This window comes from Prinia subflava, chromosome 26 (assembly GCF_021018805.1).
Source record: "Prinia subflava isolate CZ2003 ecotype Zambia chromosome 26, Cam_Psub_1.2, whole genome shotgun sequence".
Classification (NCBI taxonomy): Eukaryota; Metazoa; Chordata; class Aves; order Passeriformes; family Cisticolidae; genus Prinia; species Prinia subflava.
The window spans coordinates 1,316,488-1,438,383 of record NC_086272.1 but is presented as its reverse complement, the minus strand read 5'-3'; the positions used below and the strand labels follow the sequence as shown (position 1 = coordinate 1,438,383).

Genomic DNA, 121,896 nt, shown 5'->3' with positions numbered 1-121,896 from the left:
CAAATTTGGCCGTGGCCCTTAAAGCTGGGTAAGCTTCTACCCAGTGAATTAGTTGATCTACTACTACTAACAGATACTTCCACTTACTGACATTTGGAGCTCAGCATAATCCACCTGAACTCTTTCCAAAGGTCTATAGTCTATTTTCTTACCGCCCCCCCCCGTTGAAGTTTGCCTCATTACCTTTTTGTTGACTCTCTGACAAGTAACACGCCTCTGCGTTACTTGCTTTGCTATTTCAAAAAAATCCCAATACACCCATTATATTTTAAAAAAATGATCACACAAGGCTCTGGTTCTTCAGTGACTATGCTGATGTAATTGGCTCAAAATCTTTTGTGCATAGGCTTTGGACAAAATTTCCCACCTATCTAAGAGTACTCCTTTTCTTTGTTCTTTCTTAGTATCTAATTTCTTTATAGCTTCTTGGGAGCTATAAAATTTTTTTGGACTTCTCTTTGAACTTTTGTTATAATATTCAACTGAATTGTTTCTTTCAATTCAAAAGCTGCCTCTTTTTGCAGCTTGGTCAGCTATGTCATTTCCTCTTGCTAAATAGCTTGTGTTTCTTTGGTGACCTTTTACATGTGTAATAGCTATTTTTTTTTCTGGTCTTTTTAATGATACAAGCACTTTAAGTATTAATTCTTGATAGATCAACCATTTTCTTTGGGTAATGATCAAACTTCTCTCTTTCCAAATCTTCCTAAAAGTATGTACAATTCTAAAAGTATACTTTGTATAAATAGTCTCCACTTTGTCTTTTAACCGTTCTAAAGCCTGGTATAACGCATATAACTCCCGGGCTTGTGCGGGCCAGCTGGAACTTAACCTTTTCCTTTCTACTGTCAACATGTTTCCTCCCTTTACAATTGCATATCCTGACCTCTGCTTCCTTTCTAATACTTTGGAGGAGCTATTGATGAAATATTTCTCCCCTTCAGATAATTTTATTTTTTTTTTATTTCAGTTAAATCTGGTCTTACTTTAGTTTGTAATTCAATTAACTCTACAAAATCATGAATCTGTTCTCCAGTTAACTTCTGATATAAAAATTTTGCTTTTTGACTATACTTTTTTATCTACTGCCTACAATACTTTAATAGCTTTACCAGCTGTCTTATCTCTCCCTTTGTTCTGGGAGAAGGTAAGGCAAGTATGCCCGATACTCATTCGGGGTCCAGTTTCTTTGTTCTTTTACTTAACTAATGACCCAAATACTTCATTTGTGCTTCTACAAATTGCAACTTGGACATTGAAGCTTTCAAACCCTTTTTCTCTAAGAAGTTTAATAGCTTAATTGTGGCTTCTTGGGCCCCAGGAACTGATCTAGTTTATCAGACATCCCCATTTCCTTTTTAAGGGCTCTCACATCCCCAGTGGTCAGTGGTACTGATACATATCTAATAGCTGTCCCCTCCACTCCCCCCGTGGTATCTTACTATCAGTACCTTCCTTAATGGATACAACTGGTCCCTTTTGCTCTCATCATCACTGTCCTTGCGCCTTTCTGCCCGAACTGTCTCCCTGCTTCTATGTGCAGGTGGTGAATCTGGAGGACGAGGCAGAGCCACAGGGGCTTGAGGTGCAAGCGGTGCCATAGGGGCTTGGGGTGCTGGGTTAGGCACCTCTGGCGGGGCAGCTGGTTGTGGTAGATAAGGGGGGAGGTTGTGTAAGTGGTCCCATGGATTCTTCTCCTTTTTGGTTTTTAAAGCATACAGGGGACAAGGCCAGGACTTGTGCCATAAAGCAGCATAATCGCTCTCTTCTTGGTTAATTGGATCCTTTTTATTTACACAGGCATTTAGGGCCTGACAGATCCACCCCTCAGATGACCCGTACATTGGCCAGTACAAATTATCAGGTCATGTCATTTCTTTAGTCCATTCCATCATACAGTATTTCATCATTTTCTCTTTACTTTTTCCTTTCCTGGATTTACATTCATCCTAAAATTTTAACATTAACCCCAGGGGACTGTCCTGTGGTAAAAAGCTCCCTCCTTTCCCAGTACCTTTAGTACTTCTATTTGCCTGTTGGTTTATACCAACCCCTGGGTCCTTGCCTTGGCATTGACCCATCCTAAGAAACGGGTATTCCCTCACTTGCCTCGACCACGCTCTTTCTGACTTCAGTAATGAAAGGCCTTCCTATTTTCTCACTTGTCTAGGATTTCTTTAATAAAAAGTCCCTTCAACCAATACCGCTTCCCGCCTCTGATTTACTGTGAAGAAATCCTCCCCAACTATTGCCGCATCCCGCCCCCGACCTTTTTATATGAAAGAATTCCCTTTACCAACACTCGCTTTGTTCCTTCACCTGCCGCTCCCCTCGCGGAGACACGGAACCGAGGTTAGAAGAACTCCACAATCACTTCGTGGCCAGGCCACGTCTCACACACACACCACTCACACTCTCACACGTGTGTACCCGTTCTTAGCCCACCTAACCAAGCGATACTTACAGCCTCCTTTTCTCGCCTGGGTCTCTGTGCACGAGTTATTACAGGTGAATTTCACTGCAGCTTTATCCGGGAGCTCACAGTTCCTTTGCTCACAATTTACCTCGAGGATCTCCTTCTCCCTGAAAGATTCCCCAGTCACTCAGGGCCACCTGAGGCAAAAGCCTGCAAGGTGGGGCACCTCCCCGAGATCAGGGGCCTCCCTCAATGGATTGGAGGTGCCCGCATTCTCCACCAAATTGTTAAAAATAAGACGCTTGACACGGCCAATATATCAAGCAGCAATTTAATAATTAATTAATTATCATGATAAAGTGTGAGCAAAAGGCAGCGCTGGGTACAGTGGTAGGGGTTTTCCCTTCCAACTGCACACCCATTGCTGGGCTTGCTGGTATTTTATTTGCTATATTCATACATATTCATAAACTTTCTCAGCAGTTTCCATTTCTAGTTTTAACGTCACAATTCAATACCTAACAGCCATAAATCTATAGATTGTCCTGTATAATTCTATAGACCATTGTGATCTATTCCGATATTTCAATACTCCCAGGATATGTTTTTCCAGGTGGTGGGATCTGGCTTCCAGATGTGGGGGTCCCGTCTCTATTTTCAAGTCCTTCAATCTCCAATAGTGATGTCCAGTTTCTCTCTCCAGGAGCCCTAAATCAGTGAGCTGAAGTCATATCTTCATGTCCAGGATGTTTTCCCACCTTGTGTGAAGCCTGAGCCCCCTCCTTATTTCCTTCTTTTGTCTAAAAAAACCTTTTTGCACTCTAAAACTACAGTTTAAAATTCTTTAATACAAAGCAAGCTTCTAAAGTTATAATTAAAGGACACTTATTGCAGAATAGCTTGAGACTTATAATAGATAATTGCAAGCAAAAGATTTATTCAAAAACTTCCTTCTATGCTTTCCTCAGCTGTTTATTAGAACTCATCTTTATAACTGTCCCATTGCTGTGTTCTACAACTACAAATACACAGATTTTCTTCATTTCCCTGACACGAAACATAACTTTGTATTTCACAATCTCTCCACTTTGGGGTCCTGGAGACCCCCCTGTCAGTGTAGCCCCGGGTCAAGTTTGTATTGGTGTTGGCCCTCTCTGGGCTGCTGTGGCTCCTGAGAATCCACGAGGTTCCCCTTCTCTGGGCTCACCACTTGGGGATCACAGGTGTCCCTGGGCTCAGCACTATCCAGGGTCCCTCTTTCAGAGTCCTGGGGTATCCATGGGTCCCCCTTGTCCTTGCTCCCAACCTGTCCAGGCTTCTGGAACAGCCCCAGCTCTCGCACTGCCCGTTTCTGCTCCCCCCATTCCCGGGTTTGCCTCCCAGCGCTGCTGGTACCGGGCGATCCCCACGTGTCTCTGGGCTGACAATGCAGCCCCTGAGCCGGGCAGAGCAAGCCCCACCACAGGGGGACCCTGCATGCCCCGCTCCCTGGGCAGCCGCGCCCAGCCCCGGGCACAGAGCTCCGCCAGCCCGGGCCGCCCCCTCCCCAGGGCCCCGGGGACCCCCGCAGCCGGGGCCGGGTCTGAGCGAGGCGGCCCCCGAGCCCGGCTGCGTGGCCAGGGGGGCACGGGGAGCCCGGGGCCTCTGTGCCATCGCTTCCCCCGCTCTCCCTCAGCCTTTGCCCGGCCCAGCCCGGCCCCCCGAGCCCCAACAGGCCCCGCACGGCCACGGCCGGGCCGCTCCGCTCCCCTGCGAGCCACACGGACCCACCTGCGCCGGGGCCCACGGGCCACCGAGAGCTCCCCGGGCCGCCCGGGCCTGGGCCCCGAGCACAGAGCTCTGCCCGGGGGGCTCCCGGCCCAAGGCGGCGGCTCCGGGCCCGGGCGGCCGCTCCCGGCTCCCACAGCCCGCCCGGGGCCGCCCCGCCCGTGCCGGGGCTGCGCCAGCGCTCCCCGCACCCAAGGGGGTTCAAACTGCCGGGGGCATCTCACAAAAAACCATTGCCCGTATCCCCTCCCAAAACAATAAAATCCCAACCAGCCATCAGCCCCCACAAAAATAATCCAAAAACAAACCCACAAACTAACCCTTTCCCCCCTGCCCTCCTGCGCCTTCGCAGGGACCCCGACCCCGCGGGAATGACCCCGGGCCGGGACAAAAAGCTGCTCCCCTGGAGGCGCTTTGAACACCCACCCGCGGCCCGGCCCTGGCACACGGCTCCCGGCAGCTGCCCCGCTGTCCCAGCCGGGCCTTTGCAGCAGGGAGGCTCTGCGGGACCCCCGGGCTGTGCCCCCTCCCAGGCCCTGCCCGCCCCGGGGCTGACCTTCAGCCCGGGCTCTCTCGCTGTCCCGGCTCCTGCAGAGTCCCCGCTCGCAGTTCCTTGGCCCCTGGGCTCTCCTCTGGGGGTTGGGGAACAGCCGGCAATGGACCCTTGCCCTGAAAAGGAATCATTTTGGTGCTCTCTAGAGAGGCCAGAACTGAAACTTTGTTCCTTTTGCCTGGTGCAGAGACCATCAGGGCATTTTCTGCGCAAAGTTCCAGCCCCCAGCTTTTGTTGAAGGAGCTGCCTACCAATGTGACGCTGCCAGGAGCCTGTCCTTGCTGTCACCTGCTGTGGCTGGGCATGAACAGAGCTCCTGCACTTGCATTTCCAGCTGCTGTGCAACCAAAGCGGAGGGATCTGCAGCTGCCTGAATGCAAAAACTGCAAGATGAGCCACTCTCAAGGGGGAAATCTCCCCCTGCTGTGCCAGCCCATGGCAATGTTGCCATTCTCTGCTGTTGCTGGGGCACTCTTGGGTCTGGCTGAGCAGGAAAGGTGACCCTGAGCCAGGAGATTTCTTTGGCTGCAGCAAAGCCTTGGAATGCAAAGACCTTCCTGATGCTGTGCCCTGAGCCAGGATGGAATGAGGCACCAGAACTGAGCCTAAATTTCTTACAGAATTCACAGAATGATTGGGTAGGATGAGACCTTCAAGATCATCAAATCCAACCCATGCTCCAACACCTCAACTAAACCATGGCTCTGAGTGCCTCATTCAATCTTTTTTTAAACACATCCAGGGATGGTGACTCCACCACCTCCACAGGCAGACCATTCCAATACTTTATCACTCTCTCTGTGAAAAACTTCTTCCTAATATCCATCCTGTATTTCCCTTGGGGCAGCTGAAGACTGTCCTTTTGTTGTGTCAGCTGCTGTCTGGAGAAAGAGACCAAACCCCACCTGACTACAGCTACCCTTCAGGGAATTGTAGAGAGCGATTAGGTCACCTCTGAGTCTCCTTTTCTCCAGGCGAAACAACCACAGCTCCCTCAGCCGTTCTTAACAGGGTTTTTGTTCCAAGCCCCTCACCAGCCTTGTTGCCCTCTCCTGGATGTGCTCAAGCGTCTCAATGTCCTTCCTAAATTGGGGGCCCAGAACTGGGCACGGCACTCGAGGTGCGGCCTCACCAGTGCCGAATACAGGAGAAGAAACACTGCCCTGCTCCTGCTGGCCACACCATTCCTGATCCAGGCCAGGAGCCATTGGCCTTCTTGCCCACCTGCCCACACTGCTGCCTCATGTCCAGCCTGCTGTCCAGCAGTGCCCCAGGTCCCCTTCCCTGGCTGCTGTCCAGCCACTCTCTTGCCAGCCTAGAGTGCTGCAGGAAGTTTTTGTGGCCAAAATGCAGGACTCAGCACTTGCACTTATTAAACTTCATCCTATTGGACTCTGCCCATCCATCCAGTCATTCCAGGTCTCTCTGCAGAGCCCTCCTACCCTCCAATAGATGGACACACGGTCCAAGCTTAGTGTCAGCTGCAAATTTACTAATGAAAGACTCAATCCCCTCATCCATGTCGTCAATAAAAATATTGAACAGAACTGGCCCCAGCACAGACCCCAGGGGAACACCACTGGTGCCACCAGCTGGATGCAGAACCTTCACCAGCACTCTCTGGGCCCAGCCATGCAGGCAGTTCTTAACCCAGCACAGAGTGCTCCTGTCCAAGCTGTGGGCTGCCAGCTTTTCCAGGAGGGTGCTGTGGGAGACAGTGTCCAAGGCCTTGCTGAAATCCAGGTACACAACATCCACTGCCTTTCCCGCACCCACCTGGCGGGTCACCTGGTCATAAACGGAGACCAGGTTGGTCCAACACGACCTTCTGTTCTTAAACCCGTGCTGGCCGGGTCTGATAGCCTGGCCATCCTGTAGGTGCTGTGTGATGACACTCAGTATAAACTGCTGCAGTACCCTACTGGGTACTGAGTTCAGGCTGACTTGAGTTGTGGGATAAGGATTTACAATTCAAACTGTAAAGCAGGTATGTTTTATTTCCATCTGGGACACAAGGGGGATTTTCCACCATACCTGCGTACCTGGTTGAGACAGGTTTAAGGTTTAAATACACTCAGATCCCACAAAACAACCCCTCCCTCCCCGCCCATTCTCTGCCCACTCTCCGCCTCCTTGCACTTCCTATTATAATTAGCCTTCTCTGGTGCCACATCTCCTGGTGGCTGCAGGCTGGGGTCTTCTGATGAAGTAAGAGGTCTTCCTCAGTTGTTCACTGTTTGACCTCTGCCTCTGGGCAGGTGCAGTGAAGGTTTGGCTAACTCCCAGGTCACTTTGTCCTGGCTAAAACCAGGAGCCTGGTTCTTTCTGATTTCTTAAGCCACAGGTTCTGCTTTATGGGGTTTTCACTATACCTAAGTCTTGCTTTACTGAGTTTTCACAATATACACAATATACATCTTGTCTCTATCTTTACCTAGCAACTAAATCCTCATGTGTTCTGCTACAAGTTGTTTTTCTGCTTTTACAGGATTGCTAAATAAGCTGTATATTTCTGCTTCCCCTCCATCTGCTTAAGCACATTAAATGCTTCTAAAATTCTGAATTTTAGATATGTTTCCCATATCAAACTGGCCTATAATTACCAGGATCCTCCTTTCTACCCTTCTGGTGTAGGGGTCACACAACACATTGGCCAACCTCCAGTCCTCTGGAACCTCACCAGTGAGCCAGGACTGTTGGGAAATCATGGAGAGTGGCTTCACAAGCTCATCTGCCAGCTCCCTCAACACCCTGGGCTGGATCCCATCTGGGCCCATGGATTTTGAACATCCAAGTGGCTCAGCAGTTCCCTGACTGCCTCCTCCTGGATAACAGGGGCACCATTCTGCTCCCTGACACCATCTACCAGCCCAGGAGGGCAGCTGTCCTGAGGACAAGCCAACTTCCCACTAAAGACTGAGCCAAAGAAGGCTCAGTTAAGCACTTTTGTCTTCTCCTCATCTGCAGTTCCTAAGTTCCCTCCCATATCCAGTAGAGAACAAAGGTTGGTCCTACCCTTCCTTTTGCCATTAATTTATTTGTAAAAACATATTTTATTATCCTTTACAAAAGTTGTCAAAATGACTTCAAACTGAGCTTTGGCCTCCCTAATATTTTTTTTCCTACATGTTCCCTTAAATACTTCCTGAGAGACCTGAACCTCCTTCCAAAAATGATACATCCTCTTTTTGTTCCTAAGTTCCTTTGAAATCTCCTTGCCCATCCAGGCTGGACGTTTGCCTTGTCAGCTCATCTTTCAGCACACAGGGACAGTCTGTTCCTGTGCCCTCAAGATCTCTGCATTGAAGCACACCCACCTTTCCTGGACTCCTCTGTTTTTAAGGGTTCCTTCCCAAGGAACTCTCTTAGTAAGTCTCCTAAAACGGCCAAAGTCTGCCCTCCAGAAGTCCAATGTAAAAATCTTTTTGATGTCCCTCCTGAATTCATCACATATTGAGAACTCTGTAATTTCATGATCCCTGTGCCCCAAGCAGCCTCCAAGCACCACATCTCCCACCAGCCCTTCTCTATTTGCAAACAACAGGTCAAACATAGTCCCTCCCCTGCTGGCCTCACTCACCCGCTGTCACAAAATGTTGTCTTCCATCCACTCCAAAACCTTCCTGCACTGCCTCTTTGCTGCTGTACTGAGTTCCCAGCAGAAGTCTGGTAGGTTAAAGTCACCTACGAGAACAAGGGCTGGTGATCCTGAAACATTCTCCAGCTTCTTAGAGAAGAAGTTGTCCACCTCCTCTTCCTGCTTGGGTGGACGATAACAGACTCCCAGTAGGTACCCCTGGGAGCCTGTCCTGTTTGCTTCGGGTAGAACAGGAACAATGAAAACCTTCCCAATGGCACAACTCCCCAGCCCACATTGGGAAAGGAAAGAAAAAGCTGTCAAGTTCTCAAAACCTTTCTCCTGCTTTGCTGCAAGACTCCTGCTTCACACATGTTGTGGAAAGTCAAGAGAAGCTGCATGGGTGGGATATCTTGTGACAGATGGTGCAACTCGTTCTCCAGGAAAGGTTCTTGGAAAGAGCAGACAGGACTGTGGAGAAGATTCTGGGGAAACGGAAACAGCTTTTAGGAAATGAAATGAAAGTGGAAAGAAACAACCCAAGATATTTTCCTCTGTTTATTTCTCTGTCCCACTTTCCATCTTAAACTACTTCTCCATCTCATTAATTCTAAAGGGGTCTCACCTCTGACATCCAAGACTTGGTAAGATTTAGACACTGTAAAATACCATGAGCACATCCAGTTTGCCTTCCCGTTTTTCTTGGAAAGCAATGCCGGAGACACAAGTGCAGTGCTTGGGTCAGGTTCAAATTCTGCATTCAGGGAATGTGCTGTGACAGTGTCTGACCCTCAGCAGGGACAATGCACAGCAACAGCCAAGGGGATTCCTCTGTCACTGTGCACGAGTCAAGACTGGGCCCTGACTGAAAACAGCGAAGTTCCCGTGTTTGGACAGGCTCAGGGGCTGCCCCGGGGAGTGCAGGGCTCGGTGCGAGGCAGAGGGGGCAACGGAAAAAACTGACAAGGGGACAAACGGCCCTGGAGCTTCAGTTGCAGCGGCAGCAGCGGCAGCAGCGGCAGCAGCGGCAGCAGCGGCAGCAGTAGAGAAGAAAAAAGCGGCTTTGTTGACCAACCCGTGCTTCCCCTCTCCCTCTCCCACAGTCCCGCAGCCTCTCCCTTTCCCAGTGTCCCCCTCCCAACCCAGTCTCCCTCTCCCCTGCTGGGCCGGGCCATGCCTCGGGCCCACCCCCGGCCCCGGGCGGGGCTGCCCCGTCCCTGCCCCCGGGCGTCCCGCCGCGGTCTCGCCTTCGCCCGGCTCTGGCAGTGCTGGCGATGGCGCTGCTGGGCGGGCATCAGTGCCTGGGGCTGGGGCAGCATTGCTGGCCTTTGGCTGCGCCTTTACCGAGCCCAGCCCAGGCCCCGGCCCCAGCCCCGGCCCCGGCCCCGGCCCCGGCCCCGGCCCCAGCCCCGGCCCCGGCCCCGGCCCCGGCCCCGGCCCCGGCCCCAGCTCGTCCCTGGGCCCGCAGAGGACACAGGCGGTGCGGCCGCTCCCGCCGCCTCCACTGCGGCTTCCCCGGCCCAAGCTCCTCCGCTTGGCAGCGCGGCCGCTGGCCCTGAGCCGCTGCTGTCCCGTTGCCAGGAGCAAACGCCTGGGGATGCCCAGCCCGGGCCGCTCGAGGGGCGCTCAGGGGCCGTTCCTGGCCCCGGGCCGAGCGCTGACAGCCGCGTCTCGCCGGCAGGGAAGGCGCAGCAGGCCCTCCAGGAGCAGTACCGCCTGGGTTCGCTGCTGGGCCACGGCGGCTTCGGCAGCGTCTGGGCGGCCACACGGCTCTCAGACCGTGCCCCGGTGAGCGGCAGGGCCGGTGGTGGGTGCACAAGAAGGGGCGCAGGAGGAGGAGGAGGGCGAAGGAGAAGGAGGCTGGGGCTGGTCAGGGCAGGCAGTGAGCTCAGCCTGCTGCTCCCCTTGGCTTGCAGGTGGCCATCAAAAGGGTGCCACGGAACCGTGTCCGGCATTGGGGTGAGCTGGTGAGTGAGCGGGGCCAGCAGGAGAAGCTGGGCCATGCCGGGCAGGGATGAGCTGAGGCCTGGCAGGGTGGAAGCCGCCAGGACGCCTGGAGGGAGAGCGGGCGTGGGGCCAGCAAAGGGTGCAGAGCATCCCGGGCTGGCTGAGGGGTCCCTGACCCCTGGCACGGCCTCAGCCCCACTGACAACATTGTGCTCCTCCCACAGCCCAACGGCACCAGCGCACCACTGGAGATCGTGCTGCTGCACAAGGTCTCCACTGGCTTCCCTGGTGTCGTCCAGCTGCTGGAGTGGCTGGAGCTCCCCAACGACATCATTATCATCATGGAGCGCCCGGAGCGTTCTCAGGACCTCCAGCATTTCATTCGGGCACGGCGGTTCCTGTGCGAGGAGGTGGCGCGGGAGCTGTTCCGCCAGGTGCTGGAGGCCGTGCGGCACTGCACCAGCTGCGGGGTCCTGCACCGCGACCTCAAGCCAGGGAACATCCTGCTTGACCTGGCCACCGGGCAGGCCAAATTGATCGATTTTGGCTGTGGCACCTACCTACAAGACACAGCCTATACTCACTTTGCAGGTGAGCCCTCGCAGGGGTGTGCTCCCCATTCCAGACATCTCCTGGCCCAACATCTCACAGCCCAGCCTGGGTGTGGCACTGGGGATTCTCCCTTTCCCTGCCACTCATGGCACTGAGTCTTCAGCCCAGCTGCTTTTGAACACAAGTGGGTGGGGGGACCAGCTTCCAGCCCTGCTGGCAGCCTTTGCCAGCCACTCTGCCTGGGACTGGGGCTGCGGCTGGGGCAGCCAGCCCAACAGAAGCACCTGTGGGTGGGGGTGGCTGAGAGGGGAGCCAGAACATGTGCACCAGCCAGTTTGGGGAGCAGGTGAGAAAGGGCTTGGACTGCTGTGATTGCCTGGTTTGCTTTGGGTTCATAATGTTTTTTGGGGCAATGCAGGCAGGGACGAGTAAGGCATGGTTTTTCCCCAGCACTGAGTGGGTTTTGCTTGTCATGGTTGGGCCTTGCCAGGGCTTCCACTGCCACCTTCCGACACCAGTGGCTTCTTTTCCAACCCTAAGTTTGTACACAAGTCCCAGGTGCTGGCCAGAGGGCAGAAGGTCACACCACGTGCCACTGGGGCAGCCCCTGCATGCCCAGGGATGCTGGGGCCAGGCTCTGGGAGCAGCAGCATCCCCCTGATGAACTCCATCTGTATTCCATAGGAACACCGTCATACAGCCCCCCGGAATGGAACCAGTTTGGCTGGTACTATGGACAGCCAGCTACCGTCTGGTCCCTGGGCATCCTGCTGCACCAGATGGTGTGTGGGGAGCACCCTTTCAGGAGGGGCCACAAGATCAGCTGGGACCATCAGCTCTCGCTGCCACCACGGCTCTCTCAAGGTGAATCCTCATGTCTGGGCACGGGGGAAATGCCAGTGCTGGGAGACAGCAGTGGGCTGTGGCAGCTGCTGAGGAGGTGGCACGTGTCCTGCTGTCCTGCTTTCCTCCAAAACAGGGAATTCCTGGGAAAGTTTAGGCCCAGCTCTGAGCAAATGCAGCATGGCCTGAGAATGGGAACAGTGGGGCAGGCAGGAGCCTTCTCCAACTGACCGGTGGTTTCTGGTTTCTCTCGCCAGAGTGCCAAGATGTCATCCGGCGGTGTTTATCCATGCTGGATGTGGACCGGCCTTCAGTAGAAGACCTGTTCAGTCATCCCTGGATGCAGGATAGTCATCTGCCATAGAAGAAGGGAGAGAGCCACAGAAACAGCGATGCAGGGCCCTGGTAAGTTCCAGCTCCACACATGCCTTGGCAATCAGAAGCAAAGGACCCAGACTTTTTTGTCCTGCCTGTGTCACTGCACAGGGGTCATCAGATGGGAACACACAGCCCCTGTGCTGGAGCTGAGCTGCTCTGCCCAGCACTGCTGGCTGCCATCCCAGCTGCTTTGGCTTGTCCTGGGTCACTGCCAGCTGGGGCCCTGGGCAGAACACTGACAGCCTGGTCTCACTCCCAGGGAAAGAGAAGCAGCCCCTGGAGAAGCTGTGCCAGGTGGGGCTGCTGCTGCTGGAGACAGCCAGGACAACATCAAGGATGAAAACCTCTTCCTCGACCAGGCCACCACAAAGCTGAAGATGATGGACTTTGATTCTGGCACCTTCTTCAAAGTCAGGCTCCACAGCGAATTTGCAGATGAGTGCACACACAGGGGGATGCTCCCAGATTTGGGCATTGCACAGACTGGCCGGGAAACAAAGGTTCCCCCTTTTGCTGGGGTGGAAGCAACTGATTTTTCAGTGGGCTGCCACGCTGCATTTTGGCAGGGCTGGGGGGCATGAGCTGGGGTGGGTGTGAAATGGGAGTGGGCTCCTGACCCTGTCAACAGCCCCCAGTATCCACTGTGCCATTTCCCTCATTTTCCCTTTTTGTCTGTAGTCTATTTTCGTTAATTTGCTGTTTGTTTCTCTAAAGGAAGCGTTCTAGGTGGTGTCCAGTCTGGATGGGGAAGTGCTTGGGACCAGCCATGCCGTGGATGGGCCGTGCCCTTGGAGAAGGCTGAGGACATCGTTTGGGAGCAGCTTTTCTTCCAGCGGCGGATGGCGTCAGGTGGGTCCCGTCTTCTTGGCCTGGGTGGGATCAGAGCTTTTGGGAGATGGCAGCCAGCACAGGAGCATCCTGCTGTGGGCAGCTGCTGAGGAGGTGGATGTGCCATGGCTGGCTGCAGGCTGGGCACATGTCCTGCCCTCCTGCTCTGCTGCCAAGGGCAGCAATGATGGGCAGCTCTGGGCACCGCTCTGGGCACGGCCAGCATGGCCTGGGCACGGTGGGCACTGGGACAAGGGGGACAGGAGCCTTCAGCTGAAGGGCAGGTTCTGGTTTCTCTCCTTGCAGCCGGGCTCTGCGGATGCTGAGGCTGCTCTGGGCTCTGCCAGGGCTCTGCTGGAGCTCAGCCCCAGGCCAGAATCAGCCAAAGAAGAAATGGTGTGACCTGTAGCAGAGACTTGCTTGAGCACTTGGGCAATGCAGCTCAAGTTTGCAGAGTGTACATCTCCGAGGGAAAACATCACACCCTCCAAAATTAAACTTGATCAAGAACTTCTGAAATGCAATCAATCTGGGATGACCCCAAATGACATTTATCAACTTGCCCAAGGTGTAGCTCAGCCCTTCCTTGAAGATTTCTCTCCCCCACCTACTTCTAAATTTCACAACTGCTCCCTCCTTTCCCCCAGTGAGTTCCCAGCCCATCACAGTCTCCGTCACACTGTTGCCTTCCTTGATGGCCTTCACCACAAGGAAGACCAAACCCCAGGTTTAGGGCCTCATCCTGTCACTGGCTGAAGAGCAGCAATATCTCCGAGGTCCTGTGGCATTTTAGTGTCAGTGAGAGCTGCTGTCCAGCCCTCATCTCTCCTCAGTGCTGAGTTCCCACTCCCTTTTCTTTGTCCTTCCAGCAGGATGATCTCTGTGAATCCCCTTGACCCTCCCCACTCTTCCCGCCCACCCACCCACCTCACTAAGGTTAAGCTGAAGCTTCTTTGTCTCCTCTGGCACACCAGTGCAGTCCCCTCTGCAGGGAGCCCCAGCCGCAGGGCACAGCACACAGCAGTGCAGTGCAGGCTGGAGCAGCTGCCCTGCACCCCTGGCTTGGCTGTTTGTGGCAAGGAAATGCTCCCTGTTTGCAGCTGTCCCTGCAGGATGGCCCCAGGGCAGAGCCCAGCCAGGCTCCCACTGCATCCCCTGAAGCCTGGGGCAGGCAGTGGTGCCAGGGCTGAGGTTCATGGGGTGTCGCTGGGAGCCTCACCCGAAAAGACACACGGAGCCACGAATCTGGGGAGATCAGAGCAGCAGGGAGAATCTCCTGCTTTGTTTATTACTTCCTATTGTATACTTTTAGCAAGGTGCCCATGGATTGGAGAGTGGCATTCCCACCGCTCAACCACATTGGTCAGAGGGACTGTCCTTCAACCTCCCCTTGTCTTGGAGAAGGAATTCAAAACAATAACAATATTTACAAAACACAATCTCCTTGTTTACATGAACGAGCGTGAGAAGGTGCACACTTCTACTTTAGTATGAATGCTCAGAATACTGGGAGAATCTCATGGTGACAATGGGGAGCACCCAGAGCTGTGCCTTGCAGTCAGTGTTTGCAAGGGTTGTGTTCTCATCTCCTGCAGCCTGTGGGGGAAACAAGCTGTGCTGCCAGGCCAGCAGTGCTCCTGTGGGCAGGGACAAGGCTGAAGGGCTTTCCCATTGCAGAAGAGGTGGCACTGATCCTTGTCAGGGCCTGGCAGGGCTGGAGCCGGGTCTGGCCTGCTGTGAGGGACTCGCTGCCACCAACTGGCCCCACCCGCCGCGCTGCGTCCTCCAGGGACAGAGGGGTCTGTGTGTGCCAGGGGCTCTGGGATGTCTCTGTCTGCATGGACAGAAGGGTCTGTGTGTGCCAGGGGCTCTGGGATGTCTCTGTGTGCATGGACAGAAGGGTCTGTGTGTGCCAGGGGCTCTGGGATGTCTCTGTGTGCATGGACAGAAGGGTCTGTGTGTGCCAGGGGCTCTGGGATGTCTCTGTCTGCATGGACAGAAGGGTCTGTGTGTGCCAGGGGCTCTGGGATGTCTCTGTCTGCAGGGACAGAAGGGTCTGTGTGTGCCAGGGGCTCTGGGATGTCTCTGTCTGCAGGGACAGAAGGGACTGTGTGTGCCAGGGGCTCTGGAGTGTCTCTGTCTGCATGGACAGAAGGGTCTGTGTGTGCCAGGGGCTCTGGAGTGTCTCTGTCTGCATGGACAGAAGGGACTGTGTGTGCCAGGGGCTCTGGGATGTGTCTGTACCCATGGACAGAAGGGTCTGTGTGTGCCAGGGGCTCTGGGATGTCTCTGTGTGCATGGACAGAAGGGTCTGTGTGTGCCAGAGGCTCTGGGATGTCTCTGTCTGCAGGGACAGAAGGGTCTGTGTGTGCCAGGGTTTCCATAATGTCTTTGTACCCATGGGTATGGAATGAACACAGAGTGAAAGTGTCAGTCACGTTGCTTGCACACTCCTTCCTCTTTGCACAAGACACATCCATGCACACCCCCATGTATGGATATACTAAAAGGATAGGGATGAATAGAGATTTCCCACAGAGTTCTAAGTTTGGAATAACTCACTTGTAAGCCAGTGGCCAGGGCAATTTTTTCCCAGCTCAGTGTGAGTAGGTGTTCAAGAGCTGAAGGGAGCATCATTCAGAAGCAGTTTCAGGATTTCTAGGCAGGAAGTTACACCATCCGTGTAACTCACTGTATTTATCGGGATGGACTCTGCTGGTTCTTTAGGAATATGGAGCAATTGAGACATGAGACTTGGGAAAATCCCAGCTCTGTGGGTTTGTGTCGAGGGAGGAGCAGCAGAAACACTTTGTGTCTGCTTTGGGGGATACAGGGTCTTAGGAGGTCGGGTGGCAGAACGTGACGTGGCATGTTGGCAGGTGAAGTCCTGTTTCATGAAATCCTAGAGTAGAACAGGACAAAGCTCCAAGCATCCCCAAGCCCACTGATGAAGTCTTTGTGATGCTGCACATCCTCGAGGAAAGGCTGCTGTCACACAATCCACTGGGATTTACAACTTTCAGTTGCAACTCTTTAGGTCGAAGTGTCAAACTGTAATACTTTTTACCCTCAAGACACAGTCATGCACAATCCATCTGTCAGTTTCTTAATGCTTCAACAACAATTTCAAATATCTTAATATTGGAAAGAAAACCCATAATCTTTTAAAAGAGGATACTGAAGTCAGTAAGATGGATCCATGCCATCAAAACATTCACAAATTAAGTAATTTAGTTGTCTCTTTAAGATCAGCTACCTCTTAATCTAAAGTTACAGAAGATTTTTCACTGCATGTTTGTTTTTTGTTCTCCCTTTCTTATTTTCCTGCTTTTTCCTTTTTTTTTTTTTCGTTGTTAAGTGGATAACACCTCCTAAAAGAGGAATGTACAGCAAAATGAGAGACATTTTGGATAAACAATGAAAATGTAGGCTCCTCCTCTGTTTGCTTTTGTCTGGATACCATGAAGAAAAAGATCTAGCAGAGACCAGCAGAGGTGGAAAGTGGCTTTGGACTAAACTGGAGTTCAGCACTGGTGACATCCTGATCCAGTCAAGAGTTGCAGAATTCCTTTGCACATCTCGAGCCATGTGTTTGCAGGCACAGCACCTGCAGTGCTGATGCACCAATGCACGTGAATAACTCTGTTATTCCCTCCCAGAATTTGGGCTGTGCCCAAGAACGAGGTGCTCCAGTGCTTTGTTGCTGGTTCCTGTGTGGAGCAGCTCCCTTCCCGCTGGCTGAGCTGCTCAGGCACAGCCCGGCAGCTCCTGGCCCTGCAGGGCTGAGGCTTTTCCCCATTGCTGGGCACAGACTGATGGAGCAGCACTGCTGGACACGGGCACACACAGAGGGAGCAGAAGCAGCTGCCTTTGTGCACTTGCAGCTCCAAGGCCCAAACTCTGAGCAGACAGGGCTGCAGGAGTCTGGCAGGCTCCCTGTTTGCTGTGCTGCCCCACTTGTGCCCAGCCCAGCTCTGCAGGGCAGAGGATGAACAAGGGGCAGCTCCCTGCCAGCCCCAGCCCAGGGACCCCTGCGGCCCCGGGGCTTGGGGCACTGTCAGCACCCGCTGCTGCAGCCACCGCCTCTGCTGGCACTGCCAGCAACAACCAACCTGGGGCTGAGCCCAGGGAGCAGCAGCAGGGCCTGGAGCTGAGCCCTCCCTCTGGGCAGGGCTGCACAAATGACCCCCACAGCAGCAGCAGCAGCACATGGAGCTGACTTTGAGCACAGCCCTGCCACTCTTCCCTCCCGTGTGCGGGGGTGTCACAGCAGCCTGAGGCACCTGGGAGCCCTCAGGGCCAGCAGGGCCTTGAGATGGCAGCCCTGGGCTCCTGGGGGCTGTGCAAGGAACAGAGGTGGGGACTCCCTCTCCATGTGCAGCTTCCAGATGGAAAAGGCTGCTGTGCCCAGGCAGCTCCAAGGGCAGAGAAAGGAGGAGCTCGACCACTGGATCTGTGCCAGTCCCACAGTCCTGGGCAGCAGCCACCGAGCACAGGGGAACGGAGGGCACAGTAAGAGAGACAAAAGCAGGCAGGGTCAGAGCCTGGGAAGAGCCAGAGCTGGGAGCAGGAACAGCTGCTCCATTGCACTCTTGGAGAAAGCTCTGGGCTGGTTCAAAGCCCTGAAAGGTGTGAAGGGTAGAGGGGAGGCCACACCAAACAATGCTCCTGTTTCCACACCCTCCCCTCTCAGTGTCCATGAAGGAATTGCATGAACTCTGTTCTTCTCTCTGAGTCATCTCATTCAGCATGAGCAGCTTAGCACCAGGAGCTGAAGGAGCTGAAGCCTTAGGCCACAAGAGCTGAGCAAGAGGAAACTTTTTGACCAAAGTAATGCTGCTAACATGGTCTTGGATGAATCCAGCAGATGGAATCCTGGAATTATGGAATCCTTCATGTTGGGAAAGACCTCTGAGCACATCCAGTCCCGGCGTTCACCAGCAGTATCAAGCCCAGCACTAAACCATGTCCCTGAAGTGCCAAGGCCTGGACAACAGGCCCGAGTGAGGCCTGAACAACAGGCCCTGAGCCAAAGGTGACCTCTGGATGAACCTTCTAACCAAAGGTTATCTTTGTATCTGCTCCATAATGAAATATGCATGGTCATTAGTGCTGTGATAAATTGATCACTCATCACTTAAACATGGATTGACCTTTCTGTAGTTAGAAGCTGGACAGGACCATGAAATCTGACATCTGGCCTTGTTTGGAGCTGTATGGTCAGAGTCAGCTCCCTTGGTTCCTCCTTGAGCCCCGGCCAGGCTTTGGGAGGAACCCAAGAGGAGAATGAAACCAGATGTTCCTGCACTAGAAGTGCTGTCAGTTTGTTTATTCAGCACTGTCAGAGCTGGGCCCTCTCCCAGCCAGGTTGGAGCCTCACCTGTGTCTGGAGGCCCCTGCAGGAATTCCCAGTGTCCGGGAGTGGCTCTGCAGTCCTTGGCTGTGACAGCTCCCACAGCTGATGTGTGGGTCTGGGTGATGGCAAAGTCTGAGGGTGACTGCTGCTGTCTCTTTCTTAATCACTGCAGGCAATCCTTGGTAGTGATGATTGGGTGCATTGCTGAGCTTCTCCTTTTGTGATTCTTTGCAGTTTTGCATTAGAATAAATCACACCATTGCTGAACTTAGTGTCTGTGTCTTTGGTGCTGACCCTGCTCAGGGGCAGAACAGACACTGCAGCCCCAGAGAACCAAAGGTGCCCTGTGACACTGCGGGGCCTGGTGTGAGCAAGGGGACCAGAGTGACAGTGTGGGGACACATGGAACCAAGGGGACCAGAGTGACACTGTGGGGCCACATGGAACCAAGGGGACCAGAGTGACACTGTGGGGCCACATGGAACCAAGGGGACCAGAGTGACACTGTGAGGCCACATGGAACCAAGGGGACCAGAGTGACACTGTGGGGACACATGGAACCAAGGGGACCAGAGTGACACTGTGGGGCCACATGGAACCAAGGGGACCAGAGTGACACTGTGGGGCCACATGGAACCAAGGGGACCAGAGTGATACTGTTACAAACGAGGCCAGGACTCGGATGGAAAAATAAAAAAAATATTCCTCGTTTCTTCTATTAACTACCAAAGACGGGAGCCCAGGATAAGCCCAGGCTCCTCACCACAAGCCAGAGAACACATCCAAAACAACAGTGTAACAATTCAGTACACCGGATGCTCCTTGGCATACGTTGTGTCCGCCAGAGAACGCTGGCAGAGCTCCAACACTCCCTTTTATCCGCTCCTGTCCTCCTCTGATTGGGGCGCTCAGGATCCTCTCTCTGACTGGCCAGTTGTCTAGGGTTTGATTGGTTTATAATGAGAGTCATCCGGGACCAATCATTCTGCCAGGGTGTCGAGTGATTGGTCCGTTGCCCCTACCAATCCAGGCTCGTGGTTTTGATGCTGCCTGCATGATGGCATCTGTGGAGCTGTTCTTGTTGTCACAGTTCCAGCGTTTGCAGAGACATTACTAACATGTACCCCAAACATACAAACCTAAGAACTGTTACTTATAACACCCCAGAAACATTTATCACAAACTTATAACAATTTCCCCAAACATACAAACTTAAGAACTGTTACTTATAACACCCCAGAAACATTTATCACAAACTTATAACAATTTCCCCAAACATACAAACTTAAGAGCTGTTATAACACCCCAGAAGCATTTATCTACTTTTAACAATTTCCCCCCTCTAAGAATTTGATCGGGCCTTTTGCCCGCATCAACTACTTAATATCGAACTTTTATATTAAACCATTTCTTCATAAACTTGATTTATTTCTCACATCTTCTGGTAATTTTCATATATTTCTTTCGCTGTTTCTGGGCTTTCTGGTTGGTTCTCATGTTTCATTCATGGGAGATACCCATTCTGGTATCTCCACAAATCCAACAGTTAGTGACATTGAACTCATGACTTATTTTCTCTGCCAGATCTAAATACAAATTTTTCCCTCCATACACTTGAATTTCAGGTCCCATTTTAATTATCCCATTTGCCTCTCTTTCTTTAATTAAATCTGGTTCATAGTATTTTTTTTTTTTCCTGTTTCTTCGAGCTTAGGATCTTTCAGTGCAGATCCATTTTTTCCTCATAGGGCATTCTCCTAGCAATTTTTGTTTAAAATTCCCTACATTTTCGAAAAGCCAATAGATTTCACCGTCTTCTTTACAGGTTATTAATCGTGAAAAGTCAATACAAGCAGGGCTTGGATTGGAATGTATTCTAAGGACGGCTGTCCGAGAGTCTCCTGCATATAAGGGGTAGCAGCACTTGTCGCAGGACCCATCTCCTTTTGTAATAGTTATCACTAGGAGGGCCCAGATCAACGGGGGTCCGGCACAGAACACTCTCCCACTCATCTCTCTCCTCTGCTCTCTTCCTAGAGGATCTACCACTCCGTGTGGCAAGAGTGTGTTCTGACCCGGCCTTGCCCCCCGTGGCGGTCTTACTGGCTACTATTCTCCTCCTGGTTCCAGGAACTCACATTCCCTTTTTGTATCGACTTGTTTCTTTTTCTTCTTTTGGGGTCAGATTACTAGGTGCATGGGAGGATGCTCTATTTTTTTAGGCTCTAGGGTCTGCAATGAAAAATACCAGAAGTTAGATCAAATTTCTAACATTTTGATACCATAGATTGTTAACAAACAGCTTTTTAGAACTCTTAGCTTTAAGTCATACAGATAAACTTCAGATTTTAGCTTTTTAAAAGAAGACTTTTAACTGTTGTAAAGAAACTTTTTACTCTTCTGGTCTCTCTTGTGGCTTCTTCTTCAGAATCAGTTTAGTATCTGCTGCTTTTACTATTGTCTATTCAGTTGGGGCGGAAACTGGTCCTTTTACTCTGGAAGCATGTGTCCATCCTTTTTCTTGGGTACGTACTGCAGTCTCTGTGACCAGGAGGACCTGAAAAGGACCTTCCCATTTCGGGATTAACGGTTGTTCCTTCCAAGTTTTTATCAAAACCCAGTCCCCAGGTTGGAATCTGTGAATTTTAAAATCAATGGGGGTGGTCTGAGGGAGATAACCTTTTTCTCTCAGTTCCTTCAGGGTCTTACTAATAGTCTGTACATACTTTCGAACACTCTGCTCCCCTCCTTCATAGGTTCCAAAATTGTTTCTGGCAGTCAAAAAGGGCAAACCGAACATCATTTCATATGGAGAGATCCCTAAATCTGCTCTGGGCTGTGTTCTAATTCTCATCAGAGCCAAAGGTAGACATTTCAACCAGCTCATTTTTGTCTCTTCTGTTAATTTTGTAAGTGTTAGTTTCAATGTCTGGTTCATTCTTTCGACTCATCCTGAGCTCTGCGGTCCCCAGGGGGTATAGAACTTCCAGGTAATATTTAAAGCCTCAGTTACTTGTTGTAAAATGTTCGCTGTAAAGTGAGGGCCTCTATCTGAATCTATGATGTTTGTAACTCCGTACCTTGGGATTACTTGTTCCAAAAAACTTTACTAACTGCTTCAGCTGTTGCCTTTATTGTTGGAAACTCCTCCACCCAATGCGTTAAGTGGTCTATGATAACTAATAGATATTTATATCTCTGCACTTGAGGCATCTCAGTAAAATCTACTTGGATACTTTGAAACAGTCTCGTTGCTAGCTCTCTTCCTCCTGGTGGCATTTTCTTCACTGCTTTCCTATTTACTCGCTGACAAAGCATACAATCCCGAGTTACAGATTTTGCTACCTCAAAGGCTCCAATGCACACATAAGTTCTCATAAAATGGTCATAGAGTGCTTGAGTTCCCCAGTGAGTTGAGGCATGGAGGCTTTCTAACACTTTCCTAGTTAGTGCCTTATTCAACACTTGCCCCCCATCGGGCATGTTCCATTCCTCTTTTTCATTCTGAACCGCTCCATGCTTCTGTAACTCTTCTAGTTCTTTTTCACTAAATGTTGGTACTTCTTTGTCATCTTTGTCTCCCAGATTGGTTAAATAGAAAACTTTACTTTGATCTTCTAAAGCAGCTTCCTTGGCTATCTGGTCTGCTAAGTTATTGCCTTGGACCTCTTTTGAATTTCCCTTTTGATGGCCTCTAACATGGACTACTGCAATTTCTAAGGGGCTCCTTAGGGCTTCTAACACTTCCCTGATTAGATTTTCGTGAACTAGTGTTTTCCCCTTTGAGTTCACAAAGCCCCCCTCTACCCATATTTTCCCAAAGGTATGCTCCACTCCATAGGCATATTTGGAATCTGTGTATATAGTGCCTTTTTTGTACTCAAGCCATTTAAGTCCTCTTAACAATGCATAAATTTCACAACATAGAGCTGACCACTTTGCAGATAATTTCCCTTTTTCTACTACTGTCATATCTTTCCCATTTATAACTGCATACCCTGACACTCGTTTCCCTTCTACTATTCTCGAGGAGCCATCTACAAAGAGGACTTCTCCTTCAGGCAGTGGATACTCCGATAAATCTTCTCTGGTTTTTGTTTGTAAATCAATGATCTCAAGGCACCAGTGTTCTAATGTACTTTCAGATGTTCCATACAAAAATTGCGCTGGGTTCTGCACTCTTGTAGTGGCCAATTCTAAATTCTGAATATTATTTAATATTAATTCATATTTTAACAATCGGCTATCTGAGCTCCATTGACTGGCTTTTTCATTCAGTATTGCCTTGAGGTCATGTGGGGTGTACACTTTAATTTTATTTCCAAATGTTAACTTGTAGCTTTCTTTTGCCAGAACTACAGTAGCTGCTACCGCTTGGAGGCAAGTAGGCCACCCTCCCACAACTGGGTCTAGTAACTTGGATATGTAAGCAATCGGTTTCCTAACTCCACACTAGTCCTGAGTTAAAACTCCATAAGCTACTCCTTCTTCTACATTTACATATAACTCAAACAACTTATTTAAATCTGGCAAACTTAACACTGGAGCTGTAACTAACTTCTCTTTCAGTTCCTTCAGTTTCTCTTCATCTTCTTCACTCCATGTCACAGGTTCACTCCCTACTAGCTTTTCATATAAAAATTTTACTAATTGGGTGTGCCTATCGATCCACATTTTACAGTACCAAATTAGACCTAATAATGTTCTTATATCTGTTTTGGTTTTTGGTGTTGGTAATGGTAGAATGCCCTGTACTCAGTTTACATCTAACTTTTTATAACCTCTCCCAATTAAGTGTCCTAAATACCGAACCTCAGGCTCTACAAATTGCAACTTCTTTTTAGAGACTTTCAACCCTTTTTCGCCTAGGAAATTTAGCAGTTTAACGGTTGTCTGTTTAACTTCTTCTTCTAATTTTCCTGAGACTAAAAGATCATCTGCATACTGTAGAATTTGGACTTCCCCAATTGGAACGAATGGTTGCAGTATCTCTTCTAATGCCTGACCAAATAAATTAGGGGATTCAGTAAACCCCTGAGGGAGTCGGGTCCACTGTAGTTGTTGTTTTCTTCCCGTGCTCTCGTCATGCCATTCAAAGGCAAACCAACTTCGGCTTTGTTTTTCGAGGGGGCAGGCCCAAAAGGCATCTTTTAAATCTATAACACTGAACCATGCATGATCTGATGGGTCTCTGCTCAATAACGTATAGGGATTGGTTACTACTGGATAATGAGCAATGGTTTGCTTGTTTACTTCCCTCGGATCTTGCACTAAGCGATAGGTACCATCTGGTTTCTTAACTGGTAAAATTGGTGTCTTATGAGGGGACATGCATGGTTCTAAGATTTCATCTTTTATTAATTCTTTTATTACTGGGTTCAACCCTTGTTTTCCTTCTGCTGAGATAGGGTATTGCTTCTTCCTAATTGGGGGTATATTAGGTTTCATCTTGACCTCTATTGGGGGAATTTCCAGTAATCCTCGACCCCCTTCTTCTGCCCATACCCTTGGATCTATTTCTCCCTCATCTTCTTGTTTTAAAACCATCATTTTTGCCACCATCTGACCTTCTTCTGGCACTACACCAATATTTAGTTGTATTTGCAAATCTTGCCCTAGAAGACCGACCCTCTCCCTCTCCCTCCTCTCGGTGCTCCTCGTGTTTCTGCTCTTCCCCTTCATCTCTCCCTCCTCTTCCTCCCGCCCCTCCTCCACCCACAGCCCGGGCCCCCCTTTCCCGCCCGCTCTGCCCCGCGGCCGCTGCAGCGCCGCTGTTGGGTAGGGGGGAGCCAAGATTGGGGGCATGGTGGGGATACGGGCATGGGTGGGGACATCAGGGCACACGGACATGGGTGGGGACATGGGGTGAACTTCCAGGGAATGTGGGGGATGATGGGTTTGAGTGAACTGAGGGCTCTTGGGAGGGTCGTGGCATGTTGTGTCATGAAACTGAAATTCTAGATCATCCCAGCGTGGTCCATGGATCCCAGAGGGGAATTCCCAAGGCTCCCAGGGTGGTCCCCAAAAAGAGAATGAGCCTGTTTATTTCTTTCATTTTTATGCATTTGTGGGTCTGGTTGTGGATTGGCTTCTGGGGTTACTACCCCTTCACCCCACCACCCAGACCAGCTGTCAACCAACATTATTTTCAGGCTAGAAAGATGGAAACAAAGGACAGTGAACAAAAACAAGAAAGGTTATGTTCCAAAGTGTGAGAAAGTGAAAAGCTGACCCTTAATATTGTACAGAAACTAAAGAACTGACTCCATCTTATGAACACCTAGAAGGCTTTAAAAAACCTCCGAAAAACCAGGCCAACACAGCACAGGTCGTTTTTCTCTCTTTTTTCCTTGGGACAGGTCATTCCCTCCTGCCCATCGTGTGCTGTGGCCGCTCCGTGTCCATCTGCAAACCCCTGTGGTCACTCTGGGACCCTGCTGGGCAGCAGAGCCGGTGCCTGCAGGGCAGCAGCTGCCCGGGCCAGCGCCTTTCTGTCTGCCCTGCTTCTCACAGCCAGGTGTCTTGGGTTGAAAAATGGAACCAAAAATGTGTATTCTATTTTCATCTGTTGAAGTCAGTTGGGAGATATTGTTCTTTATCTCTTGTAACTCTAGGGGTAGAAAGAGGGCAGATGCCTTCTGTTAATGGGACACCTGATAACACCAGATGAGGCAGTGCCTTCTTATCTCTTCTTCCTTTCCTCCTCTTCTGAGGGACATCACCCGTGAATGGGCCATTTAAGGCCTCTCACATGACTGATGACATCACCTCATCCCACTGTGAGATGCTCCACCCAGTGGGAGGAGCCAAAGCCTTTCCACCAGCATAAAACCTGCAGTCTAATCATTTATCTAAACTCGAATTTAGCTGGTTTTCTCCTGTATCCTCGGAGGAAGATGGGACCCATCTCGCCAGCACTGGACCCATTTTCCTACAGGATCATCTCTACTCCACAGAACATCTGCTACTCCAGGATTTTTTTTGTCTGCTTCCAACAGCCTGACAACAGGGTGTCAGGTTGTGTCTCTGACTCTGTCAGGGTTTTCTGGGACTTTTGTTTGTTTGCTTGTTTGTGGTTTTTTCTACTACTGCATTTGTATTTTTCAATATTCCTAGTAAACAACTGTTATCCCTATTCCCATCTTTTTGCCTGAAAGCTCCAAAAGGCAAAATTGTATTAATTTGGTGGGAAGGGGTTTTATGTTCTCCATTCCAAGGGAAACTCCAGTTTTCCCTGGCAGATCCCTGTCTCTCCAAACCAAGACACCAGGACATTTCCTGGGGCCCTCTGCACGGGCAGAGCCCTGGGCCAGTTCTGGTCTGAGGCGTCCCCGGGGCGCTGCCGGGGCCAGCGACTCCCTCAATGCAGGAACTGGAGGCAGAGTGTTATATGTACACATCACCTTATTGGCTTTTTGCAAATATTAAAATGAAAGCTGTATGTAGAATGTTGAAAAATTCTGCATTAATATAGTTTCCTTTATTTCTGCTATTAATGAAACTTAGAAATAAAGTAGTGTGATGAATATATATATATTTCTTAGGCTGTAGCAGGATATTAAAGTAAAAACTGCTTTTGGTCCTGAAGGAAACCCCCCCACATTCCTGAATTATCTTATCCAGATGAAGATGGCAACGACAAGAGGTTGGGGGGGGGGAATTTATTGAACCTCTGTTCTCAGTATCTTACCCAGCTGCTATCAGTAACTTATTCTGATGAAGATGGCAGTGACCAGAGCTCCAGGGGAGGAATTTGTTGAACCTCTGCTATCAGAGAAGGCCAGATGGAATGGAGCTACTCACAGATTGATCTGCAAGATTAAATGGTTGGGGGGAATTGAAACCGAACAGAGAAACATTCAAACCCAGGAGGAATGTTTGAATCCTGTATGTGGGTTTATGAATACACAACGAAGCGGTGCTTTGAAGGAACGAGCCTTTCCCTTGGCGGGTGTGCTTGTGGCTGAATGCCAAGTCACCTGGCTGTAATTGCTGATTAAATATTTGCTTTATTTCCGCCTCTGAATTGTCTTTTTATCAAACCTATAAACTGTACCAGGAGAACGACCCTTGTTTTTCACCCAGAGAGATCCAGCGAGCCCTCGGGCAGCGTCGGCCACGCCCGCCTCCCCTGCTCTCCCTGCCTGCCCTGGGATGGTCCCGGTGCCGCGGCCGCGCTCGCCCATTCTCATTTTCTCCTCGCGCCGCACCGGGGCAGCCCCGACACCTCTGGGCAGGGCTGGGGCCTCCCCAGGGCCCCGGGGAGACCTCGCGGCCGGCCAGGGCCACCCTCTGCGGCCGGCCGGACATGGGCACCCAGGAAGGCCCCAGTCAAGGAGAGCGGGCACCATCCTTCCAGCCCAGAGCCAGGGACAGCCACAGCCCCGTTCCACCACGGGACCGGGGACACCCAGCAGCCCCTCCCAGCCCAGGAACCAGATTGCAGCACCAACAGATACTGGTGACACAAAGAGACCGGTTTATAAAAAATAGCTGCTGGTTTCTTATCTCCTTTTCTTCATGTTAGAGCTGGGATTAATGCATGGGATTAATACAGGCAATTCCGTGATCAGACTCTGAGGTTATTAATTCTTATCTGTAATTCAGTCTTACGAGGCACAAGCTTGAGCCAGAAAATCAGAAAATGGAGGTGCCTCTAACTCTTCCCAGGGTTAATTAAACACTAATCACCCAATACCGAGATGACACCTGTATTATTTATACTTTTAACCGAATAATTGGCCACCCCAGGCCCGCAATGCAGACCTTTTTCATCCATTTACAAAAAAACACCCAAAATCATGAGGAAGAAGGTGAAGAAGAAGGACTTAGACAACGCCCTAAATCCTCCCTATTGCCCCATGGACATCACCATTCACTAAAATCCCGAACCCCAAGTTTTTCACCCTGTGAGACCTCGCAATGCCCTTCAAACTGCACACCCACAACCCCAGTGCCACCACCCAACTTCGGACGCCAGTTCCACCGCCTCGGGTCAAATGCAGAGCCTGCCTGAGGGTCAGCGCCTCTTAGCACAGAAACCCTGACATTTTCAGCTTCCAGAATTCCAAAAAAGAGGTGTATTTTTTTGTTGAAGAAAGAAACTCATTTGGAAATAAACTGCATTTTGTAAACTGTTTCTATATTGGACCCACACCAGCCCCGTGGTGATCACAGCCAGCACCTGCTCCTGGCTCTCCCTGCGCACCCACCCACCCCCCCAAACTGTCCCCAGTGCACCCCACAGCACCCAGAGCCCACAGCCGCGGTGTGGGGCGCGCCGTGGGGGCGGCAGAGCCCGGCAGGAAGGGAGCAGAGCCCCAGGCGAGCGACCCCGCACGGCAGGAGAGCAGAAACCCGGACACACGGACAGACTCACCCAGAGGGACAGACAGACAGAGAGGGCAGCTCTGCTGAAAGGGTTTATTGATTATTGAGGGGAAATGGCCCCGGGCTCAGAGGGGATCGGGGGGCTCCTCCAGGGACGATCATCTCCTCGTGCCGCCGGAGGAGGACAGGACACGGACGGCACCGACGCTGCCGACCCTAAAACACCGAGCCCGGAACGTCACCGCCCTGCTGGCACTGGGACACCGGAGGGGCCCTGTCCCCAGCCCTGTCCCTGCTGGCACTGGGACACCGGGGGGGCCTGTCCCCAGCCCTGTCCCTGCTGGCACTGGGACACCGGAGGGGCCTGTCCCCAGCCCTGTCCCTGCAGGCTCTGCTCACCTAGGCATCCAGAGAGGCCGCCAGGCGCTTCTGCCGCAGGAGCCGGCGCAGCCTCAGGTCTTTTCCCAGCACGTCCTGGGGACAAGGGCAGCGTCAGTGACACGCTGGGGGCACTGGGATGGACTGGGGGGACTGGGGAAAGGAGGGGGGCCCATGGGGAAGGGCCCCGCGGCAGCAGTGGGGTACAGGAGCTGCTGCACTCCTGCCCTGAGGCGCGGGGGTCCTGGCCAAGGGTTTATTAATTCTTATCTGTAATTCAGTCTCACGAGGTGTGAGCTCTAGCCAGAAAATCAGAAAATGGAGGTGCCTCTAACTCTTCCCATGGTTAATTAAACACTAATCACCCAGTACCGAGATGACACCTGTATTATTTATACTTTTAACCGAATAATTGGTCACCCAAGGCCCACAATGCAGACCTTTTCCACCCAATTACAAAAAAAACACCCAAAATCATGAGGAAGAAGGTGAAGAAGAAGGACTTAGACAACGCCCTAAATCCTCCTTATTGCCCCATGGACATCACCATCCACTAAAATCCCAAACCCCGAGTTTTTCGTCCTGTGAGACCACGCAATGCCCTTAAAACTGCACACCCATAACCCCAGTGCCTCTGTGTCCCTCGGGTGAGGGGAGCCCTGCCGAGGGTCCAGGGGGAAGGGGGGCTGCCGGGGCTGTCGGCAGGGCTGGGCTGGCCCGTGCTGGCACACGCCGGCACGGCCTGGCCGCGGTGGCCGCGCAGGGCGAGGCTCTGGCGGCGGCGCAGCTCCTGGTACCCACCACGGTCGGCTCCGGGATCTCGACCTTGCCCAAGTCCAGCTGCGGAGAGAGCAGGAGACCCGGCCGGTCACTGGGGTGTCCCCGGTGCCAGCAGGGCAGGGGGGACACGGGTGCCCCCCAATCCTCACAGGGGAGGCCCTCCAGCCCCAGCCCCTCACTCACCTCCCTCAGATCATCCTGGGTTCCTTCCAGGAGTGCCTGGGAAGGAGAGCAAAGGCTGGAGCTGCGCTGGGCCTGGGGGGCTGGGGGGGACAGGGGGCAGGGCGGGGGCAGAGGGAGGGGAACTCAGGGCCCCCAGGGAGATCTGCTGGAGCTGGGGGAGAGCCAGAGACACCGAGCTGGGGAAAAGGGAGAGTCCAAGGGGCTGGGCTGGGGCTGTGGAACAGGCACGGGGGGAGGCACGGGGCAGGAGAAAGGAATTGGGGTGTGGGGACACGGGAGAGGCAGGGAGGGGCTGGGTGGGCACAGAAGGAGCAGACCGGGTGAGGACAGAAGGGACAGGACTGAGAGAGGGTCTGTGAGGCATGGGGTGGATCAGGGAATGGGACAGGGGGACCCCGCTGCAGTGGCCAGGATGAAAGGCAAAGGACAAAGGGGGGACACGGAAGGAAAGGCCTCGGGAATGGAGGGTGGGAGGGGGTTTGGGGGCCTGGACAGGACACAGGGGAGGGAGCAGGGAGGAAATGAGTGAAGGGACCAAAAGGGTGGGCTGGGAGGGCAGAGAGGGCAAGTTGTGGGGCCAGCGTTGGGCTGGTGCCTCACCTTGGCCTGTGCCGGGGTGCACAGCAGCATGGAGAAGAGCAGGGCCACGCCGAGCACAGCCACCTTCATCTTCCTCTGGCACTGGGCAGCGCTGCCTGAGGCTGCAGCAGGGCACCGGCACCTTTATCCCTGCCGGGACTCCTCCCTGCACCCTCCCCAACAGCCCCCAGGCCAAAGCCCGGCTTGGCACAGCCCCCAGCCCTGGCCACAAGCCCAGCCCTGCCCAGAGTCCATCCCAGCTGCGGCACAGATCCAGTCCCCCTACCCGCATCCCTGCAGCTTCCCGCACGGGGCAGCTGCCCCTGCAAGGGCCCGGGAAACCCGGGGGGGCCAAGAGGGGCCAAGGGGATCCAAAGGCAGCTGGGGACCCTGTGGGGACAAGCCCCGCTCCAACACCATCCATCCTCCAGCAGCCCCCAGTGCCACAGCCCCCATCTCCCGCTGGCCCTGCCCTGCCAGAGCGTTCCTTGCAGCACAGCCCGGAGCTGAGCCCGGCCCCAAACCCCACATGTGAGAGAACAGGGGGAGCCAGGGCCGAGTGCTTAGGGCAGGGACTGGGATCTGCACTCCCTGTGGGCACTGGGAGCACTGGGCAGTGCGAGTCCCCTGCAGACAGGGCTGAGGGCTGGGCAATGCCTCAGCTGTGCCAAATCCCAGCGTCACAACATACAGCAGGTCCCCAGTGAGTTCAATTTGCAGCCCCAGGACAGAGCCCAGAGGGGAATGTCCCCTGCCCCGACCCCTGCCCTGTCCCCCCACAGCCACCGTGCCCACCCACAGCCCCTGGGCCCCGCTCTGTGCAGCTGCCCCACGCGCAGGGGCCCAGGGACCCCAGCCCCAACCAGGCTCCCACCCCAGCCCTGCCCCTGCCTGGGCCGTGCCCACAGCCCCCCATGGCCCTTGTCCCCACAGAGGGGCTCTGCAGTGCCCTGGCCCCGGCCCAGCCCAGCGCTGGCCCCGGCGCCGATGCTGGGCCCAGGGTGTGCCCGTCCCCAGGGACGTGGACAAGGGGACTTTTGTCCCCAGGCAGCCACGGGGAGCTGATTGGGCAAACAGAGGTGCCCAGGGAGCAGGGGGGGCGTGGGTGCCCTGCCAGCAGCTCTGATGAGCCCTGTCTGCCCAGCGCCCCAGGCACCAGCAATGCCTTCATCAACCGGGGACTTCCCCAGGCCTGCGGCTCCTTGGGGAGGCTCCAGAGCAAACAATCAAGGCAGTGACCTGAAAGGTTTTCCCAGCTGGGCCAAGATTTCTGCTGGATCCCCGGGGAAAGAGAGGAGCAGGACCCTTCACTAATGCCCTGGAATGTCAAACAGGAATCTCAGCCAGGGACAGCTTCCAGCAACCACTGCTCGGTGCATTTTTCCTTCTTGAAAGCGCACCTGGATCCACCTGGGAACTAAATCCAGGGCACCTGGGATTCTCTGAGGCTCAGGAAAACGTCCCGTGGGCCTCAGACCCCAAACCAGGTTTTCAGCCCTTTGATGCCCAGCTTGGATCTCCTCCAAAGATTCTCCTCCCTCCCCTGCAGGCAGAGCAGCAAAGCAGAGCAGGATTTTCCTGGGTGGATTTGGGAGTGGAGGGGTTTGGGAAGCACAGCTGGGGCCCTGGACCGGGGAGTGTCTCCTGGCACCCTTCCATGGACACAGACACTCTCCAGTGCCTCACTGCAGGGTCCCAAATCTCCAGGGAGGGGAAGGAAACCCCAAGACCGAGAGATTCTGTGTGGCTGTGCGACTCTTGGGTGGCCCAGAGCGATCAGAGGGATGGCTCCATGCTTGGAGAGCAGTTGGGAATTCTCGGGGTTGATTTTCCCCGAGATACCTGAGGTTTGGTTTTTTCTTCCCAAAAACCCCGCGCCCAAACCAGAAAAGAAGGACGGAGTCTGCGAGCTGAGGTTTCTAACTTTGTTTATTCTTCCTGATCCCTCTGTTCTCTCTCTGCCCTGCTCAGTGTCCTCCTGCAGAGCAGAGCACCAGCAGACTCCCCAGGGCAGGAGGTCCCAGACCTTTTCCTATCACTTCTCTAATCCAACCACCTTCCACAACGTATTTTTATTTACAGTTGTATACCAATTAATTCATTTCACTATTCTAAACATGTCAGTGCCACCTAAACCAATCTTGTGTGCCCTGTCACAGCCCAAGATCGAGTCTGAGGAAGAAGAAGAAGAGGAAGAGGAAGAAGAGGAAGGAGAAGAAGAAGAGGAAGAAGAAGAGGAAGAAGAAGGAGAAGAAGAAGGAGAAGAAGAAGGAGAAGAAGGAGAAGAAGAAGGAGAAGAAGCAGAAGAAGGAGAAGGAGAAGGAGAAGGAGAAGGAGAAGGAGAAGGAGAAGGAGAAGGAGAAGGAGAAGGAGAAGGAGAAGGAGAAGGAGAAGGAGAAGGAGAAGGAGAAGAAGAAGGAGCAGGAGAAGAAGAAGAAGAAGAGGAAGAAGAAGAGGAACAAGAAGAAGGAGAAGAAGAAGGAGAAGGAGAAGGAGAACGAGAACGAGAACGAGAATGAGAACAAGAAGGAGAAGAAGAATTCTCCGAGGTACCTGAGTTTTGGGTTTTTCTCCCTGAAAACCTCGTGCAGCCATGGGGAGCTGATTGGGCAAACAGAGGTGCCCAGGGGCAGGGGGTCCCTGCCCGCAGCTCTGATGAGCCCTGTCTGCCCAGCGCCCCAGGCTCCAGGAGGATGCTCAGCCCTCCTGTTCCTGCTGGCAGTGCCTGCCGTGGGGCAGAGAGAGCTTCGGGCAGGGCTGGGGGCGCTGGCTGGGGGCTCCCCACACCCTTGGTGCCCCCCTGCTGCCACCAGCAGAGGCTGCAGCCCCGAGCTGGGGGTGGTGGGCAAAGCCTGCCCAGCTCCAGGCTCAGAAATTCCGCTCCCTTCATCCATGCCAGGCGCTGTCAGATCGGGGAAGGAACTCCTGGTGGCCAACAATCCTTTGGTCAGCCCGTGCTGACCGCTGCTGGCCACCTGCCTGGTGTCCCTGTGGCCAGGTGGGCTCCAGGATGAGCCCAGGGCAGGGAGGGAGGGGACCCTGCCTGGCCTGGGGTGCCTTGGGATCACAGGAGGCCATTATTTTTATATTTAGTATATATATTTATTATAGTGTAATGTAATGTAATGTAATGTAATATAATGTAATATAATATAAATGTGTAGCCATATAATAATATATATTACATTTAATTATTATCTTTATTATATACCTGTGTATATGTTGGGGTTTCTTTTTATTTTATTATATTATTGTATTTTTCTATATTATATATTTAGCTTTTTTTTTTTCTTCATATATTTGTAAGCCACTTTTTAGCGTCTAACTCTAAACTCCACACACAGTGTTAGCTACTCTCTTCTTATTTTGGTCAGACAAAACAATTCCTCTCCAGGCCTGGGATCAGAGCAAACCACACTGTCCCAGGGAGCGAGGAATGAAAACAAAAATCAGTCATGAGGGAGCAAACTGGGGGGAAATTACTTCATTACCTGAAGCTGTAATTAGAAGATTAACCCCCAATATATAAAAGGACCAAAATTATAGAAGTGTGAAAACCCATGACCCGTCGTCCATTTTGGGTGCAGCCCACCTGCCCTAAATGTACCTGAGGGCTGCTCAATAGACACACCTGCTTTTTATTCCCTTGATTCTTCTGGCCTCTGTTCTCAGGTGAGCCTGAGCAGGCGTCACCTGCCCCTCCCCGCCTCTTTGGGAGCACTGGGGTGGCCCTGGCTGCCGCCTGCCCCTCTCCTGGCAGCCACAGCCTGGCACAGATTGTCACAGGGGGCCTGGCTGGGTGTCCCCGGCTCCCCCAGCGCTCCCCAACGCCTCTGCCAGTGCCCTGGGAGTTTGGGATGCTGAGTTTGCCCGGGGATCTCTGACCAAACCCACAAGGGGTGAGGGAAGGTCCTTTTCCCCCCCATTCCTTGTTGCTGCTCTCCTGAGGCAAACGTTGCTGAGGGCTGCTCTTGTCCTACAGAAAGGACAACTCCACCACTGCCTTATCTGTCCTGCTTTTTCCAAAACCCCTGGAGCCATTCCCTGTTGGAGTCCGGGGCATCTTCCTGCCTGCCCTGAGGGGTCTGGGACCCTGGCACAGAGCCCAAAACGACACTGTCTAGGATCTCAGCCCATGGGAAAGATTATCAATGTTGCACGAAGAATTACAAGCCACAAGAGTTTGATATAAATTGTTGTTTAGTTTGTCACAGGATGAAAACGTAGAATTTGGGGTTTTTAGAATGGAGGTTGGGAGGCCAAGATGGAGGAATCAGGGCATTGTCCTCTTCTTCCTCTTCTTCCTCAGACTTGATCTTGGGCTGTGACAGGGCACACAAGATTGGTTTAGGTGGCACTGACGTGTTTAGAATAGTGAAATGAATTAATTGGTATATAATTGTAAATAAAAATACATTGTGGAAGGTGGTTGGATCAGAGAAATGATAGGAAAAGTTCTGGGACCTCCTGCCCTGGGGAGTCTGCTGGTGCTCTGCTCTGCAGGAGGACACTGAGCAGGGCAGAGAGAGAACAGAGGGATCAGGAAGAATAAACAAAGTTAGAAACCTCAGCTCGCAGACTCCGTCCTTCTTTTCTGGTTTGGGCGCGGGGTTTTTGGGAAGAAAAAACCAAACCTCAGGTATCTCGGGGAAAAACAACCCCGAGAATTCCCAACTGCTCTCCAAGCATGGAGCCATCCCTCTGATCGCTCTGGGCCACCCAAGAGTCGCACAGTTGCACAGAATCTCTCGGTCTTTGGGTTTCCTTCCCCTCCCTGGAGATTTGGGACCCTGCAGTGAGGCATTGGAGAGTGTCTGTGTCCATGGAAGGGTAGCAGGAGACAACCCCCGGTCCAGGGCCCCAGCTGTGCTTCCCAAACCCCTCCACTCCCAAATCCACCCAGGAAAATCCTGCTCAGCTTTGCTGCTCTGCCTGCAGGGGAGGGAGGAGAATCTTTGGAGGAGATCCAAGCTGGGCATCAAAGGGCTGAAAACCTGGTTTGGGGTCTGAGGCCCACGGGACGTTTTCCTGAGCCTCAGAGAATCCCAGGGGCCCCGGATTTAGTTCCCAGGTGGATCCAGGTGCGCTTCCAAGAAGGAAAAATGCACCGAGCAGTGGTTGCTGGAAGCTGTCCCTGGCTGAGATTCCTGTTTGACATTCCAGGGCATTAGTGAAGGGTTCTGCTCTCTTTCCCCGGGGATCCAGCAGAAATCTTGGCCCAGCTGGGAAAACCTTTCAGGTCACTGCCTTGATTGTTTGCTCTGGAGCCTCCCCAAGGAGCCGCAGGCCTGGGGAAGTCCCTGGTTGATGAAGGCATTGCTGGTGCCTGGGGCGCTGGGCAGACAGGGCTCATCAGAGCTGCTGGCAGGGCACCCACACCCCCCCTGCTCCCTGGGCACCTCTGTTTGCCCAATCAGCTCCCCGTGGCTGCCTGGGGACAAAAGTCCCCTTGTCCACGTCCCTGGGGACGGGCACACCCTGGGCCCAGCATCGGCGCCGGGGCCAGCGCCGGGCTGGGCTGGGGCCGGGGCACTGCAGAGCTCCTCTGTGGGGACAAGGGCCGTGGGGGGCTGCGGGCATGGCCCAGGCAGGGGCAGGGCTGGGGTGGGAGCCTGGTTGGGGCTGGGGTCCCTGGGCCCCTGCGCGTGGGGCAGCTGCGCAGAGCGGGGCCCAGGGGCTGTGGGTGGGCACGGTGGCTGTGGGGGGACAGGGCAGGGGTCGGGGCAGGGGACATTCCCCTCTGGGCTCTGCCACGGGGCTGCAAATTGAACCCACCGGGGACCTGTGGGGTGTTGTGGAGCTGGGATTTGGCACAGCTGAGGCATTGCCCAGCCCTCAGCCCTGTCTGCAGGGGACCTGCACTGCCCAGTGCTCCCAGTGCCCACAGGGAGTGCAGATCCCAGTCCCTGCCCTAAGCACTCGGCCCTGGCTCCCCCTGTTCTCTCACATGTGGGGTTTGGGGCCGGGCTCAGCTCCGGGCTGTGCTGCACGGAACACTCTGGCAGGGCAGGGCCAGCGGGAGATGGGGGATGTGGCACTGGGGGCTGCTGGAGGATGGATGGTGTTGGAGCAGGGCTTGTCCCCACAGGGTCCCCAGCTGCCTTTGGATCCCCTTGGCCCCCCTTGGCCCCCCCATGTTCCCGGGCCCTTGCAGGGGCAGCTGCCCCGTGCGGGAAGCTGCAGGGATGCGGGCAGGGGGACTGGATCCGTGCCGCAGCTGGGATGGACTCTGGGCAGGGCTGGGCTTGTGGCCAGGGCTGGGGGCTGTGCCAAGCCGGGCTTTGTCCTGGGGGCTGTTGGGGAGGGTGCAGGGAGGAGTCCCGGCAGGGATAAAGGTGCTGGTGCCCTGCTGCAGCCTCAGGCAGCGCTGCCCAGTGCCAGAGGAAGATGAAGGTGGCTGTGCTCGGCGTGGCCCTGCTCTTCTCCATGCTGCTGTGCACCCCGGCACAGGCCAAGGTGAGGCACCAGCACAACGCTGGCCCCACAACTTGCCCTCTCTGCCCTCCCAGCCCACCCTTTTGGTCCCTTCACTCATTTCCTCCCTGCTCCCTCCCCTGTGTCCTGTCCAGGCCCCCAAACCCCCTCCCACCCCCCATTCCCGAGGCCTTTCCTTCCGTGTCCCCCCTTTGTCCTTTGCCTTTCATCCTGGCCACTGCAGCGGGGTCCCCCTGTCCCATTCCCTGATCCACCCCGTGCCTCACAGACCCTCTCTCAGTCCTGTCCCTTCTGTCCTCACCCGGTCTGCTCCTTCTGTCCCCACCCAGCCCCTCCCTGCCTCTCCCATGTCCCCACACCCCAATTCCTTTCTCCTGCCCCTTGCCTCCCCCCGTGCCTGTTCCACAGCCCCAGCCCAGCCCCTCGGGCTCTCCCTTTTCCCCAGCTCGGTGTCTCTGGCTCTCCCCCAGCTCCAGCAGATCTCCCTGGGGGCCCTGAGTTCCCCTCCCTCTGCCCCCGCCCTGCCCCCTGTCTCCTGTCCCCCCCAGCCCCCCAGGCCCAGCGCAGCCCCAGCCTTTGTTCTCCTTCCCAGGCACTCCTGGAAGGAACCCAGGATGATCTGGAGGAGGTGAGTGAGGGGCTGGGGTTGGAGGGCCTCCCCTGTGGGGCTCGGGGGGCGCCCGTGTCCCCCCTGCCCTGCTGGCACCAGGGACTCCCCAGTGACCGGCCGGGTCTCCTGCTCTCTCCGCAGCTGGACTTGGGCAAGGTCGAGATCCCGGAGCCGACCGTGGTGGGTACCAGGAGCTGCGCCACCACCAGAGCCTCGCCCTGCGCGGCCACCGCGGCCAGGCCGTGCCGGCGTGTGCCAGCACGGGCCAGCGCAGCCCTGCCGACAGCCCCGGCAGCCCCCCTGCCCCCCGGACCCTCGGCAGGGCTCCCCTCACCCGGGGACACAGAGGCACTGGGGTTATGGGTGTGCAGTTTTAAGGGCATTGCGTGGTCTCACAGGACGAAAAACTCAGGGTTTGGGATTTTAGTGGATGGTGATGTCCGTGGGGCAATAGGGAGGATTTAGGGCGTTGTCTAAGTCCTTCTTCTTCACCTTCTTCCTCATGATTTTGGGTGGTTTTTTTGTAATTGGGTGGAAAAGGTCTGCATTGTGGGCCTTGGGTGACCAATTATTCGGTTAAAAGTATAAATAATATAGGTGTCATCTCGGTACTGGGTGATTAGTGTTTAATTAACCATGGGAAGAGTTAGAGGCACCTCCATTTTCTGATTTTCTGGCTAGAGCTCACACCTCGTGAGACTGAATTACAGATAAGAATTAATAAACCCTTGGCCAGGACCCCGTGCCTCAGGGCAGGAGTGCAGCAGCTCCTGTACCCCACTACTGCCGCGGGGCCCTTCCCCATGGGCCCCCCTCCTTTCCCCAGTCCCCGCAGTCCATCCCAGTGCCCCCAGCGTGTCACTGACGCTGCCCTTGTCCCCAGGACGTGCTGGGAAAAGACCTGAGGCTGCGCCGGCTCCTGCGGCAGAAGCGCCTGGCGGCCTCTCTGGATGCCTAGGTGAGCGGAGCCTGCAGGGACAGGGCTGGGGACAGGCCCCTCCGGTGTCCCGGTGCCAGCTGGGACAGGGCTGGGGACAGGACCCCCGGTGTCCCAGTGCCAGCAGGGACAGGGCTGGGGACAGGGCCTATCCGGTGTCCCGGTGCCAGCAGGGACAGGGCTGGGGACAGGCCCCTGGGGTGTCCCAGTTCCAGCAGGGACAGGGCTGGGGACAGGCCCCCCCGGTGTCCCAGTGCCAGCAGGGACAGGGCTGGGGACAGGGCCCCTCCGGTGTCCCAGTGCCAGCAGGGCGGTGACGTTCCGCCCTTGGTGTTTTAGGGTCGGCAGCATCGGTGCCGTCCATGTCCTGTCCACCTCCGGCGGCACGAGGAGATGATCGTCCCTGGAGGAGCCCCCCGATCCCCTTTGAGCCCGGGGCCGTTTTCCCTCAATAATCAATAAACCCTTTCAGCAGAGCTGCCCTCTCTGTCTGTCTGTCCCTCTGGGTGAGTCTGTCCGTGTGTCCGGGTTTCTGCTCTCCTGCCATGTGGGGCGGCTTGCCTGGGGCTCTGCTCCCTTCCTGCCGGGCTCTGCCGCCCCCACGGCGCGCCCCACACCGCGGCTGTGGGTGCTGTGGGTGCTGCGGGGTGCACTGGGGGCAGTTTGGGGGGGTGGGTGGGTGCGCAGGGAGAGCCAGGAGCAGGTGCTGGCTGTGATCACCATGGGGCTGTTGTGGCTCCAATATAGAAACAGTTTACAAAATACAGTTTATTTCCAAATGAGTTTCTTTCTTCAACAAAAAAATACACCTCTTCTTTGGAATTCTGGAAGCTGAAAATGTCAGGGTTTCTGTGCTAAGAGGCGCTGACCCTCAGGCAGGCTCTGCATTTGACCCGAGGCCGTGGAACTGGCGTCCGAAGTTGGGCGGTGGCACTGGGGTTCTGGGTGTGCAGTTTGAAGGGCATTGCGTGACCTCACAGGGTGAAAAACTTGGGGTTCGGGATTTTAGTGAATGGTGATGTCCATGGGGCAATAGGGAGGATTTAGGGCGTTGTCTAAGTCCTTCTTCTTCACCTTCTTCCTCATGATTTTGGGTGGTTTTTTGTAAATGGATGAAAAAGGTCTGCATTGCGGGCCTGGGGTGGCCAATTATTCGGTTAAAAGTATAAATAATACAGGTGTCATCTTGGTATTGGGTGATTAATGTTTAATTAACCATGGGAAGAGTTAGAGGCACCTCCATTTTCTGATTTTCTGGCTCAAGCTTGTGCCTCGTAAGACTGAATTACAGATAAGAATTAATAACCTCAGAGTCTGATCACGGAATTGCCTGTATTAATCCCATGCATTAATCCCAGCTCTAACACGAAGAAAAGGAGATAAGAAACCAGCAGCTATTTTTTATAAACCGGTCTCTTTGTGTCACCAGTATCTGTTGATGCTGCAATCTGGTTCCTGGGCTGGGCGGGGCTGCTGGGTGTCCCCGGCCCCGTGGTGGAACGGGGCTGTGGCTGTCCCCGGCTCTGGGCTGGAAGGACGGTGCCCGCTCTCCTTGACTGGGGCCTTCCTGGGTGCCCATGTCCGGCCGGCCGCAGAGGGTGGCCCTGGCCGGCCGCGAGGTCTGCCCGGGGCCCTGGGGAGGCCCCAGCCCTGCCCAGAGGTGTCGGGGCTGCCCCGGTGCGGCGCGAGGAGAAAATGAGAATGGGCGAGCGCGGCCGCGGCACCGGGACCATCCCAGGGCAGGCAGGGAGAGCAGGGGAGGCGGGCGTGGCCAACGCTGCCCGAGGGCTCGCTGGATCTCTCTGGGTGAAAAACAAGGGTCGTTCTCCTGGTACAGTTTATAGGTTTGATAAAAAGACAATTCAGAGGCGGAAATAAAGCAAATATTTAATCAGCAATTACAGCCAGGTGACTTGGCATTCAGCCACAAGCACACCCGCCAAGGGAAAGGCTCGTTCCTTCAAAGCACCGTTTCGTTGTGTATTCATAAACCCACATACAGGATTCAAACATTCCTCCTGGGTTTGAATGTTTCTCTGTTCGGTTTCAATTCCCCCCAACCATTTAATCTTGCAGATCAATCTGTGAGTAGCTCCATTCCATCTGGCCTTCTCTGATAGCAGAGGTTCAACAAATTCCTCCCCTGGAGCTCTGGTCACTGCCATCTTCATCAGAATAAGTTACTGATAGCAGCTGGGTAAGATACTGAGAACAGAGGTTCAATAAATTCCCCCCCCCCCAACCTCTGGTCGTTGCCATCTTCATCTGGATAAGATAATTCAGGAATGTGGGGGGGTTTCCTTCAGGACCAAAAGCAGTTTTTACTTTAATATCCTGCTACAGCCTAAGAAATATATATATATTCATCACACTACTTTATTTCTAAGTTTCATTAATAGCAGAAATAAAGGAAACTATATTAATGCAGAATTTTTCAACATTCTACATACAGCTTTCATTTTAATATTTGCAAAAAGCCAATAAGGTGATGTGTACATATAACACTCTGCCTCCAGTTTCTGCATCGAGGGAGTCGCTGGCCCCGGCAGCGCCCCGGGGATGCCTCAGAGCAGAACTGGCCCAGGGCTCTGCCCGTGCAGAGGGTCCCAGGAAATGTCCTGGTGTCTTGGTTTGGAGAGACAGGGATCTGCCAGGGAAAACTGGAGTTTCCCTTGGAATGCAGAACGTAAAAACCCCTTCCCACCAAATTAATACAATTTTGCCATTTGGAGCTTTCTGGCAAAAAGATGGGAATAGGGATAACAGTTGTTTACTAGGAATATTGAAAAATACAAATGCAGTAGTAGAAAAAACCACAAACAAGCAAACAAACAAAAGTCCCAGAAAACCCTGACAGAGTCAGAGACACAACCTGACACCCTGTTGTCAGGGTGTTGGAAGCAGACCAAAAAAATCCTGGAGTAGCAGATGTTCTGTGGAGTAGAGATGATCCTGTAGGAAAATGGGTCCAGTGCTGGCGAGATGGGTCCCATCTTCCTCCGAGGATACAGGAGAAAACCAGCTAAATTCGAGTTTAGATAAATGATTAGACTGCAGGTTTTATGCTGGTGGAAAGGCTTTGGCTCCTCCCACTGGGTGGAGCATCTCACAGTGGGATGAGGTGATGTCATCAGTCATGTGAGAGGCCTTAAATGGCCCATTCACGGGTGATGTCCCTCAGAAGAGGAGGAAAGGAAGAAGAGATAAGAAGGCACTGCCTCATCTGGTGTTATCAGGTGTCCCATTAACAGAAGGCATCTGCCCTCTTTCTACCCCTAGAGTTACAAGAGATAAAGAACAATATCTCCCAACTGACTTCAACAGATGAAAATAGAATACACATTTTTGGTTCCATTTTTCAACCCAAGACACCTGGCTGTGAGAAGCAGGGCAGAGGGAAAGGCACTGGCCCGGGCAGCTGCTGTCCTGCAGGCACCGGCTCTGCTGCCCAGCAGGGTCCCGGAGTGACCACAGGGGTTTGCAGATGGACACGGAGCGGCCACAGCACACGATGGGCAGGAGGCAATGACCTGTCCCAAGGAAAAAAGAGAGAAAAACGACCTGTGCTGTGTTGGCCTGGTTTTTCTGAGGTTTTTTAAAGCCTTCTAGGTGTTCATAAGATGGAGTCAGTTCTTTAGTTTCTGTACAATATTAAGGGTCAGCTTTTCACTTTCTCACACTTTGGAACATAGATAACCTTTCTTGGTTTTGTTCACTGTCCTTTGTTTCCGTATTTCTAGCCTGAAAATAATGTTGGTTGACAGCTGGTCTGGGTGGTGGGGTGAAGGGGTAGTAACCCCAGAAGCCAATCCCCAACCAGACCCACAAATGCATAAAAATGAAAGAAATAAACAGGCTCATTCTCTTTTTGGGGACCACCCTGGGAGCCTTGGGAATTCCCCTCTGGGATCCATGGACCACGCTGGGATGATCTGGAATTTCAGTTTCATGACACAACACGCCACGACCCTCCCAAGAGCCCTCAGTTCACTCAAACCCACCATCCCCCACATTCCCTGGAAGTTCAGCCCATGTCCCCACCCATGTCCGTGTGCCCTGATGTCCCCACCCATGCCCGTATCCCCACCATGCCCCCAATCTTGGCTCCCCCCTACCCAACAGCGGCGCTGCAGCGGCCGCGGGGCAGAGCGGGCGGGAAAGGGGGGCCCGGGCTGGGGGCGGACGAGGGGCGGGTGGAAGAGGAGGGAGAGATGAAGGGGAAGAGCAGAAACACGAGGAGCACCGAGAGGAGGGAGAGGGAGAGGGTCGGTCTTCTAGGGCAAGATTTGCAAATACAACTAAATATTGGTGTAGTGCCAGAAGAAGGTCGGATGGTGGCAAAAATGATGGTTTTAAAACAAGAAGATGAGGGAGAAATAGATCCAAGGGTATGGGCAGAAGAAGGGGGTCGAGGATTACTGGAAATTCCCCCAATAGAGGTCAAGATGAAACCTAATATACCCCCAATTAGGAAGAAGCAATATCCCATCTCAGCAGAAGGAAAACAAGGGTTGAACCCAGTAATAAAAGAATTAATAAAAGATGAAATCTTAGAACCATGCATGTCCCCTCATAAGACACCAATTTTACCAGTTAAGAAACCAGATGGTACCTATCGCTTAGTGCAAGATCCGAGGGAAGTAAACAAGCAAACCATTGCTCGTTATCCAGTAGTAACCAATCCCTATACGTTATTGACCAGAGACCCATCAGATCATGCATGGTTCAGTGTTATAGATTTAAAAGATGCCTTTTGGGCCTGCCCCCTCGAAAAACAAAGCCGAAGTTGGTTTGCCTTTGAATGGCATGACGAGAGCACGGGAAGAAAACAACAACTACAGTGGACCCGACTCCCTCAGGGGTTTACTGAATCCCCTAATTTATTTGGTCAGGCATTAGAAGAGATACTGCAACCATTCGTTCCAATTGGGGAAGTCCAAATTCTACAGTATGTAGATGATCTTTTAGTCTCAGGAAAATTAGAAGAAGAAGTTAAACAGACAACCGTTAAACTGCTAAATTTCCTAGGCGAAAAAGGGTTGAAAGTCTCTAAAAAGAAGTTGCAATTTGTAGAGCCCGAGGTTCGGTATTTAGGACACTTAATTGGGAGAGGTTATAAAAAGTTAGATGTAAACTGAGTACAGGGCATTCTATCATTACCAACACCAAAAACCAAAACAGATATAAGAAAATTATTAGGTCTAATTTGGTACTGTAAAATGTGGATCAATAGGCACACCCAATTAGTAAAATTTTTATATGAAAAGCTAGTAGGGAGTGAACCTGTGACATGGAGTGAAGAAGATGAAGAGAAACTGAAGGAACTGAAAGAGAAGTTAGTTACAGCTCCAGTGTTAAGTTTGCCAGATTTAAATAAGTTGTTTGAGTTATATGTAAATGTAGAAGAAGGAGTAGCTTATGGAGTTTTAACTCAGGACTAGTGTGGAGTTAGGAAACCAATTGCTTACATATCCAGGTTACTAGACCCAGTTGTGGGAGGGTGGCCTACTTGCCTCCAAGTGGTAGCAGCTACTGTAGTTCTGGCAAAAGAAAGCTACAAGTTAACATTTGGAAATAAAATTAAAGTGTACACCCCACATGACCTCAAGGCAATATTGAACGAAAAAGCCAGTCAATGGAGCTCAGATAGCCGATTGTTAAAATATGAATTAATATTAAATAATATTCAGAATTTAGAATTGGCCACTACAAGAGTGCAGAACCCAGCGCAATTTTTGTATGGAACATCTGAAAGTACATTAGAACACTGGTGCCTTGAGATCATTGATTTACAAACAAAAATCAGAGAAGATTTATCGGAGTATCCACTGCCTGAAGGAGAAGTCCTCTTTGTAGATGGCTCCTCGAGAATAGTAGAAGGGAAACTAGTGTCAGGGTATGCAGTTATAAATGGGAAAGATATGACAGTAGTAGAAAAAGGGAAATTATCTGCAAAGTGGTCAGCTCAATGTTGTGAAATTTATGCATTGTTAAGAGGACTTAAATGGCTTGAGTACAAAAAAGGCACTATATACACAGATTCCAAATATGCCTATGGAGTGGAGCATACCTTTGGGAAAATATGGGTAGAGGGGGGCTTTGTGAACTCAAAGGGGAAATCACTAGTTCACGAAAATCTAATCAGGGAAGTGTTAGAAGCCCTAAGGAGCCCCTCAGAAATTGCAGTAGTCCATGTTAGAGGCCATCAAAAGGGAAATTCAAAAGAGGTCCAAGGCAACAACTTAGCAGACCAGATAGCCAAGGAAGCTGCTTTAGAAGATCAAAGTAAAGTTTTCTATTTAACCAATCTGGGAGACAAAGATGACAAAGAAGTACCAACATTTAGTGAAAAAGAACTAGAAGAGTTACAGAAGCATGGAGCGGTTCAGAATGAAAAAGAGGAATGGAACATGCCCGATGGGAGGCAAGTGTTGAATAAGGCACTAACTAGGAAAGTGTTAGAAAGCCTCCATGCCTCAACTCACTGGGGAACTCAAGCACTCTATGACCATTTTATGAGAACTTATGTGTGCATTGGAGCCTTTGAGGTAGCAAAATCTGTAACTCGGGATTGTATGCTTTGTCAGCAAGTAAATAGGAAAGTAATGAAGAAAATGTCACCAGGAGGAAGAGAGCTAGCAACGAGACTGTTTCAAAGTATCCAAGTAGATTTTACTGAGATGCCTCAAGTGCAGAGATATAAATATCTATTAGTTATCATAGACCACTTAACACATTGGGTGGAGGAGTTTCCAACAATAAAGGCAACAGCTGAAGCAGTTAGTAAAGTTTTTTGGAACAAGTAATCCCAAGGTAGGGAGTTACAAACATCATAGATTCAGATAGAGGCCCTCACTTTACAGCGAACATTTTACAACAAGTAACTGAGGCTTTAAATATTACCTGGAAGTTCTATACCCCCTGGGGACCGCAGAGCTCAGGATGAGTCGAAAGAATGAACCAGACATTGAAACTAACACTTACAAAATTAACAGAAGAGACAAAAATGAGCTGGTTGAAATGTCTACCTTTGGCTCTGATGAGAATTAGAACACAGCCCAGAGCAGATTTAGGGATCTCTCCATATGAAATGATGTTCGGTTTGCCCTTTTTGACTGCCAGAGACAATTTTGGAACCTATGAAGAAGGGGAGCAGAGTGTTCGAAAGTATGTACAGACTATTAGTAAGACCCTGAAGGAACTGAGAGAAAAAGGTTATCTCCCTCAGACCACCCCCACTGATTTTAAAATTCACAGATTCCAACCTGGGGACTGGGTTTTGATAAAAACTTGGAAGGAACAACCGTTAATCCCGAAATGGGAAGGTCCTTTTCAGGTCCTCCTGGTCACAGAGACTGCAGTACGTACCCAAGAAAAAGGATGGACACATGCTTCCAGAGTAAAAGGACCAGTTTCCGCCCCAACTGAATAGACAATAGTAAAAGCAGCAGATACTAAACTGATTCTGAAGAAGAAGCCACAAGAGAGACCAGAAGAGTAAAAAGTTTCTTTACAACAGTTAAAAGTCTTCTTTTAAAAAGCTAAAATCTGAAGTTTATCTGTATGACTTAAATCTAAGAGTTCTAAAAAGTTGTTTGTTAACAATCTATGGTATCAAAATGTTAGAAATTTGATCTAACTTCTGGTATTTTTCATTGCAGACCCTAGAGCCTAAAAAAATAGAGCATCCTCCCATGCACCTAGTAATCTGACCCCAAAAGAAGAAAAAGAAACAAATCGATACAAAAAGGGAATGTGAGTTCCTGGAACCAGGAGGAGAATAGTAGCCAGTAAGACCGCCACGGGGGGCAAGGCCGGGTCAGAACACACTCTTGCCACACGGAGTGGTAGATCCTCTAGGAAGAGAGCAGAGGAGAGAGATGAGTGGGAGAGTGTTCTGTGCCAGACCCCCGTTGATCTGGGCCCTCCTAGTGATAACTATTACAAAAGGAGATGGGTCCTGCGACAAGTGCTGCTACCCCTTATATGCAGGAGACTCTCGGACAGCCGTCCTTAGAATACATTCCAATCCAAGCCCTGCTTGTACTGACTTTTCATGATTAATAACCTGTAAAGAAGATGGCAAAATCTATTGGCTTTTCGAAAATGTAGGGAATTTTAAACAAAAATTGCTAGGAGAATGCCCTATGAGGAAAAAATGGATCTGCACTGAAAGATCCTAAGCTCGAAGAAACAGGGGAAAAAAAAAATACTATGAACCAGATTTAATTAAAGAAAGAGAGGCAAATGGGATAATTAAAATGGGACCTGAAATTCAAGTGTATGGAGGGAAAAATTTGTATTTAGATCTGGCAGAGAAAATAAGTCATGAGTTCAATGTCACTAACTGTTGGATTTGTGGAGATACCAGAATGGGTATCTCCCATGAATGAAACATGAGAACCAACCAAGAAAGCCCAGAAACAGCGAAAGAAATATATGAAAATTACCAGAAGATGCGAGAAATAAATCAAGTTTATGAAGAAACGGTTTAATATAAAAGTTCGATATTAAGTAGTTGATGTGGGCAAAAGGCCCGATCAAATTCTTAGAGGGGGGAAATTGTTAAAAGCAGATAAATGCTTCTGGGGTGTTATAACAGCTCTTAAGTTTGTATGTTTGGGGAAATTGTTATAAGTTTGTGATAAATGTTTCTGGGGTGTTATAACTAACAGTTCTTAGGTTTGCATGTTTGGGGTACATGTTAGTAATGTCTCTGCAAACGCTGGAACTGTGACAACAAGAACAGCTCCACAGATGCCATCATGCAGGCAGCATCAAAACCACGAGCCTGGATTGGTAGGGGCAACGGACCAATCACTCGACGCCCTGGCAGAATGATTGGTCCAGGATGACTCTCATTATAAACCAATCAAACCCTAGACAACTGGCCAGTCAGAGAGAGGATCCTGAGCGCCCCAATCAGAGGAGGACAGGAGCGGATAAAAGGGAGTGTTGGAGCTCTGCCAGCGTTCTCTGGCGGACACAACGTATGCCAAGGAGCATCCGGTGTACTGAATTGTTACACTGTTGTTTTGGATGTGTTCTCTGGCTTGTGGTGAGGAGCCTGGGCTTATCCTGGGCTCCCGTCTTTGGTAGTTAATAGAATAAACGAGGAATATTTTTTTTATTTTTCCATCTGAGTCCTGGCCTCGTTTGTAAAAGTATCACTCTGGTCCCCTTGGTTCCATGTGGCCCCACAGTGTCACTCTGGTCCCCTTGGTTCCATGTGGCCCCACAGTGTCACTCTGGTCCCCTTGGTTCCATGTGTCCCCACACTGTCACTCTGGTCCCCTTGCTCACACCAGGCCCCGCAGTGTCACAGGGCACCTTTGGTTCTCTGGGGCTGCAGTGTCTGTTCTGCCCCTGAGCAGGGTCAGCACCAAAGACACAGACACTAAGTTCAGCAATGGTGTGATTTATTCTAATGCAAAACTGCAAAGAATCACAAAAGGAGAAGCTCAGCAATGCACCCAATCATCACTACCAAGGATTGCCTGCAGTGATTAAGAAAGAGACAGCAGCAGTCACCCTCAGACTTTGCCATCACCCAGACCCACACATCAGCTGTGGGAGCTGTCACAGCCAAGGACTGCAGAGCCACTCCCGCACACTGGGAATTCCTGCAGGGGCCTCCAGCCACAGGTGAGGCTCCAACCTGGCTGGGAGAGGGCCCAGCTCTGACAGTGCTGAATAAACAAACTGACAGCACTTCTAGTGCAGGAACATCTGGTTTCATTCTCCTCTTGGGTTCCTCCCAAAGCCTGGCCGGGGCTCAAGGAGGAACCAAGGGAGCTGACTCAGACCTTACAGCCCCAAACAAGGCCAGATGTCAGATTTCATGGCCCTGTCCAGTTTCTAACTACAGAAAGGTCAATACATGTTTAAGTGATGAGTGATAAATTTATCACAGCACTAATGACCATGCATATTTCCTTATGGAGCAGATACAAAGATAACCTTTGATTGGAAGGTTCATCCAGAGGTCACCTTTGGCTCAGGGCCTGTTGTTCAGGCCTCACTCAGGGCCTGTTGTCCAGGCCTTGGCACTTTCAGGGACATGGTTTAGTGCTGGGCTTGATAGTGCTGGTGAACGGCTGGACTGGATGTGCTCAGAGGTCTTTCCCAACAGAAAGGATTCCATAATTCCAGGATTCCATCTGCTGGATTCATCCAAGACCATGTTAGCAGCATTACTTTGGTCAAAAAGTTTCCTCTTGCTCAGCTCTTGTGGCCTAGGGCTTCAGCTCCTTCAGCTCCTGGTGCTAAGCTGCTCATGCTGAACGAGATGACTCGGAGAGAAGAACAGAGTTCATGCAATTCCTTCATGGACACTGAGAGGGGAGGGTGTGGAAACAGGAGCATTGTTTGGTGTGGCCTCCCCTCTGCCCTTCACACCTTTCAGCGCTTTGAACCAGCCCAGAGCTTTCTCCAAGAGTGCAATGGAGCAGCTGTTCCTGCTCCCAGCTCTGGCTCTTCCCAGGCTCTGACCTTGCCTGCTTTTGTCCCTCTTGCTGTGCCCTCTGTTCCCCTGTGCTCGGTGGCTGCTGCCCAGGACTGTGGGACTGGCACAGATCCAGTGGTCGAGCTCCTCCTTTCTCTGCCCTTGGAGCTGCCTGGGCACAGCAGCCTTTTCCATCTGGAAGCTGCACATGGAGAGGGAGTCCCCACCTCTGTTCCTTGCACAGCCCCCAGGAGCCCAGGGCTGCCATCTCAAGTCCCTGCTGGCCCTGAGGGCTCCCAGGTGCCTCAGGCTGCTGTGACACCCCTGCACACAGAGGGAAGAGTGGCAGGGCTGTGCTCAAAGTCAGCTCCATGTGCTGCTGCTGCTGCTGTGGGGGTCATTTGTGCAGCCCTGCCCAGAGGGAGGGCTCAGCTCCAGGCCCTGCTGCTGCTCCCTGGGCTCAGCCCCAGGTTGGTTGTTGCTGGCAGTGCCAGCAGAGGCGGTGGCTGCAGCAGCGGGTGCTGACAGTGCCCCAAGCCCCGGGGCCGCAGGGGTCCCTGGGCTGGGGCTGGCAGGGAGCTGCCCCTTGTTCTCCCTCTGCCCTGCAGAGCTGGGCTGGGCACAAGTGGGGCAGCACAGCAAACAGGGAGCCTGCCAGACTCCTGCAGCCCTGTCTGCTCAGAGTTTGGGCCTTGGAGCTGCAGGTGGGCAAAGGCAGCTGCTTCTGCTCCCTCTGTGTGTGCCCGTGTCCAGCAGTGCTGCTCCATCAGTCTGTGCCCAGCAATGGGGAAAAGCCTCAGCCCTGCAGGGCCAGGAGCTGCCGGGCTGTGCCTGAGCAGCTCAGCCAGCGGGAAGGGAGCTGCTCCACACGGGAACCAGCAGCAAAGCACTGGAGCACCTCGTTCTTGGCCACAGCCCAAATTCTGGGAGGGAATAAAAGAGTTATTCACGTGCATTGGTGCATCAGCACTGCAGGTGCTGTGCCTGCAAACACATGGTTCAAGATGTGCAAAGGAATTCTGCAACTCTTGACTGGATCAGGATGTCACCAGTGCTGAACTCCAGTTTAGTCCAAAGCAACCACTTTACACCTCTGCTGGTCTCTGCTAGATCTTTTTCTTCAGGGTTTCCAGACAAAAGCAAACAGAGGAGGAGCCTACATTTTCATTGTTTATCCAAAATGTATCTCATTTTGCTGTACATTCCTCTTTTAGGAGGTGTTATCCACTTAACAAGGAAAAGAAAAAAGGAAAAAACAGGAAAAGAAAGGGAGAACAAAAAACAAACATGGAGTGAAAAATCTTCTGTAACTTTAGATTAAGAGGTAGCTGATCTTCTTAAAAAGACAACTAAATTACTTAATTTGTGAATGTTTTGATGGCATGGGTCCATCTTACTGACCTCAGTATCCTCTTTTAAAAGATTATGGGTTTTCTTTCCAATATTAGGTTATTTGAAATTGTTGTTGAAGCATTAAGAAACTGACCTATGGATTGTGCATGACTGTGTCTTGAGGGTAAAAAATATTACAGTTTGACACTTCGACCTAAAGAGTTGCAACTGAAAGTTGTAAATCCCAGTGGATTGTGTGGCAGCAGCCTTTCCTCGAGGATGTGCAGCATCACAAAGACTTCATCAGTGGGCTTGGGGGTGCTTGGAGCTTTGTCCTGTTCCACTCTGGGATGTCATGAAACAGGACTTCACCTGCCAACATGCCAGGTCACGTTCTGCCACCCCAGCTCCTTGGACCCTGTATCCCCCAAAGCAGACACAAAGTGTTTCTGCTGCTCCCCCCTTGACACAAATCCACAGAGCTGGGATTTTCCCAAGTCTCGTGTCTCCATTGCTCCATATTCCTAAAGAACCAGCAGCCCACCCTGATAAATACAGTGAGTTACATGGATGGTGTAACTTCCTGCCTAGAAATCCTGAAACTGCTTCTGAATGATGCTCCCTTCAGCTCTTGGACACCTACTCACACTGAGCTGGGAAAAAAAATGCCCTGGCCATTGGCTTACAAGTGAGTTATTCCAAACTTAGAACTCTGTGGGAAATCTCTATTCATCCCTATCCTTTTAGTATATCCATACATGGGGGTGTGCATGGATGTGTCTTGTGCAAAGAGGAAGGAGTGTGCAAGCAACGTGACTGACACTTTCACTCTCTGTGTTCATTCCATACCCATGGGTACAAAGACATTATGGAAACCCTGGCACACACAGACCCTTCTGTCCCTGAACACAGAGACATCCCAGAGCCCCTGGCACACACAGACCCTTCTGTCCCTGCAGACAGAGACATCCCAGAGCCCCTGGCACACACAGACCCTTCTGTCCATGCACACAGAGACATCCCAGAGCCCCTGGCACACACAGACCCTTCTGTCCCTGCAGACAGAGACATCCCAGAGCCCCTGGCACACACACACCCTTCTGTCCATGCAGACAGAGACATCCCAGAGCCTCTGGCACACACAGACCCTTCTGTCCCTGCAGACAGAGACATCCCAGAGCCCCTGGCACACACAGACCCTTCTGTCCATGGGTACAGAGACACCCCAGAGCCCCTGGCACACACAGACCCTTCTGTCCCTGCAGACAGAGACATCCCAGAGCCCCTGGCACACACAGACCCTTCTGTCCATGCAGGCAGAGACATCCCAGAGCCCCTGGCACACACAGACCCTTCTGTCCATGGGTACAGAGACATCCCAGAGCCTCTGGCACACACAGACCCTTCTGTCCATGCAGACAGAGACATCCCAGAGCCCCTGGCACACACAGACCCTTCTGTCCATGCAGGCAGAGACATCCCAGAGCCCCTGGCACACACAGACCCTTCTGTCCATGCACACAGAGACATCCCAGAGCCCCTGGCACACACAGACCCTTCTGTCCCTGCAGACAGAGACATCCCAGAGCCCCTGGCACACACAGACCCTTCTGTCCATGCAGACAGAGACATCCCAGAGCCCCTGGCACACACAGACCCCTCTGTCCCTGGAGGACGCAGCACAGCGGGTGGGGCCGGTTGGTGGCAGCGATTCCCTCACAGCAGGCCAGACCCGGCTCCAGCCCTGCCAGGCCCTGACAAGGCTCAGTGCCAGCTCCTCTGCAATGGGAAAGCCCTTCAGCCTTGTCCCTGCCCACAGGAGCACTGCAGGCCTGGCAGCACAGCTTGTTCCCCCACAGGCTGCAGGAGATGAGAACACAACACTGGCAAACACTGACTGCAAGCCACAGCTCTGGGTGCGCCCCATTGTCACCATGAGATTCTCCCAGTTTTCTGAGCATTCATACTAAAGTAGAAGTGTGCACCTTCTCACGCTCGTTCATGTAAACAAGGAGATTGTGTTTTGTAAATATTGCTATTGTTTTGAATTCCTTCTCCAAGAGAAGGGGAGGTTGAATGACAGTCCTTCTGACCAATGCCGTTGAGAGGTGGGAATGCCACTCTCCAATCCATGGGCACCTTGCTAAAAGTATATAATAGGAAGTAATAAACAAAGCAGGAGATTCTCCCTGCTGCTCTGATCTCTCCAGATTCGTGGCTCCATGTGTCTTTTCGGGTGAGGCTCCCAGTGACAGCCCATGAACCTCAGCCCTGGCACCACTGCCTGCCCCAGGCTTCAGGGGATGCAGTGGGAGCCCGGCTGGGCTTTGCCCTGGGGCCATCCTGCAGGGACAGCTGCAAACAGGGAGCATTTCCTTGCCACAAACAGCCAAGCCAGGGGTGCAGGGCAGCTGCTCCAGCCCGCACTGCACTGCTGTGTGCTGTGCCCTGGGGCTGAGGCTCCCTGCAGAGGGGACTTGCACTGGTGTGCCAGAGGAGACAAAGAAGCTTCAGCTTAACGTTAGTGAGGTGGGTGGGTGGGCTGGGAGAGTGGGGAGGCTCAAGGGGATTCACAGAGCTCATCCTGCTGGAAGGACAAGGAAAAGGGAGTGGGAACTCAGCACTGAGGAGAGATGAGGGCTGGACAGCAGCTCTCACTGACACTAAAATGCCACAGGACATCGGAGATATTGCTGCTCTTCAGCCAGTGACAGGATGAGGCCCTAAACCTGGGGTTTGGTCTTCCTTGTGGTGAAGGCCATCAAGGAAGGCAACAGTGTGACGGAGACTGTGATGGACTGGGAACTCACTGGGGGAAAGGAGGGAGCAGTTGTGAAATTTAAAAGTAGGTGGAGGAGAGAAATCTGCAGGGAAGGGCTGAGCTACACCTTGGGCAAGTTGATAAATGTCATTTGGGGTCATCTCAGATTGATTGCATTTCAGAAGTTCTTGATCAAGTTTAATTTTGGAGGGTGTGATGTTTTCCCTCGGAGATGTACACTCTGCAAACTTGAGCTGCATTGCCCAAGTGCTAAAGCAAGTCTCTGCTGCAGGTCACACCATTTCTTCTTTGGCTGATTCTGGCCTGGGGCTGAGCTCCAGCAGAGCCCTGGCAGAGCCCAGAGCAGTCTCAGCATCCGCAGAGCCCGGCTGCAAGGAGAGAAACCAGAACCCGCCCGTCAGCTGAAGGCTCCTGTCCCCCTTGTCCCAGTGCCCGCCGTGCCCAGGCCATGCTGGCCATGCCCAGAGTGGTGCCCAGAGCTGCCCATCATTGCTGACCTTGGCAGCAGAGCAGGAGGGCAGGACATGTGCCCAGCCTGCAGCCAGCCGTGGCACATCCACCTCCTCAGCAGCTGCCCACAGCAGGATGCTCCTGTGCTGGCTGCCATCTCCCAAAAGCTCTGATCCCACCCAGGCCAAGAAGACGGGACTCACCTGACGCCATCCGCCGCTGGAAGAAAAGCTGCTCCCAAATGATGTCCTCAGCCTTCTCCAAGGGCAGGGCCCATCCACGGCACGGCTGGTCCCAAGCACTTCCCCATCCAGACTGGACACCACCTAGAACGCTTCCTTTAGAGAAACAAACAGCAAATTAACGAAAATAGACTACAGACAAAAAGGGAAAATGGCACAGTGGATACTGGGGGCTGTTGGCAGGGCCAGGACCCCACACCCATTTCACACCCACCCCCGCTCATGCCCCCCAGCCCTGCCAAAATGCAGCTTGGCAGCCCACTGAAAAATCAGTTGCTTCCATTCCAGCAAAAGGGGGAACCTTTGTTTCCCGGCCAGCCTGTGCAATGCCCAAATCTGGGTGCATCCCCCAGTGTGTGCACTCATCTGCAAATTCACTGTGGAGCCTGGCTTTGAAGAAGGTGCCAGAATCAAAGTCCATCATCTTCAGCTTTGTGGTGGCCTGGTCGAGGAAGAGGTTTTCATCCTTGATGTTGTCCTGGCTGTCTCCAGCAGCAGCAGCCCCACCTGGCACAGCTTCTCCAGGGGCTGCTTCTCTTTCCCTGGGGTGAGACCAGGCTGTCAGTGTTCTGCCCAGGGCCCCAGCTGGCAGTGAACCAGGACAAGCCAAAGCAGCTGGGATGGCAGCCAGCAGTGCTGGGCAGAGCAGCTCAGCTCCAGCACAGGGGCTGTGTCTTCCCATCTGATGACCCCTGTGCAGTGACACAGGCAGGACAAAAAAGTCTGGGTCCTTTGCTTCTGATTGCCAAGGCATGTGTGGAGCTGGAACTTACCAGGGCCCTGCATCGCTGTTTCTGTGGCTCTCTCCCTTCTTCTATGGCAGATGACTATCCTGCATCCAGGGATGACACAACAGGTCTTCTACTGAAGGCCGGTCCACATCCAGCATGGATAAACACCGCCGGATTACATCTTGGCACTCTGGCGAGAGAAACCAAAAACTGCCGGTCAGTTGGAGAAGGCTCCTGTCTGCCCCACTGTTCCCATTCTCAGGCCATGCTGCATTTGCTCAGAGCTGGGCCTAAACTTTCCCAGGAATTCCCTGTTTTGGAGGAAAGCAGGACAGCAGGACACGTGCCACCTCCTCAGCAGCTGCCAGAGCCCACTGCTGTGTCCCAGCACTGGCATTTCCCCCGTGCCCAGAGATGAGGATTCACCTTGAGAGAGCCGTGGTGGCAGCGAGAGCTGATGGTCCCAGCTGATCTTGTGGCCCCTCCTGAAAGGGTGCTCCCCACACACCATCTGGTGCAGCAGGATGCCCAGGGACCAGACGGTAGCTGGCTGTCCATAGTACCAGCCAAAGTGGTTCCATTCCGGGGGGCTGTATGACGGTGTTCCTATGGAATACAGATGGAGTTCATCAGGGGGATGCTGCTGCTCCCAGAGCCTGGCCCCAGCATCCCTGGGCGTGCAGGGGCTGCCCCAGTGGCACGTGGTGTGACCTGCTGCCCTCTGGCCAGCACCTGGGACTTGTGTACAAACTTAGGGTTGGAAAAGAAGCCACTGGTGTCGGAAGGTGGCAGTGGAAGCCCTGGTAAGGCCCAACCATGACAAGCAAAACCCACTCAGTGCTGGGGAAAAACCATGCCTTACTCGTCCCTGCCTGCATTGCCCCAAAAACCATTATGAACCCAAAGCAAACCAGGCAATCACAGCAGTCCAAGCCCTTTCTCACCTGCTCCCCAAACTGGCTGGTGCACATGTTCTGGCTCCCCTCTCAGACACCCCCACCCATGGGTGCTTCTGTTGGGCTGGCTGCCCCAGCCCCAGCCCCAGTCCCAGGCAGAGTGGCTGGCAAAGGCTGCCAGCAGGGCTGGAAGCTGGTCCCCCCACCCACTTGTGTTCAAAAGCAGCTGGGCTGAAGACTCAGTGCCATGAGTGGCAGGGAAAGGGAGAATCCCCAGAGCCACACCCAGGCTGGGCTGTGAGATGTTGGGCCAGGAGATGTCTGCAATGGGGAGCACACCCCTGCGAGGGCTCACCTGCAAAGTGAGTATAGGCTGTGTCTTGTAGGTAGGTGCCACAGCCAAAATCAATCAATTTGGCCTGCCCGGTGGCCAGGTCAAGCAGGATGTTCTCTGGCTTGAGGTCGCGGTGCAGGACCCCGCAGCTGGTGCAGTGCCGCACGGCCTCCAGCACCTGGCGGAACAGCTCCCGCGCCACCTCCTCGCACAGGAACCGCCGTGCCCGAATGAAGTGCTGGAGGTCCTGAGAACGCTCCGGGCGCTCCATGATGATAATGATGTCTTTGGGGAGCTCCAGCCACTCCAGCAGCTGGACGACACCAGGGAAGCCAGTGGAGACCTTGTGCAGCAGCACGATCTCCAGTGGTGCGCTGGTGCCGTTGGGCTGTGGGAGGAGCACAATGTTGTCAGTGGGGCTGAGGCCGTGCCAGGGGTCAGGGACCCCTCAGCCAGCCCGGGATGCTCTGCACCCTTTGCTGGCCCCACGCCCGCTCTCCCTCCAGGCGTCCTGGCGGCTTCCACCCTGCCAGGCCTCAGCTCATCCCCGCCTGGCATGGCCCAGCTTCTCCTGCTGGCCCCGCTCACTCACCAGCTCACCCCAATGCCGGACACGGTTCCGTGGCACCCTTTTGATGGCCACCTGCAAGCCAAGGGGAGCAGCAGGCTGAGCTCACTGCCTGCCCTGCCCAGCCCCAGCCTCCTTCTCCTTCGCCCTCCTCCTCCTCCTGCGCCCCTTCCTTGTGTACCCACCACCGGCCCTGCCGCTCACCGGGGCACGGTCTGAGAGCCGTGTGGCCGCCCAGACGCTGCCGAAGCCGCCGTGGCCCAGCAGCGAACCCAGGCGGTACTGCTCCTGGAGGGCCTGCTGCGCCTTCCCTGCCGGCGAGACGCGGCTGTCAGCGCTCGGCCCGGGGCCAGGAACGGCCCCCGAGCGCCCCTCGAGCGGCCCGGGCTGGGCATCCCCAGGCATTTGCTCCTGGCAACGGGACAGCAGCGGCTCAGGGCCAGCGGCTGCGCTGCCAAGCGGAGGAGCTTGGGCTGGGGAAGCCGCAGTGGAGGCGGCGGGAGCGGCCGCGCCGCCTGTGTCCTCTGCGGGCCCAGGGACGAGCTGGGGCCGGGGCCGGGGCCGGGGCTGGGGCCGGGGCCGGGGCCTGAGCTGGGGCTGGGGCCGGGGCTGGGGCCGGGGCTGGGGCCGGGGCCGGGGCCTGAGCTGGGGCTGGGGCCGGGGCTGGGGCCGGTGCCGGGGCCGGGGCCGGGGCCGGGGCCGGGGCCGCGGCCGGGGCCGGGGCCGGGGCCGGGGCTGGGGCAGGGGACGGGGCCGAGGCTCGAGCCGGGGCTGGGGCTGGGGCCGGGGCCGGGGCCGGGGCCGGGGCCGGGGCTGGGGCCGGGGCCTGGGCTGGGCTCGGCACAGGCGCAGCCAAAGGCCAGCAATGCTGCCCCAGCCCCAGGCACTGATGCCCGCCCAGCAGCGCCATCTCCAGCACTGCCAGAGCCGGGCGAAGGCGAGACCGCGGCGGGACGCCCGGGGGCAGGGACGGGGCAGCCCCGCCCGGGGCCGGGGGTGGGCCCGAGGCATGGCCCGGCCCAGCAGGGGAGAGGGAGACTGGGTTGGGACGGGGACACTGGGAAAGGGAGAGGCTGCGGGACTGTGGGAGAGGGAGAGGGGAAGCACGGGTTGGTCAACAAAGCCGCTTTTTTCTTCTCTGCTGCTGCCGCTGCTGCCGCTGCTGCCGCTGCTGCCGCTGCAACTGAAGCTCCAGGGCCGTTTGTCCCCTTGTCAGTTTTTTCCGTTGCCCCCTCTGCCTCGCACCGAGCCCTGCACTCCCCGGGGCAGTCCCTGAGCCTGTCCAAACACGGGAACTTCGCCGTTTTCAGTCAGGGCCCAGTCTTGACTCCTGCACAGTGACAGAGGAATCCCCTTGGCTGTTGCTGTGCATTGTCCCTGCTGAGGGTCAGACACTGTCACAGCACATTCCCTGAATGCAGAATTTGAACCTGACCCAAGCACTGCACTTGTGTCTCCGGCATTGCTTTCCAAGAAAAACGGGAAGGCAAACTGGATGTAGCTGATGGTATTTTACAGTGTCTAAATCTTGCCAAGTCTTGGATGTCAGAGGTGAGACCCATTTAGAATTAATGAGATGAAGAAGCAGTTTAAGATGGAAAGTGGGACAGAGAAATAAACAGAGGAAAATATCTTGGGTTGTTTCTTTCCACTTTCATTTCATTTCATTTCCGAAAAGCTGTTTCAGCTTTCCCAGAATCTTCTCGACAGTCCTGTCTGCTCTTTCCAAGAACCTTTCCTGGAGAACGAGTTGCACCATCTGTCACAAGATATCCCACCCATGCAGCTTCTCTTGACTTTCCCCAACATGTGAGAAGCAGGAGTCTTGCAGCAAAGCAGGAGAAAGGTTTTGAGAACTTGACAGCTTTTTCTTTCCTTTCCCCTTGTGGGCTGGGGAGTTGTGCCATTGGGAAGGTTTTCATTGTTCCTGTTCTACCCGAAGCAAACAGGACGGGCTCCCAGGGGTACCTACTGGGAGTCTGTTATCGTCCACCCAAGCAGGAAGAAGAGGTGGACAACTTCTTCTCTAAGAAGCTGGAGAATGTTTCAGGATCACCAGCCCTTGTTCTCGTAGGTGACTTTAACCTACCAGACATCTGCTGGGAACTCAGTACAGCGGCAAAGAGGCAGTGCAGGAAGGTTTTGGAGTGGATGGAGGAGAACTTTTTTTGACAGTGGGTGAGTGAGGCCAGCAGGGGAGGGACTATGTTTGACCTGTTGTTTGCAAATAGAGAAGGGCTGGTGGGAGATGTGGTGCTTGGAGGCTGCTTGGGGCACAGGGATGATGAAATTACAGAGTTCTCAATATGTGGTGAATTCAGGAGGGACATCAAAAAGATTTTTACATTGGACTTCTGGAGGGCAGACTTTGGCCGTTTTAGGAGACTTATTCAGAGAGTTCCTTGGGAAGGAACCCTTAAAAACAGAGGAGTCCAGGAAAGGTGGGTGTGCTTCAATGCAGAGATCTTGAGGGCACAGGAACAGACTGTCCCTGTGTGCTGAAAGATGAGCTGACAAGGCAAACGTCCAGCCTGGATGGGCAAGGAGATTTCAAAGGAACTTAGGAATAAAAAGAGGATGTATCATTTTTGGAAGGAGGGTCAGGTCTCTCAGGAAGTATTTAAGGGAACATGTAGGAAAAAAAATATTAGGGAGGCCAAAGCTCAGTTTGAAGTCATTTTGACAACTTTTGTAAAGTATAATAAAATATGTTTTTACAAATAAATTAATGGCAAAAGGAAGGGTAGGACCAACCTTTGTTCTCTACTGGATGTGGGAGGGAACTTAGGAACTGCAGATGAGGCGAAGACGGCTTGTCCTCAGGACAGCTGCCCTCCTGGGCTGGTAGATGGTGTCAGGGAGCAGAATGGTGCCCCTGTTATCCAGGAGGAGGCAGTCAGGGAACTGCTGAGCCACTTGGATGTTCAAAATCCATGGGCCCAGATGGGATCCAGCCCAGGGTGTTGAGGGAGCTGGCAGATGAGCTTGTGAAGCCACTCTCCATCATTTCCCAACAGTCCTGGCTCACTGGTGAGGTTCCAGAGGACTGGAGGTTGGCCAATGTGTTGTGTGACCCCTACACCATAAGGGTAGAAAGGAGGATCCTGGTAATTATAGGCCAGTTTGATATGGGAAACATATCTAAAATTCAGAATTTTAGAAGCATTTAATGTGCTTAAGCAGATGGAGGGGAAGCAGAAATATACAGCTTATTTAGCAATCCTGTAAAAGCAGAAAAACAACTTGTAGCAGAACACATGAGGATTTAGTTGCTAGCTGAAGGCCATAGAGATAAGATGTATATTGTGTATATTGTGAAAACTCAGTAAAGCAAGACTTAGGTATAGTGAAAACCCCATAAAGCAGAACCTGTGGCTTAAGAAATCAGAAAGAACCAGGCTCGTGGTTTTGGCCAGGACAAAGTGACCTGGGAGTTAGCCAAACCTTCACTGCATCTGCCCAGAGGAAGAGGTCAAACAGTGAACAACTGAGGAAGACCTCTTACTTCATCAGAAGACCCCAGCCTGCAACCACCAGGAGATGTGGCACCAGAGAAGGCTAATTATAATAGGAAGTGCAAGGAGGCAGAGAGTGGGCAGAGAATGGGCGGGGAGGGAGGGGTTGTTTTGTGGGATCTGAGTGTATTTAAACCTTAAACCTGTCTCAGCCAGGTACACAGGTATGGTGGAAAATCCCCCTTGTGTCCCAGATGGAAATAAAACATACCTGCTTTACAGTTTGAATTGTAAATCCTTATCCCACAGCTCAAGTCAGCCTGACCACAGTACCCAGTAGGGTACTGCAGCAGTTTATACTGAGTGTCATCACACAGCACCTACAGGATGGCCAGGCTATCAGACCCGGCCAGCACGGGTTTAAGAACAGAAGGTCGTGTTTGACCAACCTGGTCTCCGTTTATGACCAGGTGACCCGCCAGGTGGGTGCGGGAAAGGCAGTGGATGTTGTGTACCTGGATTTCAGCAAGGCCTTGGACACTGTCTCCCACAGCACCCTCCTGGAAAAGCTGGCAGCCCACAGCTTGGACAGGAGCACTCTGTGCTGGGTTAAGAACTGCCTGCATGGCTGGGCCCAGAGAGTGGTGGTGAAGGTTCTGCATCCAGCTGGTGGCACCAGTGGTGTTCCCCTGGGGTCTGTGCTGGGGCCAGTTCTGTTCAATATTGATTACATGGATGAGGGGATTGAGTCTTTCATTAGTAAATTTGCAGCTGACACTAAGCTTGGACCATGTGTCCATCTATTGGAGGGTAGGAGGGCTCTGCAGAGAGACCTGGAATGACTGGATGGATGGGCAGAGTCCAATAGGATGAAGTTTAATAAGTGCAAGTGCTGAGTCCTGCATTTTGGCCACAAAAACTTCCTGCAGCACTCCAGGCTGGCAAGAGAGTGGCTGGACAGCAGCCAGGGAAGGGGACCTGGGGCACTGCTGGACAGCAGGCTGGACATGAGGCAGCAGTGTGGGCAGGTGGGCAAGAAGGCCAATGGCTCCTGGCCTGGATCAGGAATGGCGTGGCCAGCAGGAGCAGGGCAGTGTTTCTTCTCCTGTATTCGGCACTGGTGAGGCCGCACCTCGAGTGCCGTGTCCAGTTCTGGGCCCCCAATTTAGGAAGGACATTGAGATGCTTGAGCACATCCAGGAGAGGGCAACAAGGCTGGTGAGGGGCTTGGAACAAAAACCCCTGTTAAGAACGGCTGAGGGAGCTGTGGTTGTTTCGCCTGGAGAAAAGGAGACTCAGAGGTGACCTAATCGCTCTCTACAATTCCCTGAAGGGTAGCTGTAGTCAGGTGGGGTTTGGTCTCTTTCTCCAGACAGCAGCTGACACAACAAAAGGACACAGTCTTCAGCTGCCCCAAGGCAAATCCAGGATGGATATTAGGAAGAAGTTTTTCACAGAGAGAGTGATGAAGTATTGGAATGGTCTGCCTGAGGAGGTGGTGGAGTCACCATCCCTGGATGTGTTTAAAAAAAGATTGGATGAGGCACTCAGGGCACTAACCCAGGTTAAGCTGAGGTGTTTGGGGCATGGGTTGGATTTGATGCTCTTGAAGGTCTCATCCTACCCAGTCATTCTGTGAATTCTGTAAGAAATTTAGGCTCAGCTCTGGTGGCTCATTCCATCCTGGCCCAGGGCACAGCATCAGGAAGGTCTTTGCATTCCAAGGCTTTGCTGCAGCCAAAGAAATCTCCTGGCTCAGGGTCACCTTTCCTGCTCAGCCAGACCCAAGAGCGCCCCAGCAACAGCAGAGAATGGCAGCATTGCCATGGGCTGGCACAGCAGGGGGAGATTTCCCCCTTGAGAGTGGCTCATATTGCAGTTTTTGCATTCAGGCAGCTGCAGATCCCTCAGCTTTGGTTGCACAGCAGCTGGAAATGCAAGGGCAGGAGCTCTGTTCATGCCCAGCCACAGCAGGTGACAGCAAGGACAGGCTCCTGGCAGCGTGACATTTGTAGGCAGCTCCTTCAACAAAAGCTGGGGGCTGGAACTCTGTGCAGAAAATGCCCTGATGGTCTCTGCACCCAGGCAAAAGGAACAAAATTTCAGTTTTGGCCTTTCTAGGGAGCACCAAAATGATTCCTTTTCAGGGCAAGGGTCCATTGCCGGCTGTTCCCCAACCCCCAGAGGAGAGCCCAGGGGCCCAAGGAGCTGCGAGCGGGGACTCTGCAGGAGCCGGGACAGCGAGAGAGCCCGGGCTGAAGGTCAGCCCCGGGGCGGGCAGGGCCTGGGAGGGGGCACAGCCCGGGGGTCCCGCAGAGCCTCCCTGCTGCAAAGGCCCGGCTGGGACAGCGGGGCAGCTGCCGGGAGCCGTGTGCCAGGGCCGGGCCGCGGGTGGGTGTTCAAAGCGCCTCCAGGGGAGCAGCTTTTTGTCCCGGCCCGGGGGCATTCCCGCGGGGTCGGGGTCCCTGCGAAGGCGCAGGAGGACCGGGTGGAAGGGGTTAGTTTGTGGGTTTGTTTGTGGATTATTTTTGTGGGGGTTGATGGCTGGTTGGGATTTTATTGTTTTGGGAGGGGATACGGGCAATGTTTTTTGTGAGATGCCCCCGGCAGTTTGAACCCCCTTGGGTGCGGGGAGCGCTGGCGCAGCCCCGGCACGGGCGGGGCGGCCCCGGGCGGGCTGTGGGAGCCGGGAGCGGCCGCCCGGGCCCGGAGCCGCCGCCTTGGGCCGGGAGCCCCCCGGGCAGAGCTCTGTGCTCGGGGCCCAGGCCCGGGCGGCCCGGGGAGCGCTCGGTGGCCCGTGGGCCCCGGCGCAGGTGGGTCCGTGTGGCCGGGCTCGCAGGGGAGCGGAGCGGCCCGGCCGTGGCCGTGCGGGGCCTGTTGGGGCTCGGGGTCCGGGCTGGGCCGGGCAAAGGCTGAGGGAGAGCGGGGGAAGCGTTGGCACAGAGGCCCCGGGCTCCCCGTGCCCCCCTGGCCACGCAGCCGGGCTCGGGGGCCGCCTCGCTCAGACCCGGCCCCGGCTGCGGGGGTCCCCGGGGCCCTGGGGAGGGGGCGGCGGGGGCTGGCGGAGCTCTGTGCCCGGGGCTGGGCGCGGCTGCCCAGGGAGCGGGGCATGCAGGGTCCCCCCGTGGTGGGGCTTGCTCTGCCCGGCTCAGGGGCTGCACTGTCAGCCCAGAGACACGTGGGGATCGCCCGGTACCAGCAGCGCTGGGAGGCAAACCCGGGAATGGGGGGAGCAGAAACGGGCAGTGCGAGAGCTGGGGGTGTTCCAGAAGCCTGGACAGGTTGAGAGCAAGGACAAGGGGGACCCATGGATACCCCAGGACTCTGAAAGAGGGACCCTGGATAGTGCTGAGCCCAGAGAAGGGGAACCTCCTGGATTCTCAGGAGCCACAGCAGCCCAGAGAGGGCCAACACCAATACAAACTTGACCCGGGGCAACACTGACAGGGGGGCCTCCAGGACCCCAAAGTGGAGAGATTGTGAAATACAAAGTTATGTTTCGTGTCAGGGAAATGAAGAAAATCCGTGTAATTGTAGTTGTGGAACACAGCAATGAGACAGTTATAAAAGATGAGTTCTAATAAACAGCTGAGGAAAGCATAGAAGGAAGTTTTTGAATAAATCTTTTGCTTGCAATTATCTATTATAAGTCTCAAGCTATTCTGCAATAAGTGTCCTTTAATTATAACTTTAGAAGCTTGCTTTGTATTAAAGAATTTTAAACTGTAGTTTTAGAGTGCAAAAAGGTTTTTTTTAGACAAAAGAAGGAAATAAGGAGGGGGCTCAGGCTTCACACAAGCTGGGAAAACATCCTGGACATGAAGATATGACTTCAGCTCACTGATTTATGGCTCCTGGAGAGAGAAACTGGACATCACTATTGGATATTGAAGGACTTGAAAATAGAGATGGGACCCCCACATCTGGAAGCCAGATCCCACCACCTGGAAAAACATATCCTGGGAGTATTGAAATATCGGAATAGATCACAATGGTCTATAGAATTATACAGGACAATCTATAGATTTATGGCTGTTAGGTATTGAATTGTGACGTTATAACTAGAAATGGAAACTGCTGAGAAAGTTTATGAATATGTATGAATATAGCAAATAAAATACCAGCAAGCCCAGCAATGGGTGTGCAGTCGGAAGGGAAAACCCCTACCACTGTACCCAGCGCTGCCTTTTGCTCACACTTTATCATGATAATTAATTAATTATTAAATTGCTGCTTGATATATTGGCCGTGTCAAGCATCTTATTTTTAACAAGATGAGAGAGGGGAAACTCATGGTTGGGTGTTTTTGCTGAATCTTGGTCACTTGGTTATTTTGGAGAAATGAATCTTTGGGTTTTGGAGGTTTATATGGGCACCAGAAGCCCAGTGACTTCTAGAGATGGACTTGGGCAGGAGGAACCCCCCAACCCAATGTGCTCATACATTGTATTTTTCCCCAAAGCAGCATTTCCCAGTCCCAAACCTTGACCAGATGGAGGAGGCAGCTGCAAGGAAGAGGAAGATGGCCAGGGACAGCCAGGCAGGTGAGGAGGAAGTCAGTGCCCCTTTGCCCCTCTCTCCTGCTCCATCTCCCAGCCCAGCCTGGCCCCGGCTGCAGGACAACCCTGCTGCCGACGCCGTCCTGCCGGGGATGCACTGGGGGGATCTCCTTGGCCTTCCCTCTGGCACGGAGGCAAATCCCATCCACTCCTTGTGCTTCCTCCCCTGGACAAAGAGCTGAGGACAGAGACCAGGGAGGACAAATCCCCACGGCAGAACCTCATGGAAGAGGCTGTTTTCAGCGCCTCCATGGTGCAGGAATGCAACGGGGAAGAAAAGTCACAGAGATCCCGCAGGAGAAGGGGCTCCAAACCCATCTCAGGGTACTCAGAGGAGGAAAGACCCACGCAGTGCCAGGAAGGTGGACAGAGCTTCAGCCAGGGCTCTGAGCTGGTGGTCCATGAGCAGCTTCATGATGGGGAGAAGCCCCACAAGTGCTTGGAGTGTGGGAAGAGCTTCAGCTGGAGCAACACTCTGATCCAGTACCAGATGATCCACACCAGGGAGAGGCCCCATGAGTGTCCTGAGTGTGGGAAGAAGTTTCAGACCAGCTCACATCTCCTCAAGAACCAGTGGATTCACACAGAGGAGAAGCACTTCTGCTGTCCTGTCTGCAGGAAGGGCTTCAAGAACAACTCCCACCTCGTCACCCACCAGCGCATCCACACCAGGGAGAGGCCCTGTGAGTGTCCCCAGTGCAGGAAGAGCTTCACCCACAGCTCTCCCTTGACCAGGCATCAACAGAGGCACTGGTAAGAGAAGCCCTGTGAGTGACCCGGCTGTGGGAAGAGCTTTGTGTGCTGCTCCAACTCTATCCTGCATCAGGGGACCCACGTTGGGCAGAGCCCTGATGACCCACATTCCCTGTGATCTGCACTGTGGAGACACTGGGCTGGTGGTCCTTTTGTTTGGTGGTCCCTAATATTCTTTTAATTTCTCTTCATCCCTTTGAAACAGACAAAATTGGGATAAAAATGAAAAAATTCATCAAAGGCATCTAAAGCCTCACTTTTTGCTAGTCTTTTGAGGGGATCTGGGATTCAGGGAGATACTTGAAGGGATTTAGGGATTTGGGGGTATTTGGTGTCATTTTCTCCATTTCCTGGCACTCAAAGAGTAATAAGAAAGTTTGATTTTTTTACCTCAAAACCACTCAATGCCACGGAAAGCTATTCAATCCCACCCCAAAATTACTTGATTTCAGCAGCCCCTCAGGGTGGAACGGGGTTGGAAGGACTTTGGTGAAGTGTGCTGCAAATCAGGAGGGGTGAGATGGGCATTGGGTGGAACGGGATGGGTGGGATGGGGTTTGGGAGGGGTGGGATGGGGGAAATATGTCTTGGGAAGGGGGTCCTGATGTCCAGGAGAGGTGGGATGGCTTTGGGTGAGGATTGGGAGGGTGTGGTGAAGTCTGGAATGAGAATGCCGAAGGCTGGGAATGATGAAGGGAGAGGGAACCCATTCCTGAGGGAGTTTTTGGGTATTCCACATTCCTAAAGGCATTTTGGTGCATCCCAGGTTTCTGAGGCGGTTTTGGGGGCACTCCCCAATTCTTGGCAGGGGGTTCCTGAGAGCAGCTCCATGGAGCCCCATTGCCAGGGGTGGTTGCTTTGGGCACGAGCTCAGAGCTGCAGCCAGAGTCCATTGCCTCGGTGCTGGAGAGCAGAGAAATGATGAAAGGCCCCAGATATCTCCAGGGTGTGTTTGGGGGGCCAGGACAAGTTCTGCATAGGTGGGACAGTCACTGCCCCAGCCCCAGCCACTGCAGCCTCTGGGCCAGCCCCAAAGTGGCTGCCAAGCCCCTGGCACCCCCAAAACCCCACCTGTGAGAGGGACCAGAGCAGGTGAGGCTGTGACACGGCTGTGACACTGACATGTCCCACAGCCCCAGAGCTCACAGCAGCTGAGATGGGCTGGATCCAAGGTCCTGGCTGTGGATGTCTCTCTCTCTTCTCCTGACTTCCTCTTCTCAAAATATGGATAACTTAAATTTGTAGGGTTTAGCGTTTTCTGAGTCAGTGCTTTGTCAAGTGCCTTACCATAATTCCAAGTTTAATATAATTTATAAGCTGAGTACCATTTCTGTGTAAATGTTTACATCATAGGTTATAACTTAGGAAAAATACTGTTCAGTGCTGTTCTTTTGTTAAATTGTGTAAGGTGTAAGTTAAGGTTAAGGTAGAAGCTAAGTCCTGTTAGTTTCAGCTCTGTTCAGCTTTTAGGCCATGTTCCTTTTATCCTTGCCCTCCCTGTCCTCTTGTCACACACACACAGAGGGACAGTTCTCGGTTTGTTTGTGGTTTGATTGCTGGATTTGGTTTGGTTGTGTTGATGCTCTCCTTCCTTGGTGTGCCCAGAGTGTCCAGTCAGGGGTAGAGTGACTCTTGCCAAGGAACTTGGTCATGCCTCACCACCTGTGCTCCTAATTGGTGACTTTTGTCAAATATGCTAATCTGCTAAACTTATAAAACTGTATTGACTTCATGGGGGGGTTGGGCGTTTTGTGGACATTATCTGTATCTGCCCCTTGGAGGCCTCCAATAAAGATCAGCCTTTCTGTTACCTCCTCTATAATATTATCTCCAAAGGGTGTTACTTTATTTCTAGGTTCTGTAAGGCATCAACACAGCGGGGTCTCAGGGCACCCAGGAGACCACAGTGACACAATGACATCTTGGGGAGCCAAGTGCCAGCTGCAAACACAGCGGGGCCTGATGGAAGCCAGGAGCCACTTGGAGAGTGCCAGGGCACGTGGAACTCAGTGCCCGCTGTGACACAGCACAGCCCCATGAGCTCAGCAGACCACTGTGACAACGTGGAATCTCAGGGATGCAAGGCTCTACTTGGGCAGAGTGGGGTCTCCTGGGACACAGGTGCCACTGGGGCATTGCCAGCTTTTGTATAACCCAGTGCCCCTTGTGACACAGGGCAGCCTCATGGAACTGTCCTGGGGATGGTTCATAACCCATCACCATTTTGGGTTGTTTTTTGTTTTGTACCAGGAATGGTCACTGCCTCCCCTCCCTGCCTCTGGGAGTGCTGCAATGGGTGGAGGGGCAGCCCGGGGTCCTGCAGGGGTTGGGGGCCGGGGGCTGCTCTTCCTTCTGCTTGGGGCCATTGACTCAGTGGCCACGTGGCACAGCGCATCTGCTTTGAGGTCTTGTTGCCCTGTGGTTTTGGTCTTTTGCTTTTTTTCCTCTTGTTTTTTTTCTCCTTCGACACTGTTACTGGGGCTTGCCAGCTTGCTTCTCTGCTCCTCTGCTGCTGGGAGAGGAAAAATTCTCTGCACCTGGTGGGCTCCCGCAAGGCTTTATCCTCAAACCTGTCCTGGGGGTGGATCAGGGATGGAGTCTCCCAGGATCATTTGTGCTTAGCGGGCAGACTGCCTGACAGCTCCAGCTGACCATGGAATGTCGAGGGTCGCTTCTTATCTGCCCCTGGACCTCTGGGGATCCATTACTTCCTTCCTGTGAAAAAGAACTCTTCTTCTCTTCCAGAGACCCATGGCCAAAAATGGGATTTGGCTTCGAAAATTCTGTTTATCCAAAGAATTCTTCCAGCCAAAAGCTTCCAGGAGGGAAAAGTCTGTCTAGCTTGGCCTCCTGGGGGCCATGTCTGGCCACCAGATCTCCTCTGGTGATCTACCACCAAAACACTGGGGTTCTGTGCTTTTCTTCCTATGGAAAAGGACTGTCGTTCTTGTCCATGAGCCCATGGTCAAAATCGGGATTTTAGCCCCCAAATTCTATCCAAGGATTGCTCCCAGGGAAGACCTGCAAGGACAGACAAGTCTTGCTGGCCTTGGCCTCCTTGGAGCCACATCTGATCTGCCTTCAAAACATTGGGACTCCACCCTTTCCTTGCCATGGGAAAGAACCGTCATTCCAGGTGTCCATGATCAAAATCCAGAAGATTCCACTTCCAAATTTCAGTATATCCAAGGATTGTTATCAGATCAAACCTTCTGGAAAAGACAGATCTGCCTGGCTTGGCCTCCCAGGGGCCACCTCTCATCTGCCTTCAAAACACTGGGGCTTTGTGCTTTTCCTCCTATGGAATTAAACATCTTCCATGTCCAAGTTCCCATGGCCAATACTGAGAATCCATCTCCCAAATTCCATATATCCAAGGATTGTTCCAAGACAGAAGTTGCCATGACAGACAGGTGTGGCTGCCCTCACTTACTGTGGCCACCTCTCATCTTCCAAACCTCTTGGACTTTGTGCTTTTCTTTCATATGGAAAAAAACCCATCCTTCTTGACAGGGCACCCATGGCCAAAACTGGGATTCCACCTCCCAAATTCCATCGCTCCAGGGATTGCTCTCAGACAAAAGCCACCAGTACTGTCAGGTCTGGCTGGTCTGGCCTCCTGAGGGCCAGCTCTCGCCTGCCTTCCAAACACTGGAGCTCCATGCTTTCCTTTTCATGGAAAAGACTCATCCAGCTCGTCCAGGCACAAATGGCTGAAAGTGGGATTCCACATTCCAAATCCCCAATATCCAAGGGCTGCTCCCTGACAAACCTGCCTGGACAGATGGATGTGGCTGGCCTTGGCCTCTGGTGGCTGTGTCTCATCTGTCTCTGAAACACTGGGACTCGGTGCTTTCCTTCCTCTGGAGACCACTGTGACCCTGCGTGGGCTGGTGGAACCCAGGGCCATGGGGACACTGCAGGGCTTGTGTGACCAAGGGGGCCACAGTGATCCTGTGGTGTTCCATGGAGCAAAGGGGCCACAGTGATCCTGTGGTGTTCCATGGAACCAAGGGGCCACAGTGATCCTGGGGTGTTCCATGGAACCAAGGGGGTCACAGTGATCCTGTGGTGTTCCATGGAACCAAGGTGGCTACAGTGATCCTGTGGTGTTCCATGGAACCAAGGGGGTCACAGAGTCCTGTGGTGTTCCATGGGACCAAGGGGCCACAGTGATCCTGTGGTGTTCCATGGAACCAAGGGGGCCACAGTGATCCTGTGGTGTTCCATGGGACCAAGGGGATCACAGTGATCCTGGGGTGTTCCATGGGACCAAAGGGGCCACTGTGACACTGAGGGGACCCAAAGAACCACGGGGCCTTTGTGACACTGCAGGGCCCCATGGAACCAAGGGAACAGGGAACAGTTCTGGCTGGCTTGGGCTCCTGGGGCTGCCTGAGGGGTCCGGCTGACCTTGGAATGGTGAGAGCTGCTTCTCCTCTGCCCTTGGAGCACTGGGGCTCTGTGCTTTCCTTCCTATGGAACAGAACTGTCCTTCTTGTCCAGGCTCTTGGCCTCAACCTCTTGACCACTGTATAGGGACAAAGGAGCTCTGTGCTCAGTGGAGTGGAGAATGAGGACAGGGGATGAGAGCTCTGGAAGGGACTGAAGGCTGGATTCAGAGCTGATGTATCCTATTAACCTAGTAGAAAACAGCCAGAGAAAGAAATTATTACTGCAAAGGGTAGCAGGGGAGGCACAGAGTAGACATGACGAGAAAGGAATTTCCCTGCCAGGGCAGGGCTGTGGTGCAACACATCCCCCAGAAGGAGTCTGGAGCAGCCCAAGGCTCTGTGTGCCCAGGCAGAGGCAGGCAGGATGCAGAGCTGTCAGCAAAGGAAGGGACCAGCCAGGTGGGGCAGCCGGGGATGAGGACAGCCTGCAGGGACAGAGGCGCAGGGCACGGACACCGTAGGACAGCCTGGGCTGCACAGGGCACAGGATGGGCAGCAGCTGAAAGGCCCTGACACAGCCAACTCCTGCAGCACTTGGGCCATGGCTGCTGGCCCTGGGCCTGAGCCATCAGGAGGGGACAAGTGACCCTTGCAGGCCTGGGGCCTCATTGCCTCCTTGTCCCTGCTCAGCAGCCTGGCAGGGGCCGCCCCATGGTGCTGCCCTTGGCATTGCACATCCCCACATCCCAGGGGCCCGGGAAGAGCCCTGAGCTGTGAGGGAGGGACAGGATCTGCTTTGCCAGGGGCTGGGGCTCAGGCCTTGGCCCTTTGCATTCCTGAAACACATCCAGGTTTGTTCAGCATCAGAGACACCTTTGCCTTGTTTGTCTACACCTGTGTCTTGGTTTGAAAGACAGATATCTGCTAGGAATGGGCAGGACCTCCCTAGAGATGGAGAATTCAAATCCCCTCCCTCCAAATTATTCCAATTAAAAGGAAAATTAAAGGAGCTTTCAGGCAGAGTTATGGGGGTAGGAATAACAGTTCTTTACTAGTATATAGGACAAAACGACAAACAAACAACAACTACAGCATCAATAATAAACAGAATCAAGAACCTTGAGGGCTTTCTTTTACAAAAGCCCAGAGCAGTTTGATCTGGGTGCCCCTGCAGGACTCCGAGAGGCCGAACTGGAAGGAAGGAAAAGTCCCGGGCTGGTGGATGAGATGAGGAGCTCTGCGCTGGCAGCTGGAGCAGCAGGGGTGTCCCGGCAGGGCTGGGCAGTGCAGGGCTACAGAGTAGCAGGAGAGCCTCAAAGGTCCGAAGAAGCAGCGGCGGTGGTGGGAGAGGCTGGAGAAAGCGAGTTCAGGATTCCCGGGTACACAGCAGATGACTGTAGATTTCCCAGGACGAGGCAGAGGCAGAGGGCAGCCTGACCGTCCTCCTCGGCGCTGAGAGCAAGAGTGCCCCCCCTCCCCCAGCTCTGTCTTTTTGCCTTTCCCAAAGCTCATCCTCTCTCCCCTCTGAGGGACACTCCCAGGGACTCAGAAACAATAGGTGTAGCCTCGTGCTGCCATATCCCTCAAGTACCCCTTTTTGTTCTGACTAAGTAGTCATTAAGGCTTCTTGGAAACTTATGGGAAGAAATTCTGTGAGAAGAAAAAAAAACCAAATCTAACCCCCAACATCATCCACCCCGAATTTTTTCCCATACCAACCTATTACATTGAATTTAAATCTTTAAAAACAAAATATATATATATATATACACACATGCATGACCTAAATTATATACATCTATACATACAGATATGGGTACAGACACATGATGTGGGTAGTTCATCCTAAAACAAGGTCTCCTTGAGGTATGCATCGGGTCTCTCCATCCCTTTGCATCACCCACCAGGTGCATCCTGGTCCCTGAGTGAAGACAACCCCACGGGTGGGATTGTCTTTGCTGGAGGCAGAATTAATCCAAACAGTTTTTCCCAGCATACCTCTCATGTGTACTACTGGAACCTTATCTCCATCTGTTGTTCTTAGGGGCTCAGATTGGGCAGGGCCTGCTCGGTTGGTGGAACCTCGAGTGTTCACTAACTATGTGGCCTTTGCTAAATTAATCTCCCAGTTTTTGAAAGTCCCCCCACTCAATGCCTTCAAGGTGGTTTTAAGCAGGCCATTGCACCGTTCAACTTTCCCGGCTGCTGGTGCGTGATAAGGAATATGGTACACCCACTCAACACCATGTTCCCTAGCCCAGGCTGCTATAAGGCTGTTCTTGAAATGAGTCCCATTGTCTGACTCGATTCTCTCAGGGGTGCCATGTCTCCACAGGACTTGCTTTTTCAGGCCCAGGATGGTGTTCCTGGCAGTAGCGTGAGGCACAGGGTAGGTTTCCAGCCATCCAGTGGTGGCTTCCACCATGGTCAGCACGTAGCGCTTGCCTTGGCGGGTTTGGGGAAGGGTGATGTAGTCAATCTGCCAGGCTTCCCCATACCTGTATTTGGACCACCGCCCGCCATACCATAGGGGCTTCACTCGCTTAGCCTGCTTGATTGCAGCACATGTCTCACAGTCATGAATAACCTGAGAAATGCTGTCCATGTTTAGATCCACCCCTCGGTCTCGTGCCCACTTATAGGTGGCATCTCTGCCCTGATGACCTGAGGCGTCGTGGGCCCATCGAGCTAGGAACAACTCTCCCTTGTGTTGCCAATCTAGGTCTATCTTTGACACTTCTATCTTGGCGGCTTGATCTACTTGCTCGTTGTTTCGGTGCTCCTCATTAGCCCGACTCTTGGGGACATGGGCATCTACATGGCGGACTTTTACAGGTAGCTTGACTACCTGAGCAGCGATGTCTTTCCACTCATCAGCAGCCCAGATTGGTTTCCCCCCACGCTGCCAGTTGGCCTTTTTCCACCTTTCCAGCCAACCCCACAGAGCATTGGCTACCATCCATGAATCAGTGTAGAGGTAGAGCTTTGGCCACTTCTCTCTTTCAGCAATGTCCAGGGCCAACTGAACAGCCTTGAGTTCTGCAAGTTGACTCGATCCACCTTCTCCTTCAGTGGCTTGTGCAACTTGTCGTGTGGGGCTCCATACAGCTGCTTTCCACTTGCGGTTCATCCCTACGATGCGACAGGAACCATCAGTGAAAAGAGCGTAGCGCGTTTCTTCTGCCGGCAGCTGATTATACGGCGGAGCTTCTTCGGCACGTGTCACTTGCTCTTGTTCCTCTCCATCTGTGAGATCAAAGTTTTCACTTTCTGGCCAGTTTGTGATTATCTCCAAAATCCCAGGGCGATTTGGGTTTCCGATACGGGCACGCTGAGTGATGAGGGCAGTCCATGTGCTCCATGTGGCATCGGTGGCGTGGTGGGTAGAGGGAGCCTTTCCTTTGAACATCCACCCCAACACTGGTAGTCGGGGTGCCAGGAGGAGTTGGGCTTCTGTGCCAATCACTTCTGAGGCAGCCTGGACTCCTTCATAGGCAGCCAGGATTTCTTTCTCTGTTGGGGTGTAGTTGGCTTCAGACCCTCTGTAGCTCCGACTCCAGAATCCCAGTGGTCGACCCCGAGTCTCACCAGGCACCTTCTGCCAAAGGCTCCAGGACAGGCCATGGTTCCCGGCTGCAGAGTAGAGCACGTTCTTCACCTCTGGTCCTGTCCTGACTGGGCCAAGGGCTACCGCATGAGTGATCTCCTGCTTGATCTGGGCAAAGGCTTGTTGCTGTTCATGGCCCCAGTGGAAATTGTTCTTCTTACGGGTAACCAAGTAAAGAGGGCTCACAATCTGACTATATTCAGGAATGTGCATCCTCCAGAAACCTATAGCACCTAAGAAAGCTTGTGTTTCCTTCTTGTTGGTCGGTGGGGACATAGCTGTGATTTTGTTGATGACATCAGTAGGAATCTGGCGCCATCCATCTTGCCACTTCACTCGCAGGAACTGGATCTCTCGAGCAGGTAACTTTACTTTTCTTAATGGCAAAACCAGCTTCCAGGAGAATTTGGATGATTTTCTCTCCTTTCTCAAACACTTCCCTTGCCGTGTTCCCCCACACAATGATGTCATCAATGTACTGTAGGTGTTCTGGAGCTTCACCCTTTTCCAGTGCAGCCTGGATCAGTCCATGGCAGATGGTGGGACTGTGCTTCCACCCCTGGGGCAGTCGGTTCCAGGTGTACTGCACACCCCTCCAGGTGAAAGCAAACTGAGGCCTGCATTCTGCAGCCAGAGGAATGGAGAAAAACGCATTAGCAATGTCGATTGTGGCATACCACTTCGCTGCCTTGGACTCCAGCTCGTACTGGAGTTCCAGCATGTCTGGCACAGCGGCACTCAGCGGTGGAGTCACTTCATTCAAAGCACGGTAATCCACGGTCAATCTCCATTCTCCTTCAGATTTACACACAGGCCAGATGGGACTGTTGAAGGGTGAGTGGGTTTTGCTGACCACCCCTTGGCTCTCCAGCTCTCGGATCATCTTGTGGATGGGGATCACAGCATCTCGATTCGTTCGATACTGCCGGCGATGCACTGTCGAGGTGGCAACAGGTACTCGTTGCTCTTCTACCTTCAGGAGTCCTACTGCAGATGGGTTCTCTGACAGTCCAGGCAAGGTGTTCAATTTCTTAATGCCCTCTGCCTCCACAGCAGCTATTCTAAAAGCCCATCTGAACCCCTTAGGGTCTTTGTAATAGCCATTCCTGAGATAGTCTATGCCCAGAATACACGGAGCCTCTGGACCAGTCAAAATCGGATGTTTCTGCCACTCCTTCCCAGTCAGGCTCACCTTGGCTTCTAACTGAGTCAATTCTTGTGATCCCCCTGTCACCCCGGCAATAGAAATAGGTTCTGTTCCCTCATGTTCTGATGGCATTAGGGTACACTGAGAACCGGTATCAACCAAAGCTTTATATTTCTGTGGCTCTGATGTGCCAGGCCATAGAACCCACACTGTCCAAAAGACTCGGTTTTCCCTAACCTCTACCTGGCTAGAGGCAGGGCCCCTCTAAGCCTGATTATCTTTCTTTCCTGAGACATATGTCTTGGAGGTTCCTTCAAGGGGATCGGACAAGTCATCGTCATCATTATGCCTGGCAGTTCGAGTACAGGCAACTGGAGCTGCTTCCCTTTTCCTACCTTCCTTCAATTCATGCACCCGTTGTGCCAGAGCAGCAGTAGACTTCCCATCCCATCTCCTCATGTTTTCTCCAGGCTCACGTAGGAAGAACCACAACTCAGCTCGTGGGGTGTACCTTCTCTCCCCAACAGAGGAACGTCTGCGTTGGATACTAGGGCCTCTAATTTGTACAGCTGAGATTTGGAGGAGGTCCTCCTTAATCTCTTCCTTGAGTTTCTTACGACTTTCCTCTATTTTGTCTTCTAATTTCTGCAGTCATGTTTCCACAGCTGCAATTCTGGCATGAGTTGGGCCATGTACAGCATCCGCATATGCCCGAAGCTTCTTTGCCATATCAAGCATAGTCTCACATACCTCATCCCACTTCATTATTGCTAGAGCAGAAGCATATTCAGGTGGCCCAAGTTGCACAAGTTTCCTCCACATTACAGCTGTACATGGTATGAAGTCCTGATTCCTAGTTGTTATGTCATCTGAAAAAATTATCTCTACCACTGCCATCTTCCTCAGGCATTGGATCCCCTGTTCTATGGTCTTCCACCGTGTCTGCTGAATATAGAGGTCATCTGCACACAGGTATCTTTGTGCTACGCTGTCCAGGATCCATTCCCAGAGGCTGTGAGGGCGAGCCCCCCTCATCATGGTTTGGACAGGATCATGTGACAGGGATCCTAAATGCCTCGCTTCAGTGCCATCCAAAATTGTAGCCTCGCCTGCAGCATCCCAAAGGTGGACTAGCCAACTAATTATAGATTCATCGGGCTGTTGCCTATAATCCTTCCTAAGGCCTCGAAGGTCCTTCAGGGAGGAGGAATCGATATTGGCTCCGGAATCTGTGCCACTTGGTGTGGCTTCTGATGTTGGTGATGGTCCTTCTCTTGGATCATCATCATCCTCCACCCTTCGGTCAGTCTTGCTTTTACACTTTCCACCTCTTGTATTAGCAGCAACAGCCATTGGTTGAGGCTTACTCTCTGGTTTAACGACTGGCCTGGAGCCTGGGATGTTGGCTGCAGCCTGAGTGACTGGGACAGTAACTAATTTATCTCCCTGTTCCCTTTCCTCTATCTGCTGCCCTACAGTGTCTAGCAGGGTGCGATAAGCATGTGCCGGGGCTCAGCTCACTGCAATGATCCTTTTCTCCTTAGTGTTACCATGGCACGTCTCTTTCAGATACTTTACCACCTCAGCTGGGTTCTGAATTTGTTCAGATGGAAAGTCCCAGACTACAGGATCAGAAAACTCCTTTAAAATTCGGCCCATATCCTCCCATTTCCCACACCACTCAGGATTCCTCACCCTTGGTTTTACTCCTAAATCAGGAGTCTCACCAGCCCCTCTAGAAATCTCAGCCTTCATCTTATATAAACTGCAGACAGTATAAAGAAAGGTTACTAAATTAAATGCCAGAAAGATGGTGTCCTTGGCAGTCAGGGAGAACCGAACATTTTCTAATAGAGATGTAAACAATTCATAGGAGAAGAAGGAAAGCAAAGGCTGAAAAGCCTCCTCCCCTGCTTCTCCCCTAACAAACTGAGTACACAGCCACAACCACAAACTATACATTCCTGGAACTTATCACCCTGGAGGCCTAACCAGGAAAACAGACTGGAGACACAGATCTGGGTGCAACAACAGCAGCAGGGCAGAAGACCCGGTTTATTTACAAAAACCTACTCTTATACTTTTACTATGAGGCCTGTGGATTGGAGGAAGGAATTCCCACCTCCACATCACATTGGTGAAGGGGACTGTCACACAGTCTTGTTTGTCCCGGCAAGGAATGTAAAAACAATGGCTATGTTTATAGAACATAGCTGATGTTTACATTAAAAGAGCGTGAGAAGGTACGAACTTCTCCTTTAATATGAACGCTCAGCAAAACCGGGAAAAACTCATGGCAAGAGGAACTGATAACAACATTTTTATAAACCTCTTGCAAATCATCACAACCAAGCCTAGCCTGAAGAATATTCTGGTTAGTGCCCCTCTGCTACAAAAGCTACGCATTAGGGACAATACCGGAGCTATTTCTGGATAAGAAAATAAACCTAGAGACCACAAAGGTATTAAAACTTCAAAGAACCCTAATGACCAGAAATACAGGCAGGCTTTCACTCCAAATGACATTATAACTTCAAAAAGAGACATACCAATATGCCCACAAAACAATTGAGACCAAAATATTATTAGAATAAAGTTTTTTCCACTTTGTATGGTCAACTTCCCCGTACAGGCCACCAAAAATAATTGTCCTGGTTTAGGACAAATTAGGGGAAAAACCTCCAAAGGAGCTCCTTAAAGGAAACAAACCTCCACAACTCCTCCCCGCCCCTGACACCGGGTTAGGGAAAAATTTCCTCGGAGGAAAAGTGGAAAAAACTTGTTTATTAAGAAACCACAAAAAACACTCCCCAACACAAGAAAAACAGCCCAAGATGACAACAGAAGTTTTCACCAGTCCAAGAGAGGCCGAATGGCTTGGGCAGTCTGCTGGGGAGGGTGCCAAAGCTTCTGTCAGATGCAAACTCCGGGGGAGTCCTTTGACATTCCTGAATCATGGTCCGAAGCAGGTCCGATGTCTTCAGGGAAGGGGAGGAAGGAAAGAAGGGGAAAAACAAAAAGAGAAAAATAGCGAAAAGCAAGCAAAAAGCAAGAGAGCAAAGCCAGCAAAGCGAGCCTAAAGCTAGCAGTAAGTAAGCCACAGCAAGCAGCCGGGGGAGGGGTGCAGCTATAGACAAAACAAACTGAGAGCACGGGAATAGAAAAAACCACGATTGGGATACAAAGCATGAAAATGCCCTGTCACCCCAGGACAGTTTCCAGGGTTGTTTATTCTTTCATTATCTCTCAGTTCTTTCCCAGCTCTGCAAGGCGTCCCCAACAGAGCGGGACACGCGGCCGATAGGGGCGGATCAGAGGGTCCCAGACCTTATGTATGGTACCCTTGACCCAACCACCATCCAAAACGTACTTTTTATGTACAAAATTTTACCAATACCTACTCCCTATGTTAACATGTCATTTCTACTCTAAACCAATCCTTGAAATCCAACTCAGTAGAAGATGGGGGACGAGAGCAAGAACAAGGAGGACAGGGGCCACTCCCCAATTCCTCTATCTTGTCTCTTCAGACCCATATACTAAAAATCCTAGCTTCTACATTTAAATTCTATGATAAACTAGCTACTACCTATTTTGAATTCTTTCAGCTTGTGATTCTTCATACAATGTGACTATTTACTCCCATGGCCAGGGATCAAGAGCAGTGTCCTGCAGGGCTCTGTGTGAGGCTGGCTGACCCCCTTGTACAGATCCCAGATCCCCCTGTCCAGTCTCCAAACCCTTCAGAGTGGCCAGAGGGATGTCCTGAACTCTGACATCTTCCCCTCCTGTTTGCACTAAAAACACTTCTCTGGCAACTCTTCTCATGGCCCACCGTATGCCTTGAAGCAAGCACGACACAAACATCAGAAGAATCACAAGCCGTAACAAAAAATATATCAAAACTTTCAAAAGTTCCCTCCACCATGATGAAAAATGAAACCAATTGAACAACCCATCCAGCCATGATCCAGTGACCTCTCCAAGTTTGTTAACAGTTTCTCGCAATTGCTTTATGTTCTCATGGATGGATTTGGAATGGTCTGACAAATTCATACAGCACATTCCCTCAAATTCCTCACACCCGTGTCTGTGTGTCAGGAATAGATAATCCATTGCTGCTCTGTTTTGGAGAGTTTTTCGTCTCACACTGTCAGTGTCAGTTAACATCTCACACAGTGCGAGAGAGATGGATCGGACATTTTTGCTCAAGCAACAGCCCATCTGATCCAATCGTTTCAGGGTGGCTGCTGCTGCTGCATGCACTGAAAATATAGGTACTGAAACTCTTTGAGCCTTTTTCCAGGTGTGAACATTGCCATCACAATTTGGATCATATTGTTTGATGGCTCTTTTTCCTCTATATTTTTGCTCTCTCAACCACGTCATGTTGGGTGTTAACAATGAAAGTCTCCCAATGCTGCATGGACCACCTGTCACCTGTGCAGGGATCGCGGGCCAAATCCTGTCCCCGCAAATTAAAAAGATCCCTTTTGGCAATTGTGCTGGACCAGCATGGCTGAATGGTTTGTTCCGCACCTTGGTGTAATTGCACCAAGAGGATGCATTCTTATAGATTATTTGATTTGGTTTGACATTTATTGCTTTGTTTTCTGTCACCCCAAAAGGACCGAATTTTACACAAAATCCCATTCTGACCGATCCAAGAATTTCCATTTCCTGAGGTTCAAAGGGCGCCTAAGGAAGGGATTCCACCCAAGCATCCCATTCACCTTCTGTTGGGATCGGCCATTCATTCACTGGCAAGCCCACTAAACATGTTGAGAAGGGTTTCTTTGGCTTTAAGTGTGTCAAACAGATGGTGTCCAACCCTGACACATTGGCCAGAGTTTCCCAGACATTTTCTCCTGGTTGTATCATTGGCAGATCTGCGACATTGCCTAAGGCAATCAGTGAGAGAATGAGGCACAGGAATAACACCTGATCAAACTCCATATTTAAAAACCTCATTTCTCCTGGGAGTTTTTGAGATCCAACACCACCCAAGTCCCAAAAGAACCCCGAGTCCCAAAGTCTTTTGCACGCCAGGCGAGGAGATGTTCACAGTCTTGGCACCAGCTCACGTCTTGCTTGCTTCTCCATTTCCAGGACTCGCATCTGGTTGCTTCTGGACCCGATAGGGTTTCACGTGTCTTGCCGACATCCACTTTGGTCCAGCTCCTGTGGAAACACAAGCATAACCCTTGCCCCAAGTTATTAATTTGAACGGACCTTCAATTTTTCCTGACTCTGGGTTTTTGACCAGGACCAGAGGATTCTCTTTCAATTTCACCTGAGAGCTTTTTGAAAAGTGTCTAATGATTGGTGGAGTGGGCTCTGTGAAAGAGCTGTTCAGGAAATTCAACACACATAAAGCTTTGTTCAGACGCATGTGAGGTGTTGCGTCCGCCTCCCCCCTTTTTTGTTTGTCCAAAAGGGACTTCAATGTATGATGTGTTCTTTCAATGATTGCCTGACCTGTTGGAGAATGTGGGATGCCAAAGGTGTGATGGACACCCCATCTTTTCAAAAATTTGTCAAGCACCTTTCCTGTATATGTTGGACCATTGTCTGTTTTAATTTCCTGCGGTACACCTAGTGATGCAAATGCTTGTAAAAAATGTCTGCATGTGTGTTGTGCTGTTTCACCTGCGTGCAGAGATGCAAAAATTGCGCCTGAAAATGTGTCAACTGAAACATGAATATTTTTAAGTTTTCCAAAAGATGGGTATTTTGTTACATCAGTCTGCCACAACTGCAGACTTTGCAATCCTCTTGGATTGACTGCTCCCATGGATGTGGGGGGTTGCACAAGCTGACAATCCGGACATGCACTTTTGATTTCCTTAGCCTCATTTTTAGAGATGCGAAAGTTTTCCATCAGTGTTTGTGCATTCTGATGGAAAAAATGCATGACTCAGCCTTGCCTGTTTAAAGATATTTGGCAGAGTCTTTGAAATGGGCACTGTCAGTTCGTCTGCGTGCGCATTCCCTTCCGCTAAAAATCCTGGTAGAGAGGAATGTGCCCTGATATGTGAAACAAAATATTCATGTTTCCTTTCCTGCAACAGTGACCTCATGCAAAGTAAGAATGTGTATAAATCTCATTGTCGACTTCTCTCAGAAGTGACCCCTCAATTCTCCTGACCACATTAGCAACATATGCTGAATCTGTGATCAGATTAAAGGGTTGCTGAAATAATTCAAAAGTCCTCACTACTGCTGCCAATTCTACAATTTGGAGTGAGCCCTGCACTGTTTTTATATTTGATTCCCACTTTCCTGTGGTTTCATTCTGCCACATGATTACTGATTTGTGAGTTTTTCCTGAGCCGTCAATAAACACCGTTATGGCATCCAATGGCACCTCATTTATTTTTGGTTTTTACCTTAGACTTATTTTTGCTTTCAGCAACCTGTGGCTTGGAAAGTGAATTGTACAGATACCTGGGTAGTCTAACAATGCAATTTGTAAATCTTCTGATTTCTGCAATGCCCAATTGAGATATTCTTTTTTCAGAGGCGGGTAAATTGTAGCAAATTCTTTGCCTGCCATGGACAACAGTCTCGCCTAGCTTTCATTATAATTTGAGCTATCATTTCTAAATTCGTGAGGATTGTTTTGGAGGATCTGTAGGGTAAGAAAGTCCATTCGATGATCAACAACGGGTCTTTTTGTGAACGTCCCACTGGAAAATCAGCCCATACAACTGTATTTCTTCTCCTAATATTGCAAGAAAAAATGGTAGTGATGTTACAAAGCAATGAGCTTGTCTTTGTTCGAGCATCTTCGCAATTTTCTCAAGGGCTTCTTGAGCTTCCGGTGTGAGCGCTCTGGGAGATTTGATGCTGCAGTCCCCTCTCAAAAGATTGAACAGTGGTGCAAGTTCATCATTCGTGATTCCCAAGAGTGGCCTCATCCAGCTGATTTCTCCTAAAAGTTGTTGCACATCTTGTAGATTGTGGATTTATGTTCTGATCTGTATCTTCTGCTGCCTGATTGTTTGCTCCGTGATCTTCCATCCTAAATATTTCCATGGCGCAATCTCCTGAATTTTTGAGGTGGAGATTTCCAATCCTGCGCCTTGCACTTCTGCAATCACTCTGTCACGAGCTTTTTGCAGTTCTTGTTGTGTTTGTGCTGCGATGAGGAGATCATCCATGTAATGAACAATCCTTGCTTCTGGATGTTTCTCTCGCACTGGGGACAAGGCTTGCGCCACAAACCATTGGCATATCGTTGGTGAGTTCTTGAGGCCTTGTGGAAGAACCACACAATGATATCTTTGCAGGGGCTCCTCCCTGTTGATGCTTGGGATGGAAAATGCGAATCGAGGAGCATCATCTGGATGAAGTGGGATATTAAAAAAGCAGTCCTTGAGATCAATGATCACAAGTGGCCAATCTCTTGGGATCACTGAGAGAGTTGGGAGTTCAAGTTGCAATGGACCCATTTCTTCAATGACCTCGTTGATTTTTCGAAGGTCATGAAGCAGTCTCCATGAGCCTGAGGTTTTCTTGCGAATCACGAACAGTGGAGAGTTCCAGGGGCTGTTCGTTGGCTTGAGGTGCCCTTTTTCCAGCTGTTCTTGAACTAAGTTTTTGAGTGCACTCAGTGTTTTCTGTTCAAGGGGCCACTGATCCACCAGACAGGGTTGTCTGTTTTCCAAACCAGTTTCAAAGTGGCGAGTGCCACAGTGACCCCTACTGAAAATCCATGTCTAACTTCACGCTCCATTGTGCCAAAACATCTCTCCCCCATACCGTGATGGGTTTTTGCACAATGAATGAGCGGATAATTGCAGTCCTTCCACCAGGTCCTGAAACAACAATTGCGTTCTCACTCTGCAGACACAGGGAGCTTCCCCCTATGCCTGAGTGAGAACTCAGAGGTGCAACCAAATTCCATTCTCTGGGCCAAAAGATGTACGATATAACTGAAACATTGGCCCCTGTGTCAAGCATTCCACTGACTGTGACCATCTTCCCACCATAGGACAACTCACAGGTGATGGGTCGATCTCGACCTATGTGCTTCACCCATGAAGCATGAATTTCCACATGCTCCACAGATGGAAAGTCTTGTTGGCCGAATACTGGCATGACCTGTTTTGCATCATGGAATGGCAGAGCAATGGCCTTGGCTATTGAGGTGTTTTCTGGAATGACCAGTGATGTTCGAAGAGGTGTGGCTAAAACTGTCAATTCTTCATTACGATTTGCTGAGACAATGGAAGGATAAATGATGAGTCCTAGAATGCTGCTCCTATCTTTACCTATGATTAAAAATTCTTGTCTCTTGAAAGATGTTCCAGTGACTCCCGTGGAGATCACTGCATGATTCCCATCGAAAAAAACATGTTAGTTTGGAAGCTGCCAAGTCGCATTGTGCCGCTGGCAGCAGTAATTCTGGGTCACTGGGGATCCTGCAGGTTGCCCAACTGAGGGCATCTGATTGACGTTCCTCAAGAATTGTGTGTTTTGCAGAACCTGGTTTGGAGTCATCGCCATCACTTGTGTCGTTGCACGCTGGCGGCTCGCGCTCTTCTTCACGTTTCCCGGAACTGGTAAAGGTGTTCTGTCTATATCTGTCTTGGAGCGACACTTCTTAGCAAGATGTCTTCCTCTTCGACATCTCGGACAAAGGCCTATCTGTTTCATGGCTTTTGCGAGCTCTGGACAATGTATCTTGAGATGTCCTTGTTTGCCGCAATTATAGCATGTTGCTTTGGAAAATTTCGTTGCCGTTGTTTCCGAAGAATTGGATTGATGAAGTGCTGCGAGAACTTCTTGAAGTTCTCATTCTGAGCTTTGAGAATTTTGTCGATCTGCTCCCCCAAAAGGCTTGCTTGAATTGATGCGACATGTTGAGGTGTGCCCACTTTGCTGCATGCTTCCACCATATCTGTCAGAGAGGGTTGACCTGGCATGGCGCTGATGATGCGCTTGCATTCTTCATTGGCATTTGCAAAAGCGAGACTTTGAAGTAGGTACGGTTTTGCCCCTTCATCATTTACTTGTCTGTCCACTGCCTGCGTGAGGCGATCGACGAATGAAGTGAAGGGTTCCGAAGGACCTTGTTTGATGTCAGTGTAAATGCTCTCGGGAACTCCCGCTGGTGGGATTTGCACGATTGCCTTACGTGCTGCGTCTTTGATATCTGTCAACACCCCTCGTGGTAAGTTTCTGGCTTGCTGCTGTGGGTTGTCATTTGGTGGGTCTCCTGTCATTTCTGCCACGGTGAGAGCTGCGTTTGGCCCTCCTTGATACTTGTTTCTGAGATCTCCAAGGGCTCTTCTCCATTTTGCATCCCATATCAGGATTTGTGAGTCTGTAAGAGTCATTGAAGCAATGGATCTAAGATTATACAGTGTTAAGTCGTATGTGTTGAATGTACCTTTCAAGAGCTGCTTGAAGTAGGGTGATCCAATACCATTCTCACGCATTGCTCTCATTAAGTCTCTTACTACATCATGATTTAGTCGTTCCCATCTTGGGTTTTGACCCTGTGCATCAGAAGTCACTGGCATTGCTATACTTCCTGTGTCTGTCATATCAAATTCTTTTTCCTTTAATGCTTTCTTTTTAATTTCATTCCAATCCGTTGCTTCATATGCTTGTGGATCTATATAAATATACTGATGATATGGAGTCAGTTGCTGTGCGTGTTGCCACGATATGACATCTTCCTCCCCCTCTTCTTGCTGAGGATAGAAAAAGTGCTGTCCTTGTGCAGCACTCTTGAGAAAGGCTCTTCTTTGTCTACTAGATTGCTTTGGCTTTGCTGTGTAGCTGCCTTTTGCCGGAGGAAAAGATTGAAAAAATTCTGCAGGAGAATCTTGAGAGAACTCCTGAGCACAATCTCTGAGCTGAAGGAAGAATTACTTTATAAAATCTTTTGAAAGTAGATTTGCTTGAGAAGCAAGTGGAATTCCTTGTGAAGCTGTGATTCTGATGATGTCATCATCATCGTCACTATCTATTTCTTCTTCTTCCATGTCTTCTTCTTCTTCTATTTCTTTTTCTTCTTCCTCCTCTTCTTCTTCTTCTTCAGGTTGTGGGATATAAAAATCTGTATCTTCTTTAAAAGGTGGTAAAAATTCTTCTTGTTGCTTTGGAGGTTGTTGTTTTTGCTTAGGAGTCGTTTTTCTTACAGAAATCTTTCTTTTGTATGAAATCAGGAAAAAATGGTGTAATTTTGGGGTTCTGCTACTAGGTGGCGCTGTTGCTGCACAGGCTGGGTGCAGTTTTAGGGTTTTGCCACCAGGTGTTGATACTGCTGCACCGGCTGGGTGCAGTGAGTGTCTGTAGTGTTTTGATTGGATCGCTGCAGCGTGACCGTGTTGCTGCATACTTGCTTTTAATTTTGGTTGTGCGCCAAGGTGGGATGTTGATTTTGTGTGATGTTTGGTGGCAGGAGGTGGGCATGGTGCTGCTTGCGCCTGCTGCGAAAGAACGGTGCCCAGGGGGCAATCCCCTCCCTGCTCTGGCCTCGTTCCTGCCTCCCTTTGCACAATGACGTTCTGCGACCCCGCCTCCCTTTGCTCGCGCGCGGTGACGTGGCCTGACACTGTTCCCATCCCCCCACGCGCACTGACGCGGTGCGGCCCCGCTTCCGCTTCCTGGATCATGGTGACAATGGCTCCCGCTCCCGGCTGCATGGCGAGAGCAGCGGGCTCCGCGGACGTTTGCGTGACGCGATCCAATTCAGCCTCTCCTGGTTTCGCAGCGTGTGGAGGCGACCCCTCCCATTCATGCCCCTTGACGACCTCCCCCAGCACAACGGCAGTGCCCGTGTCCGCTTTTGCCTCCAGCTTGAGCTGTGCAGGCACGGGCAACTGCTGAGTCTGCCCTGTGTTTTTTGGAGTAAGTTTTATTTCACGAAAACCGCACAGAAGTGATTCATCCTCATTTTCTTGCTGTGATGGTTTCAAAGGCTATCACCGCGAGGCCTAGCAGGAAATGAGACTCGGGGAAGACAGGTCTGGGTAGACAGAGGATGCAGGGCAGAAGACTCGCCCTTTGTTTATTATACCTAATATATACCTGTAGCAGGGTGACCATGGATTGGAGAGTGGTATCCGCACCTCTCTACCACAGTGGTCAAGGAGACTGTCACACAGTCTTGTTTGTCCCAGCATGGAATGTGAAAACAATGGCTATGTTTATAGAACATAGCTGGTGTTTACATGAAAAGAGCGTGAGAAGGTACAAACCTTCTGCTTAATATGAAACGCTCACTAGCTAGGAAAAACTCATGGCAACAAAAGGCGACTGTGAAAGTTCGCCTTCTCCCCATTCGATTTCTTCCTCCTCTGTTTCGAACCCCTCCTCCTCCCCGCTGATGTTTCCCTCCCCGTATCGGGAGTCTGCGGACTGCTCCTGCCCGCATTGTGTGCTCCCCCCCGGCCCTGGCAGTGCGGCTGGTGTTCCTTCCCCCGCCCTTCCCCCTCCCTCCCTTGTTTTGCAGTGGGGGATGGGGAGGGCAGCGCGGAAGGACCGCGGGCAGGCCGCCTCGCTTTCCTTGCCGGGGGGCAGGTTGGGGCGTTGAATGGGCGATGGAGTTTGGGCTCTGGAGCACTTACATGTCTCTCTCTAGGTTTATACTCGTGTGCAGAGGAACCACGTTCATAAAATATCATATCAAGGTGCTTCTGCCAAGCAGGATGAATGAGGAGTTGTAATTTACCTGGAAGTGGTGATGAAGTTTGGGGCAGACTTATAGATTGTGGTGGAGTTAGGGGAAGTGCTAGAGACTGATCTTCAGCATTCTCTCCACCTTCTGGGGTTATGGTCGAGGTTTGGGGTGGCTGCTGCTCAGAGGCCTGAGAATCTGGTTCCTCTTTGCCTCTCTGCTGCTGTAGGAGGTTTGATTTCTCCCTGGTATGTTGTGTTATTATTTCCAGCAGTGCTCGTGCTGGTGCCAATAATTTGAGAGCTATCTTATCTCTCTTTGTGGCTTTTTGATATAATTTTTGTTCACCTCTTTCCAAAATTCCGTTTGGAACAGTAGTTCCGTTTTACATTGTGGAATTTCAAGGCGAATCCATTTCAAGACAGCTCGTAGCTCCTTATTAGATAGAGCCGCAGGCTGTGCGCCAATGATGCTCTGCAGAGATGATAAAATATGTAACTGCTCTTGGGATACATTCCCTCCCATGATCTGGGTTTTTGACCGGTCTCACCTAGATTCAGTCTTTCCTCCCTCTGGAACTGGAACCGGTGTTGTCCCTTGCTGTCCCGCAGCTGTGGGATGACGCAGCCCGGGGCCCCTGGGTTCACGTCAGTCCGGCTGAAGTTCCAAGGTCAGCAACCTGCTCAGTCTGTTCTTATCTTCTAGTGATGAAGTTTTGTCTTGTTCTGAGGGTCTGTGGCTGCTGAGATGTTTTTGGGCGCCACTCTCTCAGGGTTGCTGTTCCCTGAGATTCTCCTCGGGGTTGCTGTTCCCTGAGTTAATAAGGTTTTCTGTCTTCTCTTCGCCCTAAGTGTTTCACACCGGATCCAGAGACGACAAACTGAGTCCACCAGTCTGTGTTATTAAGGTTGTTTATTCTTAATTATCTATCAGTTCTTTCCCAGCTTTGCAAGGCGTCCCTGGCAAAGCAGGACACGCGGCAGGACTGGAACAGATCAGAGAGCCCCGCACCTTATGTACTGTACCCTTGACCCAACCACCGTCCAAAACGTACTTTTTATTTATAAGATTTTACCAATGTCTACTACCTATGCTAACATGTCATTTCTACTCTAAACCAATCTCTAAAATCCAACTCAGCAGAAGATGGGGGACGAGAGCAAGAACAAGGAGCACGGGGGCCACTCCCCAATTCCTCCATCTTGTCTCCTCAGCCCCATATACTAAAAATCCTAGCTTCTATATTTACATTCTATAATAAACTAGCTACTGCTTATTTTAAATTCTTAGGGTTTGTGATTCTTCCTGCATGTGAGTGTTCACTCCCACGGACAGGAATCAGAGGCAGTGTCCTCCTGGGCTGTGTGTGACTCTGGCTGACCCTCTTGTACAGATCCCAGACCCCCCTGTCCAGTTTCCAAATTCTCCAGGGCGGCCAGAGGCATATCCTGGACTCCAACACCCGATAATGGACCGAAGGTAAAAGACAGAGGCGCTCTTTTTCTTCCTCAGGACCATGGTCCCACAGCTTTATTGTAGAACCCAAACTCCAAGAGAAAGGAAAAGAGACAGAAATCCACATGGCGGGGGGTTTAAGCCCGAGGAAAAAGGGTGGGGAGAGGGAGAGGAACCACAACCAATGGGAAACTACACAGGGAGGGAGAGGGGGCATAAGGAGGAATCAAATAGGGGATACCAAAACCCAGAGGGAGTACAGAATATACCATGTGCAAAATATAATGAAACTATTTTTGTGTGCAAATATGACAAACCACCCAGTGCAATATAATAACAAAAAAACCCCTAACTATTTAGTGCACTTCAACGCCTCACCCTTTTTTGTTAAAACAAACCTAAAAGAAAAGTGTTGGGCCTATTTTGATGCAGAATATGAATCAGTCCACCACTTGTGATCTGCGGGCAAGTCAGGCTGCTCTTGGTCTGCAAACTCTACATGATTGACTTCTGAGGTAGTAGGGATTAAACTGTTGAGGATTTTTAAAATAAGGCAACGTGGAACTCCCAACACTAACACAATTAAGAGTGAAACAATAAAAAAACAACAGAATTGTTTTAGCTATTGAAGTCCACTACCCCGAGTGTCCCCAGCCTTTGAACATTCTGCTTAACCAGTCTTCAGATTCTTGCTTTACTCGTCCAACTAAGCCTTTTAGTTCTTTGAGGACAGTGTGGACGTTTGATGCTTTTGATGTTAAATTCAGGCAATGGGGTCCTTCAGATTCCTGGCACTCGTGTCCATGCAGCAGCAGGAAGAAGTCTATGGCTGCACGATTTTGGAGTGTGGCCTGCCTGGGAATCTCCTCGTCTTCTAGGACAGTGGATGTCAAGGTTGCCGGTTTGACTGAGACTGTGCCTTCTGATCACCCTGATCGGGGAGCCTGGCTAGCAGGCACAGCAGTCAGCTGGGGACACTCCTCAGTGCCCTGGGGTGCCGAGGGGTGGCTACGGGCGTTACCCTGTGCATGGGAGGGCTGTGGTCAGGAAAAAGCAAAGGCTGAAAGAGGACTCTGCACACTGGTATCAATCCAGGTCTTTATTGGTGACTCCAGAGAGCCCCTAGACACAGAGGGTACAGACTATGCAAAGGCTGTGCAGAGAGGCTCTGACTCCAGGCTTGGAGCCAACAGCCCCTTTTACAGGGAGGAGGGTACAAGGGGGAAAACCACTCATCAGCCAATGGGGGAAGGCTGGGGAGGGAACAGGGTACATAACAGATGATGAGGATAACCACTGAGGGTAGATTAGGGAAGGGACTCTTGCTTTCCAGCCTATCGCTCAACGCCCTTCTTAGAGCCTTCTAGAATAAGGGAAGAGTACATCAAGTGATGGAGAAGGGATCAGGGAGGGGGTATGAGGATTGGCATATAAAGATGATGATACAAACTCTTGATGATTACATGATAGGAAAAAAACCTTAGCAAGCCAGAACAAAGGTAAACAAACTGTTGGGTTTAACCCCCCAAGATTAGGGTGATAAATCGTCTCTGCCCTTTGATGAGTCGCGAGCTGGGTGCAAAGAAACACACGGAGTCTTCAGGTTTCTTGTGTTCAAGGTCTCACTCTCTGTTTATTATTTCTTATCTCACAAGCTCTTCTCATCCCCTGTGGAGCTCCGTGCAGCAGCAGGGGCAACGACGCTCTCCCCTCCTCTGGGAGGGTCTTGGCCTCTTATACTACATATTACGTTTCTATTATTTACCATTAATCACCAACACCCAACACCTATGCTAGACGGGTCATATCTGCTTTGACCCTATCCAAACGTGCCACCTTCACAGCAGAAATGTCGGACCAGAAGAAGAAGAAGAAGGACAGGACCACACCCTGAATCCTCCATCTTGTCCTCTCGAATCCACACACCCAAAACACATCCACCCCCAGTGATAAACTGATTACTATCTATTTCACACTTTGGTGACTTGTAACTCCTCCTGCAGTGTAGGTAGTTTCTCCCATGGACTGAAGTCAAAGCCTGCATCTCCCTGGGCTGTGTGCCAAGGCTTACAACCCCCTGTACAGGTCCCAGACCCTCCTGTAAACATTCCAAAGCCCCCTGCCTGGGTCGCAGACCCCTTTGACCGGGTCCTTGACCCTCCAGCGTGACCAGAGGGATGCCCTGGACTCCAACAAAAATGCATGGGACCCCTGGGCCAGTCACAATAGGGTGTTTCTTTCACTCATTTCCAGTCAGGCTCACATCAGCTTCCACCAAAGTAAAATCCTGTGATCCCTCTGTTGTGACAGCAATAGAGACAGATTCTGCCCCACCATGTCTTGATGGGATTAATGTGCACTGTGCACTAGTGTCAACCAAGGCCTCATATTCTTGTGGTTCAGATGTGCCAGGCCAACGAATCCACATAGTCCAAAAAACACGGTTTTCCCTAGCCTCTAACCTGGCTAGAGGCAGGGCCCCTCTAAGCCTGGTTCTTTCCTTGGGCATATGTCTTGGAAGTTGCTTCAAGGGGATCAGACAAGTCTTCATCATCATACCTGGCAGTTTGGCTACAGGCAACTGGAACTGCTTCCCTTTTGGTGGAACTTCCTCTCAGAGTCTTGTCTTCCTTCAGTTCATGCACCCGTTGTGTCAGAGCAGCAGTAGATTTTCCGTCCCATCTCCTCATATTTTCTCCGCAATCACGCAGGAAGAACCACAGCTCAGCTCATGGGGTGTGCCTCCCTTTCCTACATCTTGGGCAACCATAAGGTGGTTTTTGGTGAAAACCTCGGGACAGTATTTTGATATATGTCCAGGTTTCCAGCATCAAAAGCACAGTCTCTTGTCATTCTTGTTGTCCTGTGATGTTTTGTTTTGCTGGAGTGCTGAGCTGAGGCCTTCAAGGGCTTTAGCAAGTTTATCCTCCCTTGTTTCTGCTTGAAATGTGAGAGCTTTTCCAAGTTTTTCTCCCAGAGCTTCTGCCTGGATCGCAGCTATATGTTCGGGGGTTTCAATTTTGTACAAGCCTCTAATATTTGAGGCACAGTAGGTTCAGCTTGATTTTGGATGACCTTTTTGCATTCCCCATTCGCATTTGCATAAGCAAGATTACGAAGGAGGATTGGATGGGCCACATTGTCCTCACATTGTCTCTCCAAAGCTTGCATCAAGCAAACAATAAATGCTGCATAGGGTTCAGCTGCTCCTTGCTTTACTCCTGTATAAGTTCCCTCAGGGATCCCAGCTGGTTGGGTGAGTAGCAAAGCTTTGCGAGCAGCATTTTTAATGTCCCTTAACACAGCTCTGTCTAGATCTAGTTGATCCTCTGGCCTGTCATGTGGTGATCTCTGGCCATATCTGCCAACATTACTGCAGTGTGAGGACCACCCGCATAACTCTCATGTAGCTGAATCAAAAATCTTCTCCATTTTGATTCTCATAACATGTATTATAACTCGGTCAGTATTAAATTGGCAATGGAACGACAGTCATGTGGTGTTTAGTCCACATTTTGAAATACTCCTTTTAATAATTGCTTGAAATAAGGCAAACCCAGTCCACTGTCTTTAATAGCTTTCCTCAAATCTTTAATATCTTCATGGTTCACTGGTTCCCACCTTGGATTGACCCCTCCTCTGCCATATCTAACTGGCATAACAAAAAGTGGTTTCTCAGCCATCTTAAGATCTCCTTCCCTAAGTGCTTGATGTCTGAGCACAGCCCAATCTGTCAGGGACTCACGCTGAATTCTTCTTGAAGGATGCCTTGATTCAGGCAGAGGTGAGGGGTGTTCTGAATCTGAGGAAGATAAGTCTCTTTGCTGGTTTAAGTCTGGTGGGTCTGAAGTTGATGTTATAAATACCAAGCCAATTCAAATTAATAAAATAAAATTTTATTAATTAAAGAATTACAGGACAAAAATTTGGGCAAACCAGCAATCGGAAGCACAGTGCTGATGCCTGGGATTGACACTGGGTGAACCTCAGTTACGGCCTCTATCGCACCGTAATTCCCCTCATTCATGAATTGGCCCTTTTTGGGGTCCCTGTTTTATACAGTTTATTTGGCCGGCAGCAGAGGATTTCCCCACAATTCTTTTGTCTTTGGGTTGGTTTCTTCATATTCATCTCTGCCGTCCGGTGTGCTGAATGGGTTTTCCTGCGGAAAGATGAATGTTAAGTTCATTCCTCCGGTGTATGAATGGGAGGTGAAGTTCTGAATGAGAGGTGTTCTCCTAATCACATCTCCTGCAATGGCCAGGTACTTCACAGTTCCAGCGCCCCCAGAGGACTGATTCCAGGCTTGATTTATTCTTTATTCTGGTGTCAATGGTGGGCTTCCCGATTCCCAGCAGGGTATTGTCTTTCCCAGAATAGCAGCCTCTGGCTGTTGCCCATCCTGAAACTAGTCGGTTTCGTGCCTGACCACCTTGTGTATTTTGTTTCACAAAATATATTCACATTTTATAGACACCAAAAAACACGCATTAATACACAATATTTATTACAGTTGATGAATCCGATCTGTTCCGTGAAGCAATATCATTTATGTCTCTGCTTTGGTGCATTACAATCCTGTGGTGTCTCTCATTAATGTCCTGTGTAGTTGCTTCTTTTTGGTGCGTGCCCACCCTGTTTCCCCCTCTTGTTGAAGCGTTGGTATTGTCCAAGTCCTGTGTAGGGTTGGGGGTTTGAAGCACGCGCAGAGAGCATGATGAAGCAGTCCACAAAATGCTGTGAGCAAGCAGGCAGCGGCGTAGGCGCTGAGGGCAGGACGGTGTGATTTGGTGCAGGCATGGCGTCATTCCCCTGCACAGGTTCTTTTCCACCAGTGGTAGAATCTGCGTGGTTGCGTGATGGCGGCATGGGTGCTAGCAAAGGCCTTCTCGATCGCGCTCCTGGGTGACCGTCCCCGGTAGCTGGTGGCAAGTTGGGTGCTCAGTTTCTTGTGTTGTCATCAGCCAGCGGCAGCGGTGGCTCTGGTAGGAGGGGAGCCACGGCTGCCGTTAGACAGTGCAGTGTTTATTGTACATATTCACTGGTTCGCCTTGCAAGCCATAAATTTTTGCATGGAAACAGAGTTGACTCTAAAAACTTCTGATCTGTACTGCTGAGATTTGGAGAAGGTCCTCTTTAATCTCCTCCCTGAGTTTCTTGTGGTTCTCCTCCATCTTATCTCCTGGTTTCTGTAGACGCGTTTCCACAGCTGCGATTCTGCCATGTGTTGGGCCATGCATGACATCTGCATATGCTCAGAGCTTCTTCACCATATTCTGCATGGTCTCCTCAGTGTCATCCTGCTTCATTACTGCTACAGCAGAAGTGGGTTCTCGTGGCCCAAGTCGTACAAGTTTTCGCCACATCACATGGCACCATGTACATGAGTTCTAGTGTTGATGTCATCTGAGAAGACAATCTCTGCCACTGCCATTTCCCTCAAGAGTTGAATCCCTTGTTCTATGGTCTTCCACTGGGTTTGCTGCATCTAGAGATCATCTGCACACCGATATCTTTATGCCCCACTTCCTAGGACCAATACCCATGTTGGTGGAGGGTTAAAAAATATAATTTCTAGATTGAGTAATGTATAGGGGGAGGAAAGTAGAGAACGTACAACTGGAACTTGACGCAGCTAGCTGGGAACAAGCGTCAGCTTCGGCAAAGAGCTCCATGCTATTGTTTTAACCAAATCAAGTGTGGATCAGGGTAGAAGCGTAGGTATGATTTAAGATAGTAACTAAGGAATAGGATAATCAGTATCTAGGGGTGGGGGTTAGTTAACATGTGTATAATTTAAACTATAAAAATCACGAATCGACTCTGTATCCTTCGGACATCAGATTTGGGTGTACTATCACCCCTGTGTCCCGCGCGCTTGAATAAAGAACCGCATATGATCGCCTCTGTATGGTTATATGTTTTCCAACGCTAACATTTTTGGCGACCCAGGACGGGACCTTGTGGGCGCAGCCAGGACCCCGCGACCCGATCACGCTCCAGCCGGCACCGGGTGATTTCTCGGGGAGCCCATCGGAGCCGCGACCCTCGCCGCTCACAACGACCCCTGGTGAGAGGTAAGGTTCTTTATTCTCTGGTCTGGGGGCCTGCCATTAAGACGCAGCGAAAGCTACGCTTGGTTGGGCAAAAGGAATTCCTGGTGGTATTGCCTAGGCAGCCGTCCGTCAGACATCGCGAAAGCGTTGCAGGTTTGGCATCTGTGGTTTTTATGTATCTGTAATATGGAGAAACTAAAAGGGTTAAAAGAGGTTTTGGGCAGCAATAATGCCTCTATACCAAGTTCTTCTCCGTTGGGTTGTTTGTTGGCACATTGGAAAGAGGGGAACTTCGGTCAGGAATTACGAAAAGATAAGTTGATTGAATATTGTAATGTTCACTGGCCAAAATACGCTTTGCCTGAAAATCAGAGGTGGCCAAAAAACGGGTCTTTTGATGTGAAGGTTATTATGCAACTTAGATCGCTTTGTACACAAGATGGAAGGGTAGAACAATTACCATATATTGACTTATTTCTGTGCTTGCTTGAGAAACCGGTTTTGTGGCTTGACAAAATGAAAGCAATGAAGCTTGAGAATAATAAGTGTCTGGCTTGCGTCCAAAATAAGCATTGTATGGAACATGCAGTTTTAAGTGAAATTTTAGGGGAAAAAAGAGATGAACTGGAATCGGAATTATTGGTATCTCCCATGGCTCCCGGAACCACCACGGCCCCCTCAACACCAAGTTCTACCCCGCTCACCCTGACCCCACCTGATTCTCTTACACCCCCCTCGCTCGCGCCAGCACAATATGTTTCACCCCCACCTTTGTCTGCTGAAGGTAATTATCCTCCTCTGCCTGTGCCAGCCGCTCCTCCGCCTGCTCTGCCTGCCCAGGTGCCTGTCCCTCCTCCGCCTGCTCAGAGAACCCCCCCTTCTCCACATACACCTGCCCAAAGCTATCCTGCTCCCCCGCCCACACCCGCTGAAAGAAGATAAACTGATCTTCAAGTAGACAGTGAGCAAGGAAGGACTCAGCTTGCCTTTATTTTTCTGGGTCAGGCACAGGAAGATATTAGGAAAAAGCTACAGAAACTGGAAGGTGAAGAGTTAAGAAACTTAGATAAACTCCTAGAGGTTGCCTGGAAAGTTTATAATAACAGGGACAGAGAAATTGTCAAGAAACAGGGGCAAAGCCTTTTGGCAGTCTTACAGAGACAGGGGCGGGGACGTGGTAGAAGTGGTCGTGGCGTTAATAGAGGTGGCTTTGGCAGAGGTTCTGGTCATGGTAGATTAAGTCTGAATCAGTGTGCATATTGTCGGATGGAGGGACACTGGAAAAGGGAGTGTCCAAACCGGTTTAGCCAGAATGGTCAGCCTCAGTTAGACAGTATGTTTAATCAAAGTAGTGAGCATCAGCTAGATGGTGTAGCCAGGGTCATGGTTTTACATGAGAGAGAGCCAGGATCAAGAGAGCCCATGGTGACTTTGCATTTAGAAGGAAAAGACGTAGATTTTCTCATTGACACGGGGGCCACACATTCTGTACTAAATTATCTTGAGGGGCAAATCGGGAACAAGTCAGCAGCAGTCATTGGAGCCACAGGGAAGGAGGAGGTACGGCCATTCTTGCAACCCCTAGAATTGAGCTTTGAAGATAAGATCTTGACCCATGAATTCTTATACATGCCAGACTGCCCAACTCCGCTCTTAGGGCGCGATCTACTGGCAGCACTGGAGGCAGTAATTACTTTTGAGAATGGTGAACTCGTAATGAAAATTCCGGAGTCTAAGACAAGAAAGATTTTGATGATAAAAGAAAAACCAATTTCTAATATTCCTAAAGAAGTAGAAGATGCAGTAATTCCCTCTGTCTGGGAAACAGATGTACCTCGAAAATCTAAATTGGCACAACCGGTACATGTAGAGTTAAAAGAAGGAGCAAAAGCTGTACGAATTAAACAATACCCTATAAAACCAGAAGCACGACAGGGAATAGCAAAGACCATTGATAAATTTTTAAAATATCGAATTCTAGAGGAATGTAAATCAGAATACAACACCCCAATTTTCCCAGTGAAGAAACCCAATGGTGAGTATAGACTTGTACAGGATTTAAGAGGTATAAATGAAATAACAAAAGACATTCATCCAGTGGTTGCCAATCCCTATACATTGTTAGCATCCATAAAAGAGATATATAAATGGTTTACTGTAATTGACTTAAAAGATGCTTTCTTCTGTATACCCCTTGACCAAGAAAGTAGGAAACTATTTGCCTTTGAGTGGGAACATCCAGAAAGTGGAAGAAAAACTCAGCTCACCTGGAGTCGATTACCGATGGGGTACAAGGGGTCGCCCACTCTCTTTGGAAGTCAACTGGCAAAAGAACTGGAAATCTGGACCAGAGAAGGGCAAGTACCAAGAGACCAATATTTATTACTCCAGTATGTAGATGACATTTTGATTGCAACAGAGGAAGAAATGACCTGCATAAAGGTAACCATTGAGATCTTAAATTCACTAGGAATGGGAGGGTATAAGGTATCCAGAGAAAAAGCACAAATTGCCCAACAGACTGTGATTTACCTGGGATGTGAAATCTCACAAGGGCAGAGAAAACTGGGTACTAATCGTATTCAAGCTATCTGTGCTATTCCAGAGCCTCAGAATCTACACGAGCTGCGGATCTTCCTCGGAATGACAGGGTGGTGTCGCCTGTGGATCATGGACTATGGACTGATTGCAAAACCCTTGTACGAGGCTCAGAAGACGCAGCCGTTCACCTGGGGCAAACCACAGAAAGAGGCCTTCCAGAAGTTAAAGGAAGCACTGACAACTGCTCCTGCTTTGGGGTTACCTGATCTGTCTAAAGACTTTCAGCTGTACGTGCATGAAAGGCAGCGACTGGCACTGGGAGTCCTGACCCAACGACTGGGAAGCTGGAAAAGGCCGGTGGGTTACTTTTCCAAACAACTCGACAACGTAAGTGCCGGATGGCCTTCATGTCTGCGAGCAGTGGCAGCTACCGTGCTGCTGATACAGGAAGCCAGGAAGCTCACAATGGGAAGACACATAGATGTCTATGTGCCACACATGGTAACTACAGTCCTGGAACAAAAGGGGGGCCATTGGCTCTCTCCAAGCCGGATGATGAAGTTTCAGGTAACCCTGACTGAGCAGGATGATGTTACACTAAAAACAACTAACCTCTTGAATCCAGCTCTATTTCTAGGTGCCACAGCTGAAGAAGGTCCATTAGAGCATGACTGTCTAGAAGTCATCGAGCACACTTATTCAGCAAGAACAGATCTGAAGGATGTCCCCCTGGAGCAACCAGAGTGGGAACTCTTTACAGATGGAAGCAGCTTCATGGAGAACGGAGCCAGATACGCAGGATATGCGGTAACTACAATTGATGTAGTAATAGAGGCAAAATCACTACCACCTAACACGTCTGCACAAAGGGCAGAACTAATCGCATTAACCAGAGCACTCGAGCTGAGTGAAGGGAAGACAGTGAATATTTGGACTGATTCCAAATATGCCTTTGGAGTAGTGCATGTACACGGAGCTTTATGGAAAGAAAGAGGACTGCTGTCCTCCCAAGGGACAAATATTAAACATCAAGATGCAGTCCTACAATTGATAGATGCAGTACAAAAACCTGAACAAGTAGCAATCATGCACTGCAAGGCACATCAATCAGGCAACTCCAAAATTTGTGAAGGAAATCGAAAAGCAGATTGGGCAGCCCGTCAGGTAGCGCGAGAGGTGCAGAAAACAATGGCGTTGATACCATCAAGACTTAATATCTCTCAATTTAATTTGCCTCCGAAGCCAAACTATACAATCGAAGATGACAGACTAGCACAACTGCTGAAGGCACAGAAGAACGCAGAAGGGTGGTATGTAACCGCACAAGGGCAAATAGTGGTACCTCCTTTGGTAATGAGAGAAATTTTACAGGTAAAACATAATGAGTGTCACTGGGGTGCAGAGGCGTTGGTAAAGTGGCTAAGACAATACCTAATCTCAGTACGGATGCAAACAATGGCCAAGTCAGTAATGTCTAAATGTGAAATCTGTCTGAAAAACAATCCCGTAGCTAGACGACAGGCACAATTAGGCAGAATTCGGATAGGAATAGAACCAGGAGACTATTGGCAAGTGGATTTTGCAGAACTGCCAAAAACTCGGGGATACAAATACCTGTTAGTAGGGGTTGACACGTTTTCTGGATGGCCAGAAGCCCTTCCCTGTCGCACAAACCAAGCAAAGGAAACAGTTAAGTGGTTATTACAGGAGATCATTCCCAGGTTTGGGGTGCCCCTAGGGATATCATCAGACAGAGGCCCACACTTCATAGCCACAGTGGTACAAGAGGTAAGCAAGTTATTGGGAATATCTTGGGACCTCCACACACCATGGAGACCCCAGTCAAGTGGGCAAGTAGAAAGAATGAACCAGACACTGAAGAGGCAGATCAGTAAAATATGCCAGGAAGCCAAACTGCAGTGGCCACAGGCTTTGCCGATCGCATTGCTGAGGGTTCGGATAAAGCCTAGGAGTGGGATGTCAGTTAGTCCTTATGAAATATTGTATGGGAAACCATATGAATCTCCTAACCCCAATCCAAATGTTCATGTCACAGGGAAACAAGATGTGTATAATTATGTTCTGTCCCTCGGGAAAACTCTAGCTCGGCTCCGAAGTGTTCTCGTGTGGAACAGACCACTGGCCCTGGAGAATCCAGTCCACAATATCGAACCAGGAGATGAGGTATACATCAAAACCTGGAACGAAGAACCACTAAAAGAGAAGTGGACTGGTCCCCATCAGGTACTGCTAACCACCTTTACAGCGGTCAAAGTGGCTGGAGTGGAACCCTGGATACACTACACACGTGTGAAGAAGGTCCCTCGTGGAGTCCAGTCGTGGGCTGTAGAAACTTTTGGACCAACAAAGCTGAGGCTGAAACGTCTGTAACTGTTCAAATGGTATTGGTAACTGTGCTCATGCTCTTCCTGTGGGTAATGTTAATTTCATGGATACTAATGTCACCAGTAGGGATTGCTGTTACTTTGGGATATGGGATACAGAAGGGTCAACTAACAACTCTTCATTCTAGAATGAAGAGAGAGATACAGGCAAAAACACAAGTAATAGAAATTTCTAATGAAATTCGGGCTGAGAATGTAATGATTGGATTGGTCAGAGACTTTGCCAAAATGCATAATACCAGCAGAATAACGGCCTGCCTGCCAATACCAAAGGCAGCAGGGGACCCAGTAAGCTGGGGAATAATAACATCAAAATTACCTGAAATAGGAGGGAACAAAACAATTAACTGTAAACAAGTACCAGAGTCAAGGGTGGTGGTCAGAGAATACTGGAAGATAACAGAGGATTCCTATATGCAACCCATGAGAAAGTCAGAGTGCATTCTTAGTAATGGCAAATTGGGACAAATCATAGAGTGGTGGGTTAAGGACCAAGACCTTGCAAAATGGCAATGTTGGTTTCTACGCTATCAAAAGATCAGGGACAACGCTACAGAAAGTGTTGTGGTGTGGAAATGTGAAGAGAAGGATTGGAAAGGACTGGAACCTTGGGACAGTGCATGGTCTGTGAGCATCCTCCAGAAATTCCAATATATGGAAAGCACACCCTGGTGCATTAAATGGAAAGGCTCTGAAAATGAGACAGATCCCACAGTGGCAAATACTGATACTAGCAGTCAGAAAGAGGCAAATAAGGTAAGTTGGTGGGTATGTAAGAAAATTTATGATTGCACCTCTGACAATCTAGAAATGAAACAGTGGTCACCATTGGCAATAGCCTTACGAATTGGTTGTGCCTGCAGGAAAATTAAACACAAACAAGGCAAAATAGATTCTAAGATTATAGTAGGATGTAGCAGGAGTACAATTCGAAGTCCAGGACCATTTGTATGGGCAATGAGTGATGGCACATGGACAACACACTTGCCTATGGACGGGGAGGTAAGAGAAATCACCCTGGGCCTTCCCACTTTATGTCCAATTTGGAAGAAATCCCCATTTAACAGGAGCAGTGAAGCCTTGCAAATAAAAGCAAAGCGAGACGTCTCAGAAGACAAGAACCCAGATGACACTTGGAAGGAACCCTCTAGTGGAGTAAAGATTGGGTGGGCCCTAGAATCCTTGTTTGGTCCCATTGCAAATTATCGAAATAGAGAAATGCTATATAGACTCACAGGTCAGGTAGACAGATTAGCAAGAATCACACGAGAGGGATTTAGGGAACTCAATGTGCAATTACAGGCCACCACCAAAATGACCCTGCAAAATCGTTTGGCTTTAGATATGTTACTTTTGAAAGAACACGGAGTGTGTGGATATTTAAAGGGACAAATCGACCATTGCTGCATCCACATCCCAAATGTAACTGCAGATGTAGAACATGACATCAGTCAGTTAAAACAAATAGAGCATGAGGCACAAAAGGAACAAAAGGATTTAGCTACTAGCTGGTTGGGTAAAATCTTTGAAGGATTAGGATGGAATGTGAGTTCATGGATAAAGTCTATCCTTGAAAATCTGATAATTTTACTGATTATATTTTTAGTAATTTGGTTAGTTTACAGAATCCTGAAGAGAGAGATACAGAAAAAGGCATCTTGGAACAGGACCATAATGAAGGCATTGGCACGGAACCCAGCACCTTCAATCCGCAACAACATCCCGGACAAAGCCTATGACAACAGAGGATTTGAAGATGAACATCCAGTATGAACTCTGAAGCCTAATGGACTGTATTAATTGAAAGCATTTACACTTAGTATATTAGAGTGAAAATACTTTCAAAGGGGGGAATGTTGGTGGAGGGTTAAAAAATATAATTTCTAGATTGAGTAATGTATAGGGGGAGGAAAGTAGAGAACGTACAACTGGAACTTGACGCAGCTAGCTGGGAACAAGCGTCAGTTTCGGTAAACAGCTCCATGCTATTGTTTTAACCAAATCAAGTGTGGATCAGGGTAGAAGCGTAGGTATGATTTAAGATAGTAACTAAGGAATAGGATAATCAGTATCTAGGGGTGGGGGTTAGTTAACGTGTATAATTTAAACTATAAAAATCACGAATCGACTCTGTATGCTTTGGACATCAGATTTGGGTGTATTATCACCCCGGTGTCCCGCGCGCTGGAATAAAGAACCGCATATGATCGCCTCTGTGTGGTTATATGTTTTCCTACGCTAACAAAGGGGGGTCTACTTACGTAAAGACCCCTGGCGTGGGTGCTGCAGAACTGCTCCAGAAATCCACTGCCAGGAGGAGGACCGTCTTCGGAGCGCGGTGGAGACAGCTACCCTCCCCTCCCTGGGGAGCGCTCCTCCGCGGAGGCTGCTCGGACCCGAGGCGGCGCGACGTCCAGGGATTATATCAGATGGGCTCAGCTCTTCGCTGATGTCCACCAATCCTCTCCGTGGGGTCCTTAGAGGCGCTGAGAGCCCCTTTTTAGGGCCGCATGGTGGGCGCCGAGACGCTGTCGCGGTGCTCACTAAGAGTCAACGGACTCTGTCACCGACTAGCCCAGACACAGCGACAGGCGTCGGCAAGGGTCAGTCTGCAAGCAGCACAAGCAGAGCTGACTCCTGTGGGTTCTTTCCCTAAAAGGGCTCTAGTGAGCTATGGAGATACAACAGGCAGTGGAACGAAAGGAGGAGACAATTCCAGACGAACAGAGGGTTTATTAGAAACACCTCCTCAGCCCGGGATTGTCCGGGGGAGGAGGGTGCAATGGGTTTTTGTCAAGGACTAGCTGGGGGGGGGCAAAGGGAGTGGTCAACCATCGCTAGCCAACCAGGGCCAGTTGCTAGGGGACCCAGGGGTAGAAGAACATAACTTGGACTAATCAGGAGAGAGTAGGAGGGAGTTTACAAAGGCAGGAAAAATAACAGACACTTAACCGAATGTCGCATAACAGGTGCAGGTGCAGACAGAAATCATGTGAGTTAGACAAAGGAATAATAATTAGGGGAGGTAGGGTACATAGAACCAGACAAGTACAAAAATATATAAAGTATAACCGATTAAATTAACACACTGCCACAATCATAGTTGCCAAAGAGGCCATCCACGAGAGTGGAAACCATGGCTGAATTCATGCCTTTCTCTGAGATGGCTTTTACAATTATCTGTACATCTTTGGGGTTTACCGGCGTATATGTTCTTTGCTGGTTACCCTCCGGTCCAGTAACCCATACGGGGAAGGCTTTCACTGCAGCCACCGGTGCCCATTTGGCGCAAGCTATTTTTATCTTTCCCCAGTCAGTGAACTGGGCCGGCTCGCATTGTAAACCCCTTTCGGAGTGGCTTAGGGTTTTATTAGGTTTCGCTCTAAACCGTGTTAGCTCCGCTCTTTCTGTTTCTGAGTCCCAATCAGTGTCCGACAGCTCTCCCGAACTGCTGCCGCTGGTGGTGTCCGACTGAGAGTCGGAAGCTGAATGCCAGCGCACTTCCGGGCTCCCATGCCGTTTTGTGCAGCTCCAGCCCCGCCCCTCCCTTCGGGGGTGGCGCCGCTCCCACCCCCTGGGCTTGCCCTGCCTCCCGGGGGGGGAGGTCTCTCCCTTAAATGGAAGCAGCACTGAGCGCGGCTCTCGATTGGGCATGCGTTCTCTGCTGCCCTCCAGTGCATACGCGTTAGCGAAAGCCCGCCGCTCCGTGCTGGGCGCGCGCTGTCTGCCGCTCTCCCGTGCATACGTGCCCGTGGAGAGCCGCGGCGCCACTTTGAGCATGCACTCTCTCCCTTCCAGCCGCGCGTACGCGCCATGCAGGAGTCCGCGGTTCCTGTCCGAGCGTGCGCTCTTCTCCCTCTTCCCCATCTTTTTCCCGCACATGCGCATCAGCAAACACCCGCCGCTCCGGGCTCTCCCCGCCGAGGGTATCCAGGCCCCGCCCCTCCCTTCGGCCAGCGCCATTTTCAAACGTGTATGGCAGCAGTGCTACCCACGTGTCTTCTTGCGCCGCGTTTTCAGCGTCTCTGGCTTCATCCGCCAGTTCCTCCTAAAAAACCCGCGCGCTCTGACACGCCTCAAGCCTCAAAACGCTGGCTGGCGGCAAAGAGACGGATGGGGAACCCGCGGAATTTCAGGAAGGTTCTGCGGACGAGGGGGGACCCGAAGAGTTCGGCGGGGGGGCCCGGGGGTTTTCTGACGGCCACCGGGGGGTTTGAGCTCGGGATCAGGGAGCGGGGAAACGCGTCTGGCTCCTGTGGATCCCCAACCTCGGACAAATCGCGTTCAGACGCTGTTTGCATTGTGGCTCCTATCCCCAGCTTTGGGGTAGCTAGCAAACACACGTGTGTGGCGCTCCAGAACTCCTGTTCCTCAAGCGCCTTGCATAGGGTTTGCTCGACCTTTCCCTATGCTTTGAGGCTTTTGCCGCTGCCTGAGGATTTTGTATCCTCGGCTAGTGCGGCCGTGCATCTCCCCCCCACCTCTGAATGGAGGATTTCAACTGGACGCTCAATCACTCCAAGCTCTAATAATCTTGCAACAGCAACTTGAAAATCCCTGAGCTTGCACTTAATTCCCCACTGTTTATAAATCATACTCACGACCTTCGCCATGGCGTCCATTGGCTGGTCCGACGGCGTCCCGTCCACTAGGGTCAGGTTCTCTTTCCCGCCCTAGCCGCTGCTTCTGTCCAGGCGAAAACCCCGATTCCCGAGGGTTTTTTCTTGCTGGGTTTCAGCACGAAGGAGGAGAGCTGTTCTCAAAACAAACTTGGCGCTGCTTCTTTCCCTGCTTTGCTCTCAGAGCCAGCGTTAAAAGCACAGAACTCAATATACAGCACAAACAGAACAGACGAGCGGGGATACCAGCATCATAAAGTCACCCTAGGACAGCACTTGGAGTGTATTTTCTTAAAATTAAAGCTTAAACCTCTACTTTATGTATACGTGGCTTAATATATTCTAATTTCTCTAAAGGCTTTAATTCAACGCCTGTACTTTTCTCTCTCTGTGGAGAATCCATGGAAACATGGGCTCCAATATTTGTCTACACTACTGTGGAGTTAGTAGGCAACTGTACAAGACTGATTTTTGGTAAGATTTTAGAATTCTTCATAACTTTATTTCTCACATTTGTTTTTTGGATGATAAAGGTTTCTTTGATGGTTTTGTTTATTATCTGTTGTACACCCTGAAGTATATAAGGTACTACTACTAATACTACTATTAAAATAACTAATATATATGTAAACTTATTTTACAACATTCTTTTGATTAAGGTCTAAAGTTCTATCTTTCAAACAAATTGTCTAACTATGACTCATTGTCTTCTTTGATTTGAGTTGTTAAATCTTTTAGCTTTTGTATGTTTTTGTGGATGGATTTGGAATAGTTAGATAGGTTTATATAGCATAATTCTTTAAATTCTTTACAAGTATGTTTAGGTGCTAGTAAAACAAAATTAATTGCTGCTTTATTTTGTAGGGTGGTATGTGTAATACTGCTGACATTTGTCAGCATATTACTGATTGTAATGGATGTGGTGTTAGTTGGTAATTGTTGCGGATATTGGTCAGCTCTGGAAAGATTACTCCAACAGTGAATAATTATAATAAAAACTTGAGTTTCTATATGCAAAGTAATGGGGAGTATATTGAGGAACTGCTTTCTTGCTAATTACTAGCTGAAAACGTAAGGCAGAAATCTATTGTTAGAGAACTGAGAATTTCAAATTCTTGGGGTTTGGATATTGTTTTGGGAAGTTATTTGGTTTAAATGTCTTAGTTACTCATGGGATTGTTCTCATTAGTAACTTTGGTTTATTATTAAGCTGCTTTTTGGTTAAAGGATCAGAATGTATAGGTATTGGTCAATCTTTTACTGGCTTACCCCTTTTTTTAAGTGTAAATAGGTAATTGTAAAATCCTGACTTGCTAAGGGTAATAATCTTCTTTTGGCTCTGATTATAAATTGTGATTGCAATAAACTGTTTATAATAACTATAACTTATAGTAAATAACTATATGATATATATTATAATACTTATATTAACTCTGAATATAATAAATTTCTTTTTCATATTTGTAAAAGTTGTTTTGGGGACCTATAAGAAAGCGTCATTGTTAAACTTTTCTATTATCTTGCTTAACATATTTTTCTACTTGCTAAGGCCTTACTCTACTCAGCACAAAAAGGACAGTCTTATTGTTCTATGTCCTCATTCTTGTATCTTTTTAAATTTATGCCTACATCTGCACTGCTATGAAGACTTTCTGCTTTTTCTATTTCCCACACCAAGGAAGCATTAGGTGGAACATGACTTATTATTCACAGATGTGGGGAGTTCACACCACACTGATCTCTGGCATTTGTACTGAGCCCTGTAGCTACAAAACCACCAGGGCCCCTCACTCACCCATCTGCAGGGGCTGCACCTTGGGGGGTTTATTTCTTCTGTATCCTGCAGAAGAAATAAGAGGGCTGGAAGTGGAGAAGGGGAAATGGGAATCTTTGGGGGAAAACCTCAGCACCACAGGCAGCTTAGGAAGCAGGGAAGGTCTCAAGCTTTTGAGCAGAGACTCCTCACCAGCTCTGTGTTCCTGTCCTGTACTGCTGGACACTGAGCACAGGGGCTGCAGTGGGGTGTCACAAAGGGCTCCACTGTGACACAGCCCCTGTCCCCAGCAACAGCTCCCAGCGATTGTTTACATGGAACCTGCCCCAGTGACCACTGCCCGGGCAGGGATGCTCTGGGTGTCCCTGAGGGGCATGGGGACAGCTCACTGCTGGGCACACGGGTGCTCCCGAAGGACCTCCAGGCCCCCTTTGCCCTCCTGTCCCCTTGGGATGTCCCTGGTGCCCTCCAGCACGCCCCAGAGCCCTGTGCTCACACACCCCCGTGTGCCCCAGGATGTCCCTGTCTGCCCCGCAGAGCCCCGACGACACGACCCGGGTGAGATTTGCTCAAGCCTAACAGAAATCTTCGGGGTTGGCACCTCAGCTCTTCTCTGGCTCGCACCATCAGAAGAGCTGGTGCAGAAAAGAGGACAAAGGAAATGGAACTTCTTCCACTGAGTTTGCCCTTTCTGGATCTGGCAGCTCCCAGCAAGGGAGACTCTCCTTTCGCTGGTTTTCACTCATTTCTGCTCTGGGACCATGATGGTGAACACCTGTAGGAGGATAGCTTGTATCATAAGGTAGAGCTATCCACACCTGGGCCTCAAACCAGGCCTCAGACCAGGCCTCAGGACTGGTCTAGCAGGCCTCAGTACGTTCAGCATATGTAGTAGCAGATAAACTTATCTACTACTGAGAATGTCTTAAGGTAGTAGTGTTACTAACATAGAACAGTTACTGGGAAGACACGGTGGCTACCTTAAACTGCAATAGCTTACATATTTCTGTATTCTCACTGCCTATCAGAATGCACCTGTTCTTGTAAACTATTCTGTTTGTATTTAACCCACCATCTCACAGAATAAATCGGAGTACATGCTGGAAACCATACTGGTTGGTCTCGCGTTACTCTAGTCCACAGTCTTTCCAGGGTTCAACGTCAGTGGCGCCCGAACTTAGAGACAGAGCCCTGGATTTTACTGAAATATAAGGCTTAAATGCTGTGTGATTATAAAGCTTAGATGCTGTGAATTATTTAGCTTAAATGCTGGAAGACCTCGCTTGATTTAGGACGTGTGTGTGTCGCTTGCGAACTACAGTCCGGAATTTCCGAGGCAGGCTGGGGAGCGTCTGTCGATTGGATTGGTCAGAAAGGCGACAGTGCCACCTACTGTCAGCAGAGAGAAGGTAAGAGCGGCAGACGCGGAGGGATTCAATTATGGACCGGTACCTTTTGGCTGCCATGCAGCTTGTAGCGTCCATTGTCTCGAAAAGAGGCGAAAATATCAAAGACTCTGATATAAATCGGGTAACCCTATGGGTTCGGGAAGAAGGAAAGTGAAAGCAGCCAGCATTTCTTTGCAGAGAAGCAGGACGGAAAGAGAAAGGCAGATTGCTATGGGACGTTGTAGTTTTACCGGGAAAAAGAGCAAAGAGACGTTCAGAGTTAAGCATAATTTGGGAAAAAGCAATAAATACCTTGCGAACATTCGCAGAAAAGAGCAAAACCGTAATTTTAGCCGGAGAAAAACAGATTCCCTGTCCCTCTGCTTCCCTCTCCAAGATAAAGGAACAACAGGAAAAATCTAAGGTAGCCAGATGCTTCAGTGGAGATTCCATGCATTCCACGCATTCCGAGAGTGAGAATGCAGCTCCGCTTTGCCCCTCCCTTTGTTCGTCTCTGGCCGGCTGTGCAGGGAGAAGGCAGGAAATGCTCCCTGCACCTCTCGGGCCGAATGAAAACAACCAAGAAGTAGCCCAGCTGCCAGACCCGGGAGGCGGTGCGAAGGATGAGAAGGCAGGAGGGGCCGAAGGCGGAACAAGGAGGGCACAAGTGATGCAGCAAGCAGGCGGATCTCAGGACAGCAGCAGCAGCGGAGCGACCGGCAGTGTTCCCGGCCGAGCCTTGTTTTTTTTTTCTCTGTCCCGCTCAAAAATATAATAAACAAGATGTCTACTAATGAGAATGCCAGCACACCGTCAGCTCAATTAGAGGCTCCTATGCCCCTGCAGTCTGCCAATCAACTGCACTAGCCGACGGACTGGGCTCTGAAATATTCTTACCCCCCCCCCTTCGCTGAGTGCAGAGGCTGCCAGTATAGTCTTTGAAGATAAGCAAGCATCATAACTCGACCCTATGTCGTGCTATTACCCAGGAAGCTTTCAAGATTGTTAAACAGAGACAGTGAAAACATGCAACAAGTGGACATTGCAAGAAAAACACCAGAAAAAGAAGGGAAAATAGTCATCTGTCCCTCTATTGTGAAAGAATCCATCACTGTGTGAGAAATGCAACGTGAAAAAGAAAGATATATCCTATCATGAAAAAGATAAAGCAAAAAATGAAATAGAAATGAGTTCTTAGCTAGAGTTATTAACTCTGTGTAAGGATGAGTTGTTTCTACATTTTGATGTTGTTAAAATTAATTTTTGTGTGAATTAATTTGAGTTTGAGTTAATTATTGTTAAACATATAGTTTTAAAGCTTGTTTTTAGGATTTGGGCCCTGATAAGTTTAAGTTAGGTTTAAGTCTATACTTAAATGTTAAGGAGTTTAATTAGTAATGATTTTTTAGTGAGTTACCACACATATAGAGTTTATAAAGTTAATGAAGGTTGTAGATTGTTGTTGGGACTTACTTATGTTAGATTTAAGAGTTAGTTGATTTAAAGAGTGTTTTATAATTTGTAAAAGGTATAGTTGTTTAAGTTGTAAAGTTTAGTTAAAAAAAAAAAAAAAAAGAGAAAAAGGAAACTAGATTTAAAATTACATGAAAATAGTTAGTGCCATGCTAGCTGCATTTGAGTAAGTGGTGCTGAGAGGGCTCTAGCTGACATCTCCAGCTGGAGTGGTCCCCTGCTTCACTGCTAGGTCTTCTAGTAGTTGTTTTTGAGAATGATTCTCAGAGCTGAACAAAGTCTCATCTCAGAACTCTCAGCGTTGTTGTCCTGCCTAGAGAGGTGGGTGCAGCTGGCTGAAGCCAGCCCCTGGCACATCTGTTTGTGCAGAGAAGCTTTGCTACTGCTCTTGAGTTTGGTCTTCTGTGCTAGGGAGAGAGATGAGAGAAGGCTGTCTTGCACATTAGCTTTTAGTGCTTTGTCACTCCTGAGGCTGGGGAGTGAATGGCCTGAGAGAATCTGTTTTTATGACCCCTCCTTGGCGGGTTGGGGCTGTGACCAGCGGATCATTTTTCAGGAAGTTTGTGCTGGCTTAGTCCCAGGCGAGCATGTCCTGTGCCGCAGCGATGGGGACGCACAGTAGTGTGCCTCAGGGGATGAGTTTCAGAGCCTGAGGACTGTGGTGGTATGTTTTGTTCAGTGATGGCACTAATGAGAGAGCTGAGAGCCGTGATGTCCCCATGCCTGACAGAATGGGACAAGGGTAAGGGACTTTAGCCAGTGAGACTTTTCAGTCAGTGTGAATTTTGAGAGGATCAAGATAAGTTATGACAGAGGTAATTTGAATTCAGAGCCATGATGGCCCAGCCTTCTGCTGAGCAAAGTCATGTGGCACAAATTCTCTCAAGCTGAGTGACCTTCTCCCAGGTTCTCCAAATAGCAAATCTTCCCAGCTTCGACCACAGCCAGTGAGTTGAGAATAATGTTTCCTGAAACAGCTAAGTAACTTACAGGCTGAAATTGTACTTGTAAAGTCCATGTTTGTCGTTTGTCAGCCACATAAGAGCATTTGGAAACATGATTCACAGCATTTTGAACTACCTGACATTCAAGAGGCAGTTGAGAGAGCCAGCAATCTTCCTGGGCAGGAGGATGCCAGGGCAGCAGAAATTCACTGATAATCCTGCCAGCAGTAGCAGTAGAGTCAAGAAATTTTTGAGAAAGGTCTTAGGGCAATGAGTAAATAAACAGTTTGGCCCAGTGAAAACAAGTTTGACGTTATAACTGTGCTTAGAACCAAAAAAAAAAAAAAAAAAAAAAAAAAAAAAGGCGAGAAAGAGGGAAGAAACAGGTTTAACTGAAATGATAATAACAGAACATTGATAAAGGAGATTTAAAATGATGCAAATTGTTAGATCCTTAATTGTATTGTTAGTTGTGAGTTGTCCTAGTGTATGAGAGTTTTAAAAGATATGAGTTTTAAAATATAATTCGATGACATGTTAAGTATATAAATTAGTAGCATTTGTAAACTGATGTTCAAGTTTTTATGTTGTGTTATTTGTCTATAGGGTCTTCTAACAAGTACTTGTCATTTTAAATGATTCTATTCATCTTTTTAGCCATCTAAATATTTCATGAATGTTGTTAACAGATATGGTTGTATTATTAGGTGTAAGTCAGAATTTTTTCTTAAGTGTCATGTTAAGTATATAGTTTGTCTCTTTTGTAATCAATCTTGTATGTTTTATGCAATGTTTTAGCATGTCCTTTTGAAGCTTCATTTGATTCTTTTAACTGTGTTACGCATTTCGCTTGAAATGAGATTTTGAGCTTGTTTTGGTACCTCTTGTGTGACTCGAGACATTGCATTTCAGTTTGTTAAATCTTTAAGTGTTTTTCAGAAGGTCTTGGAGAGAGGTACCTGAAGCATCATTGATGACTTTTTCATCAGGTGTTGATCCGGTGATTGCTCCAATTGGTACTCAACTGTCTTCAAGAAGAGTTCCAGAAAAGACGAGTTCCCGAGTGATCGGAACAAATTTTTATCTTAACTTTTAAATGTCTCTTTTATGTAATGATATTATGAGAGTTTGTTGTATTTTAGGCATTTTATGTTTATTGTTGTTAGAAATTGTCTTTAAAAGATATGCTAAAAACATCACTCCATTTTAGAGTTTGAGTTCTGGCCAAACTCTAACTCTAACTTGGACGGATGGTGTTTGTTAACGAAGCCCAGAGGTTTCTGCTCCAAAAAATAATATGCAAGTTATCTTAACTTGACAATTTGATCCGATCAGAATGACAGCTGAATCAGCTTGGAGTGAAGATTGTCATCTTTACCCGGGAGGAGATGTCAAGGTTCACTAAAGAAAAGCGTTTCAGCAGTTTGCAGTCTCTGGGGTGATAGCAGAAATAGTTTGATAATCGCTTATCACTTTCATTAGTAAGCAAAATTCCTATTCTATTTCCTTGTCTCTGAGAATGCCAATTCACATACCAGGTCTGTTTTAGTTTCTTTTCTGCAAGCTGTAGACTCGATGAGATACTAATGAAAGCTGAACCAGATGAGAAGACAGCCACACAGACGCAGCATTGCAGCTGCGTTGATGGAAGTAACCCTGGCTGCTCAGTGACAACAGAGAAGTCTTCAGCTGTGAAACATCATCAGGCAATGCAGAAGGAGACAGCAGATGATTTGAAACTTTAATCTAGAACCTGCGTATGAATGAAGAGCAAGGACTGAATATAGTGTGCTCTCATCTTTTTGCTTTTAGCAGCTAAGATCTTTAGGTTTTTCTTGGGTAACTCAAGTAGTGCTTTGCTCATAACAATATATGTAGAAGCAGTCAACCGTGTCACAGACCCAGTTTGGATAGCTCTAAAGAAAAAAGGGGGGATGTGTAGGAGGATAGCTTATATCATAAGGTAGAGCTATCCACACCTGGGCCTCAAACCAGGCCTCAGACCAGGCCTCAGGCCTGGTCTAGCAGGCCTCAGTACGTTCAGCATACGTACTGAGAGATAAACTTATCTACTACTGAGAATGTCTTAAGGTGGTAGTGTCACTAACATAGAACAGTTACTGGGAAGACACGGTGGCTACCTTAAACTGCAATAGCTTACATATTTCTGTATTCTCACTGCCTATCAGAATGCACCTGTTCTTGTAAACTATTCCGTCTGTATTTAACCCACCATCTCACAGAATAAATCGGATTACGTGCTTAGAACCATATTGGTGTGGACGCACGTTATTCTAGTCCCCAGTCTTTTCAGGGTTCAACGTCAGTCTATGATAACTAATAGATATTTATATCTCTGCACTTGAGGCATCTCAGTAAAATCTACTTGGATACTTTGAAACAGTCTCGTTGCTAGCTCTCTTCCTCCTGGTGACATTTTCTTCACTGCTTTCCTATTTACTCGCTGACAAAGCATACAATCCCGAGTTACAGATTTTGCTACCTCAAAGGCTCCAATGCACACATAAGTTCTCATAAAATGGTCATAGAGTGCTTGAGTTCCCCAGTGAGTTGAGGCATGGAGGCTTTCTAACACTTTCCTAGTTAGTGCCTTATTCAACACTTGCCTCCCATCGGGCATGTTCCATTCCTCTTTTTCATTCTGAACCGCTCCATGCTTCTGTAACTCTTCTAGTTCTTTTTCACTAAATGTTGGTACTTCTTTGTCATCTTTGTCTCCCAGATTGGTTAAATAGAAAACTTTACTTTGGTCTTCTAAAGCAGCTTCCTTGGCTATCTGGTCTGCTAAGTTATTGCCTTGGACCTCTTTTGAATTTCCCTTTTGATGGCCTCTAACATGGACTACTGCAATTTCTAAGGGGCTCCTTAGGGCTTCTAACACTTCCCTGATTAGATTTTCGTGAACTAGTGATTTCCCCTTTGAGTTCACAAAGCCCCCCTCTACCCATATTTTCCCAAAGGTATGCTCCACTCCATAGGCATATTTGGAATCTGTGTATATAGTGCCTTTTTTGTACTCAAGCCATTTAAGTCCTCTTAACAATGCATAAATTTCACAACATTGAGCTGACCACTTTGCAGATAATTTCCCTTTTTCTACTACTGTCATATCTTTCCCATTTATAACTGCATACCCTGACACTCGTTTCCCTTCTACTATTCTCAAGGAGCCATCTACAAAGAGGACTTCTCCTTCAGGCAGTGGATACTCCGATAAATCTTCTCTGGTTTTTGTTTGTAAATCAATGATCTCAAGGCACCAGTGTTCTAATGTACTTTCAGATGTTCCATACAAAAATTGCGCTGGGTTCTGCACTCTTGTAGTGGCCAATTCTAAATTCTGAATATTATTTAATATTAATTCATATTTAAACAATCGGCTATCTGAGCTCCATTGACTGGCTTTTTCATTCAATATTGCCTTGAGGTCATGTGGGGTGTACACTTTAATTTTATTTCCAAATGTTAACTTGTAGCTTTCTTCTGCCAGAACTACAGTAGCTGCTACCGCTTGGAGGCAAGTAGGCCACCCTCCCACAACTGGGTCTAGTAACCTGGATATGTAAGCAATCGGTTTCCTAACTCCACACTAGTCCTGAGTTAAAACTCCATAAGCTACTCCTTCTTCTACATTTACATATAACTCAAACAACTTATTTAAATCTGGCAAACTTAACACTGGAGCTGTAACTAACTTCTCTTTCAGTTCCTTCAGTTTCTCTTCATCTTCTTCACTCCATGTCACAGGTTCACTCCCTACTAGCTTTTCATATAAAAATTTTACTAATTTGGTGTGCCTATCGATCCACATTTTACAGTACCAAATTAGACTAATAATTTTCTTATATCTGTTTTGGTTTTTGGTGTTGGTAATGATAGAATGCCCTGTACTCAGTTTACATCTAACTTTTTATAACCTCTCCCAATTAAGTGTCCTAAATACCGAACCTCGGGCTCTACAAATTGCAACTTCTTTTTAGAGACTTTCAACCCTTTTTTCGCCTAGGAAATTTAGCAGTTTAACGGTTGTCTGTTTAACTTCTTCTTCTAATTTTCCTGAGACTAAAAGATCATCTACATACTGTAGAATTTGGACTTCCCCAATTGGAACAAATGGTTGCAGTATCTCTTCTAATGCCTGACCAAATAAATTAGGGGATTCAGTAAACCCCTGAGGGAGTCGGGTCCACTGTAGTTGTTGTTTTCTTCCCGTGCTCTCGTCATGCCATTCAAAGGCAAACCAACTTCGGCTTTGTTTTTCGAGGGGGCAGGCCCAAAAGGCATCTTTTAAATCTATAACACTGAACCATGCATGATCTGATGGGTCTCTGGTCAATAACGTATAGGGATTGGTTACTACTGGATAACGAGCAATGGTTTGCTTGTTTACTTCCCTCGGATCTTGCACTAAGCGATAGGTACCATCTGGTTTCTTAACTGGTAAAATTGGTGTCTTATGAGGGGACATGCATGGTTCTAAGAGTTCATCTTTTATTAATTCTTTTATTACTGGGTTCAACCCTTGTTTTCCTTCTGCTGAGATGGGATATTGCTTCTTCCTAATTGGGGGTATATTAGGTTTCATCTTGACCTCTATTGGGGGAATTTCCAGTAATCCTCGACCCCCTTCTTCTGCCCATACCCTTGGATCTATTTCTCCCTCATCTTCTTGTTTTAAAACCATCATTTTTGCCACCATCCGACCTTCTTCTGGCACTACACCAATATTTAGTTGTATTTGCAAATCTTGCCCTAGAAGACCGACCCTCTCCCTCTCCCTCCTCTCGGTGCTCCTCGTGTTGCTGCTCCTCCCCTTCATCTCTCCCTCCTCTTCCTCCCGCCCCTCCTCCGCCCCCAGCCCAGGCCCCCCTTTCCCACCCGCTCTGCCCCGCGGCCGCTGCAGCGCCGCTGTTGGGTAGGGGGGAGCCAAGATTGGAGGCATGGTGGGGATACGGGCATGGGTGGGGACATCAGGGCACACGGACATGGGTGGGGACATGGGGTGAACTTCCAGGGAATGTGGGGCATGGTGGGTTTGAGTGAACTCAGGGCTCTTGGGAGGGTCGTTGCGTGTTGTGTCATGAAACTGAAATTCCAGATCATCCCAGCGTGGTCCATGGATCCCAGAGGGGAATTCCCAAGGCTCCCAGGGTGGTCCCCAAAAAGAGAACGAGCCTGTTTATTTCTTTCATTTTTATGCATTTGTGGGTCTGGTTGTGGGTTGGCTTCTGGGGTTACTACCCCTTCAACCCACCACCCAGACCAGCTGTCAACCAACATTATTTTCAGGCTAGAAAGATGGAAACAAAGGACAGTGAACAAAAACAAGAAAGGTTATGTTCCAAAGTGTGAGAAAGTGAAAAGCTGACCCTTAATATTGTACAGAAACTATAGAAGTGACTCCATCTTATGAACACCTAGAAGGCTTTAAAAAACCTCCGAAAAACCAGGCCAACACAGCACAGGTCGTTTTTCTCTCTTTTTTCCTTGGGACAGGTCATTGCCTCCTGCCCATCGTGTGCTGTGGCCGCTCCGTGTCCATCTGCAAACCCCTGTGGTCACTCCGGGACCCTGCTGGGAAGCAGAGCCGGTGCCTGCAGGACAGCAGCTGCCCGGGCCAGCGCCTTTCTCTCTGCCCTGCTTCTCACAGCCAGGTGTCTTGGGTTGAAAAATGGAACCAAAAATGTGTATTCTATTTTCATCTGTCGAAGTCAGTTGGGAGATATTGTTCTTTATCTCTTGTAACTCTAGGGGTAGAAAGAGGGCAGATGCCTTCTGTTAATGGGACACCTGATAACACCAGATGAGGCAGTGCCTTCTTATCTCTTCTTCCTTTCCTCCTCTTCTGAGGGACATCACCTGTGAATGGGCCATTTAAGGCCTCTCACATGACTGATGACATCACCTCATCCCACTGTGAGATGCTCCACCCAGTGGGAGGAGCCAAAGCCTTTCCACCAGCATAAAACCTGCAGTCTAATCATTTATCTAAACTCTAATTTAGCTGGTTTTCTCCTGTATCCTCGGAGGAAGATGGGACCCATCTCGCCAGCACTGGACCCATTTTCCTACAGGATCATCTCTACTCCACAGAACATCTGCTACTCCAGGATTTTTTTGGTCTGCTTCCAACACCCTGACAACAGGGTGTCAGGTTGTGTCTCTGACTCTGTCAGGGTTTTCTGGGACTTTTGTTTGTTTGCTTGTTTGTGGTTTTTTCTACTACTGCATTTGTATTTTTCAATATTCCTAGTAAACAACTGTTATCCCTATTCCCATCTTTTTGCCAGAAAGCTCCAAATGGCAAAATTGTATTAATTTGGTGGGAAGGGGTTTTTACGTTCTGCATTCCAAAACCGGGACATTTCCTGGGGCCCTCTGCTGGGGCAGAGCCCTGGGACAGTTCTGCTCTGAGGCGTCCCCGGGGCATTGCCAGGGCTGGCGAGTCCCTCGATGCAGGAACTGGAGGCAGAGTGTTAGAAGAGCACATCACCTTATTGGCTTTTTGCAAATATTAAAATGAAAGCTGTATGTAGAATGTTGAAAAATTCTGCTCCATTAATATAGTTTCTCTTATTTCTGCTATTAATGAAACTTAGAAATAAAGTAGTGTTATAAGTTTGTGATAAATGTTTCTGGGGTGTTATAAGTAACAGCTCTTAAGTCTGTATGTTTGGGGAAATAGTTATAATTTTTTAAAAATGTTTCTGGGGTGTTATAAGTAACAGATCTTAAGTTTGCATGTTTGGGGTACATGTTAGTAGTGTCTCTGCAAACGCTGGAACTGACAACAAGAACAAGACAAGACAAGAACAGCTCCACAGATGCCATCATGCAGGCAGCATCAAAACCACGAGCCTGGATTGGTAGGGGCAACGGACCAATCACTCGACGCCCTGGCAGAATGATTGGTCCCGGATGACTCTCATTATAAACCAATCAAACCCTAGACAACTGGCCAATCAGAGAGAGGATCCTGAGCGCCCCAATCAGAGGAGGACAGGAGCGGATAAAAGGGAGTGTTGGAGCTCTGCCAGCATTCTCTGGCGGACACAACCTATGCCAAGGAGCATCCGGTGTACTGAATTGTTACACTGTTGTTTTGGATGTGTTCTCTGGCTTGTGGTGAGGAGCGTGGGCTTATCCTGGGCTCCCATCTTTGGTAGTTAATAGAATAAACGAGGAATTTTTTTTTTTTTTTTTTCCATCTGAGTCCTGGCCTCGTTTGTAACAATTTTGGGGACTCGTCCATGATAAGCCACACCCAGAGGCAGTCCCAAGGAAGGACGGATTCAAGGAAGACGCGTCTGAGAAGAATCTTTTTTTCTTCCACCTTGGATTACGGATTTTTTCGGGACCGTGAGAAGGGGCGCTGGTTTTCCCGAAGAACTACCAAGGACACAGCAACTCAGACTGAGAGGACCCTCCAAGAGGGAGCGGGGCTCGCGGTGCACAGGTCGGTACCGTGAGTGGGGACTGGCATAAGGGGGTGCGAGACTGTATGAGTGAGTGAGTGAGGCGGGGGCTGGTAATCCAGACCCCCGAAGTGGGTGCAGACCTCTAACAGAGGGGAGTGAGTGAGGAAGGAGTGTGTGCGGTACCTCTGGGGACCCTTAAAGGCGGGAGACGAGGGAGTACTCTCCTTTTCGCCGCCCTTACCCGTGCAGGCTCCCGTTTCCCTTGTGGTTCCAACGGGAGGGACGCAGCGTGTGAGGTTGCTGGACTGACCCCTGGGTGGGACAGGAGAACTCCGAGGGGTGGACTTTGGAACTAGGGTGCCTTTGGGCTCCTACCTAATAGGAATCCAAGGGAGATTCATAGGTAGGGGAGTGGCAGAGGTAGAGTTCCAGAAGTCCACCTGGAGGGTTATTCCTCAAAGCAGATCTACTACCGGTGAGGGTCTGTCTGTGGGGAGTTAGGACCCTTAAGACTGGGAAAATGCTCCTACCCGGTGACCAACAGGTTGGGGTGGCCGCCGGATAGGGGATTGCCCCCTTTTTGGCAGGGGAGGGGGAGAGGGCCCAGTTTAAGGGGAATTAGGACCCTGATTATTAGAGATCCAAGGGGGATTTATAGTTGGGGGAGAGAAGACTCACCTCACAAAGGGAGGGTGAGAGCGGGTTCCTCACGGTGTGGGGACCAAGTGACAGGGCCGCCGGCTGTGGGAGGACCTTCGCACTCACTAGGAGTGTGAGGGATGGTAGAACCTGTCAGAATAGGGAAATTAACCTTTTCTTTCCTCCAAGAGTCTGAGTTAATTGAGTTTTAATTTTGAGACTAAGACTACTTAGGCACATTTTGTTGGCAATAGCTGCTTTAAGTAAGAAGTTTTTATGTGGATAGTATATTGTGTGTTGACTTTGTAAGATTTTATTTGAATTGCAATTGCGGGAAATCTAGTGAACGAGGTTCTGAAGTAAGGGGAGACCAAGAGTCCTCAGACTGCTCATTAGAAAAAGGAGAACTAGTTCAGTGATTGTGAAGAGTCCAGTGAAGTGAATTTCTGAGTGTGTCAGGGCAGTGTCGCCATTTTGTGAATCCTGGTTGTGAGGCAAAGTCGCCATTTTGAGTTTCTGAAGTGCGGCAAGGTGACGTCACCATGTTGTGACTCTTGTGATTCTTGGTTGCCAGGGCAACGCCACCATTTTGTGGTTGCTCCAGTCAGTGTTAAGGCCCCCCTCCTCCTTTTAGTAAGCAGCCATCTTTGAAAAGTTCTGTAATAATTTCATTTATTTTATACCTTTTAAAATTAATTACTATTATTTTTATTAGCTACTATCTTTATTAGTACATTAATTGGCCACCTCTATTGACATTTTTAAAGAATAATTTTTAAAGTCAAATAATTTGAAAATTATATTATTATATCATTTATTTTAAACTAGTAATTATTATTTTTCCCACAAGCCTCCATATTTAGTTTTCCCACGAGTAGCCATATTTAGTTTTCCCATGGGTAGCCATATTTTTTTTTCCCCCACGAAAAACCATATTTGTTTTTCTCACAGTATATTTGCTTAAGCAAAGATTGCAATTAACATTATCACATTTGTACAGTAACTCTAACAGTATTTAAAGGTTTAGTTGAGATTACCACTTGAGTATTTAAGATGGGGAAAAGTGTAAGTAAGAATTCAAAAAGAACAAAGGAAGAAAGAGAAGTAAGAGGTATTCCTCCAAATAGTCCTCTAGGAGAAATGCTAGAAAATTGGGAGGAAGATAGTAATCTAAAGGATTTGAACAAAATAACAATGATAAAATACAGCATGGAAATTTGGCCAAAAGAAAGTATCCATGAAGGACTTGTTTATTGGCCCTGGGATGAATCTAAAGAAAAGTGGCTATGTGCTGCTCTAAATAAACATGTAAGATTAAAGAAGTCTCAAAACGAAGAGGAAATACAATATGCAGCATGTTGGTTAGAGAATGAAATTTGGGACAAGAAGGTAAGAGTATATAAAGTCTCAAAGGAATCAGAAAATGACAAAGATAAGAGAACAGAAAAGAAATGGGATCCCTTATATTGTCTTCCCCCACCTCCACCATTAACTCCACCTGTAGCTCCTTCCCCTAGCCCTTATACATCCTCTCAGATTCAATCTCCACCTCCCTTAGCCCAACCTCTACAACCCTCATTATCCCTAACCCCTCCTCCAATCTATCCCACAACACCCCCAGCTGTGCCTCCAGTCCTTTCCCCAGCATCTCCAGCCCCACCTTCAGCTCTTCTCCCAACTCCTTCTGTGGCATCCCCAGCTCTTGCCTCAGTTCCCCCAGTCACACCTTCAGCTATTTCCCCTGTATCCTCAGTAGCACCCCAAGTTCCTTCCTCAGCCTCACAGGTAGGGACCCTGGTCCCTCCCACAGTTCCACCCGTTGAGTGCCCAGTTCCTCACCCTTCAAACTCTAACCCAAGTCCCCTGTTTGCCTCAACAGTTACTCCATCACCATCCTTAAACCCCACTATGTCCACAACCTTTTCTTCAGCCCCTCCAGCCACTCTTCCAAATTCCTCCCTGATACACCCTACCAATTCAGTTCCTTCCCCTACACCCACTGCAATTCCCTTACCTCCTCCCAACTGAGAATCGAGCCAACCGAATACTGTATCCCCTAGTACACTCCGAGGAAATAGTCAAGCAGAAGGGCCTTATTGTAACACAAGGTCAAAAGTAACAAAAGTAGAGAGGCTCTTCCCTCTTAGGGAAGTCCCAATGCGTGGAGTAGTAGGAGGCATTGAATTCGTGAATGCACCCTTGACAGCCTCAGAAGTGAGAAACTTTAGAAAGGAATTAAAGACTTTGTTAGAAGATCCTATTGGGATTTCAAATCAGTTAGATCAGTTCTTGGGTCCCAGTGTTTATACCTGGGAAGAGTTGAATTCAATATTAAATATCCTCTTTTCCCTAGAAGAAATTCAATTAATTCGAGCAGCAGGGATGAGGATATGGGAGAGAGAAAACCCAGTTGGTCCACGAGGAGAAACTAAGCTGCTGCATAATCCACCAGACTGGGACCCCAATGATGAACTTGGAAGAAGGAACATGAGGGATTACAGGTCTTTGATAATAAGAGGGATAAGGGAGGCTGTCCGGAGAACAAATAATGCCAAACTGGCATTTGACAGCCAGCAAGAAAAAGATGAGTCACCTAGTGCGTGGCTCGAGAGACTGAAGAGAAACTTCCAGTTGTATTCCAGTGTTGACCCAGAAAGCTTGGAGGGGCAAGTGTTAGTAAAAGTGCGATTTGTAACTCAAGCATGGGCAGATATCAGAAGGAAATTAGAGAAATTAGATGATTGGCATGAGAAAGGACTGAATGAGTTGTTAAGAGAAGCACAGAAAGTCTATCTAAGGAGAGAAGAGGAAAAAGCAAGGACAAAAGCAAAGGTGATGATAGCGGTAGCTAGGGAAAGTGTAAGAGACAAGAGAGATGAGCCAAAAAGAGATGAACCAAGGAACAGTAAGCCAAGAGGACATGGACCGAGAGGAGAAGTAGAGAAGAGAAGGGAGTCAGACAGAGAGAAGAAGTTACCCTGGGCAGACAGTGACTCTGGTATCACCTGTTATTAATGCCAAGAGAAAGGGCACATACAGAGATTTTGTAGGAAGAAAAAGATGGATGAAGCCATTGCAAGGGAACAAGACACCTTAGAATGGATCCTCAGAGGAGATGGAGGAGATGACGACTAGGGGTGTCGGGGGCTCTATGCTCTGGGGGAAGAGAAAGAAGATCGAGATGAGCCCTGGGTAAAATTAGAAATTGGCCCCCAGAGCGAAGAATATGAATTTTTAGTTGATACTGGAGCTGACAGATTGAGTGTTTGCATGATTCCAAAAGGATGTGTAGTGAGTGACAGGAAGTGTAAAGTTAAAGGTGCAGAGAGCAAACCATTTGAAGTATTGATTATAGAACAGGTTCCTGTGAAAGGGAGCTTTAGAGAAAGGTGTGTAGATATGTTGTACATGCCAAAAATAGGCAGTAATCTTCAGGGCAAGATTTGCAAATACAACTAAATATTGGTGTAGTGCCAGAAGAAGGTCGGATGGTGGCAAAAATGATGGTTTTAAAACAAGAAGATGAGGGAGAAATAGATCCAAGGGTATGGGCAGAAGAAGGGGGTCGAGGATTACTGGAAATTCCCCCAATAGAGGTCAAGATGAAACCTAATATACCCCCAATTAGGAAGAAGCAATATCCCATCTCAGCAGAAGGAAAACAAGGGTTGAACCCAGTAATAAAAGAATTAATAAAAGATGAACTCTTAGAACCATGCATGTCCCCTCATAATACACCAATTTTACTAGTTAAGAAACCAGATGGTACCTATCGCTTAGTGCAAGATCCGAGGGAAGTAAACAAGCAAACCATTGCTCGTTATCCAGTAGTAACCAATCCCTATACGTTATTGACCAGAGACCCATCAGATCATGCATGGTTCAGTGTTATAGATTTAAAAGATGCCTTTTGGGCCTGCCCCCTCGAAAAACAAAGCCGAAGTTGGTTTGCCTTTGAATGGCATGACGAGAGCACGGGAAGAAAACAACAACTACAGTGGACCCGACTCCCTCAGGGGTTTACTGAATCCTCTAATTTATTTGGTCAGGCATTAGAAGAGATACTGCAACCATTCGTTCCAACTGGGGAAGTCCAAATTCTACAGTATGCAGATGATCTTTTAGTCTCAGGAAAATTAGAAGAAGAAGTTAAACAGACAACCGTTAAACTGCTAGATTTCCTAGGCGAAAAAGGGTTGAAAGTCTCTAAAAAGAAGCTGCAATTTGTAGAGCCTGAGGTTTGGTATTTAGGACACTTAATTGGGAGAGGTTATAAAAAGTTAGATGTAAACTGAGTACAGGGCATTCTATCATTACCAACACCAAAAACCAAAACAGATATAAGAAAATTATTAGTCTAATTTGGTACTGTAAAATGTGGATCGATAGGCACACCCAATTAGTAAAATTTTTATATGAAAAGCTAGTAGGGAATGAACCTGTGACATGGAGTGAAGAAGATGAAGAGAAACTGAAGGAACTGAAAGAGAAGTTAGTTACAGCTCCAGTGTTAAGTTTGCCAGATTTAAATAAGTTGTTTGAGTTATATGTAAATGTAGAAGAAGGAGTAGCTTATGGAGTTTTAACTCAGGACTAGTGTGGAGTTAGGAAACCGATTGCTTACATATCCAAGTTACTAGACCCAGTTGTGGGAGGGTGGCCTACTTGCCTCCAAGCGGTAGCAGCTACTGTAGTTCTGGCAGAAGAAAGCTACAAGTTAACATTTGGAAATAAAATTAAAGTGTACACCCCACATGACCTCAAGGCAATATTGAACGAAAAAGCCAGTCAATGGAGCTCAGATAGCCGATTGTTAAAATATGAATTAATATTAAATAATATTGAGAATTTAGAATTGGCCACTACAAGAGTGCAGAACCCAGCGCAATTTTTGTATGGAACATCTGAAAGTACATTAGAACATTGGTGCCTTGAGATCATTGATTTACAAACAAAAAACAGAGAAGATTTATCGGAGTATCCACTGCCTGAAGGAGAAGTCCTCTTTGTAGATGGCTCCTCGAGAATAGTAGAAGGGAAACGAGTGTCAGGGTATGCAGTTATAAATGGGAAAGATATGACAGTAGTAGAAAAAGGGAAATTATCTGCAAAGTGGTCAGCTCAATGTTGTGAAATTTATGCATTGTTAAGAGGACTTAAATGGCTTGAGTACAAAAAAGGCACTATATACACAGATTCCAAATATGCCTATGGAGTGGAGCATACCTTTGGGAAAATATGGGTAGAGGGGGGCTTTGTGAACTCAAAGGGGAAAACACTAGTTCACGAAAATCTAATCAGGGAAGTGTTAGAAGCCCTAAGGAGCCCCTCAGAAATTGCAGTAGTCCATGTTAGAGGCCATCAAAAGGGAAATTCAAAAGAGGTCCAAGGCAATAACTTAGCAGACCAGATAGCCAAGGAAGCTGCTTTAGAAGATCAAAGTAAAGTTTTCTATTTAACCAATCTGGGAGACAAAGATGACAAAGAAGTACCAACATTTAGTGAAAAAGAATTAGAAGAGTTACAGAAGCATGGAGCTGTTCAGAATGAAAAACGGGAATGGAACATGCCCGATGGGAGGCAAGTGTTGAATAAGGCACTAACTAGGAAAGTGTTAGAAAGCCTCCATGCCTCAACTCACTGGGGAACTCAAGCACTCTATGACCATTTTAGGAGAACTTATGTGTGCATTGGAGCCTTTGAGGTAGCAAAATCTGTAACTCGGGATTGTATGCTTTGTCAGCAAGTAAATAGGAAAGTAATGAAGAAAATGCCACCAGGAGGAAGAGAGCTAGCAACGAGACTGTTTCAAAGTATCCAAGTAGATTTTACTGAGATGCCTCAAGTGCAGAGATATAAATATCTATTAGTTATCATAGACCACTTAACACATTGGGTGGAGGCGTTTCCAACAATAAAGGCAACAGCTGAAGCAGTTAGTAAAGTTTTTTGGAACAAGTAATCCTGAGGTACGGAATTATAAACATCATAGATTCAGATAGAGGCCCTCACTTTACAGCGAACATTTTACAACAAGTAACTGAGGCTTTAAATATTACCTGGAAGTTCTATACCCCCTGGGGACCACAGAGCTCAGGATGAGTCGAAAGAATGAACCAGACATTGAAACTAACACTTACAAAATTAACAGAAGAGACAAAAATGAACTGGTTGAAATGTCTACCTTTGGCTCTGATGAGAATTAGAACACAGCCCAGAGCAGATTTAGGGATCTCTCCATATGAAATGATGTTCGGTTTGCCCTTTTTGACTGCCAGAAACAATTTTGGAACCTATGAAGGAGGGGAGCAGAGTGTTCGAAAGTATGTACAGACTATTAGTAAGACCCTGAAGGAATTAAGAGAAAAAGGTTATCTCCCTCAGA

General features: G+C 49.9%; 3 protein-coding genes and 2 long non-coding RNA genes across 6 annotated transcripts; 3 read left to right on the top strand and 2 right to left on the bottom strand.

The window, feature by feature from the left end:
- The first annotated feature begins 9,587 nt into the window (after positions 1 to 9,587).
- Positions 9,588 to 12,019, top strand: LOC134562179 (serine/threonine-protein kinase pim-1-like). Its single transcript, XM_063419604.1, has 6 exons — positions 9,588 to 9,610; positions 9,855 to 10,101; positions 10,230 to 10,280; positions 10,485 to 10,851; positions 11,497 to 11,676; positions 11,913 to 12,019. The coding sequence occupies exons 1-6, from the start codon at positions 9,588 to 9,590 to the stop codon at positions 12,017 to 12,019; spliced, it is 975 nt and encodes a 324-aa protein (XP_063275674.1).
- A 15,471-nt stretch (positions 12,020 to 27,490) lies between these two features.
- LOC134562121 (uncharacterized) lies at positions 27,491 to 29,583 on the bottom strand. The gene is made up of 5 exons (XR_010083073.1): positions 29,489 to 29,583; positions 28,889 to 28,924; positions 28,727 to 28,765; positions 27,947 to 28,021; positions 27,491 to 27,763 (listed from the first exon to the last, which is right to left on the bottom strand). It is a non-coding gene; the product is annotated as an uncharacterized LOC134562121 (long non-coding RNA).
- A 6,266-nt stretch (positions 29,584 to 35,849) lies between these two features.
- Positions 35,850 to 37,913, top strand: LOC134562128 (uncharacterized). Its single transcript, XR_010083081.1, has 5 exons — positions 35,850 to 35,923; positions 36,495 to 36,530; positions 36,654 to 36,692; positions 37,396 to 37,470; positions 37,789 to 37,913. It is a non-coding gene; the product is annotated as an uncharacterized LOC134562128 (long non-coding RNA).
- Positions 37,914 to 51,948: 14,035 nt separating this feature from the next.
- LOC134562178 (serine/threonine-protein kinase pim-1-like) lies at positions 51,949 to 83,804 on the bottom strand. The gene is made up of 6 exons (XM_063419603.1): positions 83,732 to 83,804; positions 55,433 to 55,539; positions 55,253 to 55,303; positions 54,682 to 55,048; positions 53,857 to 54,036; positions 51,949 to 52,034 (listed from the first exon to the last, which is right to left on the bottom strand). The coding sequence occupies exons 1-6, from the start codon at positions 83,802 to 83,804 to the stop codon at positions 51,949 to 51,951; spliced, it is 864 nt and encodes a 287-aa protein (XP_063275673.1).
- An 8,315-nt stretch (positions 83,805 to 92,119) lies between these two features.
- Positions 92,120 to 99,447, top strand: LOC134562039 (protein NYNRIN-like). 2 transcript variants are annotated; one of them, XM_063419489.1, is made up of 3 exons: positions 92,120 to 92,310; positions 94,493 to 97,074; positions 98,854 to 99,447. In XM_063419489.1, exons 2-3 carry the CDS (start codon positions 94,573 to 94,575, stop codon positions 98,866 to 98,868), a joined length of 2,517 nt encoding a protein of 838 aa, XP_063275559.1. In that variant the 5' UTR covers positions 92,120 to 92,310; positions 94,493 to 94,572; the 3' UTR covers positions 98,869 to 99,447. The 2 variants fall into 2 exon arrangements, 1 of the variants encoding a protein (XP_063275559.1); XR_010083050.1 differs by having other exon boundaries at positions 92,150 to 92,310; positions 96,935 to 97,074.
- The last annotated feature ends 22,449 nt before the right edge of the window (positions 99,448 to 121,896 follow it).

Bases quoted from the DNA above. Each gene is read 5' to 3' on its own strand.
- LOC134562179 (XM_063419604.1), top strand. From the start codon at position 9,588: ATGGCGCTGCTGGGCGGGCATCA. The intron at 10,281-10,484 runs GTGAGTGAGCGG...CTCCTCCCACAG, and splicing joins TCCGGCATTGGGGTGAGCTG to CCCAACGGCACCAGCGCACC. The intron at 10,852-11,496 runs GTGAGCCCTCGC...TGTATTCCATAG, and splicing joins AGCCTATACTCACTTTGCAG to GAACACCGTCATACAGCCCC.
- LOC134562178 (XM_063419603.1), bottom strand. From the start codon at position 83,804: ATGCAGCCGGGAGCGGGAGCCATTGTCACCATGATCCAGGAAGCGGAA. The intron at 55,049-55,252 runs GTGAGTGAGCGG...CTCCTCCCACAG, and splicing joins TCCGGCATTGGGGTGAGCTG to CCCAACGGCACCAGCGCACC. The intron at 52,035-53,856 runs GTGAATCCTCAT...CCTTTCCCCCAG, and splicing joins GCCACCACGGCTCTCTCAAG to TGAGTTCCCAGTCCATCACA.
- LOC134562039 (XM_063419489.1), top strand. From the start codon at position 94,573: ATGGGGTACAAGGGGTCGCCCACTCTCTTTGGAAGTCAACTGGCAAAA.